Consider the following 102790-nt stretch of genomic DNA (forward strand, 5'->3'; position numbering starts at 1 on the left):
GATACATAGATACATACAACCTTGTTTGTCTTTCTTCATATATATACATGAATCTGCTTTTCCTTTTTCAAAAACAAAATTCTGCAGTTTTTCATCTAATTTTTGGTTCCAGGATCTAGCAGCTTCTTTTTTCCCATAGATTGACTTCTGCAGTTCACAGACTAGATTCTCCCCTTTTTCATAGACAGGGGGTTGCTGCATGTATAATTTGTGGTCTAAATCACCATAGAGAAATGCAGTTTGAATGTCATAGCGGTGAACTGACTTTCCTTTGAGTGCAGCAACTTTTAACAGTAATCTAATTGATTCACCTTTAGTAACTGGTGCAAAAGTCTTGTCAAAGTCTAAATCTTTCCTTTGAGTGAACCCTTTTGCAACTAACCTTGCTTTATATTTTTGGATTTTGCCATCAGCATCCCTTTTCAGTTTGAAAACCCACCTGCAACCTAGACAGCATTCATTGGGAGGTAGATTTACCAGTTTCCATGTTTTATTTTCTTTCAAGGATGCTAACTCCTGTTGCATGGCAGAATGCCAACTTTGTGCAATCTCAGGTGGTAAAGCATTCACTTGTTCTAAAGACTTAGGTTCTGTGAATATGTGAAAAGCCTTTACTGTTTCAGCCTGAAAACGTGATGGAGGAACGCCTTTATTACTCCTCTGAGATCTGTGAGGTAATACAGGGCTTAAATTTTGACTCCTATCACTTTCCTGAGAAGCATCTGTCTCATCAGACAGATCTTCAGTTTACTTTTCTGGTTTAATGTTCTCATCAGGCAAAAGATCACCATCAGCAAGTCCTTGCTGTTCTCTTGTGATGGTCAGATCAACTGGAGAGCTAGAATTTAATCTCCCCCAGTTTTGTTCAGCAAAAGAAGCACTTTTGCTAATTATCAATTTCTCTCCCACTATGAACCTGTAGCTCCTCTGGCTTTGTTCATAGCCAACAAAGATGGCTTTCTTTGTTGTGGGGCCTCCTTTCCTTCTCTGTTGTTTTGGAATATGAACCCAAGCAGTGCTACCAAACACTCTTAGATGGTTTACCTTTGGTTTCACACCATAAAACAAATGGAACGGAGTGTCCTGAATCACAGAGTTATACAATCTCTTTTGTACATAAGAGGCAGTAGATATGGCCTCTCCCCAATACTTAAAAGATAAATGTGAATCCTTAAGCATGCATTCCATCGCATTTTGCAAGGTTCTGCCCTTTCTTTCAGCAACACCATTTTGCTGAGGGGTGTAAGGGTTAGAAAGAATTTGTTCTATCCCCTTTTCCATTAGGAACCTTTTGAATTTATGAGAAAGGTACTCTCCTCCTCTATCACATTGGAGTGCAGATACAGGCCTAGGGAATTTTCTATTTGCCCACGTCACAAAACCTTTAAATTTCTCAAATGCCTCATCTTTATGTTTTAAGATGTAGATGAATGTGTATCTTGAGAAATCATCAATGATGGTCATTGCATACCTTGCTTGTCCAAGACTTGGAGCAAAAGGACTAATAATGTCAGAATGTACAATTTCCAAAGGTCTAGTTGTAACTCTGTCACTGTGCTTACTCACAGGAGCTTTTAGTGTTTTGCATTCTTTGCAAACTACACAGTCTAAGTATTTATCACAGGGTTTTATCTTTAGGTCAGCACACAGCTGTGGCATTTGTGCTATATACTTGAAATTAGCATGACCAAATCTCCTGTGCATCAGGTGTACACATTGGTCATGATATGGCGTGTTGCCAACTGCAGCCTTGCAGCTTGGCTTCCTTGCATTTTGCACAATGTACAAGTAGTCTTTTAATATACCAGTAGCACACAATTTCCCATTTTTACGTATCTCACAACCATTTTTCTTAAATGTTATGATATACCCTGTTGCAGCCAATTGTGCCACAGATAAAAGGTTTGATTGTAAATTTGGCACATACAACACACCTTTTACAGTTTCTCCCAAGCAGGATAAATACAAGTCACCTTGTCCCATAATTTTGGTCACAGACCCATCAGCCAAAGATACACTTTGTCTTTCAGTTTTAGACAGTGACACAAAAGAGCTTTTACAATTACATAAATGACAATTGGCCCCAGAATCTAACACCCATACATCAGAATTACCCTTCTCAGCAACCTGTGCAATTTGGGTTGTCTGAAGAGCCTTCTTCTGTGTTGCCCTTGTGTTCTTCTTCTCTGTCTTTCTACTCTTGGGTCTCAAGGCAGAGTCTTTCTGCAAATGTCCAGCTGAACCACAAGTGAAGCATTGCTGGCTGGCTAGCGCTGTGGCCTCAGCTTCCTTTCCCTTCTTTTCCCTTGTTTTCTGGTACTGCAGCTTTCCAGAAGAGATGGGGGGGATATTTCCTCTCTCTTCTCCCATTCAGCAAGTAAGCACTGTGTAACATACAATGGGGTGAGGTCTGCTTCAGGCATAGCCTCCAGGGTACAAATCAGCATGTCCCATGTTTCATTCAGTGAGGACAGGAGGATATAGGATTTTGTGAGAGGTGTAAATTCCATTCCTCTCTCCTGCAATTCAACAAACAGCTGCTGAATATAATGCAGTGCTCAGGAAGGCTATCTCCTTCTGCAAGGTAGGCTTTGTACAGCTTTTTTGTCAGGGTAACTTTACTCCCTGCTGTTGCCTTTACATACAAGTCTCTCAAAGCATCCCAAAGTTGCTTTGCAGACTGCATACCTCACACATGGACTAGCTGATTGTCCTCAACTCCCAGGATAATGGTGGCTCTAGCCCGCTCATCCTGTCTCAGCCATTCAGCACTGGGATTTTGGGGGTTTTGCTCACCAACTGGCAGCCAAAGATTCTCTCTGCGAAGATACATCTCCATCTTCAGGGCCCAATTGAAATAGTTGGTCTCTGATAGGCACTCCAGAGGCATCGCTGAGGGCTGGGAGGTAGCCATGGCTTCTTCCTTCTTTTGCAAGCCACCTCAGCTGGCTTCTTTGTCCTGTAGACTGGCAGTTGCTGGAAAATCTCCAAGCGGCTCCAAAGAAAATCTTCACAGGTCTTTGCTACCTGCCTTTAAATTGTGCATGAGGTGTGGAGCTGATCTCTCTATTCTCTCTGGGTTTTACTGGGCTTACTGGGCTGCTTACTGGGCCCATAACCTGTTAGCAGATTGCTAGGAAAGCCTTTGGCCCAGGAGAGATCAGAAAAGTCACACACCAGGCATTTCTATAAGCATGATTTTATTTACAGAAAGCAAACATACTTACAGGCTCTCAGTGAGAGCTGCTTAACTCTCTACATGCCTACACAGAAGGGAAACTGAAACTAAAACAAGTCCAGGCAAGTTCTTCTCCCCAGGTGCAAAAATTAACATCCGAAAAGAGGACAATTAAATTCAACCTCTTCACCCAGCCAAAATGATTAGTTACCATAGTAACCTTAATCTGTAGTAGAAAACATATTAACATGTTTAGCATAACTAAAAGAAAACTGAGGGAAACAAACATGATGGTGGTCTTCTAATTCTTGAAGGGCGGCCACAGGGAAGAGGGCATCAATTTATTCTCCATAGCACCTGAGGGAAGGACAAGAAGCAATGGGTGGAAGCTCATCAGAGGAAGATCCAACCTGGAAACAAGGAGGAATTTCCTGAGAGTGAGAACTATTAAGTAGTGGAACAGCTTTCCTCCTGGAGTTGTGGGTGCTCCATCGCTGGAGGTTTTCAAGAAAAGATTGGACAACCACTTGTCCAAGGTGGTATGAGGATTCCTGCCTTGGGCAAGGGGTTGGACTAGAAGACCTTCAAGGTCCCTTCCAACTCTATGATTCTACGGTCAACACCATCTGTAGTACACTAGTTCAAGAAAATTGTTCTTCCAGCATATGTAGAGAAGGCTTTGTCACATCCGCTGCAAAGATGGGACTATGTAAAAGTGTAAAACTATGTAAAACTGACTAGCCTGGAAAGCTCATTAGTTCTAAACAGCCCTAGCATGGAGAAGGTTAGCTAGGAATTAAGTTATAATGGCTAATTTTCCCTATTTTTTCAGAGAGCCTTCAATATGAGTGATTCAATCTGTTGAGGAGAGGGTTGGGGCCATAGCCTGTGAACATTAAAAAAAATGTTCCATATACTGTATAAAACAGGGAACTCTTTTAGATACATTAGAAAAGATCTCATAGAAACGACTGATTTACTTATCTTTTTGCTGACAGTTATGTAAAACAACATCAACTGAATAGCACTTTAGTAAGAGGAACACCAGATAAGACAGTCATCTTCTGTGGATTATGAGTTATTTTAAATTCAACTGTAAGCAATTAAGATCAAGTCTATGGCTCTCCCAAGTTGTATTAAATATCCCGATGCATGTGATAAATGCATACTTAAGCGTTTGAATTCCACAAGTGGGCACTTAGGCAAGCTCCATAAACTAGAGAGCTCAGTGCCACATCCCCAGATGTATAACACAGGTCACATCCCCAGAGCTTCTTTGCTGTCCTCCCATCCCATCCTGGAGCTGCAAGAAATCATGCTGCTCTAAACTGTGTTGTCCACACAGGCACATCCTCACCATGCAACGGGTCTGTGTTGTGCTGTCCATACAGCTGTCAGGCACAGCATTCCAAGGGCTGTGACGGGTGAATCTGTTATTTCCCCTGCTGGAATTCCAACTCTGTCCAGTCCATCTACTATGTGAAAAGTCTCTCCACTTAGCCACGCACAATGCTCTGGTTATTCCATACAATGCATTGCTCTTCTTTTTCCTTTCCTGTTGGAACATCAACCATTTGATTATTTATTATTATTCCTTTTTGAATTGGCCATTCAACATTTCAGCCACTAGGTGACAGCAAAGAGTTAGGGTTTTTGTGTCTCCTGCTGCCATCTAGTGGTCATTCCAATTTGTGCAGCTGAGATGCAATTTCTGTATGAGTGTTGTTGAAAGCTGGAGTTTCACTGTAATGTACAGGAAGAACATTACTGTATGTGAGGAGTGGAAACAAGGAGCAACATCCACCAGGAAGGGAATTTCCCTCCAGGTAGGCTAACCAAGTACAAGAGCCAAGTCCTTTCAATCACACATCCAGATATGGAGCTAAGCCAGGGACGGACTACTCAACTTCACAGCTTTGTGCTTTCCAACAGTTGACCAGCCCATTTGAAAATAAGAAAATGATATGGCTGCAGAATCTTTTTCAGATTCAAGTCCAAATATATTTAATTATGGCCAATGACAAGCAAGGTAAGCTTGGATTTGGTTCTTTTGTACAGCTAAATCAGAACAGGCAGCAAGTTCAAGGTCCCACAACAGACCTGCCAAACCAACTGGGGCCAAGCAGATTGCTGCCCACAATTTTATCACCTCAAATCTCCTCCACGGATTGTCCAGGGATGAAAGCTCTTAAGTTGGGATGAGAAGAAAAATGCCATGACCAGACCAGCATCCCTAAAGCCATCTTGGGAATTCCTCAGCTGGAGGGGATAGTCATTAGCATAAGGATGTATCTTCTGGAAACAGTGGAGCATCTTCACATCAGGGCAAGGAGGCTGCATGAGATACAAAGCATATTCTTGACTGAGAATTAGCAGACATTTCTCCTCAGTCTGCTTACTCTGGCCTCTGCAGAGTTTGATCTGGTCCCCTTGTTCCTCCAACTGCATCTTCTCTGCATGAATGATCAGACCTAGCCTTGAAGATCTTCCCTGCCTTTTACAAGACCATCAAGTCCCATCAGACAGAGCTTCATGTGTTGGATCTAGAGATGAGTCCAAGGATGAAATGCTGATCCAGAGGATGGACCTATAATGTGCAATGAACTTTGCAATGATTTGTATATGCAAATTCAAAACTACCCCTAATCTAGGACAGGGCCGCAACTAGGGTCTGTGTCACCCAGGGCAAACATGGATTCCACGCCCATTTTGGCACCCCCCCACTGCTCATTTTGGCGCCCCCCCAGTGCAGCACCTGGGGCTCATGCCCCACTTGCCCCCCCCCCAGTTGCAGCCCTGATCTAGGATCAGGAGTGTCCACAGGACGTGGCCAAAAAAATCAAGATGGTGCCCACAATGCTGCAAAGCTTCACATGTCCATGACACACATTAAAAAAAACCCAAGTAGAGCTTCAATCACACTGTTGTAGCTGTCATCTTGACTTTCTTGACCATCCAGGTTATTCTGCTGGATCCTTTGCCAAATACAGGGTTCTCCATGAGTCAAACAGTTCTCCCAGTTATCCCTGGGGGGAGGGGGGGCAGGCAGAAACAATGCTTTATCGTTCCTTCCTCATCCTCACCTTACTGCATCTGTTCTTAGACTTTGAAAAGAAGGGAAAAGGCCATTGTGTGGGAGGAAATGGTATAGTCACATTTTGGCTCAACTGATATTAGTAGAAAAAGGGCAGCACCCATACAGTGCAAGCTGCTGGCAGAGCCCCATCTGTTTTATAACCCTGTCTGTTTTGCAAAAGGAGAGGGGGAGGGATTCAGAATACCCAGATCCACTTCCCAATATCCTTCCCCCTCAAAGGAATGGAAAGATTTCCTGAGATTGGATATACTTAGTTACTTCTGGATGCCAGTGTCAATGTGCAAGCAGATGAGGGCAAAAATATATATATCCAGAATAGTGATAGCTTGGAAAATTAGCCATTTGAAGCCTATGTATCCTAGCCTACAATGTTTCTGTTTGATTTGATTTGGCTTATTTAGCTCAAAGGGGAATAAAATCACAGTAGAATATATCTTGGCAAACACTGTTATCTTTATTATTTAAAATTCTATGTGAAAAGGGAGCTGAAATTTCAAGACCTGGCAAGTTGGCAAGTCTGCTTTGGACTGAGCAAGCTTTGCAGACTTTGTCCTAAACGTGGCTGGTTTGTGCATAAAGAAATATGGGGTGCCTTAAGAAGAAGAGATGGGACGCGGTGGCGCTGCGGGTTAAACCGCTGAGCTGCTGAACTTGCCGATCGGAAGATCGGAAAGTCGGTGGTTCGAATCCGTGTGACAGGGTGAGCTCCCGTTGCTAGTCCCAGCTCCTGCCAAACCTAGCAGTTCGAAAACATGTAAATGTGAGTAGATTAATAGGTACCGCTTCGGCGGGCAGGTAATGGCATTCCGTTTAGTCAAGCCGGCCACATGACCACGGAAGTGTCTACGGACAAACGCAGGCTCTTCGGCTTTGAAACGGAGATGAGCACCGCCCCCTAGAGTCGGACACGGCTGGACTTCATGTCAAGGGAAACCTTTACCTTTACCTTAAGAAGAAGAAGACATTTGGAAAATTGTTCTCTGTCATCTTTGCTTCCTTTTGGTATATACGGTGTTTAAGATCTATAATCTGAAACAAGTTAATTGACAAAGAAGTTCATTCTTGATTGTCAGTCATCAAGAATGGACCAAACCCAAGTCGATTAACTTAGTCATATGATGCAGTGGATAGACTTCAGCTATCCACTGCAAAAAAAACACAGAGAGAAAATGTTTGCAAATTGAGTTTGTTTTTAAAACACCCACCTTCATACTTTAAAAAAATCAAATTATGGCAAATTAGTAGTAAAATAGTTTCTCTTAGCTTTAAAACTCTGTACATGTATAAATCAGCTTCATTTTAATGCCCTGCTGATATTGGTGGGGGTTAAATGCATCCCTGACTCCAGCCCAGCTTGGATTGTAGCAACATGACCTCAAAGATATAGGATGGATATATTTGCCAAATAGCAACTCAATCTTCTCTTCCCAACCTACAAGAAATAAAATGGAAGTTGTCTTGTTTGCTAGAACAGGGAGGAGAGGACAATGATAGAGTGACCAATAAACAAAGATGAGAACTTTAGTCCCTGGCTTTTCTGTGCTTGAGAGCACCTACCAGAGCAAGCAAAACTTGGCCAGCAAAACTTCATCATACTTTGGCCAAGTTGGTTAACAATAAAAGAACTGATTGTCCACCTAGAAGGTATCAACTTGGGGGTGGGGGAGTGATCTTCTCTCCCAACTTGTGATGGAAAGGGGAGTTGCAAACTCATTTGCATGTTCAGTTGAACATGAAGCCCACAGGATCTCAAGTTCCAAACCTTTGCAGTAATAGCAGGGAGGCTGTTTCCAAAACAGTTAATGTACATTCTTAATTTTACAAAGAAAAGAAGACAAGAGTTTGACTGTTGAAGTGAATACAAGGAAAGAATGTGAAACCTACATATGTGACATGAGGGTTAGCATGATTTTAAGTGTAATAGAAAAAAGATAGATGTAAAGAGAATGTAGTTTTGAAAAGCTAGAGTACCAGTGATCAGCAGAAAAAAACATGCAGGGTTGGATTTCATTCTAGATATGGTATAGTGTTACTGGAAGTAAGTACGTTAGAAGCTTCTTTTGAAGCCTATCTTTAAACGTATCCACAAATAACTTTGGACAGAAGTTAGTTTTACTCATCACAAGCCAGTTTCAGTATTCACTGCATTAATACCAAGACTTTCACATGATTAGGATTATGTATACTTTTTTATTATTTACACTTAGTCTCTTCTGCTTCTTGAATAAGCTTGCATGGAGCCCTTGGTCATTTCCTGTCCCAACATTTGGAACAGGTTCAACCCCCTTTAGAGTTTCAGCTACATTCTAGAGTAATCCTTTATCACTGGGCCCATCCAAGACTCAAGCCCACTTAATAATGGTTCATAAACTCATTCCTAGTTGTTCTCAGGTAGGAGCATTTTTCCCCACTTTCTGAAGACAACTTCATCCCAGGCAAAATTTGAACCATTGTTTATGCAGAAGGTTCAAAGCATGTTAAATATCCACTTGAGGTGCAAATCCTGCACAGTTGAAAGCCAAAGACTTTGAATGCACTATGACTCTTTTGCAAGATAAGATTGGGTGGAGAAGGGCATGCCGTTCAATCACTAAGACTGTTGTTCACAGTGCCACACTTGGTCTTACACTTTAAGATAAGTGGCATGAGAATGTGCTTGCTTTAAGGAGTTTATGTAGGGGAACTGAACCCCTATGGAGGCCAGCTTCTCATTGAGCTTCTGATTAATCAGCTCCACGTGCCTGCCGTTCTTCCTGGCTTGCCTGAGCAACCTCTTGACTTTCTTCACTCGATCTTGTAGCTGCTTATTGCGTTTCTCCAGGCTTGCCACCTTTTGCTGAAGCTTCTTCACTTGGTCCTCCTCATCGAACAGTGCTTTCTGGATGGAAGAGCACATGAGCTGAAATGACAATGTAGAGATGAATGCTAAGTAACAAAAATTCAAGGACTTCCCTTTTCTATCTCATAGACTTGTACCTCATCACTAAAAGCTAAGCTAAATTTCCAATCTTGCTTGATTTCACAGACTTGTATCTCAACAGCCCAGGCTTATACCTCATTACTAGAAGCTAAGTTAAGTTTCCAATTTTACTTGATTTCATTGACTTGTAACTTTCCACCAGATTTCATACTGTAGACCTGGATCTCAGCATAAGAAGCTAAGCTATGTTTCCAATCAGGTAAGTCCCAGTGCTTAAAAAAAAGTCCTGAATTCAAGGAGGAACATGGGCTCTACACTGGAACATGGACTCAGCAAGGATGTTTAAATCACAGTTGCAAACTTGGGCAGGCAACAGATAAAGCATTTTAGAACATACCATGGGGAAATAATGAGGACAATTCGCCAGCTTACAAAAAGAGCTAATTAATAGACTTTTTAAAAGGAAGTTGTAATAAAAAAAATTAACAAACACACTGACACAGTACCAAACATATTGGCTTATTAAAACAATACCACTGAAGCTACTTGTTGGAATGGCTCAGTCTGTGTTAGATTTTTCTGTAATTGCTGTATGATCCATTTCTTTTTGTTTTTATTTCACTTTAATCTAACACTGAGTAAGTATTGCAGCTCTAGGCAGTGCCAGCTCCAGGGTATATGGGACTCCTAGCCCCACAGCAATTGATGGCACCACCTCCTGCTGATGCAAGGATTTGTATTTGTAGAATGATTCAGATGAAGGGCAGCGATGGCATCCCAGAAGCTTTAGTACCCTTCGACAGTGCCTACCTGGGCTTAGCCTAAAACCAACCCTGTCTAGAGGGAAACGCCCATTTTCAGAAACACCAACCTGCCCCTGAAAGCCATGTTCTTGTACTCAACTTCCCTTTTCCATACTGTAGTAATGGAAAATGTAATGACATTTTCCCCATGTCCTGATGATGTCAGTGTGAGGCGACATGTCCCCATCATAGCTCCATCCTTCACATTAGTGAATGACATTGTATTATGTAACAGAAACAGAGAACTTGGTACAAGATTCCAGTTGTCAGACAAGGATCATTTAGTGGGAAAGTATTTCTTTATTATATACTATACACAGGACAGGAGCCATGTCAGATATTTGACAACCTTTGAGTGGCTGGGAAAGATGGCACAGAATTTATACTCAGTCATACTTCAAGTCTTTCATGCTTTTTTACAGTGCTGCTGCCTATGAGAAGTTCTGAATTTCCTTTTCTCACTCATCCCCACCCTAACAATTGAAGACATTTGCCTGTTTACATTCTTTGCATTCCTGTTCCTCTGTCTAGCTACATAATGACTGCAAGTAAAGCTGAGAGTTTCCTGCCCCAAATGGAGCTATGATAGCATCACTCTCTCCTGTCCATTCTCAATTCCCTCTCTTCCAGAAACCACTCTCTTCCGGGAACCACCTCTTCCTGAAACCACCTCCCTCTCCTCACAACTCAACTGTATGGGGAACTGAGGCAGCTTCTCAGATCCTGTAAGAACTGGCACCCTCAGTTTCACCATTCCCCCAACTCATGCACAATAGCTATATGCAGAATTTAGGTTTATTGAGAACAAGCGCACAGAACAATGAAAAAGCTGCAATTGGAAATTCCCACTCAAAACCCCAAACAAACATTCCAGTATCAGGCAATTCCCCTCCCCCTTTTCTTCCCCCTCCTCCTCCTAATGGCCAACACTGCCAGCCACAGATGTCTCCACTGAAATGTCCTTGACTCCCTCCTGGAGCCCAAACACCATCTTTTCACACTCCTTGCATTCCCCCTCCCCTCTCTTCTCTTGACTCGTGTTGACTCGCTCCGGTTCTATTGCAGACGAACACAATTAGACGTCTTCTCAAACGTTTGATTGTGGAGACTGACAGATCCAATTACTGTATGATCATCAGAAATAGGAATCAGAGAGACTTCTATTGCCTCAGTTCTCTCCTCCTCCTCTGTTAGTGTGGAAGCTTCCTCAAGAATGGGAGCCTAGGGAAGATCATGGAGTCTCTCCCCTTGCTCGTCTCCTCATCTGGACTTCCTGAAATTTCTCCCCAACACCACTAGGTCCTCCTCCTCCTTACAGTCGGAATTACTGACAATGGCAGTGACCAGTTGGATGACCTGGTCTATGGAGTCCTGCCAAGGAAAAGGACAGAGGAAGTAGGGTCCATGCATGTTATTGTGATTCCCAGGAAAGATCAGCTTTTGAGCAACCTTTCCAATGGTTCGAATAATCCATCCTGTACCTCCCCGCCATCCACCGTGATCAAAGAGCAGAAGGGTGCAAGAGGCTGGGCAGTTGTTCCAGAGCTAGGAAGAGATTGCGGAAAACTGGATTGGGTCTTCAGGGGAAGGGATGCACTGTGGCCTTCCAAATGTTGCTGAACTACAAGTCCCAGTATCCCTTTCTCTTAACTATTGCTGGCAGTAAGTTGGATAATATGTGAAGGGCCATAAATTGCCCAACGCTCAATCAAAAATAATGTATTCTGTGCTGTTTCTTTTTCCTCTCTCTCTTTGCTACCTCTCAATTTGCCATTAAGCTAGCTACCAAAGCAAAGAATGAGCTTCTCAAAGTTAATGAGCAGTTATAACGCAAGGACTTCAATATATGTGATAGAAAGATGATGTGTGTAGGTGTTATGATTGGGCCTATTGTATTCCCTTTAGATTCCCTAAAAATTATACTTGCATTGCATTGCACTTTTATTACTCAGATATGCACTTACGCGCAATCTTTTTCTGATAGCTTTCTGTGTTCCACTTGGAAGTGAACTAGGCTTGTCTCTACTTGCAAATCATTCTAAGGTTGGATGGGGCCATTCAGGCCATTGAATTCAACCCCCAGATTCAACGCAGCAGCCCAAATGGAAACATTTCCAACAGACGGCTGTTCAGCCTCCACATGAATGTATCCAATGAAGAGACACTCTTAGTCATCCTTGCAAATTGGTTTCACCATCAGACAACTCTTATCCTTAAGAATTTTTTTCTAACATTCCGTCAGAATCCACCATACTGGAATTTAGCGCACCACAACCTCCCTGCCTCTTATTTCTCTACCACCCCTTCTTCCCTTCTCCTAGTGTGTCTGGAGAAGTCAGCAGAATGCTCTTTCCCCCTCATATTTCTCCTTCCTTTAGACTCCTCACTCCAGAATTCTTGGGGCATGAGGCCTGTAAGTCCTGGGGAATTACGTTCCTGGGGTTCCTTGTACTCTTCAGCCTTTGTCTTGGTATCCAGCAGAGAGGAAGAAGTAGAGGGCAGGGGGAAAAAAAAGATTCCCCAAGTATCCCCATCAGCTACGTTTGGGGATATGGTGGGTTCCATCTTTAGTTCTTAATAGGGTCATACTTCCCTAAACAGGACCAGTTCACAATCTGGGAAGCTCTTGAAATCCACTGCTTGAAGAGCAGATGGCAGCTCTAACCAAGCCACAGTCATTCATGTCTTTGTTATCTCTTTAATAGACTGTTGCAACATGCTGTACTCAGGGCTGCCCTGGAAGAACATTCAGAAGCTACAGTTGGCCCAGAATGCAGTGTCTTGAGTAGTTATGGATGAGCCTCAAGATGCCTATATAACACCTCTACTTTGAGAGCTGCAGTGGTACCCAGTTGTCCTCCAGGTGCAATTCAAGGTGCTTGTTGTCACAATCAAAGCCCTTCGTGGTTCAGGACCTGGATATCTGTGGTCCTACCTTCTTTTGGAAGCATCTGCCCACCCAGTAAGACCTAATAGGGTGGGTTTTCTCTCCCTCACTCAAAGATTGTCATCTATTGTGGCCACAGAAGCATGCATTTTCAGTCATTATGAAATAGTATTCTCCCAGATGTTCAAATGCCCCCCGACTTTCAAAAAGTCTGTAAAGATCTGATTGTGCCATCAAACCTTGGGGGTAGAGTTGCTGTGACTATCCCTCTGCACAGTCAGTTGTTCCTTTGGTTTTGAAAGTTTAGGTTGCTGGTTTCTGTACAGTTGAATTGTGATTTATGTTTTTTTTGTTTGGTTTGAAGTCTGTCTTGCCTGCCTTGAACTCAAGTGACACATTTTGGGAACTGTATGCTGTTCAGAGCCAGTTTGATTGGTATGAGTTATAAACTCTGCAAATAAAGAACGATTCTTTATGAAAAAGCATGTGTATGCCTGTCCAGGGGCATCCACAAGACTGAGTCAAGATGGTGGTTGTGACTGTAGGATGCAAGGCCCGCTCTTGTGAACACCACTGTATCTGTCTCTCACTGTACAGCCTACAGAAGGACACAGTAAGGGTATTAACTTACCTTAGACACACAAGATGTTATTCAACCATTGTGTAGGTGTGAAAAACTGCTCATGGTGCTACAGGCAAGTTTTATTTCTTGCTCTATTTCCTTCCTCCTCCTTGCACACTGAGTTTTTTTACTTATCTCTCAGAAAGGCAAGCTGCAGAAGATCCACCCCACCAATCTCACTTGCTGAGATAATGAATATCTGCCAGTTATTATGTCTCCTTTCTGCATTCTCTGTTTTGTGATTATTTTTTAACAAGCTGGAGGAGTTCAGAAGTGAAAGAATATTTATTTCAGAGGGGGAAAAATGACTCAAACTGCCATTCACAGATGATGATTATATGTCAGTCTTTCTAATCTGCTGTGAGGACTTGCTACATCCTCAGTTCTCTGCAGGAAACACCACCCACCCTCACTCCAGAAGCTGTTTTGGAAACTAAGCATCAAGAATGTGTTTGGGGTGTACATGTGTGTGCATGCATTTAAACATAGGTGTCAGAGATTTTTTTTAAAAAACCAACAACTGCACGCCCGTTTCAATTGTGATTCCAGAAATATCTGAGTTAGAGCAGATGAATTGAACTTCATCCGCTAATCCAGATTTAAAAATTTGCTCCCCTAAACTATGATATGGGAATCAGAGCAAATTTTTCTTTAGCTTATCTAAAGATACACTCTGATTTTGGTAGAAAGCAATGGGCTGGTTTCTATCTACCTGAGAAAGAGCATAGGCATAGGAATCAAACCAGAAGTGTTGGCAGGATGCAGTCGAAAAAGCCAAGATGAAACTTGCAACATTGTAATCAAAGCTTCACCCATTTTTTATGTGCAACTGTCGTAACTGCCATCTTGATTTTTTGGGACTGCACCCAGCAGACACCATGAACCAAACGGTTCTCCAGATCAGCTTGTCATTTCCATAGACAGAGGGAGATGATGGAAAAACTAAACTGTGTTACGGAGGATAAAAGTAGAAATCTGGACCTACTGAAATTCTTTCTTCTTTCTTCATATCAAGTCCCCACATATTGGAAGAGAAAACTGTTTTCATTTCAGAATTTAAAGGGAACAGTTGATCTTTTAGTTCTCAGTCTTGTACACCTTATATGCCTGCATAAGTGTGTGTGTGAGAGAGAGACAGAGAGAGAGGGAAGGAATAATTCCTTGTTTTAATAAATCAGAAATTCATAGAGGCAATGTCTTTATTAGGCCAGTGGAAATCTAACAAATCTGTTGCAAGCTTTTCAATTTCTAAGATCTCTTCATCGGGCAAGACGGGGTTAATACGCATGGTGAGACTCGCCTGCATGTTTTCTAGGAATTTTCAGTGAGAAACACAAAGAAATATAGGATGAGGGAAGGCAGGTGGGGAAAAACGTGGGAGAAGACTCCTGTTTTCCCACTGCTCACCAGACTTCATATTCCATATTCTTTGTGTTGGCATGAGGCCATCTTTTGTGCCTTAAAAGGACTCAGTCATCAAAGACAGAGGGTGGGAAACCATCTAACCCAGCATTTCTCAACCTTGGCAGCTGGCTGGGAAATTCTGGCAGCTGAAGTCCACACATCTTCATGCTGCCAGGGTTGAGAAACATTGGTCTACCCTAATCTTCATAGACTATAGCTAAAATTAAAACAAAACACTTCTGAGTGAGAAGGATGCTCATGAGGGCTTTTTTTGTTGTTGCTGTTTATTCGTTCAGTCACTTCCGACTCTTCGTGACTTCATGGACCAGCCCACGCTAGAGCTTCCTGTCGGTCGTCAACACCCCCAGCTCCCCCAGGGATGAGTCCATCACCTCTAGAACATCATCCATCCACCTTGCCCTTGGTTGGCCCCTCTTCCTTTTGCCTTCCACTCTCCCCAGCATCAGCATCTTCTCCAGGGTGTCCTGTCTTCTCATTATGTGGCCAAAGTATTTCAGTTTTGCCTTTAATATCGTTCCCTCAAGTGAGCAGTCTGGCTTTATTTCCTGGAGTATGGACTGGTTAGATCTTCTGGCAGTCCAAGGCACTCTCAGAATTCTCCTCCAATACCACAGTTCAAAAGCATCAATCTTCCTTCTCTCAGCCTTCCTTATGGTCCAGCTCTCGCAGCCATATGTTACTACGGGGAACACCATTGCTTTAACTATGCGGGCCTTTGTTGTCAGTGTGATGTCTCTGCTCTTAACTATTTTATTGAGATTTGTCATTGCTCTTCTCCCAAGGATTAAACGTCTTCTGATTTCCTGACTGCAGTCAGCATCTGCAGTAATCTTTGCACCTAGAAATACAAAGTCTTTCACTGCCTCTATGTTTTCTCCCTCTATTTTCCAGTTATCAATCAAGCTGGTTGCCATAAACTTGGGTTTTTTGACGTTTAGCTGCAAGCCAGCTTTTGCATTTTCTTCTTTCACCTTCATCATAAGGTTCCTCAGTTCCTCTTTGCTTTCAGCCATCGAAGTGGTATCATCTGATTGTTAATGTTTCCTCCAGCGATTTTATCTCCAGCCTTGGATTCCTCAAGCCAGCACGTTGCATGATGTGTTCTACATACAAGTTGAATAGGTAGGGTGAGAGGATACAGCCCTGCCGTACTCCTTTCCCGATCTTAAACCAGTCCGTTGTTCCGTGGTCTGTTCTTACTGTTGCTACTTGGTCGTTATACAGATTCCTCAGGAGGCAGACAAGATGACTTGGTATCCCCATACCACTAAGAACTTGCCACAATTTGTTATGGTCCACACAGTCAAAGGCTTTAGAATAGTCAATAAAACAGAAATAGATGTTTTTCTGAAACTCCCTGGCTTTTTCCATTATCCAGCGGATATTGGCAATTTGGTCTCTAGTTCCTCTGCCTTTTCTAAACCCAGCTTGTACATCTGGCAATTCTCGCTCCATGAATTGCTGAAGTTTACCTTTCAGGATCTTGAGCATTACCTTACTGAGATGTGAAATAAGTGCCCCGGTTCGATAGTTTGAGTATTCTTTAGTGTTTCCCTTTTTTTGGTATGGGGATATAAGTTGATTTTTTCCAATCTGATGGCCATTCTTGTGTTTTCCAAATTTGCTGGCATATAGCATGCATTACCTTGACAGCATCAATCTCGCAAGATTTTGAACAATTCAGCTGGAATACCATCGTCTCCTGCTGCCTTGTTATTAGCAATGCTTCTTAAGGCACGTTCAACCTCACTCTTAAGGATGTCTGGCTCTAGCTCACTGACCATACCATCAAAGCTATCCCTGATATTGTTATCCTTCCTATACAGGTCTTCCGTATATTCTTGCCACCTTTTCTTGATCTCTTCTTCTTCTGCTAGGTTCTTGCCATCTTTGTTTTTGATTATACCCATTTTGGCCTGGAATTTACCTCCAATGTTTCTATTTTCTGGAAGAGGTCTCTTGTCCTTCCTATTCTATTGTCTTCTTCCACTTCCGCACATTGCTTGTTTAAAAATAATTCCTCATCTCTTCTGGCTAACCTCTGAAATTTTGCATTTAATTGGGCATATCTCCCCCTATCACTGTTGCCTTTTGCTTTCCTTCTTTCTTGGGCTACTTCTAGTGTCTCAGCAGACAGCCATTTTGTCTTCTTGGTTTTCTCTTTCTTTGGGATGTACTTTGTTGCCGCCTCCTGGACAATGTTGCAAACTTCTGTCCAGAGTTCTTCCGGGACCCTATCTACTAAGTCCAGTCCCTTAAATCTATTCTTCACCTCTACTGCATATTCCTTAGGAATATTAGTGAGCTCATATCTAGCTGATCTGTGGGTCTTCCCTAATTTCTTTAGTCTGATCCTAAATTGTGCAATAAGAAGTTCATGATCTGAACTACAGTCAGCTCTGGGTCTTGTTTTTACCGACTGTATAGATGTCCGCCACCTTTGGCTGCAAAGGATGTAGTCAATCTGATTACAGTGTTGTCCATCTGGTGAAGTCCATGTATAAAGCCATCTGTTAGGTTGTTGGAAGAGAGTGTTTGTTATGCAGAGTGAGTTGTCCTGGCAAAATTCTATCAGCCTATGTCCTGCTTCGTTTTGTTCTCCCAGGCCATGCTTACCTGTAATTCCAGGTGTCATCTGACTGCCCACCTTAGCATTTCAGTCTCCCGTGATGAAAATAACATCTCTTTTAGGCATGTTGTCCAGTAGGTGCTGCAGATCCTCATAGAACTGCTCTACTTCAGCTTCTTCAGCATCTGTGGTTGGGGCGTGTATTTGGATCACTGTGATGTTAGATGGCTTGCCCTGAATTCGAATTGAGATCATTCTATCGTTTTTTGGATTGTATCCAAGCACTGCTTTAGCCACTTGACTATTAATTATGAAGGCTACTCCATTTCTTCTGTGGTCCTCTTTTCCACACTAGTAGATCTGGTGGTCATTTGATGTGAAGTGGCCCATTCCAGTCCATTTCAGTTCACTGACGCCCAAAATGTCTATCTTTAATCTTGACATCTCACCAATAACCACATCCAATTTGCCCTGGCTCATAGATCTTACATTCCAGGTTCCAATGGTGTGTTGATCCTTAGAACATTGGATTCGCCATTCACCACCAGCACCGTCAGCCGCTAGCCATCCTTTCGGCTTTGAGCTAGCTGCGTCATCACGTCTGGGGCTAGTTGAACTCATCCTCTGTTCCTCCCCAGTAGCATTTTGACCATCTGACCTGGGGGTCTCATCTTCTGATGGTATACCGACATATCTCTGATTGTACTGATCCATTTAGTTTTCACGGCAAGAATACTGGGGTGGGTTGCCATTACCTTCCCCAAGTATTGCATTTAGTCTGACCTTTCTGTCATGACCTTCTCGTCTAGGGTGGCCCTTCACGGTTTAGCTCATGGCATCGTTGAGGTGCTCAAGCTCCAGCACCACGACAAGGTAACGATCCTTTGCTGAAGATGAGGGCTTTGGGAGACCCAAATAAAAATACAGAAGGACCAGAGGGAAGGCAGGTGCCTGGTCCCCTCTCTGGTCCTTGAGTTCTGGTCCCTGAGATATGAATGCCCTGCTTTCTGGGTTGGGAGATGGAAATTAGACATAAAATGCAAGAAGAATGGCTCTCCAGAAGTTTAAGATAAAGACACCCCAAGGCCTGGCGATTGCATCCATACAACGTTCTTGGCTGCAATCTTGAAATTGTTCACCACTGCCTTCTTACAAGAGACACAACAACAGCGGTGTTAGCATTTTAAAGATGAACAGACTTTCTGGATCAGAGTGACATTTACCAGATATCTGTGGTGGAATAAAGCTTGGAGCTGTCACCAAGCATTCTCATTTTGCTCAGGCCGATGGACTACTTTTTAAAAAGACTTCTATGTGGGCATTAAAAGAAGAAGAGAGGGGAGTGGGGTCAAAAAAGTCAAGATGGCCATTGTACCCTCATGTTTGAAGCCCCATTCCCTTTTTAGCAAGAGATAAAAAGGGGTGAGGCTTCAATTATACAGCAGGAAATGCCATTTTGACTCTTTTGACCTCCTTCCCATGGACATCCCTGGCTCCACAGCATTCTATATAAGGGGATCCCCTCCTGAGGTGAGGGTGGCTTTTACTCTTCTGCAAAGACTCCACTTTTCTTTTTCAGAATTGATTCAGGAGCCATCGTAATTCTTTGTTTTATTTCATTGGTCTATGGTTTTCTAGTTTTATATTATTGTATTATTATTATTATTCTGCTTTACCAGATATTGTAAACCACCTGGAGTCCAATGGGTTTCAGGTGGTGTTTAAATTTCATGGGTTTCCTGAATAAATATGTATCTCTTCGACAGAAGTTAGGCTGTTAATCAACAGCAGGGCTGTTAAAAATAAACCATTATAATAACAATTGTTTTGAGAAGATCAACACCTGGTTGATCTTGTTTAGGCTTGGAAGGTAAGCACATTAGATCTGCTTAATAAGTGGATGGGAGACCACCAGGAAATGGATTGGTTGATTGATTGACTGACTGACTGACTATGTACTATCAAGTCAGTGTCAATTCTTAGCAATCACATAGATAGATTTTTTCCAGGAGTTTCCCAACTCCATGATAATTTCTTGGTCCAGGACTATATATGTCCAGATGCAAATGAAAACTTTTCGAGTTCCTACTGTCCAAACATGAAAAATAAATGATCCATCGTTTTTACTGTAAGTTCATAAACTAGGGCACATTTTAGACCAACATGTTCCCATTTCTCTTGGGCATTAGTTTATTAAGACGTGGCCCGGGTGTTCATTTACTGGAGAGATTCCCAACATTTTTGGCTACTGCATACCATGCTGGGGGGAAAATATGAAACCAGATTGCAGGTTTGGAGCCAAAGTACTTACTGGCTTACCAAAACGCACTGATTCAGCAGAAAGCCAAAATTATGGGGAAAGGAAGCACTGTATTTATGTTTGCATATCAAGTCAGGAGAACCATTTTTTGAAATGTGCTAAAAAGTACTGTGATCAGCAGATTTCCTTTTTAAATAATCTCTAGAAAATGGACTCATTCATTAAAAAATATGGTCTTTCTTGTATTTCAGCACCTGGTAAACTTGAGGAGAAAATGGTGAAACGTAATCTCAGATTCAGACAGGAGGGATGGATGAAGACCATTTACCACAAAGCTGAAACTTATTCTGGAAAACATTCCAGATGACATGGTCAAAACGACAAAAATTGTCTCAAGGCCAATCAATTCGTTGCATATCTGTTTTGATGCTTTATTTACTTATCACATTTGCAGACCTCCTACAGGATTTCCTTCTGACTCATGGCTGCTTACAACATCCATAATGCCAATACAGAATGAACAGAATAAATAATGAACCACCGTACCATAATATAAAACATCAAAATGTTCATTCCTCTTTCTGAGGCTAAACAGCCAGAATCACCCAGGCAAAAGTGTCTTTGGGCGGTCAAAAAAAGATGGCAACCTCATGAAGCCCTCCCCTTTTTACATAAGCCAATACATTTTTAAAAAGGGCAGGGCTTCAATCTTGTGGGCATAGCTACCTTCTTGACTTTTTTGACCCTGTCCTTGGCATTTTCTGCAACAGGGGTCAGCAAGCTGCAGCCCGTGATAGCAAGCAGCCCACTCCAGCGAGTTTATTTTGCAAAGAACTTGTAGCATACAATTTTTGTTTCTTCTTCTAAAAAATAAGGATGAAAAAGGGAACAGCAGACCTCTTCCTATCTTAATACTCTCAAGGCCTCAATTAGCAGACAAAATCGGGTAACCAAAATTCAGGCATTTTGTTGTGAATTTTGGTGGTGTGATCTTGGGGTGCTGGAAGATGACAAATAGGGCAGGGGGGCTTTCCAAGGGTGGAAATGGGCCACTTTGCCCAGGGGTATCTGCACGGTGTGGTCAGAAAAGTCAAGATGGCAGCCATGATGGTGTGATCAAAGCTCCATCTGTATTTATGTGTGTTGCACAGACACCATGGTGGCTGCCATCTTGAGGTTAGGTTTTTTTTTTATCATATTGTGGGCACCCTTGCTTACATGCCCGCTCTTTAAAACAGAAAAATCTGAAAAAAATCAGGACTAACCTATGATACAAGCAACCTTCCAGTGATGTCACTTGTGGCCTTCTGGTTGATCAGGGAAAGAAATTGTGGCCCCTGATCCTGCCTGCCTGTTCTATATAAATTCCAGGAGTCTCACTGAAGAAAGTGGGATTTACTTCCAGCTAAAAAGATCCAGTTTGGTGTAGTGGTTGAAGCTAGAAACCAGGAGACCCTGAGTTCTAGTCCTGCCTTAGGCACAAAGCTATCTGGGTCACCTTGGGCCAGTCACTTTCTCTCAGCCCTAGAAAGGAGGCAATGGCAAACCACTTCTGAAAAACCTGCCAAGGAAACTACAAGGACTTGTCCAGGCAGTCTCTAAAATCGGACACGATTGAATGGATTAAAAGAAAAACACACATGCAATTAAATTGCAAGAACTTTGCAAAAGACAGGAACAAAATGACTTTAATAGCTGGATTGTATATTTCTAAAAATGTCTGCAAACAACCTGCAACGTAACACCATCCTTACTCTTAAAGGGCCTTATTTGTACACCTGCAGATTATCATGCCACAAACATGGCACAAATGTCCATCCTATTTTTGTTTCTCTCTGCACTTCTTTTTCCTGGATTTTAACTGTCTAGAACAGTATTTAAGTAACTTCCAGATGTGTGGCCTTTGATTCCCAGAATTCTCAGCAAGGCCACGATGGCTGGGGAATTCTACACATCTGGAAGTCACCTAGAGATGAATGAAGAGTTCTCAGAAATACAAATATGTTGTAAACTTTCAGCTGGCCAAATAAAGAGGATACTTCCATATGGATTTTAATATTCTTGTCTCAATAGGTAGCCTCATGCAGAAACCTCACAACAGAAATAGCAAAGTGAGCAGTGGCCTCTGAAAGATTTACTGTAAAATACAGCTCTAGTCCTCAAAGATGCAACATTGTTCATCTTTAAAGAGGTACCAAGCTCTAAACTTCTTACAGAATAATTTGTTATCATTCAGCTTTTTCCACTATATTAAAGTTCAAAGGGCTTTAATTATTGGGATGTGGTGGTAGAGAAGCCGTGGGCAAAGAATCTTCTTGTTTTAGGCCTGAAGCTAACTGGTTGGTGGCTGTCATCATACGTATCTCTTTGCTGAGACCTTTAATCCTACGGTTGCCTCGAGAAAAGAAATTTATAGCAGGCTTGGTAATTTAGGACCTAGTGTATGCTGAAAATCAGAAATTTGGAATACCCTTCATATAGATCGTGGCAAATGTATTCCCTCTTTGAAGCATTCGCTCCAAGTCAAAGAGACCATCACGTGGACCTATGTAGACCTCATGAACAGCTCTCTTTATGTGATTCGTGGTACACTCCCCAGCTACTAATAAGAAACCCAGGGTTTATTTCCCCATTTTACAGGTTTAATGGGTCTTATTCTATTGTCCAGAAGCTATAAGCTAGCACCAGCAAGAATGAGATAATTTGCCTTTTATCTGGACCACGTTAGGAGGAGATACCAGTTAGGAAGACAGAACAGTTTGGCAAGCTGGACTGTGGAAATGTACAGAGAGGGACCCATCAGGAACTGCATGATGATTGCCTCCCCACCCCCCGCAAGCTATAGGGCTGAGTGATGGGAATCACAATGTGAATGAAACCCAGAAGAAAAGTTGGAAAGTTAACCTCACCACTGACACTTTGGATCAGTTCGGGACCCAAGGGGATTCCCCAGCATTTCAGAAGGTACAACCAGCTGTAGTTTAGATTAATTTTTGTGTTTCTTTGAAGGGGAACTTACTGGGTTTTCCTTTCCCACAATCCTCAACGGTGTCTCATTTTTGGTTTGAAGTATTGTTGAATAAAGGTGGTAAACTCTGCAGGGGAATGGAGATGGTGGACAAAATCCCAGCTAGTTGAGATTGGAGACCATGGGCCATGTTGCATCAAGCTAGTTGGTGTAGATTGCAGGGGGCAAGTTTGATGTTCCTGTAGATGGTGGCCTATCTATAGAAAAGCCCCAATTACAAACAATAATAAATATTAGTTTTTCTCCTTCTCCATTCGCCACTCCCCCACTCAAGATGAGTCTCTTGACTCTTTTTTAATCCCACCTTCCATCCAGGGAACCCAAACAGATTTCTCTTACCTGGATCTCTCTTCCTTTTTGTCTCAACAGCATTAAAAAATTAACTGAAATGGGCTGTATTAACTAAAACTAAACCCATCTAATAAGATTCATACCTTAAAAACTATCAACTATGGATTGTTTTATATTTGCTACCAAGAGAAAAGAGGTGGGAATTTGGATGTTGTTCTCCAGATGCCAACCAACATAATCAATTTATCACTCTCTTTCTCTCTGGATCAAATGGGACCATTTTTTTTTACTGTAATTGCTTTATTTCTGTAGAAGTTTTGCAGAGGCTTTGTTAAAAATGTTGGGAGAATACCTGAACAGGGTTTTGCTGTTGTTGTTGTTGTTGTTGTTGCTTGTGGTGAAATCCTGCTGTTTTAATGCAAAAAAAGGGAGTTGCTTTGTTTAGGATAAAAATCCATTGTTATTCAAAGCTCTCAGCTATAAGGACTAGTTCTGTTTTCCCTCATTTTTTAAAAACATCCAGATTTTAGTTTAACTGTCAGAAAGGTGGAGGATAACAAGTCCCCTAGATTTCATTCTGATTCCTCTTGTCCCTTTTTAATTTGTAGGATCAGCCCAAAGTTGGCAGTTTGCATCTTTAAGGCTCTCTCAGCTGTAACATTGATCTAAACAGCCTTGGCTAAAAGCACATATGGTACATCTCCCAGGTGGCTTGCTACGTCCCTTAGAGCATCCATGTTTTACAACATGCCAAGTTGCCATGGGAACATGCTGTCCCTCAAATGGGTTTTATCTTTGGTTAAGAAGGCCGCTTTAAAGCATTTGTGCATGTTTTTGCAATTATCAAGTCCTGAAATTGGAAGCAAAGGGAGGGATGTTTAACAGAAGTCCCAACAAGCATTCTTAACTAGGATTTATGCAATCATTGGCTGAAGAAATAAATAGAGGGAAATCAGTTATGAAGTCTGGAAGTTCTCTAGGATGGTTCACAGAATAGGAACTCTGTGTCTGGATTTCATAATCCAACACAAAATTAATCTATGTCATTCATAGTGATGACCAGGTAACAGCTCTTGAGTAGAGCTCGGCTCCTGGAGACTATATAGACACAACCATTTGCTAGTCTTGGCAACAGCATGGAAGTAATCAGCCACTGCCTTCTTCTTGGATTTGTTTTTATTTCCACTCTAGTCTACAGCTCTGGGATTTCCTTGTGGCCTCCCATCCAACTACTAACCAGGTCGGCCCCTATTTTAGCTGGTTGAGATCATCAGGATCAGCCAGGTGGCGTGACTTATTTGCGCTCAGAAGATAAGCAGGGTCAGAGGCAATGGGACTGACATAAAATGGACTTGACTTCGATTGCAGCTGAGAATGAGAATTATGCGGCTGGAGGCGGAGCTAAGAAGCAAAACAAGTGCTAGGCTGATTCCAGCAACAAGATGGTGGTTTTCTCTTAGTTTCTTCGAACCGTGGCCCCTCTTATCCCTGGGCATTCAAGGCAGCTTATGTGGAGCCCTCCCTCCATATAACCTCCCAACAACAACCCTGTGAGGTCGGTTAGACCAGTATTTCTCAAACTTGGCAACTTTAAGACGGGTGGACTTCAACTCCCAGAATTCCCCAGCTGGCTGGGGAATTCTGGGAGTTGAAGTCCACCCGTCTTAAAGTTGCCAAGTTTGAGAAATACTGGATTAGACTGAGAGTGAGTGACTGGCTCTAAGCCACCCACTGACTTTCATAGCTGTAAGGTGGATTTGAACTCATAACTGAACATCATCACCATTGCACCACACTTAGCAAACACCGGTCACATTACAAGAGTTTAATGCAGTTGACCTGAGCATTGTGACGCGCACCCTAAGGTACAAGATGAAGTCTTCCTTGAGCCAAGTTTAGCGCCTCTTCGTTCTATGGAAACATCCATGCAGGGAGGAGGGGGTGGGGTTGGTATCAATATGGAAATCCCCCTGGGTTGTTGTTTTTTTCAACTTCCCTGTCTAATCTATACCACTGTGATTTCCTGGTGGTGTCCCATCCAATTGCTGACCTTTTCTGAGATTCACCAAGGAGGGCTCAGCACTACCACCTGGCGTCTTTGTGCACCATAAACCAAGGCCAATCCATATAGTAGAAACCTGTTTCGCCTTCCAACCCATCACCAGTTCAGAACAATCATTTAAATGCCTCTTGGTGAAGTACAGGATTTCAGTGGTTCTACCAGGAATCGCCAACTGAGACCATGGCAGGGGAACCTGGGTTCAAGTCTATCCTCAGCTGTAGAAACTCACTGGATGATTTTGGGCCAGATGCCCTCTCTCAGACCAGCCTACCTCACAGGGTGGTGGTTGTAGGGAACAATAGGAGGACATTTGCCACAACGTCTACCGCACTGTGCTCCTGAATGAAAGGTGGGATATTAATCTAATAAGTAAATAAAAGTGTGGAAAAATCTAGCAATTCTGGATCTTAGCTGGTGGGGGCAAAAGGAGATCTTCTCCACCGGGGAAAAATATCCCCTTTACTTTGCCATAATAAAATGGATATTTTTTAATTTGCACACAGCAGACTCAAAGTGATGGGCTTGATGAAGTCTCATTAGAACAACAGCCTGCAAATGAGAATGCTCTTCATCTACTCTACAAAGATTAAGAGCATAATTACATTACACTTACATTACAAACTAATTTAATAGTAACTCCTGTTCTCCTGTGCTGATGTGTGCATATGTGAAATGAGAGGGGAAGGGGGGATTTTTAGTAGCTGAACTTCAGCTCTAAAAGCTCTAGCATGGAAGCTCAAAAGCTTTAATTCTGACTTGTTTATTTCATTCAAGGAGTGTTAAATATTCTCCAGGCATCACAGCCAATTGAGATAAAACAATCCCATGACAATAACACAAATAAAATAGCAGATAAAATCATTTCTTTACCAACTGAGGAGACTATTTGAATGGAAGAAACATATTTTGAGAGAGTTCCCTTTTGTTAAACTCTGCCGTCTTCAGCCTGAAGACACTTTTAAGTAAGTAGCAGTCTAGTGGCCACAAAGCTAGGCTTGGTGTTATGTTACGTAAAGCAAGAGGAGATTAAAGGGAAGAAATCCATCTAACTATAAACTTAACCCTGCTGGAAATGAAAACAAGTGTTCTTTTGCTTCTAAAATCTGATAAGTAATCCCCTTCTGGGCTTCAACATCTGGTTCTAAGTTGAACTAAGCCAAGCATTTAATGTGGCCTGAAACAAAAGCGTATCAAACACGCTATGCTTACTTCATAATTGTTGGGATGAACAGATACCCAGTTTTGCCATTTCTCGTTTGAAGACTGCAGAATTCTAGATGTTTGGGACCCACTTGAAATTCCTGTGGGCTGAGCCCAACTGGAAAGTGGTGGAAATGTGGTAGGCACTCTCACCAAACGGTTATTGTAATGCACGTGGCCAGTCACGTTAACCTCTTTTATTTTTCTAGGATCTTCTCTTCCAACCTCTTGTCTTTTTTAATGGACCAGTGGGCATACTCCTAAATAATGCTCTAAGCCTCATCATTTTTTACTTACTAAGAATGCTTGTCCATATGTTTCAGCACACCTGATGAGGTCAGCTAGAGTGGGCATGCTCTGCATCCCGTTGATGAAGCAATGTCATCTTATGGGGCCCAGGAAGCATGGCTTCTCTGGGACGGTTCCTGCCCTCTGGAATGATATCTTCCCAGAGAGCCATACTGTTCTCACCCTATTGATTTGCTGAAAATCTGCTTTTTCTCCCAGGCTTTGTGATAGGACAGCTGGTTTTGCCCATATGAGTCTTTGGTTTTGCATTTTTGGGGTTCTCCTGTTACAGGTTGGTCTTCTGGTAAACTGTCTCTTCTTTTCTTTGATCTATGTTATTTTTTCACTTTACTTCATTGCAAGCCACCCAGAGCTGTCATGGAGCTGGACAACCTCAAAACTGGAATATGAAATTAAATTGAAATTAAATATGGAGGGAATATAGCATCTTATTTATTTATTTAAAGGAATGTTTCTTTGAAAAATAAGGTGGCCATGGAACTTGGTGGGCCCCACATTAGGGATCTAAGCTTCAGTCTAGGAAAGCTTCTGCCATAGTTTTAAGATGCTGAGATGGACCTAGGAATCAGGCTGGTAGCTTCATGCCTTAATTAAGCAATTAATAGACTGACCCCATCACCCTTCTATTGTCCTCTGCTCCAGAAATGGATGACATCTTACTCCAGCTGGGACAGAGGGACTAATTCATCAATGGCTTCTATGATTCTGGCAAGGAATCTGCTTTCCACTTGGGTCCCCTTAGATACTGCACTTCTAAGTAAACAGGGGTACAATTTTCAGAGTTGATTCAGCCATGATGAGAGCCAAGCTCATCATATTTATTTATTTATTCATTCATTCATTCATTCATTCTTCATCAAATTTCTCACTGCCCATCTCCCCCACAAGATTATAAGAAGATGCTTATTAAAATAATAGAGTTGTTGTTGTTTATTCGTTTAGTCGCTTCCGACTCTTCGTGACTTCATGGACCAGCCCACGCCAGAGCTTCCTGTCAGTCAACACCGCCAGCTCCCCCAGGGACGAGTCCGTCACCTCTAGAATATCATCTATCCATCTTGCCCTTGGTCGGCCCCTCTTCCAGTAGATTGGCGCAAACAAAATAAAATTAAAAATAAACGTTTTGCAGTCTAGGCTACCACTGAGAATTTAGTGGCATCTAGTTGTCACCAGAAGAACTGATAGATGGTTAGGCCTAGCTATTGTCTTGCCAGGTAGGTAAGACCATCTCAGGGATTTTGGGCAGGATATTATGTCTGCTGACAGGTCAGGAAGGAATAAAAGAGCATATTCTGTGTTGGGATGTTTCTAAGGTCGAGCCACACTTCCTGCTTGATTCATTGGCAGTATGGCCCCCCCACCACTTCCTGAGTGGGCAAAGAATGACATCATCATCCTCCCCCTCCCCGCCCATTGCAAACACACCCTGTGCTGGTGCTTTCCAGCTTTGGCTCAGAATGGCTGGACTCCAGGCATCTTAAGCTCATCTGAGCTGATGTTCTCCAGCACTTGGTTCCATTCCAGTAGCAGCTCCAGCTCTGATTGGCTGCAGGGCCTGGCATGCCCCTCCCCTCCAGGGGCTGGTCACTGCCTGGCAGCTACAGTATTTCGCCCAGGGCTGCTATCTTCTCTGCTGATTGGCAGCTCCTGCTGCCTTTATGATCTTTCAGTTGATCCAATAACAGCCCCTTAATCAATGAACCATCTTAAACCCTACAAGCTCACGTTCCATTCAACCCTTAGATCTCCCAGTGGGCACCCTTCTGTTTTGCCCCCAGGATTACGAAGTCTTTCCTTAATTCCTTGAACAAGTGTAATTTGCATATGTAGAAGCACTGCTACCTTGTTTCTCTGAAGCTCACACCATCAGTTCTTCCTTGCTACAAAGTTTCCACAGATATACAAAGGAAAGTAGGAGTCAAAGAAGAGTCCGTTCCCCTGTTGCTCGGATTATGGTAGCATCAAAGGAATGATGGAGCCATAAGCAGAAAGAAGAAGCAAGAAAGGGACTGTGTTAGTGTCAAAGGAGGTGTGAAGGCAACCATGTATGCAAACATCTGGGAAAGCAAAGGCGAGACACGGGAGTGGTGAGGAGGGAAAGGAGAAGGCAGGCACAGGGAGGCTGGTCCACGCAGGACCAGCAGGGAGGGTTGCCTTCCCTGCAGGGGTGGGAAGGGCAAGAAGCAGAGGAACCACCAATGAGGTCTTGAGGTGGCCATGGTCCAGACTGAGCACCAGCCCAGCCTTGTCGCCAACCCACGGCAATCCAGACCAGGCTCTCTCAAGTTGGCTGATGAAACAGTTGAGAACAGCATGGAAGACAAATAGCCTATGCTGAGGTGCAGAATTGCCCTAAATCCCCTGAATTAGAGCTGGAAAACATCTATAGGAAAGATTTACTTTTCACCTGCTGAGGCTAAGCAGGCTTAAGAAATCCGCTTAATACCTTTAAGAGGAGAAGATGGGACCTAGGACAATGCTAATTGCATCACCAGAGATGATTTTGGCAGCTCCTAGTACACTGACTGTATTCAAAGGATTTCTTGTTCAGCAGCTGAGAAAACGCTGAAGGGATGTGTTTGAGCTCATGTGAGCTTTTGTGTTTGGATGCAATAATTTTACCCTGAAGCATTCTGCATCGCAGAGCCGCAAGACATTTTGCGGCAGTGCACTAACACAGCATCCCTGCAATTTTTTCACTTTCTGTTACCAGCATTTTTGTAAAGTAAAATAAGTCTCACTGAAGGCCCTTTTATGGTATAGCTAAAACATAATTTTCCCAGTCTGTGTGTCTGCATGTGATGAGGTCACCAGAGGCAAAAAAATCAGTTGTGTTTTTTTCCAAAAGCTAGACAATTATGTTCATCAGACTTTCAGAATTGCACTGATATCTGTCACTGTGGTACTGACTCTTGTTTCCATGCATTCAATTTGCAAAATTAGCTGAGGCTTTTCACATCATACAATCCTTTATTTTCAAATTGCAGTTTTCTTTTTCTTTCATTCATTTTTTTTCCACCCACCGGTGCTTTGACTTCTGTCTGATCTTGCTCTGAGCTTTCCTGTCAAAAAGATACTTCTGAGCAGCACCGTGGGGTGATTATGTTAACGAGATTACTTAATTGTAATTTCTGTTCCCCAGAGGAATCTCCATTTTTAGGCCTTATGCAAATGCCTGTTAGAACTAAAAAGGCAATGGGTCATATCCTTTTATAAGGGAGTTTTATGCTCAGCATGATTGCATCTGTATAGTCTATGGTGGCAAAAAAAAAAAAAATCAGGAGTCTGGTAGCACCTTTATTAAAAAGCTTCTGTCTTTTAATACAACGTGTTAGTCAGAAAAGGTTCCACCAGATTCTTTCTGATTTTTTGCATCTTTATCAGCTGCAGTTGCAAAGAAATATATGTCCCAATGACATACTTTCCAAGGATAATATCCACTAGATTCCTCAAATCTATGATAAATTGACCTATTTCTTTGTGGCATCAATGTTACCATAGATTAAAGGAGTCCATAGATCAGTGTTTCTCAAACTTGGCAACTTTAAGATGTCTGGATGGGGAATTCTGGGAGTTGAAGTCCAGACATCTTTAAGTTGCCAAGGTTGAGAAATACTGCCATAGATTATGCATGGATATAGATTATTGATTATAATGCTATCCATATTTATAGAGTCCTGAAACTAGGTCAGGTCAGGCTGTCTTGAAATTGGATTTGTTTTATTGGCCCTTGAGATTTTCAACACTTTCCCACAAATGCAAAGCTTTATCGGCCGCTTGACGGATGCAATACTTGATATTGGAGCTCAGCAAAGGAAGAGGTGGATTGAAAATGAAATGAAAGAAGAAAAAGTGCCTACTTAAAGCAAGAAACAGAATCCTTCTCATCTGGTTTAAGAAGCCCCAGAGAGCATGGAAGGAAGAGAAGACTGTGTCACCCGGAGCAATCTCTTGGTTGTCTAACAGCCACTTCCAAGCGTTTTGTTTACATTTCAAGGCCTGGGCTTATCTTGGTTTATAAAAACTAGTTTGGGTTGGCTTTCCTTCCAGAGACTTGGTGTTTTTGAAAAGTGTCTGGTAAGCATTCTAATTATAAATGATGTTTACTGGAGAGAAAAAGGAAATGTCATATTCTCTTAGAGATGGGTAAACAGATGACAATGAAATTCTTCTCATTTTTCCTTCTTCCTGGTTCACTGCTCTAAAGGCCTTTAGGAAACAAAGGGTCCCTGAGCATTTCCTCAGCTGCAATCACATTTCTTTCTCCAGCAGTTTCCAGCTCCTTCTGCAACTGAACCGAGGGGCTGAGCCTTTTTAACAGGCTAAATCCAGCCAGGCCAGTCTTTCGTGCCTCTCAAATGAGAAGCAGAACCTTCCCATGGGGACAACAAGAACCTCAAGGGCCAGCAAGGAAAGGCCTTGGTGTAAGGAAGTCATCCCAGAGAGTGTTATGAATGGCAGCCATATGAGTGTCTGGATTGTGAATAGTTTGTTTCCCATCCTGCTTGATTGCACTGGAATCCTCTCAACTGCATGGTCTTTCAAGCTGGACCTTACCTGTGCTTACAGCTCCAGCTGTGTACCATGTTAGTGTTGCCACAGTTATATGTTATACATGTCAGTGGCACATGCTAGGCACCATGTCTCGCTGGCCAAGTTTGAGAATCTCTGGCCTGGCTTCATGTTTATTTGTTAGACTGATATGCCCTCTTTTCACCAGGAGTTGAAGGTGGTGTCCATAGCACTCCTTCACCCAAATTTTCACACAAGAACTCTTTGACGTTGGTTGGGCTGAGAAGAAGAATGACCAACCCCAAGTCAGTCAGGGAACTTATCTGGCTGAGGATGGCCTTCAACCCGGATCTCCCCATTTCTCATCCAACACCTTCACTGTTCTGGCTCCAATTTGAATTTTTTGAGCTTTTTCTCAAATGAGTCCAAAACCTCAGATAACCTATGAGCCAAGGAGACCAATAATAGGAGAAGAGTCAGTGGATCAGTGAAACCAGAAGACCACCTGTCCATCAGCAAGTTAGCTTTTTCTACATTCCTTATTGCTGTGTCTTTTCTATTGATCAAACAAAAGACACAAGAGTCTGGAGGAGGTTCTCTTTCTGTTTCCTTTACTGAAACTTCCAGATGTGTTTGGTATTTTTGGGATGTGTTTGGGATGTGCTTCTCTCCAAGCAGAGTTCAAGACCTATTTTTCCTCCACAACAACTGTTCTGTGAGGTAGGTTGAGTGGAGAGTGAGTGACTGGCCTCAAATCATCCATTGAGCTTCCATGGCTGAGGGAGGACTTGAGCCTGGGTCTCTCCACTCCTAATCCAACCTTAATCACTACACCACACAGGCTGTCAGAAGAACTAACTCTAAACAGCTTCAAAAATTGCAACATATACAGACAGGGCATGGTCACTGAGTAAGAATACAAGATCACGGACATGCTTAATAACAGCTACTGCATCTCTAAGCATTGGATGAAGTGAGCTGCAGTTGTTTATGAAAGCTGATGCCTTTTAATACAACCTGTTAGTCAGAAAAGTTGCTGTCATACCCCTTCTGATTTTCGGCCACCATAGACTAACACAGCTGTCCTCCTACAACAGCTACTCCATCTTTAACTACACCACATCATAGTAGTTAGCAAGTTCTGGGGTCTAATCTAGTCTCTTAAATGGTAGCATGTATACTGTAACTCTGTTTGCCATATCTAAGATGACTTAGAGCAGAGTTTCTCAACCTTGGCAACTTTAAGATGTGTGAACATCAACTCGATGGGGAAGTCTGGGAGTTGAAGTCCATACATCTTAAAGTTGCCAAGGTTGAGAAACACTGACTTAGAACACCTTCTAGAGCTATTCAACCTTTGCTATCCTAAATTAGCAATAGGGAGGACAAGTTTCATATTTCCTCAAGAATGACTACAAGGAAACATCAGAAGTCCCTAGTAGGGCAATGGCTCCAGAGATCAAAACAAGGTTGGGAAAAATAAAACAAGTCAATTGTTCTGGAGACTTCATTTCTAAGACATTGCAGGCCTTCTTTTTCCTTACAAGAACTTGCAGTTCTCCAACTGTCTGTGTGTCTGTGTCTGTGCCTTCAAGTCAGTGCTGACTCCTGATGACTGCCTGGACTAATCCCCGCAGTTTTCTTGGCAAGATTTCAAAAGTGGTTTGCCATTGCCTCCTTCCTAGGGCTGAGAGAGAATGACTGGCCAAGGTCACCCAGTGGGACTAGAACTCATGTCTCTAGCCTGATGCCTCAACCGCTACACCAAACTGGCTCTCTCTCCAATCATAGGATAATGAATACAGTGCAGATCTGTTAAGTTAATAAAGCAATCAGGTTATGGATAATATAACAGTGGGGAAAAAATTGAGGTGTTTGAAAGTTTCAGGCAGACTTTGTTAACTCCATCATAGCTGGAGGCCACAAATACAGGTCTGCAGTGACAGAAGGCTGCACACTTTGGGTTCCTTTTTTAAAACAGTCTGGTAAATGCATGTGCATTGCACACAGAATAATTATGCAGAACTGTATATTTTAACACAAAAGCTTTGCATGATTATTCACAGCTACCAGGGGGGTCTGCAAAAAGAAGTCAAGATGGTGGCCACAACACTGGGATCAAAACACCACCTGGTTTGGGTTTTTTTGTGTGTGCATCATGTGCCTCAGAAGGTCCTAGACATTTATTTGGATCTGCATTACTCATTAGCAGCAAATGGTATGGACAGGCTTTGGGCCACCCTGTCTGATAAATTTAAGAAATCTTATTAAGATTAATCTTCCACATTGCACCTGCAGAGCCCATTCAATACTATAATGGCATCAGAGTTGTTCTACATCTCTCTGCACCAGTTCAGGGAGGCAGAAATGTGAGAATTATCCACATCGCCAAAGAAGCTGCTGTATGTTAGTACAAATTCATTATAAGTCAAGAAAGAGTCATCATGAAAGAAGTATCTCTATTACTTGTATTTTTATAATGATTTTATAGTACGCTGCCCAGAGTCACTCTAAAGTTGATGGCCTTATACAGCGAAATAAATGGATGGATGGATGGATGGATGGATGGATGGATGGATGGATTTCGGTAGAAAAAGAACGTCTGCAGGCACCATTTTCCCTAGGATCATTTTTTCCTTCCAACCTGGTGTCCTCTAGATTCTGAGGACAATACTTTTCATCAACCTCAACCCCCAGGTCAGTGGTTAGTGAAGATGGAAGATGGGGATCCAAAACCTCAGAAAGGCAACAAGCTGGAGAAGGCAGGATGCAAATCACTCAGAGGAGGAACATTATCTTTGGGTTGGCTAGCCTAAGGATCCAGGATGAATTACACAAATAATGAATGTGCATTTTGGTCCATCATAATTCAGTAGCCGGTCATGTACTTGGTTCAGTCCCTGGTATTGGGATACTTGGAGGAGTTTTTTTGTCTGGAATTCTGGAACATTGTTATAAATTTGGCAGAAATGGGTTCAGTTCACAAGGACGGTTTGTATTCCATTAGTTCTACACTATGCACTACTTAAGTCATTAGCAAGCTCTTGACTCTTACTAGCAAACCACCTTCACTCCTTAAAAGCATGCAGCACAACAATTACACGGATTTCACACATACTCCACTCTTAAAGCATTGTTTCCTAAGAGGAAATTGGTATTCCTTTCCTGGCTGCTGGGAGTCACAGTTCCTGACAGCATCTTCATCTGAACTGCCATCTTTCCTCTGTTCTGTAACAGCTGAGTCAGCACGGGGTAGAGTTCATTAAGGCAATTTGAGTGCGACTGAATTCTTCCTTTGACAGCATTAAGTAAGCCAGGCCACTCTTATCAAGCTGCATTTGGGCCACTGTGCAGTGAATTTTTCCCAAAATAATAGAAATCCCGCGACATAAAGGATATGCTGTGAATGTATAGCAGTTTTGCTGATGATCCCAACGTGTATGTAAAGGAGTCATTCTCCTAAATTTAGAAGCAAAAGAACTATATGTTTGCTTCTGATGTTATGATACCATATAATGATCCTGCTAATCTAATCGGTGATGTGTGAATGCCTTTATTTCAAAAGGAGTCCAAGGAAATCTGATTATAATACAGACAACTTTATGGGGCACAGGAAAAAATGACAGGAGGTAGAATTCAGTTTCATGAGAACTTCTGCTCAACCTTTTAAAAAATAGTTTTCTAGTCCTCATGTCTGCAAGGCTGTGCTTAAAACTGCATGGGCCATGTCTACTAAAATCTCAGGCATGAAAAGAACGGAAAAGTCAGACTGCAGTGCCTCTGTTCTCTTTCCTGTTTTGCCAAAGTTTAAAAAAACAGAATAAATGATGCAATCAAGCATAAAACCAAATTTTGAATCATGGATAGAGACTGCAGAATCCTGCCATTCTTAGTACTGAATTTTTTTTTCTTTTGAAAAAGCACCAAGTACACAGATTCCTTGAATAGAACAGTTTTCAAAAGAGGACACAGAAGGGAATGGAAGAAGAGAGTATTTAAGGACTATTAAGTAGGATATTCACACATCTGTTATAATACTTGAGCGGCTGCAAATGTCCTTAACTTATGGAAGCCAGCTACAATGCAATAAATGGTTCTATTTTCCCAGTGGTAAGAGCTGTTCAACAGTGGGACAAATCACCTTAGAAGATGGTGGATTCTCTTTCACTGGAGCCTTTAAACAGAGGCTGAATGGCCGTCTGTGGAGCATGCCCCTGTAGTAGATTCCAGCCCTGGGCAGTTGGTTAGAGTAGAAGATCTAGAGCTGATTTGGTCTGGTGCTTAAGGCAACAGGCTAGAAACCAGGAGACTGAGAGTTCTAGTCCTGCCTTAGGCATGAAAGCCGGCTGGGTGACCTTGGGCCAGTCCTTATCTCTCAGCCCAAGAGCCAATCAGGTGCGGTATGAGAGTTCTAGTCCCGCCTTGGGCATGAAAGCCAGCTGGGTGACCTTGGGCCAGTCCCTCTCTCTCAGCCCAACACACCTCACAGGGTTGTTGTTGTGGGGAAAATAGGAGGAGGAAGGAGTATTAGGTATGTTTGCTGCCTTGAGTTATTTGTAAAATAATAAAGGTGGGATAGAAAATAAATTAAATTAAATCTCCAAGATCTGTTGCAGCCATTACATTCTGGGATTCTATGAGTCTATGAAATACATGAATGCATCCTGGGTCATATGCTATGTTGTGGTACATTAACAAGACTGTAGAGTTCAGATCATCAGAAGTAATTTATTAGGACTTCTGGGGAAGAAATGGCAAACTGAAGATGGTTCTGCTAAAAGTGGAGCCAATACCATGGTGGAATGAAGAGCCAGCAAGTAGACGGGCTCTTTGTAAATCGTCTCTGGACAAGAAAAGGACTTGAGATCACCCACAATTGTTCCAGGCAGTTGGTCCTCATGAGGAGACCACAAGACAGCAGTCTCCAGTGGGTTTAATGCTCTGGGAGATGACAGAATAGCCATCTTGCTCAATCCATGGTCAGCACCTTTAAGGACACTGGGTTCGCAAAGTTCCTTTCCTAATTACTTTCGGAAATTGCTTGTTAACTGCTTTTCAGCTGTTAGGAACCTTTGGATCAACAAGTCTGAAAACACCGGGTGTTCAATCCTTAGCAAAAGAAGTTTTAAATACAAGTTTAAGGACTTAATTGGGGGGGGGGGGTTAAAGAGCAAAAGGTGATTAGAACTTTGATTTTGGAAAGTTACAAACAGACCAAGGGTCCAGATGGATTTGAAAAAATATTTTGGAATTAATTACAAGAATTCTTCCCATGGGAAAATGCTTTTGTTTTGAATTCTTTCTTTTAAAAAAATGTGATAGGATGAGACTTTGAAGGTTGGACACTAGAGGAAACCAGATGGAGCTAAATATTACAATTAAAGGAGAAGAACACTTAAATTTGATGTACTAATACAGAATGAAGCAAAATATTTTAACATTGGACATACTGAAGGATATTTTTGAACAATGGACCCAGAAGTTAATTTTAAGAGTGTCTGCCTATATAGATAAACTGTGTTTCAAAGATATTATGGAAGAGGAACAAGTTTTACCAGACAAGACTGAGACTGTTTTGAAAGTGGATTTAAAAATGACAGGCTACAAGAATGATATGGAAAAAGATGCTACACTGGATACACAAAAGAAACTGCCTGATTAAAAGGAATATACAAATAATGAACCAAGAGAGTGACCTGAATATTTTTCCTATATTGGATTTACAGAAGAGGCTTCTTAAAGCTTTGAAGAATTTAGTGAGAAGGGACAAAGAGAAAATGAAAAGAAATAAAGTTCTAGGATATTATTTGAAGGGACTAAAGATAAGACTGTTAAAAGGAAGGAATATAAAGTTGGTTTATTTGATCAAAATTAAAATAGATATGTTGTTATCGCTGGTAACCCTTAATTTACTTTTGCTGATCAGGACTGAAATGATGAGGTTTTAAGGCTTTGTTTATAGATAGGAGATGGGATATGGGAAGAAGAGATCATTTGTTGTATTTAAAAGAAGGTGATAAGTTATTAAAATTGTTTATATTTGTTGTGATGAAGGAGGAAGTCATTTCTCTATATATTTCTTTTTTTTCTTTACTATATTATTTTTTCTTTCTTTTCTATTTTTCTTTCTATTTTTTCTTTTCTTTTCTCCACCTTCTATTTTTTGTTTTTATTCTTTTATTTTTTTAATATGTATTAGTTTTTATCTTTGCAACTGTAATTTTTAATAAAATTACTATTAAATAACGAAGTTATTTATTAGGAGAGTTTCATGAGAGTTGGAGAGAAAATATCTGTAGCCAATTTTTCTCTCTCTCTCACTCCCCCTAGATTTTCTTTTTTCCTTAAATAAAATGTCCAATGTTTTTTAAAAGAACTTTATTGATTTTCAAAGTACAGCTAAAATACAAAAGAGTACAGAACTGAAAAACTATAAAAGTGCAGAACTAGACAGGAAGCAGAAAAAGAAAGTGACTTCCAACCTTCTCCAATACAGATATAAATGCATTTTATACAGATATAATCTCTTACCATTAGGTAAACCTTAGTAGCATTATTTCTATAAAATCAAACCATTTAATCATCAAAACCCAAAATCAAAGCTTCATGTTTTTCAGACACAAGCAAATAATTTAAAAGTGGTTGCCAAGTAGAAACGAATCCAGACACGGTATTGTCTCATCAATGCTGTTAGCTTGGCCATTTGGGCCAGTTCTGTTAATTTAATCATCCATTCCTCCACTGTAGGAATTTGTGAGTCTTTGTGCATATAAAAGTCTTGCTGCTGTAAACATCTATGAAAGCAGAGTCCCATGTTGTTTCTTGAGTGTTTCTCTATCAATCCCAAGAGAAACAGTTCTGGTTTTTTTTTGTAAGTCCACTTTAAGGATCTTTTGAATATTAACATACATCTGATCCCAGAATTTTTTAGCCTTCTCACAAGTCCACCAAAGATGATAAAAACTTCCTTCACCAAGGAAAATGCCCAATGTTTTGATACGACTCCTTAATCATTTTAGTTGTGGTTTTACTTCTATGATGCATATTTTTCGAATTGTATTTTCCATATATAGTGTTTATTTGAAAGTGTACCACAGATGTATAGAAGCATTAAAACAATGATTGTCTTTTTTTCCCCCAAACATTTATTTCCTTTTTAAATACTCCCTAATGTAAATTTTGTCTTTTTATAGCTGCTGCACAATGGTTTTTTTATGTATTTTAAATTACATCATTGTATGTGGCAGGATTTGTTGTCCCAATGTGCATTTCTGTAATGTTATTTATATTCATAATGATTTGTCCTTTTATCCATCATTCATCACACTGAATGATTTGCTGTGCAAACTAACTTTATTCAATTTCCTCTGATAATGATATTCCTTCTTAATGAAAATTATTTTTAAGGAGTTTGAGGATGACCTTTTTAATTTACGCAGCAACTTTTGCTGAACAGTTTTGTCAAAAACTCCAGTAAACCAAAGTTCACCAAGTAAATCATATAAAAGCTCTGGGAGCAGGAAATTTTGCAGATTTCAAGGAGAAAAATGGGTGAGTCTGCTGGCTAGAAGATGGTACCTCCAAATGCTGAGAAAAATGGTGATCTCTATTATAATAATGTTTTAATGTTTTATCAAGAGGAAAACATCTGGATTTCTAAGTAACCAGCATATATTTCTCGCAAATGAACACCTTGAGATAAGTATTCCCACTGGGTAAAATAAAGAATAGCACCAGGTTCTTGATGGGATGCGGTGGCGCTGTGGGTTAAACCGCTGAGCTGTCGATCGGAAGGTCGGCGGTTCGAATCCGCGTGACGGGGTGAGCTCCCGTTGCTAGGCCCAGCTCCTGCCAACCTAGCAGTTCGAAAACATGCCAATGTGAGTAGATTAATAGGCACTGCTTTGGTGGCAGGTAACGGCGTTCCGTTTAGTCATGCCGGCCACGTGACCATGGGAAGTGTCTTCGGACAACCGCCGGCTCTTCGGCTTTGGAACCGCCTCCTAGAGTCAGACACGACTGGACTTAATGTCAAGGGAAACCTTTACCTTTACTACCAGGTTCTTAGTCTCTTTTCCACAACTGGAATTTATGAAACATAACTGACCTTCCTAACAGAAGGCTCACCTTACTTGGAACATTAATTTGTGATGAGTTGCACACCCAGCAAAGTACAAGAATCCCCTATCCTAGAATATCTTGCAAATGTATATTTTCTCTCTCTGCTCTGATGAGCAAAGCTATTTTCCTACTTTGTTCTATGTTGAATGGCATTTTAAGGTTATTTCACTTTTCTTTTACAATTGGCTAGATTTGTTTATTTTTATGAAATTTCTAAGCTGCTTCAGCCTCAAAGCATATTTTTCCCCACTAGAAGTAAAACATGAATGTCTCTGCTTTACACGAGGTCACCAATTGGTCAAACTAGTTCACCATTTGTTTTGCTAATTACCAACTACTCTCCAACGATACAAATATATTCTTTCCTAACCTGCTGGTGTCTGTCTATTTCCCTTTGTTTTCCTTTACTAGGGAAACCAGCTTCTGAATTTGGTGTTTGCACAGCCAATTCCCCACCAGTAACTTATAGGGCCTTCAATAGCATTAGCCTACAGTCACTTAACTGATATTAAGTCTGTTCTAATTACTAATAATTACTATTATGGGACCACCAGATCTACTACTGTGGACAAGAGGACCACAGAAGAAATGGAGTAGCTTTCATAATTAATAGTAAAGTGGCTAAAGCAGTGCTTGGATACAATCCAAAAAATGACAGAATGATCTCAATTCTAATTCAGGGCAAGCCATCTAACATCACAGTGATCCAAATATACGTCCCAACCACAGATGCTGAAGAAGCTGAAGTAGAGCAGTTCTATGAGGATCTGCAGCACCTACTGGACAACACGCCTAAAAGAGATGCTATTTTCATCACGGGAGACTGGAATGCTAAGGTGGGCAGTCAAATGACACCTGGAATTGCAGGTAAGTATGGCCTGGGAGAACAAAACGAAGCAGGACACAGGCTGATAGAATTTTGCCAAGACAATTCACTCTGCATAACAAACACTCTCTTCCAACAACCTAAGAGACAGCTTTATACATGGACTTCACCAGATGGACAACACCGAAATCAGATTGACTACATCCTTTGCAGCCAAAGGTGGCGGACATCTGTACAGTCGGTAAAAACAAGACCTGGAGCTGACTGTAGTTCCGATCATGAACTTCTTATTGCACAATTTAGGATCAGACTAAAGAGATTAGGGAAGACCCACAGATCAGCTAGATATGAGCTCACTAATATTCCTAAGGAATATGCAGTGGAGGTGAAGAATCGATTTAAGGGACTGGACTTAGTAGATAGGGTCCCGGAAGAACTCTGGACAGAAGTTTGCAAGATTGTTCAGGAGGCGGCAACAAAGTACATCCCAAAGAAAGAGAAAACCAAGAAGGCAAAATGGCTGTCTGCTGAGACACTAGAAGTAGCCCAAGAAAGAAGGAAAGCAAAAGGCAACAGTGATAGGGGGAGATATGCCCAATTAAATGCAAAATTCCAGAGATTAGCCAGAAGAGATGAGGAATTATTTTTAAACAAGCAGTGCGTGGAAGTGGAAGAAGACAATAGAATAGGAAGGACAAGAGGCCTCTTCCAGAAAATTAGAAACATTGGAGGTAAATTCCAGGCCAAAATGGGTATGATCAAAAACAAAGATGGCAAAGACCTAACAGAAGAAGAAGAGATCAAGAAAAGGTGGCAAGAATATACAGAAGACCTGTATAGGAAGGATAACAATATCGGGGATAGCTTTGATGGTGTGGTCAGTGAGCTAGAGCCAGACATCCTGAAGAGTGAGGTTGAATGGGCCTTAAGAAGCATTGCTAATAACAAGCCAGCAGGAGACGATGGCATCCCAGCTGAACTGTTCAAAATCTTGCAAGATGATGCTGTCAAGGTAATGCATGCTATATGCCAGCAACTTTGGAAAACGCAAGAATGGCCATCAGATTGGAAAAAATCAACTTATATCTCCGTACCAAAAAAGGGAAACACTAAAGAATGTTCAAACTATCGAACAGTGGCACTCATTTCACATGCCAGTAAGGTAATGCTCAAGATCCTGCAAGGTAGACTTCAGCAATTCATGGAGTGAGAATTGCCAGATGTACAAGCTGGGTTTAGAAAAGGCAGAGGAACTAGGGACCAAATTGCCAATATCCGCTGGATAATGGAAAAAGCCAGGGAGTTTCAGAAAAACATCTATTTCTGTTTTATTGACTACTCTAAAGCCTTTGACTGTGTGGACCATAATAAATTGTGGCAAGTTCTTAGTGGTATGGGGATACCAAGTCATCTTGTATGCCTCCTGAAGAATCTGTATAACGACCAAGTAGCAACAGTAAGAACAGACCACGGAACAACGGACTGGTTTAAGATTGGGAAAGGAGTATGGCAGGGCTGTATCCTCTCACCCTACCTATTCAACTTCTCCACAGAACACATCATGCGACGTGCTGGGCTTGAGGAATCCAAGGCTGGGGTTAAAATCTCTGGAAGAAACATCAACAATCTCAGATATGCAGATGATACCACTTTGATGGCTGAAAGCGAAGAGGAACTGAGGAGCCTTATGATGAAGGTGAAAGAAGAAAGTGCAAAAGCTGGCTTGCAGCTAAACCTCAAAAAACCCAAGATTATGGCAACCAGCTTGATTGATAACTGGCAAATAGAGGGAGAAAATGTAGAAGCAGTGAAAGACTTTGTATTTCTAGGTGCAAAGATTACTGCAGATGCTGACTGCAGACAGGAAATCAGAAGTCATTTAATCCGTGGGAGAAGAGCAATGACAAATCTCGATAAAATAGTTAAGAGCAGAGACATCACACTGACAACAAAGGTCCGCATAGCTAAAGCAATGGTGTTCCCCGTAGTAACATATGGCTGCGAGAGCTGGACCATAAGGAAGGCTGAGGGAAGGAAGATCGATGCTTTTGAACTGTGGTGTTGGAGGAAAATTCTGAGAGTGCCTTGGACTGCAAGCAGATCAAACCAGTCCATACTCCAGGAAATAAAGCCAGACTGCTCACTTGAGGGAACGATATTAAAGGCAAAACTGAAATACTTTGGCCACATAATGAGAAGACAGGACACCCTGGAGAAGATGCTGATGCTAGGAAGAGTGGAAGGCAAAAGGAAGAGGGGCCAACCAAGGGCAAGATGGATGGATGATATTCTAGAGGTGATGGACTCGTCCCTGGGGGAGCTGGGGGTGTTGACGACCGACAGGAAGCTCTGGCGTGGGCTGGTCCATGAAGTCACGAAGAGTCGGAAGTGACTGAACGAATAAACAGCAACAAAACTATTATGGTTGGATGATTCCTGTAGATGCTATAAGTTGCTAGACAAGAAATAACCATTTACTCATTACACCACTGAACTTCACATTACCTACGTCTACGTCTACGTCTACCTCAACCTCTACCTCTACCTCTATCTTCATATTATATATAGGGTTATAGGTAGATATAACCTGTCTATATGATATCAGCCAATATCATATTTCATACTAGCCCTGTTGCTAGCCATCCTTTTCCCCAATTTATTGATTCATTTTTGCATGCTGCCAGTACATGACCTCAAATTATTTGATCAGTTATATGGTGACCATATTTTTAGTCCCCAAGCCTCCAGAAAGGGCAAAGCTGTCACTTCCCTCCTGACTACCTGCCTTTTTCTAATCTATGGAGTGGGGAAAAATCATGTTACGTGGATTGACACCATCGTAGGTAGGTGTGGGAGGTCATCATACATAAAGCAACTATTTCTTGCCCTTTTCCACTCTCCCCACATGTGTTATAATAAGAGGAGATCCTGTGATAGCCAATCATCAGGAGGAACACCTTTTCAAACAAACAAACAAACGAAAAATATTAAAAGGCAGAAGCTTTTGTGAAGTGTAGCTCACTTCATCAGATGCATGGAGTGGCTAAACTGATATAGGATTAAAGCAGGGATAAGGTGGGGGGGGGAAGAAAGAATGATTATGTAGATATGAGTTACATGTGAGCCAAGCCAGATTTTGTGCAAAGATTTAATGGATGTAGGTTGGACATCAGGACTCAAAAACAAGGACAGGGCATCAGAGCAACTTAACCACCCAGGCCACTAGATTACAGATCTCAGGGTTGATCAAAGAACTACACCAGTATCACAGAGTGTAAGACTGTTGAACTCCCGTACATCAAAAGGTTTCAGGTTATCTCAGAAGATCTTAACAAACACAATGGGTTTTTAACACACTATGTTACCTAATTGATGAAGTTCTTGTAATTGATCCCACATGGAACCTGTAATTTCACTTACAGTATTCCCTCAGGGAAAGCTAATTCTGAACTGTGTTGAATGAGAAAGTGAGGTTTTGGGGGAAATATTCCCCATGAAGGAGCTTTTAAAAAAGGGACTAGAGAATAATTATCCTTTATAGTTTTAGAAAAACTTATCTGTGTTTTAATGTTGCCTGTTTTAGAAATCTGAGTTTTATTTAATGGTTTGGCATCATTTCTTTAATCTTCCTGTACTGGACAAGATTTGCCAAGAAGTTCCTTCTTTCTAGTAAATATTTTAAAAAGGAGATGTTTACAAACAAAAAGGAACTGCTTTGCATTGGATGTCATTACACATACAACCTTTGAGGAAGGAAATGTCCCTGGCCTTCTATGATGAGTGTTTATTTCTGTGTTTAGTCTGTTTCAATAGATTATGTGACTTTATTTCTAGTCCTTTCAAGATCTACGGAGTGATAGTATTATACTTCAAAGCTAATATTTGTAGCTCAGGGTTGAACTGTGGCGTCCTTGGTGCTCTCTGAGCCTTGTTGTTTTCTTGCAGACGTTTCATTGCCAGACTAGGCAACATCTTCAGTGCAAGGAGGGAGTGGCCTTGCTCCCCAGAGAGCAAGGCCCACTCCCTCCCCACACTGAAGATGTTGCCTAGTCTGGCAATGAAACGTCTGCAAGAAAACAGCAAGGCTCAGAGACCATCAAGGACTCCACAGTATTATATTTATTTATCAAGTTCATTTGCCATTGTAATGATTAAAGTTGTGTTTTTGAATATGTATTAGGCCAGTGCCGAATAATATTTGAATTTAACATTTTGGTCCTTCTAGTCAATTTCCCAGAGGAAGCAAGATGACTGAATGTTCCAATCTAAGGGGGAATAAAATCTTCATAATAATAACTAGTTGCTCTGTCAGCCAAGCATTTTGCTTTTTAGAAAATGGTTGTGTTTGAAGCTTCTGAAGTAGTATAAAGGTTGAAGCACATACAAATGGCTTGAGGATTTCCCCCGCACATCTATCTTCACATTAAAGAAGACAAAACTTGCTTCTTCGTCTCTTTAACATCTGTTAAGTATTTTGACGAGTACAGTTAATTTATTGTGGGCGGGATGTACATTCCAGTGGTGGCAAAATACCACTGACTTGAGAAGATCTACAGCTTTGCTGTTTAATTCAGGGTCAAAATAATTTGAAACCATGTTTTAAACGAAACAGGAAAATTTGAATTTAAAACATTATTCCCCCAGCTACCTCAAATACCCAACAACATATTACGATTTCTATAGTCTCTTTAAAGAAAATGGCTAGAAGGCAAACATGGGCTTAATTATAAACAGATATACTCCTACTGCCTGTAGTTTTCAAAAGTGGGATATGATTAGTGTCATCTTCCCTTTCAGTACAAAGTCTGTGGAAATTGGATGTCAGGAACCCTCTCTGCTTTCAAATGACTTGCTAGCCAGGCATGTGGTTTTCTTTAGTCACAATTTCTGATACGCATTAAAAATGCCATACAAAGCAGGACGCTACCTTATGCTAAGTATAATTTTGTATAGGTGACCACAAGTGTTTTTCTTAGTCCTTCTTGAAGGCTACTAGACCTTAAAAAGACCAACCAGTTAAATCATACCTTTGTAATCTTGGTGGTGGGTTACTTGGCACAGAAATATCTCATCTGGGGTTTCCACTGAATATATATGAAAGTAAATGTGGAAGATCTTGATTAGCCAAAAATCTAAGGGATGTACAGGAAGTGAAAGAAGTCAAAATGTTTAAGGAAGGTTTCAGGGAAAACAGGGAAATGTCTTGCTTATATTGGACACATTCCCTGTTTTGTGCCTTCTGTGATGGATTGAAAAGCATTTCACCTTCTGTCCATCCCTTGCCTTATTTATTCTCTTTCTGTGGTCTCTGATCAACAGATGCTGCAGGATTGTTGTTTTTAAGTACTACAAAAACTTGCTGCCAAATCTGTTTCCCCAGAAGTCATGGAGGGCTCCAAAGGAGGAGAATGCCACTGAGAACAATAGAACCACAACAATATGTAACAGTAGAATGACAGTGGCTCTTCCACGCTGTTTCCTCCACTCCACCATTTCCAGTCCCTCAAAAGCCCTCTGAAGTCGTCCTGTGGCCATCTTCCCCATCACCAACCTTACAATGCTGAGAAAGCAACAGCCAATCAACTCTTCCTTCCAGCTAGCCACACAGAGAGCGCCACATATGGCACTCAATCAGGGTCCCATTCCTTGTCTATGTATTTGCTTCATGTTATGTACATTTGTACAGTTGTTGTTGTTGTTATTATTATTATTGCACAGTGATTGGTGTAAGGAGGAGATGCACAGCCACCAAGGTGCTATGCTTTGATTGCCTTTAATATGAGGAAAATGATAGTTCCCCAGCATAATGCCATGGCCTCTGAACTGTAAGGCCAGAGACTTGGTGAGTTCCTGGCGGAAGAAAACCTTATGTGTGTATGTGTTTCGATGTGTATATTGAGAGCCAGTGTGATATGGTGGTTAAGGTGCTGGGTGCTAGACTAGAAGCAGAGAGATCCAGCTTCTAGCGTTCTAGTCCAGCTGGGCTGGGAAGTCTAAAAAATGTCCATTGACCGACACACATTGGAACAGTATGGCAAATTAATAGTAAATAATGCCAAATAGAAAGCCAGCTTGGTGTAGTGGCTAAGGCACCAAGCTAGAAACCAGGAGACCATGAGTTCTAGTCCCACCTTAGGCACAAAGCCAGCTGGGTGACCTTGGGCCAGTCACTCTCTTTCAGCCCTGGGAGGGAGGCAATGGCAAACCACTTCTGAATCTTGCCAAGAAAACTGCAGGGACTTGTCCAGGCAGTCGCCAGGAGTTAACTGACTTGAAGGCGTTGTTGTTGTTGTTGTTGTTGTTATTCATCAGCAACTTCCAGAGTGCCAGGGTAGTGTAGTGGTTAAGAAGCTGGACTGAGTGGGGAGGCTTCAGCATGGAAGTCATCTGGGTGACCTTGGGCCAGCACTCCTCTTCAGCCCAAATCAGTGTCAGGTCCTGCAAGAAGCTGGTGAAAGAAGAAGCCTTCATCCCATCATGCACTGACAGTTTTGCTCCAAGAACTAGGCGAGCACGGTGGCGAAACAAGGGGACCCTGAAACACTGAAATACTAAGAGAAACAACTACATACACAGTTACACTGAATTTATATATACAAATTTAAAGCATCCAAATGCATCACCATGACTCAGTTGAAGGGTTGTTCTTGCCTCTGCAAAGGAGCCAGTGAACTTTGGGGGTTAAGCTGCACCAAACTGAAGCGTGCTATCCCAGACAGACAGCACACACAAGGCAACGTGGCATGAAAAAGTGTACTTAAGAAACGGAGCAGAAAAAAAAGCGCCCGGAGGTCACGTTGACACTGCGCGAGAGATTAAAAGAGGGTGACATCTTTTGTTTCTGTCCTCCAGGAACCGTTGCCAGCCCACTCTAGTGACAAAGCAACTAAGGGGGTGTGGAGAAGTCTGTGTAGACAGCCGTGGTTCGAGATTGGAACAACATCTTCTTTCGAAAGGGTTGTGGGGCAAAGCTGCTTCCTTTCTGTCTCCAGTGCATGGTCAGGTATGTTCATCTGAGAGGCAATTTTTGGAGGCGCTGCTATTTTTCAGTTTAAAGGCCTGCTTTTTTTCTTCTCGGCCTGCCTCAGAGCATCCGGGGAAGTGTGCAAGAACCTATAGCACATTCATTCTTGGAAAAATAGCCAGCTGCTGGTAAACAGGACCCACAGATTTGCTTGGAACCTAATCATTTTCTGTGGCTTAAGGGTGATACCGTCTTTCAACTCCAGACGTATTTAATTCTGCTTTATGTATTTTGACATTTAAAATGCATCTGGCGATCCAGCTTGGCATCCATGGGAAGTTGCTAATGGAAGATACAGATGGAACCTCTTAAAAATCTGGACCACACTTCACCGGAGGACATTTCCAACTTTACTCCAAGTAATTGTCTTTTCCTAATGTTCTCAGCAGGAGCAAGTTGTGTAGCTTCCTGATTTTTGCTCCCTTTCTTGCCTTTCCAAATTCTCAGCATGTTAAAAAGGCAAAGTCAATAGTGGCAAAAATAAGACCAAGGAGGACAGATGCTCTATGGAGCTGGGATTTTAAGTCTAGCAGAATCCCAGGGGTTTTTTCCCTGCTGCACATCTGGAACTGTAGGGTATGCTTGTTCCTGTTTTGCCTCTTGTATCCATCTTTCTTTTCCAGGATGTCTGCTATTACCCAACAGCCCGCTGAAAGAATAAACAAACCTGTGCTTTCCTTTAAAAAGATGTATCAAGAAGATCTTCCTTTCACACGGACGTTTGGGAAATAATACAAGTAGAATGAAAACCAGGCCCATAGAGGTTTGGCTGAACCTATGACTGGATCTTCCATTTCCCATTTGCATAGCCTGGTACTAAAACAGATGTCTATTCAGTATGATCTGACTCATGGCCTGTTCCTATCTGGATCCTCCCAATAAAAGTGCACTCCAGAAGAGATCTGTGAGTAGCAGCATCACAAGTAGCACCTAGAACATACTTAAACTAGAACCCATTTCTGTACCAGCTGCTACCAGTAAGCTGCGACCATGAGACCAAGGAGTGTTTCAGACTTTTCAAAAGTACTTTCACATGACACAGCGCTATGTCTCTTTGGTTCCACAGTGACACCATCTGATTTTCTCTTGGGTTAGCTGTCCTGAATCTCCAGTCACAGAACTTCCCTATGGAAAATTGAGATGCTTGGGTTCTGGAAGGATTAATGCTTCGTAGCCACTCTCTTGATGGAAATTCCTGACAAAGCTGATTTCACAGCTCCATAGGTCTCCTCCTGGTCATGATGCTTCTGCTGTCCCCAAGTACGCCTGCACCGGTCTGTGGGCTTTTTTCAGCCAGGGCTCACCCACAAAACAGTAAGGAAAAGACATCCTTCAGCTGAGTATGGCTCTTGATGAGAACCATGCAGTTTTCTTGGCAGCTTCTTCTTGGATAGTTTTTGGGCTTCCCAGTTTGGTCAACAGTACTGAGATTGTTCTGCTGGTCCCCAATGCACGTATGAACCAGGCCTGACCTTGCTTAGCTTCTAAGTCCTGCTGAAACCTGCTGAGAACAATAATGGAAGCCACTTTCCATGTTCCTCTGTTAATCAGCAAAACAGACTGTGGTCCTGCACTGGCTTTTCTCATAAAGGCCAAGTGCAGCAACTGGCCATTGTAATCATCGCAGTGAAACTTCGCAGAATCTTCAAGAGAGAGATCGGTCTTGTTGAGGGCATCCTACCTTAATTCTTTTTTGTATGTGCTGGTGCTTGAAATTGTTGTTTTCCAAATGGCTTTTGATCATGTGACTGTCAATTATTGCCATTACTATAATACTGATTATCTTATTTATAGCTCTGGGTTTCCAGAACTGCTCTTAATCTTGTTGCGTTTTACTGAATTTTCTATCTATTTTCTGTACTTCTGTTAGCTGCTTTGAATGTCTCTAGAAAAGAGAACAGTGATTGGGATGTGTACTACCAACAAATGGTTACATGATTTATTATTGTTGTCCTTTTTATACTTTGAGGGAAATCTGGTCATAAATTTTTCTAGCTCTCAGGTATCTTTAAGACCTTCTTCTTCAGGTAGAACCAACTTTCCCAGTTGCACATTCCCCAATTCATCTCAGACTGAAAACCGTTCTTAAACTACAGTTTAACACATGGATGTCTAACACTTCCCAAATTTGGATTTCTCCATGCATAGAGTCTACATTTCAATTGTACAGAACATTTAAATCAGAATAGCCTCTTTGTAAGAGCAAATGCAGACTGAATTTACTAAGTTTTTAATCTCAGTCTCTAAAATGACATAATTTATTTAATTATTCATAATTAACTTTTTTTTCCCCATTCAATCGTGTCAGATTCTCAGAGACTGCCTGGACAAGTCCCTGAAGTTTTCTTGGCAAGGTTTTTCAGAAGTGGTTTGCCATTGCCTCCTTCCTAGGGCTGAGGGAGAACGACTGGTCCAAGGTCCCCCAGCTGGCTTTGTGCCTAAGGCAAGACTAGGACTCAGGGTCTTCCAGTTTCTAGCCCAGTGCCTTAACCAGTACACCAAGCTGGCTCTCTTAATTAACTAATTATATATTGGAAAATTGTAATTTCCACAACATTTTATGCCTTCTTTATTAGTTTGTACTTTGCTCTTTTACCCTTTTTCTTTTCTTTTTTTTAATGTTTATATATTGTCTTGAAAATGTCTAATAACAAATCCAATATTCCTTAATATTGGGATGCTATCTTTATCTTTACATTGGATATTAGTGGGGAGCACTGTTATTTATTTTGGGAATTCTAATAGTTTCTAATGTTCAATTCAAAGTTTAATTGTTCATTAATTAGTTGTTTTTAACTGCTCTGTTGCTGAGATGGAAACTGCCAGGCATTATATTGTAATAAGTAAGTTTAGAAGAACCATATATTAATTAATTAATCACTCAGTTAATTAAATTCAGTTTCCCCCAGTGAAGTTATCTCAAAGATTAACAAAAAGAGGATGCTGTATTTTTCTTTAGTTGAGTTATAGATTCCTTTTTCCTCTCTTGTTTATTTTTGGTAATCATTTTGGCAGTGATTTTTATATTATTTTTGGTAGGTTCCTCAGTTCCAGGAATTGAAAAAAGGAAGGTGCTACTTGGATTTATGATTATTATCTTCCTTTTCCCTTATGGTTTTGCTTTAAACTAAGAAAAAGCACTCGAATTTGAGAAAGATTGTGGATAACTCAAAACCTTGCAATTATTATAAAACTTTAATTCACTTCTTCCTGCTTTACTTGGCCTAATTTTCCAATAGATTTGTGATTCTGGATATTTTTTTAAAAAGTGGTCATCATGGCTAATTAAAAAGCCTTGCTATTTGCAAAGCACATGAATCGCTATACTTTTCATAAATTGAATGTTGCTTTGTTTCAGAGGTAGAATAAGTGGGAGACAGAAAACAATCAGTACTGTTCATTGATTGATTTAATTTTTGGAAGTCAAAGTCCCATCCTTGGCCAGGTAACCCTCAATGGATTTCCACTCCATTGTTTTAAACATGGGTTGTTGAACAAGCCATACCACGTGGCACATGCGTAACTCTGTGCCATAAATTATGGTATCAAATCATGACTGGGAGACTCACATAACATGCAAAGCCAAAACTACATTATGGATTACTGCAATGTGCAAATTCCTACTCTAAAACTATAATTAATTGGCTTCAAAATGTAGCAAGCTGGTCAAGTTGTGTTTTGGGGTCTTGTGTCTATTCTCTTGAGCCTATCTCTGGATTTTTTGCCCTAAAGTTCCACCTCTGATTGGAATGGGGGGAAAATCAAGTATTTTGGATCACTTTTGTTTTGGATCTAAAAGAAGTATCAGTGCTCTGAGTCAGCTTTATGTGAATCAGTTTCTCCCTTGCCATCCTAAGCATCTTGGGCTCTACCACTGTGCTTTTGAAAAGGAAGCCTGCACAGATTGAATGAGGTTCATCAGCAGCCCCTTCTCTTTCCTGTGAAGATTAGATACAGCATACCATGCCAGGAGATGCTTAGCAGTGTATTTGGCAGTATATGATTAAAGGGGATAATTACCCATAGGTAAAGGTAAAGGTTTCCCTTGACATTAAGTCCAGTCGTGTCCGACTCTAGGGGGCGGTGCTCATCTCCGTTTCAAAGCCGAAGAGCCGGCGTTTGTCCGAAGACACTTCCATGGTCATGTGGCCGGCTTGACTACACAGAACACCATTACCTGCCCGCTGAAGCGGTACCTATTAATCTACTCACATTTGCATATTTTCGAACTGCTAGGTTGGCAGGAGCTGGGACTAGCAACGGGAGCTCACCCCGTCACGCGGATTCGAACCGTCGACCTTCCGATCAGCAAGCTCAGCGGTTTAACCTGCAGCGCCACCGCATCCCCTGCTAATTACCCATAGCCTTGAGCAATAAAACAGCATGTCACCTTTTACCCCTAGTGGATGACAGCATTCCAATTAACCCTTTGGAGCTGCTGCATTGGTGTGCTAATCGTAGCTCTCAGTGGTTAGGACTTGTTCAATTTATCTGTTTGTTGCTGTTTCTGCAGACTGCAGGCATTCCAGAAGCCAAGTATTCTTCAGTAGAATTGTGCACTCACAGATTCTCCTCCAAACTGATGGGTTGGTTTTGCTCAAAAAGTGAGAAAGAGCTGTTCTAGGGTCTTTTATTTAAAAGGCGCTCCAAAATCTGCCTAGCACGAACATATGACACTGGTGCCAATTTCACAGAAGTCCGAAGCAATCCAGCATCATGTAACATGTCACACTGGATGCACAACTTACTGTCAGACAGTTATGTGATACTCAGTTACAATGTGTGTGTCACTTTCTCCCATAGCTTTACCTAAATCTTCATTGCTTAAAAACTGTCCATTATTCTTTCTTTTTAAGGTGTTTATTCTCTACTTGTTCACACTGTTGAAATCTATCAAGTGGGACAGGAATGTCCACAAGTAACGCACATAAAAACCAGGTGGCAGTTTGATCACACCAACTTCTTGACTTTTCTTTTTAACCATTATCCCCGGCCTCTTAAGAAAATCAAGCTTCGATACCCAAAAACTTGTATTTCAAAAGTAAATCTGACACAGAATTTAATTCACCCTGGAAACCATCTTTGGATTGTAATTCTATATATGGGCTTGAAGCACATCCAAAATGTGGATTTCTGTCCACATAATAGCTTAATATTCTAGCTTTCGTTGATCTGTTAAATCAGGATAAATTTTCACTGCTCATATAGAAATTACTGTAGTTCCCAAAATTGTTCTGTGATGTATACCATGCTGAATTTAAATATTACTTGGAATTTAACAATAACCTGCAGTTTTAAAAAAGATATGGGGGGTTGTAAAACTAATGAACTAATGAACTATTGAAAATTCTTACCTAATTCTTTGATGGATGGATGGATGGATGGATGGATGGAAGGAAGGAAGGAAGGAAGGAAGGAAGGAAGGAAGGAAGGAAGGAAGGCAGGCAGGCAGGCAGGCAGGCAGGCAGGCAGGCAGGCAGGCAGGCAGGCAGGCAGGAAGGACAGACATCTGTTTGTATCTCTAGAGTAAGAGCATATGAAATAAACCTATGGGGAATTCTATAGCTTCTCATTCATTTCTGTGGCATCTTATTCTCAAATGCCATTGGTATTTTTCTATTGTGTAAAGAAAGGAACTTAATAAGCATAAACAGTTCCCATGCTAATGTTATTACATATCATACTTAACATGCATCTGAGTTTCTATCATCAGGAGTCTGGCAGAACCCAAGCATCTGTTGACGTGAGCTCACAAAAGCTTATGCCTTAAAATAAAAATGGGTTATCCCAGATTCTTTCTGGTTTTGGGCTATCTTAGACTCTCTTCCTACAATATCATAAGGAGTAAGAACTTTTTATCTTATTAAGGCCATTTTCTCTCTAGAATAGTATGTGGGTGTTGCATCCTGGTCATAAATGGAACCAAAGCCATCAATAAGTAATGGCAACTGGGCCAGCCTTATCATTAGGGAAATGAAGTAGCTACTTTAAGTAGTTGACTGAGGCCGAGTAGGATCAGACCTCTGTCCTCCTGATTTATTATCCACAACAATCACTTCATGATCCTTAAGGGACATAGGTCTTCCCAGCATTTTGCTGCCCTGCTGATTTCCTTATAGACCAGCTAGAGGATGACCAGCAAAGTTGCTGCCATCACAGAAGGGATGTGTAAAACAGGAGGCATGCTGGGGGCACCAGTTGATGCCTCTTCCTTCTTCAACTGGGTTTCCTTGGGCCTCTATTGAGACAAAAGTTGGACAGTGAGGCCTCATTTTCTCTTCTTCTCTTTCCCTCCTTTTTTTCCTAGTGAAGATTCAGAAGGAAATCAGAGCTGGATTTTTTCAGAGCACCTTTGAAGTTCTGGTCACTGTCCATGCCAGTGTGGCTTAAAAGAGAAAGCTCTGCATTTGAATCCTGATTTTGCCACCAAATTTTACTGTCAGCTTAATACTATATCTTGCTGATCTTTTGGAGACTAAAATGAATCGTTCTAATCTACCCCACTCCCAAGATCCTTGGAGGAAACAATGGGATACCAGTTGAGTTGAGTCATGTAGAATAGATAGCATAAAGGTGTTTGTAATGCAAGCTAGCATTTCAAGCTTTACACTTCTATCAAGAGCTTGTGAAGTACTTCAGAGCTTTGTATAAAAACAATATTAGTGTCTGAAGTAATACTGTGTGAGTAGACTCAACCTGGGCAATCCCATACATTTTAGTTGTCTCCATCTGTGAGAAGCAGATGGAGATAGAAACGTTGCATCCCTAAAAGGATCATCTGGAAACAACCTTTCTGTCTTATGAAGACTCCAAACATTTGCCAGAAGATATGTTACCCTTATTTGGATGGATTTTTAAATGTAGGCATATCTCAGAAACTGGGTTAGTGGAATTATGGAAGGAAGAGCAAGTGTATTGCGGTAGGAACCTCATGCTATTGATTTTAAACTTCACAGCTCCATTTTTAAAAAAAAAAAAAATTCTCTCAGGAACCCCTGGGAGTTTCATTAAACAGCTTCCAGGAATTTTCGACTAAGAAGTCTGTGCAAAAGTAGGTTTACATTTTCCAAGAATTGACTAAAATTTATTATACCTATTGACAGGAGCAAACTGATGTAGCTTAATGCTATATAATGATGTAGTTAATAAATATAGTTAATTATTTGGAAATAATGAGAGAAAAGTTTTGGCTCATGGTCTAATTAGATTGTGTCTAATATGTATTTTATTTCCATTTTATGCAACAAAACACAACCAATTTGCAAAAAAGGCTATTTTGAACACTGTGAAGATCCAGAAATGACATGATTACAGAATAATACATAGATCATATATTTGTTTTGATTTGATTTTTTTTTAGAATTAGAATGTATGGCATGTATTTTTGCATAGAAAATCCATTCCGAAATTCAAAACATGTAGGAAAGTACAATAAACAATCAAGAACAATACATTTGATGGCCCTATTTATTAACCTTGTGGTCCTCTTCTAATATATTTCAGATTAGAGGTTTACTGCTGCTTTCTTCTTTGGATCTAAGCTACACTTGTTCCCACCTTAAGTTGGGTGACCATGGGCCAGTCCCTCTCTCTCAGCCCAGGAAGAAGGAGGCAATGGTGAACCATTTCTGAATGTGTTGCCAAGAATCCAGACTAACTTGAAGGCACAAAAATAAACAAAACTTTGTTTGATCAGAGCTGTATCTGATATCTTATAACATAGGTAGGCTATCCTGGGCATTCCAAATCAAAAATTCCCAGTGTATCAAAGGGAACGGATTGTGGAAGTTATATTTCAAAATATATGGAAAGCACCAGATTACTTAAATGACTTTCCATATATTAATTCCTTCCCCAAATCTAGTCATTATGGGGGTTTAAGAGTATAAAAGTCCTTATTCCATCACCTTTGCAACAGTATATAAGCAAATGCATGAAGAATATATCTTCCTGGCATATAATATCAGAAAAATTGGGGAGGAGCAAAATTGAAGGGAAATAAATCAGTATCATGTGGCTAAGAAGCTTGCGTTTCCACATCAGTGAAGACCAGAAAAAATGTCTTGTATGTCCATAATCGTCACTGTTGCTGGTTTATGCTGTTGTTATAGCACAAATTTTCATTATAGAAGTTCATAATGGTTGTCAGAATAAGTAAGAAAGGCATCATGGTCAAAATCCAATAAAATAGATGATGGCTTAAAAAGGATGAATAGCCTACAAAAAATATGAGACATATTTTAAGGCACTATAAGAAAGCTTAATGTCAAGACACATCGTTCACCAAGCTTTTGTCAATTGATCTTCAATTTTACTAATTATAATATTTGGGTTCAGTTTCTGGATTCATGTTTTGACTGTTATAAACTGCCTTGAGGGCTTTATGTAAGTAGAAAGGCAGGGGATAACTCTAAATAAATAAATAAAACTGAACATCAGCCTTATAATGTAACATTGCTCACTCTTTAATATCTACTCAGGGAACTTTCATACAGTCCAATAAGCATGAACTGGACCTAGAGTCAATGTACAAGTGTGAGAAGGAATTATCAAAAGGTGATTAGTTGTTTGCAGAGGTACCAGGTGAAGAAACTCATAAAACTAATGCCACAGGCTGGTATGATGGAACAGATGTCAATGAACAAAGCTGTTAAGGAAACACAACACTGTTTAGCATATATATTTAGGTTTAGTGTTTGCTGGATACTGAAACCTAGTTAAACAGCAGTAGAGTATTATTCCAAAGGGATACTATATGAAGACTCCAGATGCATTTGAAAGGAAATAGAATAGCAGTCACTCAAGAATCCAGCTGCTAAGCGGAAGAAGTCACTGCTACGGACAGACATCCATGGGCCTTGAAAGCCAAGCCGGATCCGGTACTGGCTGTAAGATGCAGTGCTGACAAAGAATTTAAGGGAAGGAAGAGGAAAAGAAGAAATCTATTTTTTCCAGCAAATTGTGTTCATTGCCGTGAATGCAATTGTTGGAAAGTGGTTAGGTATTCGAGGTACATAGGCATTCTACCTAGATGGTGACCATATCTGAGTCCATGGGTTGGGCTCTAAAGCATTACCTTTGACTATCTTTCTTTAATCCTATTAACTATTTACAATTGACTTCACTGAGTTCAGTGAGTAAATTGATATAAGTAGAATACTCTTTCCACCAAGCAAACATATTCTGAATTGCTCTATCATGCATGTGCAAGAATAATCTTTACAACAGTTAATGGATTGACTGCTGAGTAAACACCCAGGACTCTGCTGCAGAATCTTCGTGGTGCCTTATCTGTCCAGTCAAATGATACATGACATGAGAGGACTTGCCTATAACTAGCATCTGGGGCTTGCAGTTAAAATTATAGGAAGATATTTTTATTCTCCTCTGTAACAGAAGCATTTTAGATAACACGGTGATTCTTGGGAGGAGAAAACGATCAAGATTTGCTAATGAAGGTCATTCAGTAGCTCACGTCTGCTTTTTGCTAGTATTATACCATGAATAATATTATACCAGTGTCTGGTCTTCGTGGGGCGAAAAGCAGCACTTGAATTATCCAATCTAGTTTACTTTGGTGACGGCCGAAGAGTTCTAAGCATTGCCGTGCTTTCTTCCCCCAACTTTCTCTGCAGCACATTAGATCATTTTCTTTAGCAAGATGGTAAAGGGACATCTGTAAGCTCATTAGGACCTTAATGAAATGGGTTTAGTTCTCAGAGTGCTTTTAACTGGGAAATGGGGAGAGAGAATGGTTTGGGCCAATGGTGTATTCAAAGGCATCAAGCTGGGGAAAGTTGTATTTCCTAAGTATTAGAGCTAATTAACTTTTTTCCTTTGCTAATAAAATATTAATAATTACAGGTTAACAAAAAAAAAGGTACCAAGTTCTATACTGCATAACTCCTAACAAAAGCCACATGGTTTTAAATTAACAGAGTATCATTATAAAGACCATATATGGTAACAGATTTTAAAAGAGAAATGAAAAAAATGCCTGGACATTTGTGTCATGGATACATACCAACGCAAGGAAATTTGACTGAGTTGCTTGAAAAACTTTCCCTTCCATGGAAAGAGCATCAACAAAAGCGGACTTTCGTTTTAATACTGGCTAGGTGGCAGCTTCTGACCAATCTTGTCTGGGCTCAGAAGCTAAGCAGGGCTTGGACTGGTTAATGCTTGGGTGGGAGTTCGCCAAGGAATACTAGGGTTGTAAACAAGAATGAAAAATAAAGTAAGGTCTTGGAAGAAGGCAATAGCATTCAGCTACTACTTCAGCACAGTTGTCAGGAAAACGATATAAACATGCCCATGTAGTCACCAGAAGCTGAGATCCACTCAAGGCTCTCCTTACCAGCCTTTCTCAAAAGCTAATGCACTTAAGGGATGACCTTCTTTTTTAACTAGAGCACAATTTTAGAGGACAAGGCAGACAACTGAAAATACCCACTTCCAGCAATTAAGCCCAGAGTTAGGATAGTTATGTTTGACCGGGAACAGTGCCACCAGTAACCATTCGGTGCTGTCTCTACCATCATAGACCAATTTATATAAGATCCCAAATCTCCAAGTCCCTTCCCTTAAATATTCTCATCTTGTGGGTCCTTGGAAGTATGCCTTTTCCATTGCAGCCCTTGCCCTATGGAACACGCTCCCCCTCAAGATCTGACAGGCCCCCACTCTTTTAACCTTCTGGAAAGCTGTGAAGAGCTGGCTTTCCCCCCAAGTGCTGGGATGGGATGAAGCTGGAGCTGGAACAGACTGTTGTGGGTTGCATCAGGGAAGTGCAGTTGTGGCACCAGATTTTTCTGTTTTGAGGTTTTATAGTGCTTTTGTTTTATGGTTGTATATATTGCTTTTATTTGTTGTAAGCCACTCAGAGTTGGTTTTAAGATGGGCAGTTATACAAATGTTTTAAATAAATAAATCTTTCACAACTCATCAATCAAAAAGTTGATCGCCCATTCATATCTTGGAATCAGCAACTTAGTATTTCAAAGTGATCTACCTTCTCATCACAGACAGACCTGATGATAGAACTGAATGTAGTTGCAACTGTGGACAACAGAACTTGAGTATAAGAGTGCGGGATAAAAGTGGGATAGTAGTTCTGTCCAGGCTTAAAGCTGATAAGCTTTATAGTCAAGATAGGAAGTTGGATGGGACAACTAATGTTACCCCTTGCTCCAACTTTATTACCCTGCATGAAGCATGGTTTTATAGAGAATCTGTACAGTTGGGAGCTCTGATTTCTCTTATTCTGGACCTTGAGAATGATTGCCTCACCTGTATTTGTTTTCATCTCTTCTTCTGGGGCCACGATTTCTCAGGCAATCAAAGAACATCCTTCTTTTTCCTGAGTTTTAAATTCTACCTTCACTCCTGTAGCCCTCTGCTTCCACACATTACCAGACAAATATTAATGTTTCCCATTTCTATCATTCTATAGAAACCATAACAATAACCTTCTATAATAATCAGAACTATTAGCACTACTATATTGGCCAATATTGAAGCCACTAGTGGACAGCTAGGACCACTGAATGGAGCAGAGCTTAACACAGCAGAGAAGCTGCGCACAGAAAAAGAATATTATCTTAAATAGCTTTAATGAGCACATCAGAGAAATATAGGCTATTGAACTTACACACTTAGGTCTCCCAAGCATAAAGAATCACACGCTTAGACAAAGTAAGTTTAAAAGTAAAAAGAGTCTTACTGATTTTATTCTTGGTTCAGTTACATCTAGCTTCGGTGGAAAATGAAGATTCTTTGTTTCTTCTGTTCCCTAAACTTAATGAACTCTTAGCCCTCATAGCTGCTAAGAGCTGCATGCAGAAAATGGGAAAAATCCTTCTTCAAGGTCCAAGCATGTGGCCATAATGGAGGGAGAGAGAGCAGCGTGCATGCTGCCTCCTCAGACAGTGGACAAAGGAGGAAGAGAGAGAGAGGAAGCGTCAGTGGCAACAAACAGCTTCCTCGCACATAGAGAGTCTGCATCCTAGAGCAACTCATACATATGCAAAAATGAGGCATGCTGATTTGTTAACATCTCCAACAAATATGAGAGATATCAATTAAACAAGCTTTTTTTTTCACATCTGTAATGGGTAGGCCTACATGCCTGTTAAAAAATAAAGTCTCTCACTTTGGGCTTGAATTATTATGTGATTATTTCTCCACTTCAGAGAAGGTATTCCCTGTCCTAACAGTCAGGAACCACGCTGAGACGAGGAGTAGGTCTCTAGTGTTTATTACTGCTACATAAGACAGAAAATCCTAACAAACTGAAGAAGCGTGGGAAAACCCAGACAGATAAACCCCAAAAGTCAAGGCGGGTCTGACCTGTGTCTCTTTGAATGGCTGCTCAACTCCTCAGTACTACGCATGCGTTTTCCCCCCTGGATAGGGGCCCCCTCCTGCTCGCCATCAGTGCTCATGACATTCCCCACTTCATTGGGAAACAGCATATAAATCGGCTACATGCATCACATATTTATGTTATGGCCCTGTCTGTAATAGTATCTGTCTAGATGTGTTTAGATGGAGGATGCATGATAATGCGGTAGTTTGAAGATACTGTTGGAATTCTATATTTGAATATTCTCCCAGAGAAAAGCTGTTAAAGCAATTCACTAATATCAGAATGGCAACTTCAGCTCTAGTCTCTACTGTATTTAGAATGTTACTTTAGTCCAAGACAGGAGTTTTGAAAGACAGGGACACCCTTGAGAAATATTGTGTGCACAATTTCGTTCAGAAATGTACAGCCTGCTATTTTGCTGTGTGCACCAACTTCCCCCAAAATCCACTTTGGCAGAAATTCTAGGAACTGTTTTCCCAGCTAAGCCTCTCAAAATCCTTATATAACTAAAACAACACCATTCGTTTACAGGGAAAAAGAATCAGATGACTTAAGAAAACCCCAGGGTTTGCCAAGAGAGAGGAAAATAGGTAGAGGAACAGAATTAATGGAAGGAAAATAAAATATTGCCTAACTCACTGCACTACTTATCAAATTTGTATGTTGCCAGTTTCATTCAATTCATGGCAGCTCAGTGAAGTCCCTGGCTGTCTGTATGGAAAACACAATGAGAGAATACTTAATTGAATGAAATACCCTAGTAATGAAGCTGGCTGGCTATTATCCCAACAGGCAGAAACCCTGAGCTTTCTAACCATGCATTCCAAGTCCCACATGCTGAAATTTGGACTGAGCAACTTCTGATCCCACCTCTGAACTCCTCTATGATTCTCAGAGGCCCCACCATTGGCTGCAAATCAATAAAACAGTTTCTGGAAACAGTGCAGGGTAACCTAAAGTAGGGACGCGGTGGCGCTGTGGGTTAAACCACTGATCTGCTGAGCTTGCCGATCAGAAGGTCGGCAGTTCGAATCCGCATGACAGGGTGAGCTCCCGTTGCTAGTTCCAGCTCCTGCCAACCTAGAAGTTCGAAAATATACAAATGTGAGTAGATTAATAGGCACCGCTTTGGCGGGCAGGTAACAGCATTCCGTTTAGTCATGCCAGCCACATGACCACGGAAGTGTCTATGGACAACCGCCGGCTCTTCGGCTTTGAAACGGAGATGAGCACCGCCCCCTAGAGTCGGACACGACTGGACTTAATGTCAAGGGAAACCTTTACCTTTACCTTTAACCTAAAGTAAGTTTAAGTGAAGACACCTCAAGTCTTGCACTTCACTTCTTGGCAATCATATAAAAGTGATTTGCTGACTGCATTCTTCCATATTTCTTATGCTTACTTCCCAGTTGATCCTATAGCTCTGCAGGTGCCTAGCAGTCTCCTATCCAAATACTAAGAAGGTCCAACTCAGCCCTGTTTAGTTTCTGAGCCCAAACAAGATTGGTCATCTGCTGAGAGTAAATAAGCTTATTCTATTTTTTTTTTAAAGAAAGCTATCCTCCCAAAAAAGGGGGGAAATCTTGGCATTTCCACATAGCCCCTGAGTTACATCCACTCTACCCTAAAAAGACACAGCCTTATTCCTACAAAATGTGATACAAATGCATTCCGGATGGTAATTCCTGGGCTAAAGCTATTTTAAAAACCTAACATTCTTAGAGAGACATTTTTATTTTATTTTATTTTACTTTATTTTACTTTATTTTACTTTATTTTACTTTATTTTACTTTATTTTATTTTATTTTATTTTACTTTATTAATTAAGTAATTAATTTGGATGGCTACACATCTCACTGACTCTGGGCGATGAACAAAATTTAAAAAAATAAAAACAATTAAAATAATACAAAAATCAAAATACATAGCTGCTGAGAATAAATTTTCCACTGTAACCCCTAAATAGCCCATTAATTAATTAATTAATTAATTAATTTAAATTATTGAAGAAATAGCAAAACAGAAAGCCTAGCTTGGAAACAGGCTCTGAGATCTGTGCAACTGGGAAAAATGTTTTGAATGTTTGCATATTTAAGGAAAGGCATGTGACCTATATGCTTGAAGCACTACAAGTAAGTGCCACAAATATAGATTCCTAGCACTGCTCCTTTACTCAATAACTGGCTCACAGCTACAAAAGGCTAGGGGCCAGGACAGCTGTTCCTTAGTCTGCAACACATTTACTTCTCACTTTTCAATGCTACCACTTTGACTTTGGACAAGTGCTCTTTAAGAGTTAGAGTAATAGTTAATAGCCTTGATTCAAAGCTAGCATAGGAAAAGTGGGGCCTCGGTGATGGAATTAAATCCTTGTGATGGAATTCTGTCTTGGGAAAAGTTTCTACAATGTCAGAGTGGCCAAGAATAGTATATTTTAGATAGATAATACTGTGATTCATCTACAAATCCAGGACAGATACTTCTGCGCAAACAGTTCCCAGCACTACCAGGCCAATGGAAGATTCTGTCCAGCTCAGGATAGCACAGTTCAAAAATGACAGCGAGAAACAGGAGCGAATTCAGAGGAAAGCTACAAAGCCCTATCAGAAACAGCTAAAGGAACTGGGTATCAAAGTCTAGATTCAAGCAATGTACAATTTATCCATTTTGGAAAAGGAATTTTTTTCTCCTAATAAAAAAAGGCACAAGACATTTCCCTCTAGCATACATTCCATACCATTTTTACAAGAAGAGGCCCTTATTTTTATGCAGTTTGATACATGGTTATTACATGATTGAATGAATATGTGATATATTTAGGTGATTTATATTAATTTAATAACTCAGGGACAGGGGGGCAATTTTATTTTTTAATTGTTGTTTGTCTTGGTATTACAATTTCATAATGAATTGATTTGTTGGATATTACTGTTTTTCTTTTAAATTAAAAAAACAGTTAAAGGACTCGGTAATGAAATGCTTAGCTCATCAAAAAGGCAACCGGGGAAGATATGATAGTCTTCATCTGAAAGGTTTTTGCACAGAAGGGAGCAGACCTATTCTCTGTTGCCCCAGAAGGCAAGACAAGAACCAGTGGGTTAGAAGTATAAAGAAGGAGGTTGTCAGGCCTAGCCCAAGAATGGCAAAGAACCAATCCAGTCAAACTCCAGTTCTTTATTTGCTCATGCTGTATAGACAGAATCTTGCCAGACTAAAGCTACTCTTCCTAACCTCAGGGGAAATAACCTGGGAAGGCTCCAGGGCAGGGCTAGTCTGAACCTCTTAGTCTTCCCACGTTCCATCCCTGGACTGTGTTTTCTCTTATCTTGGTCCCCTCCTTGGAATGTGCTCCCTCCTTCCTGAGAACCAGAAGCATTACTGAAATCCACCACATCACCTCCCCCTTCAGAGAGACATTCCATAACAGAGGTTCAGGATAGACATCAGAAGGAAATTCCAGACTCTACAAGCTGTCAGACAGTGGAACAGGCTGCCACATGTAGTGACTGGACTTCAGCCACTGGAGATCTTCAAATAAAGGATGCAGCCAAAGAGGATCTGATGGATCCTGCACTGAGCAGAAGATTGGACTAGATGATTTTCCAACCCCATAATTCTAAGAAATATATTGTTGTGCATTTATTCCACCTTTTTCTGGCAAGAAAATACATATGACAAGCAAACACAGGAAGGATATAAACAGAAGACAACATCTTGGCAATCCTGTAAAATCCAGTGAATGAAATAGGATGGTTCCATGACTAAAATTATGTCAACAAGCATCCAGTATTTCTCCTTGACCCCCAGACATCTGTGCAGATGTTTAGATTCTTTAATGTTATATTTTTAAATATGCATTTTTGGTTTCATGAGTCAGGGATTTGGCCTTTAATACAATGTAAAGTGCCTTCTGCACCAATGCCACTATGTAAATAACAGATAGGAATTTACTTAGAATAGATGCAGTTTTGCAAATAAATATCTCTCCCCACTCCATTTTTCTTCTACTAAAATCACAAACAAGACTTTCTCATTATTAGTACATTTCAAAGCCACTATTTACTTGATGGTGGAAAACACAGAGAACAACCAAAGGTTGCAAAAGTTCCCACCAATAATATCTCTTTGGAAACATGTTGATTAAAATTGGTTAGTTATCTACATCCTCAAGGTCATAATCATGCCAGCATAACAAGAAGGAAGCCGTAAAAGATATAATGAACCCAATATTATATCCTTTGTTCAAGCAGACTCTCTAATGAATTCTTTTCAAACCTACAACTAAAAACAAATTTAGCTACAATGAAGATCAAACAATCTTCTGTTTGATAACTGCTTCCTGAGAGAACATAAAACAAAATATCCTTACCCTGTTGTCCTCTTGTATCTCCCAATCACTGGAGAACATTACACCATGCAGCCCTTGACTGCAGTTAGAAAATTGGAAGAGGCTGGAAAATATCAGTCTGTTTTCCTGCGTATCAGGAAATATTGCATCCTGAAAATTTACTCCGTGTGGAAGGAGATTATAATTCTCATCCATTCTGTAAAAGGAGAGGAAGGATCAAGGTTAAAGGCATCATAGATTAGACTGGGAAGCTGAAAAAATATTCTGGAAGAAGGCAGTGGCAAAGCATTTCTACACTGTGGCGGAAAAAACGGAAAAAAGCTACATGGATGTGGCTGTGGATGAGCTCAACTTGAGGAAGACTTTTGTAGCTTCCTCAGGTCTCAGCACTTGCTGACCTCAGCTGATCAAGAAAAGCTAAGCAAGGTCAGACCTTCTCAGTACTTGGTTGGGAGACTAGAATGGGAAATTAAAAAGACCACAGAAGAAGGCCATGGCAGCCACTTCTATATGGTTGCAAATATACAGTGTGTATATATGAATGAATGAATGAATGAATGAATGAATGAATGAATGAATGAATGAATGAATGAATGAATGAATGAATATGTCTTTGGAGACCAGGAGTTGAATTCATCTTGAGGAAGATTTTACTTTCCTTTTAACTTACAATTTATTTGAATGGAATGGAATGAGAGCTAATCCTCAAATCACCAGCCTTCATCTGGATGCACGTTGTGCTAGACACAGTCATAATTGCTGGAACCATGAAAATGAGGCTGTTCTACATCTCACAGAGTTATCTCACTCAGGTAGTGCAATGGCTGAAACAGACTGCATCAGTTCTTTATTTTGCATGTATTTTATCTTATCAATTTAGATTCCACAGCTGTATAGGGATCTCCTGACCTCCTTGATGGCCAAATCGCAAACTCAGAAATTAGCCTGACCCACCTTGTGCATTATTATCCTGACGTGCTTCTATTTCCAGAGCATCGTTTGAGAAAATCAGACCTCCAACATCCCCCTATCTAGCAAGGGAAATCACACAAATACCTAATGGGATTTATGACCCCATTTCATCAGAATGGGATGAAGCTTTAGATAACAAGATGGGATGAAACCTGGAAGGGTTTTCAAGTTACACAGTCTTGGTCAGGTCAAGCAACCACTTGATCTGGCTAATCACTTCCACAGTGAGGGGCATCCTCAGGTGAAACACATGATTAAAAAGAGTGGAGCCTCATTTGCATGGTGGTAGCCACCATGTTGACTTTTTTTTTACCCCTCTGCAGATGTCTCTGTCCAGACTAATCAGTCTCAGTAATCCTTTGTCAGTGCAATTTGATTGAAATCATATGCTTCACTCATCATCAATCTCTCTGGTGACACTGTCTAATATATATTCATCTATTGGGAGGGCCAAACTGGAGCTTCAGAGGAGGAAAGTCTAAAGGTGTAAAGGAATTTAGAGCTGACTTTAAGGAAGCAAGCCATTGGAGAAGTGATTACAGAGTCCAGGGCTAGAAGGAAGTGTGAGAAAGAAACTCAAAATAACCCAACCTTGATTTTATTTAGTATAAGACAGGACAAAGAGAAACTTGGTCAGGCTTTCAAGTTACTCTTATTATATCCTACAATAATAAAGCAGCATTCCTGGAATCTGTGTCTATTTCTTGACTTGGCCCATCTCCAAGGGCTCACCAAAGGTCTGAAAGAAGAGAGGCCACACAATGATGGACTCTCTTTAATTATTAACAAGAGCAAAAGCTAATAAGTAGTGGATTGTTTCAAGGAGGGATAAGTGAAGGAAGGAAGAGATCTATCATAATTAAAAGAATGAGTACAATTGAAAAAAAAATAGTCTTTGAACAAAAGAGTGAAGTATGTTGTGAAAAGGAGGGAGGAAAGGAGAGGATGCAAACGAAAAGGCATGGAATGGAAAGTTGGGTGAACAAAGTAACCAAAGGAAGAACAAGCAAAATAAAATGGGAATGAGGATGGTATTGTCACCATCACCACACAGAAGAACCTCAGGGACAGTGAGGAATGATTGCAGAAACAGAAAATTCTCATGGAACTCACTGCTTCACCCACAATCTTGCTACCCATCCAAAAGACTGTGATTGGAGCAACCAATTACACAGGCTACTCTGAGATGAAGATGGAGTTGCTAATTCTTCAGTTTGGTACTTCCCTCCTCCCCATCAAGGCATTATATGAGCAAGGGCCAAAAGTTATTCCTTTAGTTTCCTGTCCAGTGTGTGCAGCACCCAAACTGCTTAGCAGAGACAAAGTTCTGAATCCAGAATAGAATCCATGACTTCTGTTCCTCCACAAGTGAGTTAAAGACCCCTCTGAATCACCCCATAGTTCAAAGTTCATTCCCCATGGAAGCCCTGTTCTAATATACATATATGGAAGGAGAACTCACAAACTCAGCAATATATACTGTATAAAAGCAAAAAGAATGGAGGTGAAAGATGAAAGCACTCAAGTAGCTGCATCTTCTCTAACCACTGGATGGGGTCAGATTTGCCTTCTCTTTGCATGAAGTTCTTCCTGAGAAAAAGGGGATGCAGCTTCCCTTTAGCTAGTCAGAGTATTCTTCTCTTCTGGACCCCTCCTGGAATGGGAGGTTTTACTCATGGTCACTCATGCCTTGGTCACCTCTTGATTGGACTATTGCAATGCCCTCTACATGGATCTGCCTTTGAAGACCACTCAGAAGCTATAGGTGGTCTAGAATTCAGCAGCTTGAATAGCTATGGGCATGCCTTGAGGAGCCCATATGACATTACTGCCTCAAGAGCTGCACTGATTACCAGTTGGTGTCTAGGAGCAATTCAAGGTGCTGATTGTCACTTTTAAAGCCCTTCATGGTTCAGGGCCAGGTTATGTGTGGGAACAATAACATCTGCCTGCCCAATAAGATGGGTAGGTTGGGTTCTCACCTTATCTCTCTCATTCAAGGATTGCCATGGGTGCCTTTTCAATTATAGTACCCCTCCTTTGAAATAATATCCCCCCAACATCCAACCCACTTGAGACACAAAGGACCAGACTCTAATTATCCTAGTTTGGACACATTATGTGAAGACCCAGCTCCCTGGAGGCGGCTTTAATGCTGGGAAAAGTGGAAGGAAAGAAGAGAAGAAGACAATGACCAACAGCAGGGTGGATGGACTCTGGCGATGGGGGCACCACTGGAAGACCTGAAAGACCAGGTTAGGGACAGATTGTCATGGAGAAAATCAATCTACATGGTGGCTAAGAGTCAACAATGACTTGATGGCATGTAATCAATCAATCAATCAATCAATCAACATCCAAATGGCCCTTTCCCTTTTGGCTTTGAAAAAGTCTTTAAGGACTTGGTTGTTCTAATAGATCTTGGGCCTGGAACGATATGATTAATTGCCATAGCAAGGAAAGTGGGGTTACTTATAAGCCCTGTACACATATAAATAATCACATCAAATTAGTAATACAGAGGAGAGGATACTGTAATCTGATCCCTACATGCTTCTTTGCCCTCCCTAAATTACTCCTATTTTCTTTCAAAGATGCTTCCAGGTGACTGGAAACCCCTTATGGACTTTTTGGGTAAAACAGAAAAAAATGAACTTACGATCTATAGTTTTGATGGTTAGATAGGATAGATTATAGAAAGAAGAGAGTCACAATGTAACTTGAGAGAAAGAGGTAAATCTACAATTGTACTTACAACTGCTGTAAAGATTGGAAGCCACTTTATATATTTTTTCTTTCTTTTCTATTTTTTTCTACCTTTTTTTTCTTTTCTTTTTGCACTTTGGCTTTCTCTTTTATTCCTTTTTCTTTTTTCCTTCCTACTCTATTTTAGTTTGTATTAATTTTTACTCTTGTTTTTAAAACTTTCAATAAAATTATACTAAGATGCTTCCAGGTGATAGGCTGCCAGACTTAACAGTGAAAACCTATTCTGTAGCCGATGACATCTTCCCTTGTAAAATTCCATGAATAATGCAGGGCAGTTATGTAAAAAAAGACTTATATGGAGACTTTTTTTTCTCTGAACCCAGCTAAACTAAGCGGAGGAAGGTCGGTGTCCCTCAAGCAGTTTACAGTCTGCATCAACTTTATGGATGGGTTGGCACACTGCTAAGACATGGTCTCCTTAAACTTGCTTTGTTCAGTAAACTAGGATGCACTGAGAATGCAACACTCTAACTGGGGAGACCTGGCTTACAGAACATAGAGGCTGGGTCTGCCCAACACAATGAGCCAAAAGCAAGCAAACCACATGATGGATGAGTTAATCTGGTTTGTCTGTGTTGGGGGTACTTCCCTCAGTGCAAATGGGAGGTGCCAATTTCAAGGCTACTTCTGACAAGAGAGGAAGTCTTGGTGCTGCCTGGCACTGCTTCCCACTGCATCTCACTATCTGCTTTAGCTGGACAAGAGGACAAAGGTCACTCTGTACTCACAGTTATGGCCTTAGGTAGGATTAGACACATTTTGCAAAGACTGAGCTGTCTTGAAAAGTCTAAAACGCCGGGAAAGGTGGAAGGAAAGAGAAAAAGAGGATGACCAGCAGCAAGGTGGGTGGATGGGCTACATTGTTGGAAGACCTGAAGGTCTAGGTTAAGGACAGATCATTTTAGAGACAAATCTATCTGTGTAGTTGCTAGGAGTCAATACCAAGTGGATGGCACAAAATCAATCAGGATTGGCAAATTTTTGGTCCTTCAAATTGTTGTTGAACTGCAACTTCCATCATCCCTAAACATTAGCAATGTTACTTGGGGCTAATGGGACCTATAGATTAAAACCTCTGGCAGCCAATTCACCATTTTAGGGTGCAGATGGGGAAGTGAGAGGGATGAACCCTTCATCCCTCTGGAAGCATTCCATTGCTTCAACATCACTTGACTTTGATTTATGCTGTGGATTGGCTGGGATACTTCTGAAGCACTTCATTGACATCTGGATTACATGTAGTAAAGCAATATACATGTTTTAAAAATGCACCATATTCTTTATTTCTGCTACCCCAGCATCCTCATATGCAGATGTGATGCGAATCTCAGAAATTCCAAAGGTTCTACATGCTTAACAAGAGTTATCGTTATCACTTTGCATTGCTTTGTTTTAACTGTGTCATCCTCTAGGACAGTGTTTCTCATCTTTGGCAGCTTGAAGATGTATGGGCTTCAACTCCCAGAATTCCCTAGCTAGCATGGCTGGCTGGGGAATTCTGGGAGTTGAAATCCACACATCTTCAAGCTGCCAAGGTTGAGAAACCCTGCTCTAGGATCTGTAGCATACCTGTTTCTGGTAGTCCAACTATATAATTTAAAATGCTTAAGTTGAGATGCTTTTTAATAAAAATTGTTAGAAAAGGTGCTGCCAGACTCCTCCTGACTTTTTACCAATATACAGTAGACTAACATGGCTTTCCTCCTACAGATAAGACAGTGATAACTGTTTACATTTCTTAATGCAAATATGATCCTTTATCACATGTTTTTTAAAAGAGTGTGTTTGCTACCTTCTATCATCAGTGAAACCTTGCTAAATCAGATTTTGTGCAAACTTTAAAACAGAAAATTATCTACCAAAACATTTACAAGACAGCCTCCAAGAACATTAATCGGCATCTCTCTCCTTTTTGTTTTTCTTTGTTGCCTATATAAGTATTTGCCTTTTTAAAGTAATCCTTTGCTGCAGAACAGGACATCACTCAGGAGAAGATAAAATATGGACAAATGTAACACAGTAGATTAAAAAAAAAACACTTGGCATCTATTCTCTATTCTACACAAAAAGAGACAACATTCCCCTCTTTCTTTGTAATCGCCCATCGCTGCTTAAATTGTTTGTTTTTAATACAGCTTATTTCAGGGAAATTTTGGTTTTGAAATTCCTGTTGGAAACAATCACATGGTTAGTCCATCCGCTGGCATCCACCCATCTCCTTCTAGAAGTTATTATTCCACAGTATTAAAATATTACCTCCGAACTGGCTCGCTGATAGCTCAAACAGGTGAAAAGGGTGGCTTACATAAAAACGCAGCGCTGGTTTGAAAATATACCGAAAGCTAAAACCAGCACTTTTTAAAAAAAGTTCTAGAGCTTGTAATAAAAAGGATTGCAAATAAAACCAGTTCTTGAGAGAAACCATCCATTTCTAAACTGTAATCTAAAATTCCCAGAAATACTTACAACTTTAATAAATACACCTCAATACAATTTTTAACACAATGGTTTAGGTAAAAAAACTTTTAAATGAATTGATACCACAACAGATTCCACTGTGGTCAGACTTGTCTGAAAAATGGTGAAGCCTCCTTCAGGATGAGCCCAACTTCTGGTGACTTCATGGAAACCTTGACCACTGCCTTCTTCTGGAATCATTTTTTTTTCCCTTGGGATACCCTGCTGGCCTCCCATCCATGTTCTAACCTTACTTAGCTTTCAAACTCAGACAGGTCAGCCAGACTCTTTTCAGAAAATCTCTTTTCAAATAACAAGGAAAGTGTTCATAGCAGAAAAACTCTCCTAGGTTTAAACATGTATGGTAGAGCAACTCAGTGATTGTCAGACTTAAGACAAGATTGTCAGAGAGTTAAGTGAAGTGCTTAGCTTTTTTCTAATAGTGTCTTTTGGGCAGCTGCAAAAACTTAACCTTTGGGGGAGGTAGACAGGGAAAAGATTTACAGCAGCCTTTCCCAGCTGACTGTTGTCCTTCAGATATATTGGAATTACAATGCCCACAATGTGTAGCCTACATGCCTATGAAACTAACTGGAGGAATGCTGGTTTATATAGGGTAGAAATAGTAATAGGACTCCATCTTCCAAACTTTAGTTTAGACCATGTTCTCAACCTCAGCAACTTTAAGATATGTGGACTTCAACTCCCAGAATTCCCCAGCCAGCGTGCTGGCTGGGGAATTCTGGGAGTTGAAGTCCACATCTTAAAGTTGCTGAGGTTGAGAAATACTGGTTTAGACAATCACAAATAGATGCAGAGTCAGAGAAGTGCATTAGGCTGAGAAGAACAAAAAGATGTAGTTCAGTGGGACAGTTCAGTTCAACCCCAATTGTTCAGCCTAACCCACTTCCTAAATGGACATAAAAATAAAAACCAGGGGGAAACCCTTCTGCGTTACATGGGGATTTGGGAATAGAAGTTGGGATGTAAATGTAATAATGAACAAAGGACTCATCAAGGACAGGTGGTGTATTTTCTAGTTAAGTAGGATTTTGAACTAACATCACCTGAATCGTGGTCCATCAGTCCTCTAACCCTAAACAGGATTAAAATCAAACACACCCAGAATTATGATCTCTCTCACATCAGATTACTGGTAGGTATGTACATCTGTGCATACAGATCATCTGCATCTGTAGATACAGATCTACAGATCTGCACTTGATCTATTTTTAAATTTCCCTTTATGTTACATAAATATATCTCTGCACACATCAGGAAGATAGTTTTCTGCCTGATGTGTCCTTTTAACTTTATAGCATCCAAAGGGTTGTTTGCTTTGGAGAACATTCAAGAACATCATCCAGGCCCTGAAGTTTGAAATGCTACATGAGGCAAAACTCCCAGTTTCTCATTTTAACTTTGGTGGGTTTCTCTGCCCCCCCTCATGAACTTGCTAAACAGCCTTGAAGCAAAACACTACAGAAGTTTTTCTATAGCAACAGGGACATGGTCAAGGAAATATGAAGTCACTGGCAAAGCACACACCTCCTCAGTGTGAAATCCACACAGGGTTTTACTCTAGGAGACATTATCTAGGACACTTTTTAAAGATGGGCAAGCTTGCCAGATGCACTCACCTGAGGAAAAAGAAGTAGGAGTAATCTTGCATGACTGTGTGGGAATGGCAGGAGAAGTAGCCCAATCCTGTCAGGTTCAACCGGGATCCTGCTGGAACTTCTAACATGCTTCCCCAAGCTTGGTCACACAGCATCTCAATCTCAGCCGAGTAAAAGAGCCCTCCGTCCAGGGTTTCATATTGCCATGGCAAATAGTTGTACATGCCGTACATATCCTGGTGCAAAGCTAAGACTTTGGCATAGACAATTATTTCAGCCAGCTCCGCTCTGCAACTCTCGCTGAGTGGCCTCCAGTCGGAGGGCAACTGACAAGCCATGCCGTGTCTCAGCTGATCTCCAAGGAACAGGAGACTTAGCAGCAAGAGGACTTGCTCCATGATGGATGCAGGCTGGGCTCTGGATGCTCAAGTGTCCCCAAAGCTTTTTTCAAAGCTCACAGACCCAAAGTGAGGCTAAGTTTATGAAACAGGATCCCTGGGAAATGCACAAACTGATTGGCAAGAAGCTGAGGTGGCTCGGATTTGGACCAATGGGGACACTCCCTCTCAGGGAGGGAGGAGCGGTAACAAGAGACAGCAGAAGTTCCCGTGCACATTTCTCAGCAGCATTTCCAGCAGAAGGGGCTATGCCATGCTGCCGCCTCAGGTTGAGAACTCTGGAGCAGAGGAGAGAAAGACTGAACAGCAGAGAGCACCAGGGCTGAAAGTGGCTTGTTGCCTGCTGCTTTTCGTCCTCATTGTTCTTTTGCAGCAAATTAAAACTACACGGACATTACAAGGATTCAGACAGACATACAGGAAAAGGAGGAAAGAAATCAGAAGAGAAGGAATGTGAACGCCAAAGGAAGACTATTTAAACATGGGGAGTTCCGGGCACTGCTTTAAGAAAGTCAGAAGGAGTCTCTTTTTGACATAGCCTCTTTTCCGACGAACACGTTTTATTAAAAGGCAGAAGTTGCGGCTCGTGAAAGCTAATGCCTTTCAATAAAATTGGTTAGTAGGAAAAGGCGCTTCCAGACTCTTCCTGATTTTTTTGCCATCCTAGATTAACACAGCCCACTTCCTACAGTGTTTTCGGAAAGGAAGAATAGGAGTTAAGGAGCAGAGGGATGGAGTGACAATGGAGCAATCGTGCAACAAAGTATTAGGATTATTATCAAGCAAGATGGCACCAAAGCATGTCTGAAAGCTGAAGGTCTGTGGTGCACCACATGCTTTCAGCCTAGAAGGGCCTCAGTTCCTAAAAGCTCTAGTGGAGATGAAAAGTATGAGAACTGCAAGCAGAAGTAATTAAGAGCAGAGAGCTGAATGAACTCTGACATTTTGCTACCTTCCCCAACCAAAGTCAATATATGTGGTACCAAAAGTAGGGTGAGATGTTTGACCACACAAGGGAAAAAAGGAAATCTGTGGTAGAACCTCCCTTCTGTACTCTCTTCTACTTTCTAGTCTGTACTCTCTTCTACTTTATTTTAATGTCCAATCCTACAGTCTCTGAAACACAGAATCATGATATTCTACTAGAACTTAAAGAGAAGGAATTAACTACACAACTGTTCCATTTTGGGGACATTGACATTTGTGGTTAGTTTGGGCATGGGCCAAACTTAGGCCATCGTTTCCTTTTTATATTTTTTATATTTTCCCTCCTGACTGTAAATGACTTCTAAATTTGCTTTTATCAGTTCATTTGATCAGTTCATTTCCAACTGCAGCCATTCAGAGACATTTCTGGATAAAGAATGCTAGAGATGATGCTCCCATGTTTGTTACTAGCATTTGGCATTCAGAGATATACTGCCTGCATACATGAAGGCTCCATTAATATGTTAATTTTCAATGCATTAAAATGTAAAGATATTTCCAAGCTTGACTCAGTGTCTTAAACCCTCTTCTACCTCTAAGTCAAGAGTATGAAAGGGAAGACATTTACAGCCCCAAAGTCCTCCAGAGCAAGAACTATTTTTGAAGGTTTGAGGGGAAGAGGGTTTAAGGGTTAGCATGATTCCTTTCACTCCTTAAAAAATCAACCCTTCCCCCCAAATTGGTATAATTTTGAGTCCTAGCTCTATCCATTTTTGGAAGGTGGCCCTCCATATGCTGTGCAAGGCCTGGCATGGCCCTCAAACCAATGGGAATTGGGAATTCTTCCCATACTTGGTGACGTCTACATCTGATGGACCACAAGGGATAATGGGAGTTGAAGTGCACTGCATCTGGAAGGCATCGAGCAGAGCAGAAGTAATATTAAGTAAGAGCTTTAAAAACCCAGCAGTGAAGCTTAGATCTTTCCAAACCTATGCCTTTTTCATCTTCACTAGGGTTCTGAGGTTTTCTTCTGTGTAATCAGCGTAAGTCCCCCACCCACCCATCCATATACTGTAGCTAAACCCAGCAGAGACTTGACAAAGCAGTGGCAGTTAAAAGTAGTCTATTAGAATAAACACAGAGAGTTCATGCTCTTAAACCATCCGTTCATGCTGGTGGTTCATTCACTTCTTTTTCACAGGTTAGAAGAAAACCCATCAGCATTGAACCATGATTCTCTTCCTCTGTCATATGTGTGTAGATAAGGCAATTTCTTTCTCCCAGGGAGAGCTGACATCTTCTCTGTTTCTATGGATATGCGCATGATTTCATGAAAAAAGAATTCTTTCATCAAAACTACTTTTCATGTCATCCTGATCTTCATCGCTAGTAGTAATAGTATATACTAATTTTAATGGGGGCTTATCTCTTTGTTTAATCACTGACATCGTCAAAATAACCAAACAAAACCCATGTGGTGCTGATGTCACCAGGTCATGACATTACCTGGATATGATGTATTTAACCTAATCACAGCAAGAAAAAATGTCACTGATTTCAGTGATAGTTCTTTTCTCCTGCATTCAAGGGTGTGATTTTAAAAACCCTACCAAAATGAAAACATCATTAGGCTTTTATTTATTTCATACTGCACAAAATAGGATTTGCTTCTAAAATACAATGAACCCAGGGTTTTTGTGAATTATTCATTTTAGTTAGTTCTGATTTGAATCCACATAGGATTAGGGCTAGGGTTAGGATTGAGTTAAACATTCACTTTAGGACTGACTAGCAGTATACACTCCTAAAATCACTAAATTACATTATTATTGTCACTAAAATCAGTTACCCTTTAATGGAAATACAGCATTTAGGAACCGGTTGTTGTTTTTTCTGTCTGTGTGTGTGTTCTGAGGAGCACCTGAAATCTGTGCTCACTTCTCTTTCATTTCCATAGCTACAATACACAGACATAAAATTCACTGCTAGACTCCCTCTGTCTCCACCCTGTCATATTAAACCTGAAAATCCATGAACCTGGAAAACCTATTCAACTTCCTAAAAAAAAAAACCTTCTCTTTTTGCTAAATGTATTTATTCTTATGTGATCCATTTCTGTTTTCCTTAAAAAAATCAACCCTCTTTCATAACTGTGCTTTTGAAATAGAACCTGGATGACATACATCAAGATGTGAGTGTCATGGAATGAATAAGAACTTACGGATCTGGGGTGTTGATTTTGAAGGGTGTGATCCAGTCCTGATATAAAACTGTCCCAAGATTGGACAGGATGAGGTCAGGACCAACACCATAACTCAGAAGGAAAGAGACTACAGTATTTGAATCCAAAGGATCAGTGGGGCAAAGGATCAAAGGATCAGACAGGATTCAGATGACGATCCACTGCCCTGAGTACACGTTCGCACTGAGTGCAGGGCTGGGTATATCATCCATAAAGATAATATGCCCAGTGAAAAACACTGGGATGTAATGAAATGCTGCTTTATCCTGAAGGGCTTCTGAACATTTCAGAAAAGGGGTGGAGCTTGGAAGGACTTGGGAGCCCTAGAGTTATATAAGGGTTCAATTGAAACCAAACGCTTTCTGGGAGATCTGTCCAAGGTCCTGAAACATCATTGACTGTCCTTATTTTCTGGATCCTTGAACCAGCATTGATTGCTGCAGATCCACTCTTTGCTCCAGCCACTTGCTGGAGCTATAGGCCCAGCCTCACCAGGGTGAAACAGACTGGGATGAACAAATATCTGTATTCATACAACCATATGAACCAGATCAAATAAAGCCCTGGCAGTTCCATTTGCACAACATGCTTAGTTGGTATTACCCATGGTTAGATTTTGGTGGCTTAATGTGTTTTGCTTAAGCAGCCACTCTGATTAGTTTATAGGTCAATATTTGTATGAGTCAAGAAAACCAAATAATTCAGTAACCAGATTAAGTGTGTTTGTGACTGCAACTTATGCACCGCATAAAACTGTGCAAAAATAATAACACGAGGGCTATAAATGACATAATTGCATTGGATATACAACATGGCCCAACACTTTATGTTTATTTCTCTTTCTAGAAATAGGTGGAACAAGGTATACTGTAGGGGAATGGAAAAATGAGCTGTGATCATAGCTTTTATTGTATATCCAGGATTCTTCTCTTTTCAGTGATTTAACATTTTATATCGAAAACATACAGTATAGAAATACTGTTGTGCTCCATTTGCATGTGACTAGTTAGACTATAAGACTTTTAGACAAGTCTTAAATTAGCCTTTGGTGAGGAATTCATATCTGTAATCATTTGCTCAGGTCGACTCAGCCTTCCATCCTTCCGAGGTCGGGAAAATGAGCACCCAGCTTGCTGGGGAGGGTCACAACTGGGGAAGGCAACGGCAAACCACCCTGCTCTATAGTCCGCCAAGAAAACGTTGCAAAAGCGGAGTCCCCCCAAAGCGTCGGACAAGACTCGGTGCTTGCACGGGGGACCTTTCACCTTTTCACGCAAAATTACTACTTCACTGGGACTTTAGTGATAGCACCTTTTTTGTTATCTACTATGAGTTTACTACTGAGAATGGGCCTGGCATTATGGATTTTAACTAGCTAATCTAAAGGATGATCTGGTCAACTCCAAGAAAGGAGATCAATAACCCTTCTTCTCCAATCTCTTTCCATATTACACCTATCAGAATTTGTGAGAATGAGAAAGAAATAGCTAGGAGTTTGCTCTTAGAGGATAACTCATACTTAGTCCAAATTTAAAATTGAAATTGGAATGTGATGCAGGATTGGTAGTCAATGCCATCCCCGCAGTTGTGCTACCTGTTACCGAATGCGCGATATGCTTCTTTGTAAATAAGTAAACAGAATTTTTTTCTCTCTTCTAAACCAAACTAAACCTCCTGTAATTTTTCATCATGCTGGAAAATTGGGAGCGTGCAATGCCTGTATTAATCAAACACTTATGTTACTATAGGAACATCAAATGAAGTCATGATCTTGGGATGCTTTTCATTATCACAGAAAGTAAAACAAATTAATTTCCCTTTGATAATCTACGTAATGAAATCTATGCCAAGATCAACTCCTAGAAGAAAAGCAGATCATTCTAGGAGGGCAGTTCCAGCACTGGAGCTTCTTACATTTGTAGATACAGACAGACCTGAATTTTGAAGCTTGTCAAGAGGAAAATTGTATGGCTTTGCCCAGCATGGCCAGTGATGAAATGAAAATCTGCCCGCGGTGAATTCTTTGCACCTCTTAAAGGAATAGAAGCCTCTTTCAGAAGCATCTGGGCTGACAACCTTGCCACCAAGAGATATCAAAGAGCTGCCTGCATTCTTAAATACAGGGCTGAATCCATTGATTTATTGCACAAGCCAGTATCTTCTTGCCCGTGTTGACAGGGGACCATTAAACACTGTGAAGCAGCAGTGATTCAAGCTGCCTTGGCACAGTTTTTCCTCCTATGAAACTGAGCTAAAATGCACTCAGATTTCACAACCAGATCTTTGCAGGATAGTCATTGGTTTCCTTTTATGTTTATCATTCTGCTGAAACTAATATTACAGAAGGGTGGTGGCTTCACTGTGGATTTTTCTGTGTATCAACTCAAGCACCGACATGTCATGCTTAGGATTATTTTGGTGGTGAATATACTTAGTCATGATTCCCACCTCAGTGGCATTTTAATAAACAAACTCAGTCTGTAAAATGCTTCTTAAAATGACAACACATGGAAAGGTGAATTGTTCAGCTGGTGACCCCAACTTCACAGAATTGGGTGATTTGATGAAACCATCTGTTGGGTTGGGTGTTTGAAATAACACATAGAGAAAATTGTCAGGGACCCAGCAGGTGACAATATAGAGCAGGTAGCAGGGATGTCCATGGGAGATGTGTGAGTGAACAAATTCAAGATACGGGCTTTGGCTGAATGACTGAAACCCTGATCCTTTTTTACATGTGTTGAGTCTTGTGCAGTCAAGATTCACTTAGGATTGATCTTCTAGTGACCACACATTCACATCTGTTCACATATACAGTTTGCTCTGACTCACATGATGCCTGCACAAGTCCAGCAATTTGATTGACAGATAAATAAATAAATAAATAAATTTGAAAAGAAATGTTCCATTGGCGTCAATAGGAGTCAGGGAGGAAAAGGCAGGGAAGAAAAGACTAATTTTTCACCTGCTCCAAGCCACTGCTGAAAATCTTTCTCTCTCCTCCCCTACCCCCATAATTATATTTTGTAAAAGCTTCTGAAGCTGGCCCAGGCCTTTTTTACCTGCAAGTTGCCTGCTCACTCACTCCTTGGAGACCTTCTACAACCCACAATGGCTGGCTTCACATCCTGCACTAAATATAAACTTCAGTCAACCAACCACATGGTGGCTTAGTGCAAAGTGTGAATTCAGCCAGTAAGTCTGACTTACCTCAAAGGCTTATTGGGAGAATAAAAGGTGAGCTTACATTTTTACTACTTTGAGCTTCCTGGAAGAAAGGCCAGATATACCTGTAGCAGTTACATATAGCAGTTATTACTGCAGATTGCACTTACTGTGCATCTAGATTCGTGCATCCCTAACTTTGGATGTATTTGTTGAAAGTGACCCTATACAGTAAAGTTATCCTTAGGGCTATCAGATCTGGGCTGCAAGAGATCCACCCAACTAGTAGATGGCAGGAAAGAGTCAAGGGTTCCCTGGATGTCTTCACTGCCATCTGGTGGATATTCTGGTTTTTGTCAGATCTTATACCGATATTTATACCGATATTTATCCCAGCTGCTGGGACAGCTGCAGACCTGTTCTTTTTAAAAAATAAAAATAAAAAAGCAAAGTCTTTTGCCTTTTTCAGAAGTGTTGTGTTCCTCTATTTGAGAGTGGGGAGACAAACACTGGATAACAAAAGTGGGCCTCTAAGCTACATGTTACTTCTGCATAACCCTGAAAAATGGCATCCTGAGGCAACTACAGGAGATAACTTTAAAAAATAGAGCAGCTAATAAAAACACTCCCAAGTCCTGCTGTGCTGCTTCATCATGGTGGGGAGGAGTGTTCCTGGGAGGGATGAGCAAAGAATATTGGGAGTGTATGCCAAGAATATATAGGTAGTCCTCATTTAGCGACTGCCTTGTTTAGCAACCATCCGCAGTTATGGTGGTGATGAAAAAGTAACTTTACAACCAATCCTTGCATTTACGACCTTCACAAGTCTGTAAAGCAAAAGAAAAGATCGTAAGCACAGCCACGGTTTCACCTAGCAATGCTTCTCTTAATGACCGAGTTGCTACTCTCAGTTGTCATCACTAAACAAGGACTACCTGCGTATCCCCAGCAGGGTCACCCAAGGTGTGAAAGTCATCCCAGCTGCCCAGTTAAAGCAAGCAGACCCCTGTGTTGGGCAGCAGCAATATAGGAAGATGCCAGAGGCAGATGATCTCTTTAGTGACAAGGGCAAAGGCCTCAATTCATACTGCATGGGAGAAGGCAATAGTAAACCACTCCTGTATTTTTACCCAGAAGACCACATGGATAGAAAATATAAAATGATTGAAGGATATGTGGTCACTAGGAGTTGATACCAGCTTGATGGCCTGTAATTAATCAGAATCAAAAAAATTAATAGAAGGCTATTATGCATGTCCATGAGTAAATACTTGGAGTTTTACCAATTCTGCAGTGGCAGATATAAGACTTGCTTAATATATAATGGAAGCAAAAGGATTGGACAACTTGTACTCAACAGGATCTGCTGGATTTTCTTTCAAACCTCGTCAAAGGATTTCTAAAGGCACTTCTACAGGATAAGTGTATAATCCTGAATGTGAGTTCTCTGGGGCTTACTGTTGCACGGGGGTGGGAAAACAAAGCCATGAACCATTATAGGAAAGACAGACACATGAGGCAACCACAGTTGCTATTGGCTTATTAACCTGAATGGCTGACAAGAAACAAAACTTTTATGTCAACAGCCCCAAAATGTGGCAGCTGGGGGTCAACAAAGTCATGATGGTGGCCACAACCATGAAATCAAAGCCCCAGCACTTTTTACAGGCAACATAGTTGCCATCTTGACTCTTTTACACCACCACCACCCCAAGACACCCCTGGCAGCTTCCACTTCAGAGTCCATTCTTATAATGGCCTCTGTCTTAAAGGCAAGACTGTGCCAACAGCAGAATCTTTTCTTCCTCCAAATTTAAGGCTGTTCTGATGTACATCCACAGAATTATTAAGCCTACAGAAGTAGCCTGAGCAAAATGTGTACAGAAGAAAGTTCCTCCTCATTAAATAATGAATAAACCACAGAGGAGCTGAAAGACAAAACTCAAAGAGAAGCCAAACTAAATAAATACTTTTTTTAGAAAATGAGCCCGACAATTAGATTATGGTTGAAGACAGAGAAAGAGAGAACGAGAATGGATTCCCTACGTCAGCGGTTCAAATCACATTCTTGAAAGGGATCCAGAGAAGAAAAATATTCTCTAATGTCCCAAGGCTTGAGATTCACATACCTCTAGAACTGTATTTCAGCCTATACTTTACAATTCTATATTAATATACCTTCCTTCATTAGGTCTATTAAGGTGCTTGCATTCCAATATTCTAGCACCCTGAACTTAAGTGGATCTGAACATGCCGAGACTCATTTTCGGAGAGGGTGGGGTTGGGTTCTGCTACCAGCCAACAAGTAACACTTTCCTTTCTGCATTTTGAATAAACCCATTGCTTCACAAACTACAGTAAAAGGAGGCATATCATAATGTGAAATGTTAACCAAATCACTGGTTGGATTTACAGACCACGTTAAGCCATAAACCATGATTTACAAAAAGCAATAGTTTAGCAACAACCTAAGACAAAGCTAAGCCAACCACATCCTGATACATGAACCCATCCAGCAATTTCTGAATTTTGGATTTGGATTTCCCAAGACGCAGGACATTTATGTTTCCCTATTATTTCTATGCTTTACATAAAGCAACCACAACCGTCAGATGCTCCTGAACTACATCTCTCAGCTGGGTGCTGACTGGGACCACTAGAAGTTGTAATCCAGCAATATATAGATGATTGTACTTTGCTCACCCCTGGCTTAAAGGAAGACAGTCATTTCTATACAAACTTGATCCAAGGATGTAGTTGTCTTCTTCTGTGATGAATGGTTAAATAGTCCGCTACTAAGCACCAGTTAAAAGTACAGGGTCCTCATGGAAGTAATGTCTGAAATGCTATTCAGTGGGTGCTGTATCTCCCATGCATCCAGAAAATGTCTGGATTAGAGCAATTTGGAGGAAGTTAGTCTGATGTTAAAACCAGGTAAGAAATGCTGAAAACTGAGCATCAGCCAAGAGAATAAGAACTATCCTAGCTCAGATCTACGTATACTGAAGCATGCATGTTTATTATAACACAACTAGGTGGCAACATTTAAATGACCTTGGGAATCCTGGGGCTGTAGGTACTAAAATCACCAACCTCTTTCACAATGTTGTTAAGGAAGTTACATGGCCCTTTCTATGGAATCAGTAGGAGTTAAGATCAATTCAGAGATGACTTTACCATAAATAGGGATATTACAGGGCAGAGATGTAAGACCATTTCTGGGGGAAAGGGATGCAAAATCATTTGTAATGTTCCTGCCTTTTTAGTTTTTAAATTTGCATAGCTCTTGGTATGTTTTGAAAAGGCATGCATGCCTACTCATTAAATCAGTTTCCCCTTGCAGGAATATTTTCACAGTAGAACGTAGGGACCTTGAGGCCCTGAGGAGCATGCCTCCCCATGAGGGGTGGATGGGCGGTGAATAAACATATAAATAAATAAAATAAAAATGCTCCCTTGCTACTGATGGAATTGAAAGTGCACTCTTCCATCCATCAAAGCATCAGGCTTCTGTGTATCACTAGTGATTAAGACAAATCCTTTTTTCAATCTGCTGCTGGAAACATTCATGCTGAAATAATTTTTAAGGAGGAATGCATGTTTGGATCCTTTTTCCAATCAGGAAATATGAAATATGACTCCTCTGTGGGCCTTTTCCCTCTGCCTAATTGAGGGCAATTCACTAGTCTTTGAGCTGATAGACAACTATACTGGCAGGCCACATGACTTGTTCTGGGTTGTCACCAAATGGTAGAAGTCCACCGACCTTAAACTCGCCAAGGTTGAGAAACACTGATTTACAGCGTGTAGGGCAAATTAAGGAGATGGATTGGTGGATTCTCCTAGCTTGGTTTCCGTCTTCTCATATGAAATGACACTAGCTGTCAGAAAAGAAGTGACATGAGAAGAAAGTTCTGATAAAACTCTAGCCTGGTGGTAGATTTAACTGTCTTTCAAAATTCAGTTCCAGAACACCCTTGTCCTGTAGTTAAGTGCAAGTGGTTACGGCTGCTCTTTGATTATGGGCTGCATATACAGTAAATTAGCAAACAAATAAATTTGATTTGCTTATTTTAAAATAATAATTTGTTCTACCATCCAGGCAAGTCGGTCCAGCATAATTAATGTCTGTGTGGATTCTAGAATTTCGTAAGTCGAACACCAAAGATACAGAATAGTGACCAGGTTGGTCAGGAGCACAAGGCAGAAAGAGGAGGTTCAGATAAGATAACCACCCTAGTATTGTCATCAGAGCTGCTGTTCCCATATGCTAGGGGAAGTCAGGGAAGGGAAAGATAACCCTACTAATTTTAGACTATTAACCATACAACCTTGTAGGAAAGTGACCAGCGTGTAATATAAGTAGATAATCCTTTTGACCTTCCCGCTCTCTTCTCCCCCCTCCCCCACCCACCTTCATCCCCTCCTTATCTCCCAGAAAACTTGTGCAGGATTGCTGGGAGTCACAAAGCTTCTCCTTACAAACAACCCTGCTGACAGATGTACAGGTAGCCCTTGCTTAACGACCACAATTGGGACCAGAATTTCGGTTGCTAAGAGAAGCGGTCATTAGGCGAATCCGACCCAATTTTATGACCTTTTTTGCAGTGGTCGTTAAGAGAACCATGTGTTTGTTAAGCAAATCACACAGTCCCCCACTGATTTTGCTTGCCAGGAGCTGGCCGGAAAGGTCAAAAATGGCGATCAAGTGACCATGGATGCTGCAACGGTCATAAATGTGAACTGGTTGCCAAGTGCCCAAATCATGATCACGTGACCATGGTGATGCTGTGATGGTTGTAAGTGTGAGTACCGGCCATAAGTAGTTTTTTTCAGCACCGTTATAAGTCTGAACCATCACTAAACAAGTACCTGTATTGTCCAAAATCACCTTTTGAGCAGAATTAGAGAGGGTTCCTTCCTTCCAGTGATCATACTAACACATCACTGCTTTCCCTCTGTGGGAAACTTGCAATTTCCTTTTCCCTGAATTCAGTGACTTTATTTCCAAGATACTGTGAGATGATCCAGCTGTAAAATATGAATCAGATGAGTACTTAGCAAGGAGAAGTGAGCAGTATCTCATTTAGAAAACCAGCTTTGCAGAGATTTTTTTTCTTGTGTCATCCCTGATTTTTTTAATACCAAACAACAATATTTTTGTTTGTCCAATTTTTTACAAAATGCATGCTGCCTGGTCCCCTTAGTTTTAAATTTTGAGTTTAATTGAGGTGAATGAGGTGAATTCCACATTTGTTTTTCATGTCACTGATAAATATATAGTTATGTGAGTTGAGTCGGGACATTTGTGGAGGGGATCAAAACAGTGATTGTTGTGATTGTGCAATGAAAGCTCCTCCTCTTTTTATATGTGTCAATGCATATTAAAAGGGGCATGGCTTAGAACATGCAATCACAGCTACCATCTTGACTTTTTTGACCCCTCTGTGGGCATCCCTTATACCTATTGGATTAAATACCTTCCTTTTCTGTTTGCTCCTTGTAAGCAATGCAGAGAACGTTATTATGGAGAGGCTGAGAAATGAATAAATATATTAAATTAATTATCTTTTTATGTGCATGAGCAGTTGTGAGTCACAGATCTTCCCCGGTTGTGAATTGGATTGAAACAGCCGGTTTGGCTTCACCAGAAGCTGTAACAGGCCTCCCAAGAGTGTTTCTAAACAAGAATGCAAGAAAGGAATCAGGATATTTTAAAGCAATCTAACTTTTTATATAGTTAACAAGATCTAGCAGCTGTTTTTTCATCTAAAAATAATGCATTGAATACCAACGCTGATGGCAAATCGGCAGCAAGGGAGGGCCTTACAGTAATTATCTCAAACCTGTTTTCTTCAAGGAGGCATCAGGTGAGTGGTAAATCTGCCTACGGTTTCCAAGTGGCTAATAATAATGATGACCATATTAATAACCCAGCATTAGTTTACATCCTTATAGGATGGAGATTTCTGGCTTCATCCACACTGCCACCTACTGGATAGGAAAGATGTCGGTGATAGAGGCTATATATGTGCCCAGTAGGGAAGACGAAAAGGTTAGCATCTAGGGAAATAATTTTTTGTTTGTTTCTTTGAAAAAGTTATTCTGCTGAAAGGTGAATAGTAACGTTAAGGTAAATAGTAAATTGAAAAAGGTGAGGTCTTCAAGTCCAGCTCAACTCCTGGTGACCTCACAGACATTTCCTTATGGGTGGGTTGGTAGGGGGGTAATTTCCCAGTCTAGCCTAGATTTCTTTGTGATGTCCCATCCAAGCACTAACCAGCCTGTCCCTACCTAGCTTCAAAACCCAGGCAAGGTAGACCATGTGCTACCACCTAATAAGATAAATATTAAACCCATGGGTTTTAGGAATGCATATACCCCAAATGTGATTGAAAAAAAATGTTCAGCTTTGAAGGTTCAGCAATAGTTTACTTGGACCTTAAAAGGCAATTTCAATTAGCAGGTAAGAACATGTTTCCTAAGTACTGAAAGCGTTTCATGAATACTTTCCCAGCCCTGTAGTATGTATTTTATATTCCAGAAATAGGCAATGAGGTTGTCATAAAGCTGCCTTTGTAGGCTATTCAGGAATGAACACTGATTCATATATGAAGCATGTGCCATGTCAAAACAGCTGCACTTGGTTTCCAATATACTTCTTAGCACTGTAGGTGGTAGACTGATCTTGGCTCCTCTCAAGAAGCTAAGTAGGGTCAGTCCTGGTCAATATTCAGATAGAGGACCATCTGGGAAGCGGAGGACCACCAGGGCTGAGGACAAGACTTGGGGAAATAAAAATAAAAACCCTGGCTGAAGACAACAGCAAAGCACTTCTGTATTGTTGCCAAGAAAACTGCATGGATGTCCCCAACAGTCAAGCTTCACTTTAGAGAGTCTTACCTCTTTATAAATAAAAAAAAGATGGTGGTACATTTTAGGGTCTCAGTACTTGGAATCAAGATATTTTGAAAGTGTATTTCTTTTATCTGAACCTGCCCATCTAATGAGATGATCAAAACAGACTCTTTTGTAAGTCCCAATAATCTTTGAGACAGGTTTGCTTTTGTCTAGAAAAAGGATATTTTGGTGGTTACTCCTAAACTTTGGAATATGTCCTCTTGACTAAAGATTTTCTGAATGCTGAATGTTGCTTTTAGGAAGGACACCTATGCTGTCCATAACATGCGCATACACATATATTATATATTTGTATATCATAGAATAGCATATTGGGTTGGGTTGTGATGCAATAGTGTTCCCAACTGGATGACCTCTAGAATGGATGGACGACATCACCCATCATTCCCATTGGAACTTCCATTGGGTGTGATGGGAGATGTATTCCAATATTTCTGGAAAGCATTACAAGTGAAGTATTTTAGAGGATTGTTTTTTACATGTCCAGTATTTGTTTTGAACTGTTGGGAATTCTATGGAGAAGAGATAGCATATAGATATTTTAAAATATAATGTTACCTTAGGAGGCTGAAGCTTGAAGAAAGTGTATGTGTATGTTCATTTTTGTTATTGTTATTGTTAAGTTTCCTTATTTATAGCAAGGAGAAAGGGGGAAATGGAGAAATAGGAAGAGAGGAATATCTTTCACATGACAATTTCTGAAAGCAAATTAGCAATTTAGTTAGATGAATATGCAAATATAATTCAAAATCAAGGATAGATCTCAGAAGCAATTAAAGCATATTGATTTACTAACTATAATAATACAATGCAACTACATACATGTTTTAAATGTAAGCTAACTTGTTATGAATGTTAAGAAAAGATATTACCATTGTTTTAAATGATAAACACAAGATTTTTATGGTCAACAGTATTTACTGTGGGATAATTACAATATGGATAAAGTAAATACAGTGCTGTTTGTGTGCTTTCCAACAGTATTTTTATTATACACATTAACAAAATGAAAATAATGAATTTAAACTGATTTTAGACCTTCTAGATACCTATTCCTCTGGCACGGGATTGCCTTCACTTTGCTGAAGTTTCTATCAACAGAAATATTCTGTATTAATGATGGCATTCTATGCCAGGGTTTTTCAACCAGGGTTCCGTGGCACCCTAGTGTTCTGTGATAACTCACTAGGGGTTCCCTGGGAGATCACAATTTATTTAAAAAATTGTTTCAAATTCAGGAAACTTCACATTAAAGAGGTAAGTTTCATTCTTTACTTTTAGTTTAGGAACACTGTTAATGTACATTTAGAGGCCTACACATAAAACAAATATAATAATTTTGTAAGGTCTGGCCTATATTTGAGCCTGAATGTGTAGGGGTTCCCCGAGGCCTGAAAAATATTTCAAGGGTTCTTCCAGGGTCAAAAGGTTGAGAAAGGCTGTTCAATACTCTGTAATGCAGTCATGCTGGTTTCTTGGGTTTGAACTGAAATGGGAGAGGGGAAAAAAATAATGCGGGGAAAAAGTGTTGTTCTATGTGTTAAGTGATCCTAGGGAAGGATGAATGGTGAAATATTCCCCTCATTTTCAGCCAAAATCCCCCCCCATCTTTCCAAAACAGGCAGAAGATCTCACCAGCTTCTCTACAGCTTCAGATACAGATTTGGTCCACCTGCTATTCTGTTTAACTCCCTGCTTTTTAACTGTATAATTTCAACCATGCCATCTTGCTTTCCTTTAACCCAGATGCTCTAACTTACAACAAACTAAAGTATAGTCTCTGGGGTACTGAGGTGCAAGATGGTGTATGTTTAGGGTCTGGACAAATAGGAGGCCTCAAATCTCACTGAAAGTGAAGTGAAAGTGTGGTGCTTGGGGACGTGGGGAGGTTTGATAATGATGCCATTTAATTAATTAACGAAGTTTACCCCTTAGAATGTTGTGGGAACACAACCTTAAAGTGAGTGTTAGATGGCTACACAGAAAGTAAGCCTGGATCAGGATATCTGTCCTATTTGTCCAAAAGTTCACTTTTGGTGGCAAAATGCAAATTCCAACCATTTAGCTTGGTCCTAGAAGACTGCAGCTTTGAGGAACATAGAGAACTCTATGGTCCCAGCTCGGATGTGCCAAAGATACGTTATGAGGCATTCTGTTGGAATAAAAACATTCCAGGTGTTCTTAAATGAAGGCGCCATAGCTTATGCTGGCAAATTGTTCCATAGAACAAAACCAATGTGCATGCATTCCTTTTGTCAAAAGCTTTTAAATTTGAGAAAAATTTGACTCCCACATCTCCCTGGGGGTCCTGTTTCCTCTCTGCAGGACGCAATCCATTCCTACTGAAACTCTTAGAACACTGTCTTTTATCACCTGCTGTGATACCTTTTATTACACATGAAGCTCTCCATGTGCTGCTCTGCCTTCCAGGAACATTAATTCATTCTAGCTCACTGGCGATTACCCCATTTCTTTCTAATCTGATAGGCATCCTGCAGCTCAGGACAAGAAGACTCTACATATCTGGCAGAAAAGGGCAACATTTGTTTTACAATTGAATGACATTTTTATTACAATGAACATCTCACTCACTTGGTAAACCTTTTGTACCAAGAAAAGCTAAGATATCTGGAGTGTTGAACTCTGGTGGACCATTAGATGCCACCTAAGGGTTATTTGTTTTCTGTAGCTCTGGTACAAGGCCGTAATATCATCTTTGGGGGCTCAGAAAGTTGTGTGAATCCAGACCACTGTGGTTAATTTAACAAAGCACAGCTAAACAAATCATAGCTTTGTCTAGTGGGTGAACATGATAATTGACTGTGCTCCAGATATCACAGCAAGCCATATTTTGCTCTGAGCACTATTTCTTGAAGAAGCCAGAAAAAAGCTACCTTAAATCTTAAGCAAAAGAATCATGCCTTATTTAATCAATTCCTGGTTTGTTTTGTCTCCTTTTTAAGCTGCTCCTGAACTGCACTTCTAAATAGGTTAGAGGGTTGGGTGGGGCACAAAAGAAATTCACAAGAAGCTAAGAAAAATACAGATAAGTGTGCCTTCTGTCACACATCAATCTAAGATGTGGCTGCATTCAGTAATTCAACCACAAATCATGGTTCCAAACTGTGGCTTACTATTCTTGCTTATTTATTGACCCCATTTGCACAACAAGCTATGCCAAGGTCACAGTTTTCAGCAACTGGGGGTTACTTATGTTATATTCTTTCTCCTCCCTCCCCCTCCTCCTCCTCTTGTATTTTCTGGGCCCATCATGAGCTGCAGCAGGTCGAACTGATGATGTCACATCTTCTCGGAGAGTTAGAAACTGAGAGTTTCCTCTCTTTGCACTTCTTTGATGCTTAAGTTTGCTTTGGCAAACCATTCTGTGCTTTGCTCACCTTTTTAAAAGAAAAACCTGCTGAAAATTGGTAGGAATTATACCTCTGTTGACTAGTAGTTGACCTTAGGTCTATGCCACATGATTTCAGGGGATTCAGAGGACACACCTGACGGTGGTGGACCACCATCTAGCTGTCCTTGCTTTAATCCACAAACCAGATTGGGTCAGCACCATGCAACATGCTCTGTAGAAGGTCCCAGTGGGACAAACCATGTTCTTTGTACTAGAAGAAGAACCTATGCTTTACCAGTGATGGTGCTGGGAGCTGTTCAAGAGATCACATAGCCCAATGGATCCAGATGGATCTAGAAAAGCTGGTCAGGATAGATCTGGAGAAGGACACTTTAGAAAATTGGAAGACTCTGCTGGAATCTCAGATTGTGATTTGCTCATAAAAAGGCCTAAGAGAAGGGCTGATCAGAGATTTCAACATTGCAATGTTTCATTACCCTGGTTCCTCACTTTCCTTGCTATGGAGGAACCTATGGAAGTGGATTCAAACCAAGGTGGGACAGAGGACCCCAAATGATTTCCTAGAACTATTACAAATTCCTTCTTTACTAAGTCATATGGAACATGTTGGTACCATAAATATCTTTTATTTGTCTCCAGTATCTGGTGTCTATACTGACTCCATTTTCAGAGAAGAGGAAATAAACTATTACAATATAGTAAAACCATAGTAATATCTGGCCTCATCTTTCGACTGCTGGCATTTTATTACCACTCTCATTGTTATTGTTCTCTTCCCCTTCTGAGTCATCCTTTTCATAAAGCTCTTTTTCTATTTCTCATCTCCATCCTTTTTGGCTCTTTATTCTCTTCTCCCCTTCTGACATTAGAGATCCCCCCATCCTTAGATTTAAATGAAGGCCAAATGATTTTCTAAATCAACATTGAACAAACCATAGCTTATTGTGTGAACCATCCTGTGGAGTCATGTTTCCCAGTCAACTTGGATGCAACTCTGATGTCTGATTAGATTTTGTTAACTATTGTAGAAAAATATCCTGGTGTAAGAGTCCTGATAAAGACCAATTGGGATCCATGAACAGCTTCCCAAATAGTCATCAAGCTCCCTTCATTTATTCCACCCCTGTAGAGAGATGAGAGATGGCCACAGGGTATGGTTTAAAAAGTTAAGATGGCAGTTGTACAGTATGATTAAAGCTCCACCCCAAAAAATAAGCGAAGCTTTGACAGCACCATCATGACTGCCATCTTAACTTTTTTGACCACATCCTACAGACATTCCTAAGAGATACTCTTTCTTTAAAAATAGAGGAATGCATAGATTTTCTAATTAGAAAAATAGAAAAAGAGATAGGAGAGTGATTCTTTTTCTGTGTATTAGTGCCTCTATTAGAGAGCTCTCAATAGTCAATTACCATAACAGTGGTGTTCATAAATAAGCCACAACATCATGTTATTCACGGGTTGCCTCATTCCCAGGCAACCCACATGCCAACCTGTAGATACCATGGAAGACAAGACTGGAAGCCAACATGGCCACTGAGAAATAAGGAGATAGCTACATCAGACTTGTGTCAAAGGTGGTGGGCATAGTTGGTGTTCTAAGGATCTATCCTGAGTTTGCTCATTCCTGAGACCATGGCTTTTCTGGATGTGAATTCTTTCAAATTTTGTTCTACTGTATATCAGGGAGATATTGATGATTAATGATTACATGCCATCAAGTCCTTGTTGACTCTTAGTGACCAGAGAGATTTATCCATGAGATACTAGGTTCCCCCAGTCAGTGCCCCCATGATCTGTTTGGTTTAAAGTGGTGAACATTAAAAAATACAACTGTATTTTTTAATGCAGTATGGAGGACTGGCTCAGTTGCAGAAAATTTTCTGGTTGATAGGACAAGATCGGACAGTGATGCGGGCAACAGATCAGCCAAGGATGGCAGGGGCGTGAGGTTTGGGCAGAAACAGCATTACCATGGAAAGGGACCTAACATTGGCAGCACTGTGTCGTAGCTCTGGAATGTTTCACTGCCCTTATCAGCACTCTCAGAAAAATGCTGTCAGGGGCAAAAGAAACTTAAAGAGGATGGAATAGACTCAGTGGAACAGCAGGTTGAGTATCAATTGCAAAACACAAAATAGAGGTGAGAAGAATGGAGTTGGAATTTTAGCCGGAAACCAAAAAGAGCTTTCCTGTTAAGAAGGAAGACATGTTGCTTTTTCTTCCCAAGTCCCACCTATTTGCCATGATATTTCCCGAAAATCATTATGCATTGTATGCAGAGGTATTTTCTTTCATTTGGCTGGAATTCAGTAGGGCTCAGCAGCTCTTAGGGACTGCATGACCAAATGCTCACCCTTTTGATCTCTCTCCTGAAATACCTCATAACTCTTTCAAGGACATTCCAGTAGTCTGCTTGATCACATCCACCTTCTCTGTTGTCTATTACCATCTACTTCCTTCAACCTTGCCAAGCAAAACCATTTTTTTCTAACTTATCATCTGCTGGCATGAATTACATTTGTTTTCTTAAGAGTTAAAATCAACTCAGATTTTTCTCTTCAGTTTTACTCTCATAATGAGCGCTTCTAAGTGTTCTTTATTTTCAGCTAACAAAGTGGTGTCATCTGCATATCTCAAATTATTACTGTTGCCACCTCTGATTATGATTCCAGTTGTTACTTCCATAATCCTGCCATTTTTCTAATATATGTATGTATGTATATACACACATACACACACGCATACATATATATATATATACATGTTAACAGATATGGAAAAGTATGGATTCTTGTCCCTCTACTTCTATTCTGAACCACTCTGTTCCTCCAGATTCATTTATAATAGTAGCTCCTTGTTCATCATAAAAAGTCTGTAAATAATCAGGTGTTCTGGCAGATCCATTAGCTTTAATATATTCTCCATTCTTGCATAATCCATACTGTCAAAGGCCTTGCTATAATCATTAAAGTAAAAATACACCTTATTTACTTATTTATTTATTCAATTTATATAGCCGCCCATCTCAAACCAGTGACTCTGGGTGGCTTACAAATTCTTGTATTTTCTTTCTTTCTCCATTATCTAGCTTAGCTACCTAATCTTGTGTCCTTCTGCCTCTTCTGAAACCTGCCACTTCATCTCAAGTTTCTTTCTCTGTGCTATGGTTCTATTCTGCTTTGTAAGAGCTAACAAAAGCAAAATGTTGTTTTCATGAGAATTTAGTGCATCTTCCTTTTTTCAGGATAGGTAGACACCCCAAACTTCATAGTCTGCTGCATAGTCTTGTTCTACATTTGTTGACACAGACCTGTGAATACTCTAACCACCTCATCTCCTGCAGCTTTGGGAGCTCATTTGATCTGGTGCTTTCTCCTGATAGGATTGCCTCTAGTTGAGCTTTATTTTTTAACCATCATCAAGCAAGAAAAAGTTCCAATTTGTTGGCAGAAAAGTTAAGCCTACATCTAATAGACAAATAAACCTCTGTTTGACTTCTAGTTGTTCTCAAGCATCAGTTTAAAACAGAATTATATTCCTTCGAGCTAATTATTTTTCTCAGGCTGAAAATATATAAACCTGTATATCTCTCCACTACATCCCCATAAACACACATAATTCACATATGTATACTGTGTGTGTGAGTGTGTGTGTGTGTGTGAGAGAGAGAGAGAGAGTGTGCGTGTGTATTAACATGGAGATTAGAAAGCTCAATAGTCCAACATTTGTTATTAAGACCCCACTAAATGCAGGGGAAGGGTGAACAGGCCTCCTACATCTCCAATGGTTGTGAATTAGTGCAGGACAAAACATTCTGAAAGGTAACCTAAAGAAAGAAAGGATTCCTTTCTTATAGTAGCACTATAATTTAAATCAAGTTTTAATTTTTCCTCCATTTATAACAAGACTAACCCTCTTAACCACAAGAAGCAGGAAGAAGTATTAAATAACTATGAACTCTTTTTACTGTGGTATTACTGGCTGTTCAGAAAAACACTATTTTTTATCAAAGAAAAACAGAGAAACTGGCACAAAATAGATAACAAAACGATCAATAATTATAAAATAAAAAGGATAGTGCTATAACTAATAACTATGAATGTTAAGTGGGATCCAAACTTAGGGCATTCCAAACACGGCTTTCATTCCATTCAGTAAATGCATTGAGTCTCTCTCCCCCCACCCCCACATCAGTGAAGAGTTTCTCTACACACATGTTCTACTTGGGTCAGGTCTCAGCTTCCTTGTCAGCCCCACTACGTAGATCAGACCAAGAAAACAACTGCACAGGAAGGCCAAAATTAACTTTACTAAAATTGGCTACAGCAACAGAATCTTGCCAGTCTGACTGTGCTTTACTTCCCCCATCCCACCCCTTATACTCACGTGCATTAGAGAGGTGTCTGACTGAGTCACTTTCCCATACCTTCTGCTTGTTTTGGATTTAAGCCATGTTTCCCCCTTGTCTCTTTGGTAACGGATCTAACCTATCTTTATCAAAGTCATCTTGCTTCCTCTCTACATTCCTCTTGATGTGAGAGGGCTGTACACATGGATGTTCCTTGATTTAAATCAACCTCGATTTAGGATCATCATGTATTTCAGTGGGCAGGATTGCAGTGATCCGAAATGGAGAAAATAGCTGATTTTTAGAATTGTGCTTACACTTGTAAAAACAAAAAAACCTCCAAGTGGGCATTATAGAAGCATTCTGTACCTAGGAAACACAGAGTCTATGGGTTATTTAGGATGTTTTTTTAACCTATTTGCAAATACACTGGTTGAACAGACATTGAAACCAATGAAGCAGTAGACAGCAACCTTGATGCAGCATTCGGAGCTTGAACTCCCCCAAAGTCTGCATGAGCCAGGCCAATCTCCCCTGGCACAGGCTGTCTTCTGCAAAACTCTTTCAGCAATCCATTGGATGCCTTCGCACAATGCACCAAGCTGAAAGCCAACACATCAAATCAAATCAATTGTTATTATGGTCAGAGATCAGGATGAGGGGATTGGGCACAGTTATTAGGAGGAAACATACAAAAATAATAGGTGAAAAGCTAAAAGATCTAAGTGGTGTAAAAGATACAAAAAGCGAGACTCTGAAAGCAGCTACATATAAGAGCCATATGAAGTGCAAAAATTAAAAAGCTAAATGTATGTATGTATGTATGTATGTATATACAGTATATATGAGAGACCTAGAAGGTATAAAAGAAATAAAAAGTGAGAATCCAAAAAGGAGGGAGCAAACACATCCACATTTTGGCTTAAGGTACAACAAGCCAATCTACTGGCAGCCCTAAGTTTTCTTTTCATTTTACTTCTTCAACAATCAATTGGTCTTACACCCCGCCAGGTTTTGCAAGGACTCCCCATGGGTTTATTTATTTATTAATCAGAACGATTTGGGAATGGCCAAAGCCTAGGGCAGCCATCTCCAGCAAGGTCGCATTCAAATGCGATGAAAACAGCACACACAGACATATAAACAGACACACCGACCCTCTTTTCCCCGTTTGTATTGCCTTGGGGAGCATCTAATTGCATGTCGCAGAAAAGAAAACAGTTGCTAGGGCATTGAACAATCTGCCATCTAGATGGGATGAAGTATCAAAGCTGGGACCTTAAAGGACTAGGACGAATAAAAAGCTTATTATCTGATATTATGCGAAGGAACGTGAATCCATTTTGACAGGGACTCACATTATGTCAGGCTGTTATCGGAACTGGCCAGGAGAATACCAGCTTTGTGTTACAGGAACTGACAGAGTAAGACATCAACCATTTTATCTTCCCTTTCTCCCTTTCCTTTTTGCTTTCATGTTACTTAACCGGGCTACTGTTCCCAAAGACCACACTGCTTTTCCTTATTAAAATAAACATAGAGGGGAGGCCCAACCCCACAGGATGCATTTCAGGAGCCATACGTTGCGAATGCATTGATTGAACAAGCACTGAAGCAAACAGTATACCAGTAGATCCTCTAGTCGGGCTTTTCTAAGGGTTTTAAGACAGCATGAGGAGGATGTCCCCTTTTTCTATACCTTTTCACTAACCAAAATCACCTTCCTTTGTTTTGCACAGAGTTGGTATTTGCCCTCCTGGGACTATTATGCTTATATTTTCCCCTGACAAGGACAAGAATAGCATTGGAGGAACGTGACTTATGCATTCAAGTCCCATTTTTTTTCATGGTAGCATGTCTGATTCACACTTCCTCAGAGGTTTCTGTCCTTTTTTTTGCTTCGTTTCACGTGGTTTGAAATGCTTCCAGGATTCTGTATACTTTGAACAACCTGGGTTTTCCAGAAGTTAGACTACAAGTCCCATCATCTTCAGCAGCCGTGGTCAGTGGTCATTTTGACTGGATGGCAATAGGAGCTGTCACCCAGCACAGCTGGAAGGGAAGGCTTTGCTATTTCTGAAGGCTGAGCTATCTAAGCAATCTAAGTCTCTCCAATTTGTACCATGAAATCATAAAAAAACAATTATTATAGACAATTGTGATAGTGAAGTGCTATTACAGAGTTGTTTAGCACACAATGAGAAAAGGGACCATTGTTTTTAAGTGCTCTAAAGGACCAAACCAGGATCAGCAGCTACCATAGGCCTCTGCTAACTCCATGTATCTTCTGCCTAACTTCATATTTATGGAGGCTACCAAATTAGCAGACAGCCTCGTGTGGCGCAGAGTGGTAGGCGGCAGTATCGCAACCAAAACTCCCCGCGACCCGAGTTCGATCCCAGCAGAAGCTGGATTGTCTTTGGGTGGCTGGCTCAGGTCGACTCAGTCTTCCATCTTCCGAGGTCGGTAAAATGAGCACCCAGTTTGCTGGGGAAGGTGACAGCTGGGGAAGGCAATGGCAAACCACCCTGCTATAGTCTGCCAAGAAAACATCGCAAAAGCGGCATCCCCCCAAAGGGTCAGACATGACTCGGTGCTTGCACAGGGGACCTTTCACCTTTCACCATCATCAAATTAGTAGCTAGAAAAAACTCTTTCCAGAAAAATGGCCCTGAAACTGTGTCTTTGACCAATCTTTTCGTACTGAGATCAAAACGTGTACAGTGGAAGTTCTGAAGAATGTGGACAGCCAGACAACATGGATTGGAAGTTTTCTGATAATTGTGGCAGCCCACTCACCCCACATTAAAAAAAAAAAAATCACATGCAGATTTAGAAGTTTTATGTTCTGAGTGGAATCGGGCTCAGAATAGATTGTACGGCCTATTGTCTATGGAGCTCTAAATCAGAGCATGCACCATGCGAGAAAAGCATCTGAAAGAGAAGAACAATCAGTATAACAATAATAATAGTAGTAGTAGTAGTAGTAGTAGTAATAATAATAATAATAATAATAATAATAGAAGAACATCATTGGCATTGACAAAATCACCATCAGTCAATTGCAAAGGGCAGCTTTACTTGGAACAGCTTATATCCTGCAATGATACCTTTAGTATTATTAAACAATAACATCTGCCTATCCCAGGTCCTTGGGAAGGAGTCAATAGGTGGAAAAAAATGCCAAATCCAGCCTAAACATCAGGCTGACTGTGCGATCAACCATAATAAGGTGTACTGTAACATTAGCCTTCTCCATCTAATTTGCCTGCCCAACCACACAAAGGCATTACTGCCATCTGCTGGAAACAAACAGAAATGACATTAAGATATTTAATTGTGCGCGTAAAGCTGATTTAATTTTTGTTTTTAACTGTTCCTCCTCCACTAACATTGCCTCCTTGGACAACTGCCTTTAGAGCCACCAACAGGGGTCTTCCCTAGCCTTGCTCTCAACTGTGCATTCAGTTGAAAGTCACCAAGGCTGAGCTTGAGACATTCTATGTGCAAAATTATGGAGGCAGCTCTGTTCTTCTTAGATTTATTAGGTATAGGATCAAAGTTATTTTATCATTTGAAAACAAAATAATGGCATCATTGAAGAAACAGGGGCCAGACTTACTTCCAAGTAAGCATGTACAGCAGTCTTCCCAACCTCGTCTTCCAGTGTGTTGTACTACAACTCCCATTACCCTCAGCAGCCTGGCCATTGGAATGTTAAAGAAATGTTGAGGAATGGATAGCCTTGACTGAAAATGTATCTTCTCTCCCTTGAAAGTAAAGAGAAAATGAAGTAGGCTGAAACACAAAAAAGGGCAGGTGGAATATTTATCATTGACGTATCTCCCCCAAAACCAAATGGTTGACCACAATCACAAGGAAGGAACATTGTTATAATGGGATGTTTCCTGGGCATCCTATTGTCTTTTCCCCCAGTTCTCCTGTTGCCTTCCCAGTTCCTATATCAGGGTGACCGTAAGAGGAGATACTAAGAATTAGAGGGGGAAATAATTGGAGGACAACATGGGAATCAATGATTATGGTGTTACATGGTGTGATCCAAGAACCCAGTCATTGGGTCACCAAGATCTCAGAGGCTGGTATCTTCTAAACTATCTTACTTCTTTAACAGGGGATGTCAGCATCCCTTTTGCCTGTCAGTATCACCAAAAACTATTTTGGTATATACTAAGAACCATCCTAGCTCTTCATGTGAGCAGCTAAGCTATTACAATAACATACATGGAGGAGAAGGTGTCCTGAGTAATCTTGGGAAATTCAGCAGACGGAGGATAATCTGTGGTGTGTCTGCAGCATGCAGACCTACAAAAGCTATTTGGAGGGCAGGGCAATCTTGATTTTTCAGGAGCCTGCTCCATCTCCAGCTTTCCAACATAGAACTACAGAACTTTGCTAGTTGGCCTCCTAGTTTCCTCCTTGGTTGGTTTGGATGGGATTACAAATGGAAAAGAAAAGCTGCACTGGTTTAAAAACAAGAAGCCACCGCTCTTCCTTCTATCTCGGCTGTGGGAAGCTCAGCAAGATTGGGAAATGGGGGGATGGACCCTGATCTCTTTCGCCTTTCTCCATAGAGCATTTCCAGATGTTAGTTCAGGTCCAGCAAGTGATTGTGATAAGCTATTCAGATGATGCTGAGGCCGGTGGCTTGTAAAAGCAATTTCCCCCCATATTTTTGGTTGGCAGTGAAGGCTGCTGCACAGTTGGCTTAGTTTCGCTTCCTTGGGCCGGACAGGTGATGCTCTGCAGTCATTGGAGAAGAGTCGAAGTTCACTCACCTTCCACCTCCTGCCTCCCTTTTGTATGATGGTGCTAGTTTGACCAGGTAACACAACCCAATGCAAGAATTCCTGGATCATCAACATCATTGTTCTGGGAGGAAGCAAGACATACCAGCATAGCAAGCATAGAAACAAAGAGAAATCGTGCCACTTTCTCTTTTCTTACTAGTTTAAAGTTGGGGAAGGACTGTATGTTTAGACAGGAACTGGAAGGACAAGGTGGGGAATAGATAGCCTTGATTGATGGGCAGGTAAGCACACTACAATCTCATAACATCCCAATTTCTATAGGTCTGACATAGCCATAAAAATTCAAACCAATACTGAGTAGGTTTTAAACGTGGAACCCAAATGGTTGTAGGTGTTTATATTACTCATTTGGACTTTGCCCTGTCGCAACATGTTGTGTGAGTACCTTCTAGTTTCTCTCTGAAACACCAGCCGCTCCTAACTGTTCTTTCAAAATGTGGATTTGTTATCCTACTCCATGATGCAATATGGTGACATTTATTGTGTAATACTGCTGAGTGGAAAAAGCCTCCACCGTTCAAAGCTGATCTCCTCCCAAAGTTAATCTTCTTAACTTTGAAAGTGACAAGTCTTTATGGTGCTTTAAATCACTTGCTGTTGGAAATATAACTTAAATCAGCAAATCTGAAACCATGGCCAACATTTAGGCATTTATCTTGGCTCTAAGCCAAGGGGTTTTAGCTCTATCCATCTCCCAGCAATAGCTTTCCTGCTTGTTAGAAGCCTGGAAATGGGGTGCCAGAAAGGGAAATGTGTTTGGCAGAAATAGTTTAAAATTCTGGAGAGCCTTAAATTAATTTGCAATCTTCAGCAGCATTGGTCTTGACAGGCAGAGGTCATGGCACTGGATCAAAATACAGGGAATGGTAAAAGAAAAAAAAAATCAGAAATAGTCAGAGGAAAATAGAGCTAAGACAAATGGCCTTACATAAACAGAGGACAACTTTCTAGCTCAAAGAATCACAGTTCTGCAGATTGGAAGAGATTTGATAAACTGGATGACTTTCAGTGTGCAAGGACCATCAATTTTCTAAGATTGGCCCTTTGAAAGAGAAGAATGGGTTGTCTTGTCTGCAGAAGAAGCTAATGCTGTTTTGAGCACTTGCACCTTGGTTAGCTTCACCCAGTGCTGTAAGCCATGGCTTGCTTAACTATGTGTTTTTTTTAAGTAAATCACAATTAGCTCAACTCACTTAAAAATGACAATCTGAGATTTGAGAGCTGCCAATGGCTTTCCAAAAGCCTTGGATGGAACTCCCAAAGACTTCCATATATTGCTAATAAATTGTCATTTTTTAGTATAATATTTAAAATGATGAAATAAAGGATGAGAAAATAATCCTATTTAAATGAAAATGTATATAAAATCCCTGTTTTGTCCTGCCCCATCAGCCCATCCACTGCTTTTGGAACGGTGATCCTTTGTCCATCACCAAAATCAAGCAGGACCCTTGGCTTGGAAAAAGTTGAGATCGCCTGCCATAAACTATGATGAAACACCTAGTTGCTGGGCAATCAGACCCCACAAGGATACTGAACAAGGCTCAGCTCAAGAATCAGCAGTTTTTTATATATGGCAGGCCCCATCATTTCTTTAAAATAACTAAATAGACATCTTATGAGATTCCTGCAGTTGCACCAAGATCTCATGGGATTTCATTGAAATGTCAAGCAAAACCATGCATGAGATTCAGCCATTTCTCACTTATTCATTTCACGTTGGGCATCATTTGGGCAACTGCTCAGAATCCCTCTTTGGAGGGAGATGGGCAGTAGCACAAATCTGATAAACAAACAAATAAATAAATAGTTCTCAGTGTGGGCTGTAAACCCAAAAGCAAACAAAGCAGACTGGCTTAGCACAGGAAGGCTGTGTCTAAGTGCTCAGACAACCCCTGCCCCCAAATTAAATGCCAATTTAGTGTTCTCATAAGGATTTGTTTCTTATTTAATCAACAAAAAAAATACAAAAAGGCAGAAGAAAAATCATGAAATGAAAATGAAAACAAAAACAAATGTTACAGAAATATACTTTTACTTATAACAAACAGATCATTTCTTAAATACAACATTAAGCTTGACCAAGTCTAATAATATTAATAAATGTTTCCATTTCATTGACAGAGTGCCAGTTCAAAAGTAGAGAGCAAATCAAGATTGCAAAGGTGCAGTTTTTTCTAAAAATTAATCCTTAGTTTCTTTGACCAGTAGAGGTTATACTTAGTACGCTACAAGTTCTCTCTAAGTTAGCCACGTTTCCCCCAATGCCCTCCCCAACCTGGGTTGTCTCTAAATATTCCACTTCCAGAATTCAGGTTGGCCTTGACAGTAATCCCATTGGCTTGTTTAATTTCATGTCCCATTTTAGGAGACCACACACCAGAAGCAGCAACTAAGAGTTCAGTTATAACGAAATGATGTAACAGTTAGAGTGGACTCAGTCATGGAGTTAATTGGGTACCCATGAATCATTTGCAATTTCTCAGTCACCTCTGGATGGAAAGGCAGAGCATCAATGGAGTAAATAAATAAAAAAGAGACATAGGCCTCCTACTATATACACACAGAGGTAATTTAAGCAATCAAACAGCTGTACGTCTACCTAGTTCAGCCTCCTGTTCTTGAGAAAGGGGTTGGTCCTAAGAAGGTGATCTGTAACCCAGCATGCCCTTTTAAGTGTGGCAGGAGAGCCGGGTTAGGCTGTGCTGGCAAAAAATCAGAAAGTCTGGGGGAGCCTTTTTGGACTAACACATTTTATCAAAAGGCAGAAGGTAAACAAAATCTGTTAATCAGAAAAGATGCTACCGGACCCCTTCAGATTTATTGCCTTTTAAATTATGATTCTGTCGGAGGGCAGGAACAAATAAGGCGGCAGCCAGACACACACACCGAGCTAACAGGGCAGTTTATGCTATACGAGCTTAGCGTAAAATGTATTTATAGGAATTTTAGTGAATGAGTATTTGTGTGTGTATATCTATCTATATAGAAACGCAAAGAATCGGACACAGTTGAACTGATAACAGCAGCAGCATCCATCTATAGCGACCGAGCATGAATACGTACGCTAAGAAATCTAACTATAAGGTATACTGTAATGATTGCCTATCCTAACATACTCAGACTCACAAGCAAAGGCTTAAAAATATCTGATTTATTAAGAATAGTATGCAAATACAAAGAAAGCTGAGAATGAGCAAAAGCGCGCCAAATACAAACTAAAAACCCTCGGTGCAAACGTAACCCCTCCCCTCGCCCAACCGTTTCAAATTCCCCATCCCAGGTGCTGACAACAAGTTCTGCTGATCTCCTGGGAATAAAACCTTGAACACACTCTATAACCCAAACACATTCCATTCAGCTGAATACAGAAAACAACCCCAGTGCCAGGACTCCTCACAGCCCCTCCCAAACAGAACGCGCGTTAGCAATTTGACATGCGAAGCGTTACGATGTACAATGAACATTGAAACGGTGAACATGACATATACTAACAGAACTTAACTGAATGGTTTAAGTGTCTACTTTATAATACAAAGCCCTTTGCTGCTAGCTGCTCCCTCCTCCCACGCTGACTTATCTACAGGTTTAAAAATGCTAACAGCTTCTCCCCTTAACGCTCTCTTGTCCAGTTCTCCAGCACATGAACCAACGTGGAGTTCATTCATTCTGCCACCTTCTGCGGACCTTTCCTGCAGGACTTTCTTTGGCTCCAGCTGCCTCTGGGGCCTTCCCGGATCTTCTCCCTGGCCGTGGATCCTCTGGCTTCTGGCTCTTCCAGCTATTGCTTCCTCTGCTCCACGCCTTGTCTGGTGGCCTCTCACTCCAGCAGCATCTCTTCCAAGCCTAGGAGAAACCCCCCTCCCCTTCTATCTGCCTGCTGTGGCATCTTTTATACTTCTTCCTTTCGAACCCCATGTGCCAGCCTGCAGGTGCTTCTTGATGGAGTTTTTAAAGGTTAATAAAACAACTCCAAGCAGCTAACAGCAATCTTGCAGAGTAAAAGCATGAACTAAAAAAGAGAACTCCCACATTAAGCTTAATTATGTTCAGAAATAAATTCAGTCGTCACATTGTAATTAGATGAAGAAAAATAGAGATAGCTTACTTTTATTCAGTAGATCTGGATACAGATAGATTCATAGTAGAAAGCACGTAATCATCACTAATTCTTAGTAGACACTTTCCATGGAAATAGAAAGTCTGCGTGCAGGAGAGAGGGTAGGGCGAGGAGCTGCATGCAGCAGCACCTCCTGCTTGCAGGTCTGCCAGAAGGGCAATGGAGATTGTTAATCCCCAAGCCCAAGGAGAGGAGGAAGTGGAAATCAGGTGACCCATGTGACATCCCACAAGCTCAATAGAGATGAGTTTGCTACACAGACCCCTTTATACTTATGAGACAATGCTGAGTTGATCCCTGATAATTCCAACACTTCTAAGGAGTTTTAAACACCCCCCCTTTTCTACAAGTCCCTCCATGAAGCTGACAGTCAGACCCCCGCAGAGAAAAAAACTTTTGACAGTCACACCTAATATTTTCTTATTGTCAGGATAATTCATAAGCCTTCCTAAGAACTCTTCCTGGAATGCTAGGTATTTACTGACTTTCTAGAAACCCAGCATCACCCTGTATCTTGCAGGGAAACCGATTCAAGAAACCCATCTATTTGCGCAAAGAGTTAACTTATTTTCATCGGACCCAGAGGAACGGCCAGCCTCTTGCCCCGCAGGGCTCCGGGTTCTAATATCGGAAGAAGTTTTTGCTCTGGAGCAGTTTCTCAACCACGGCAACTTTAAGACGTGTGGACTTCAACTCCCAGAATTCCCCAGCCAGCATGCTGGCTGGGGAATTCTGGGAGTTGAAGTCTACACGTCTTAAAGTTGCCAGGCTTGAGGAACCATCCTCTGGAG

The 102790-nt window shown here is 40.8% G+C and overlaps 1 protein-coding gene and 1 long non-coding RNA gene across 2 annotated transcripts; both read right to left on the bottom strand.

Annotated features, from left to right (window-relative positions):
* Nucleotides 1-6710: 6710 nt before the first annotated feature.
* On the bottom strand, nt 6711-7372 carry LOC134501352 (uncharacterized). Its single transcript, XR_010068345.1, has 2 exons — nt 7222-7372; nt 6711-6867 (listed from the first exon to the last, which is right to left on the bottom strand). It is a non-coding gene; the product is annotated as an uncharacterized LOC134501352 (long non-coding RNA).
* A 469-nt stretch (nt 7373-7841) lies between these two features.
* CCDC3 (coiled-coil domain containing 3) lies at nt 7842-72319 on the bottom strand. The gene is made up of 4 exons (XM_063309095.1): nt 71689-72319; nt 63872-64046; nt 8156-9174; nt 7842-8121 (listed from the first exon to the last, which is right to left on the bottom strand). Exons 1-3 carry the CDS (start codon nt 72063-72065, stop codon nt 8899-8901), a joined length of 828 nt encoding a protein of 275 aa, XP_063165165.1. The 5' UTR covers nt 72066-72319; the 3' UTR covers nt 7842-8121; nt 8156-8898.
* Nucleotides 72320-102790: the final 30471 nt, after the last annotated feature.

This window comes from Candoia aspera, chromosome 7, assembly GCF_035149785.1.
Source record: "Candoia aspera isolate rCanAsp1 chromosome 7, rCanAsp1.hap2, whole genome shotgun sequence".
Classification (NCBI taxonomy): Eukaryota; Metazoa; Chordata; class Lepidosauria; order Squamata; family Boidae; genus Candoia; species Candoia aspera.

What these genes read in the sequence shown, in the direction of transcription:
- CCDC3 (XM_063309095.1), bottom strand. Translation starts at nt 72,065, where the DNA reads ATGGAGCAAGTCCTCTTGCTGCTAAGTCTCCTGTTCCTTGGAGATCAG. An exon ending in TCCTACTTCTTTTTCCTCAG is followed by an intron (nt 64,047 to 71,688) that starts GTGAGTGCATCT and finishes CTCCTTTTACAG; the next exon opens with AATGGATGAGAATTATAATC. An exon ending in AGATACAAGAGGACAACAGG is followed by an intron (nt 9,175 to 63,871) that starts GTAAGGATATTT and finishes TTGTCATTTCAG; the next exon opens with CTCATGTGCTCTTCCATCCA.